Raw genomic sequence first — 126,187 nt, forward strand, 5'->3', positions numbered from 1 at the left:
TGCAGACTAGCTTTGTATGGTAAAAACAATGACTTCAGATGCTGAAAACCAAATACTGGATTAGTGGTGCTGGAAGAGCACAGCAGTTCAGGCAGCATCCAACGAGCAGCGAAATCCTGGATGCTGCCTGAACTGCTATGCTCTTCCAGCACCACTAATCTAGCTTTGTATGGTGTTAACTTCTCATGATTTTGGGCCCTTGATGAGCATGTGCAGCTGTTCAATAGCACTAGCAGAGTTAGTTGCATGTTATTTTAATAAACAGAGAGAAGCACAATCATAGTTGGAGAAATGTACAGCACAGAAACAGACCCTTCAGTCCAACTCGTCCATGCCGACTATTGCCAGCACCCGGCCCATATTCCTTTAAAGTGTTCCTATTCACGTACCCTTTTTAAATGTTGTCATTGAATGAGCCTCGACCACCTCCTCTGGCAGCTCATTCCATACACCCAACACCCTTAAGTAGAAAGGTTTCCCCTTAGATCCCTTTGGAATTTTACCTCTCCCACCTTAAACCTATTCCCTCTAGTTTTGGACTCCTCTACCCTGGGGAAAAGACATTGACTATTCACTCTATCCATGCCCTTCAGGATTTTATAAACCTCTATAAGGTCACCCCTCATCCCCCAACACTCCAGGGAAAATGGCCCTAGCCTCTCCCCCTAGACCTCAAACCCTGCAACCCTGGCAATCAGCTTGTAAATCTTTACTTCAGAAGCAGCAAACACATGCCAATTCTGCATCATAATTCTTATCTATTTTCAGGCCTGATCAAATCTTGTCACTTTAATTTGTAATACGTTCCAGCTCTGAAGAAAAGTCATGGATAGGACATTAAATTGATATCCACGGTTTAATGAAAAGATCCCATGGCACTACTTGAAGAAAAGCAGTTAAGTTTTCCAAATATCTTCACCAACGTTTGTTTCATAGTGAAAATTCTAAAATATAGGTACGTAATTTCCACCTCCCTTTATGATCTTATTGTGGAAATCAGCTGTTATTTTACAACACAGCAACAGCAGATAAACCTTAAACATAACTTGTGAGCTATTGAAGTGTTTCAAAAGACACCGTATAAATGCAAGTACTTTCTTTCTTTAGAAGACTGAGGTGGGAGAGAAAAATACTAGGATGAAAGTGACTAATTTTTTTTGCACTGATCAATGTGTTCTAATGGTATCTTGGCTACAGAAAACCATTGCAGTCACCAAAATAATTTGAAATGGAAAGCTGAAGATATATTTTAAAAATTCATAATAGGTGCCATTTTTCAAAATGAAGTTTGCAGCATGAAATTATATTGCTTCATATCAATCAATTTATGTTTGTGAATATATATACTTTGAGTTTGCCAATGACTATCTGTCACAAGAAGGCTATTTTACTCAAATGCTGTCTCACCGGACTGCTGCTTAAATAATGTATACTTGTGTAGACAGTCTGAAAGACACAGGATGCAATTTGGAACGTTGCCTAAAACAAATCTATACGCCACTAAAACATTCTTACTTCATTGACATGAATCAGAATTATGCTGCTATATTGCAAAGTGTAACTTACTGCAGCTGAAGTCAAAAAACAGAAATAACTCAAACTGTGTTACCACAGGGATTCAGTTCTGCTGTAAATACGATAACAAGGATGAAGATTGCATTGCACTGTTTTGAGAAATGATCTTTTGCAGTTATTGTTATAAATTATGTACATTTCTTTTTGAATGTTTTAGTAAAAATACTTCTGGGTTTGGCGATTGATTACTTCGATGCATATGATAGCAATTACAGTGAAGACTGGATCATGGAAGTATTGTAAATAAACATTTGTGTTGTCATTCAACTTGACAAACCAAGAGTAATTATTATTTGGGTAAAAAGGAGGGTCAGTCTGAGCAGTCTAAGACTAATTCTGCAAAAGCCCCCAAGTTATGAGCTTTTATGCACTTCTGGTCATGTACCAATTTCTTGATCTGATCAATTTACGTTGACCAAATGTCCTGTTGATAGTTTACTCACTTCCCAAATGGCATACATACATCTGGCCTTCCATATCCTTGCTTTTTGTGTGGCCTATCTGTCCCCAGTTCCCTATCATTTACCACCTGCATTCCTGGTCTTGCCCTTTTGCATTCCCATCCTTAAGCTTTTCAGTACAGCTGTGATCCTTCAGTTCTGCCCAGATTTATATTTCACTGACAGCACTTTATAACTTAAACTGCTCAACCCTTATTCAACCCTCATTTGCTAAAATATTCACTGACTGTGCAGAATTTATAGGATATTGAATGATGTAGACTATGGTAGGGAATCTGGGAGAATCACGTGAGAAGTTGGATGTCTTTTCTTGACATCTGAGTAACTCTGCATTTTTGGTCATTGAAACAAGATTCTTGCTCGGGAGCGGTGACAAGTTTATTAACAGAGATTGTTGCTTGCTTTCAGTCTCATTATTTGTTAATTTTGCCTTATTAATATGTAGCTTCCTATCTCACCACCCGCCAGGAGGAAACTTGACAATTCCCAAAATGAACGTCAGAGTGAGTACCCACAACTTCAGCTCCCTGCTTGCTCTTGCAGACAGCCGGCACTAACATCTCACAGCACACTCCATGGACAGCGACCACATGCAATCACTCATCCATTGATACTTGCTTCTGACACCTGCCATCTTCACTGTATTACCATGGCACATCTGCAATCAACTTACAGATGGTTCACTATTGCCATGCTGAATCTCAGGCTGCTGGAAGGACACTTTATGTGCAAAGACAGATACCTAGCTCAGTCCAGGCTGCATCTCAGGGCTGTGCACATGCACTCTGACTCATTTTGATCCTACTTGGATGTTTACAGTATCCCTGCATTTTTGCAGTGTGCCCCCTCAGACAGAGATACCAGACTGACAGCATAGAGTCCTAGTTGCTTTTAATCTACTGCGAATCCTCTTGTAAGGATGCCTTCCTTGAAAAAGCTCTCTTCCTCCCTCTACAAGGCAACATGACGCCTGGAGGAAGAGCGCCTCATCTTCCGCCTAGGAACCCTCCAACCAAAAGGGATGAATGCAGATTTCCCCAGCTTTCTCATTTCCCCTCCCCCCACCTTATCTCAGTCCCAACCCTTGGACTCAGCACCGCCTTCTTGGACTCAGCACCTGCCTGACCTGCTGCGCTTTTCCAGTAACTCACTTTTCAACTCTGATCTCTAGCATCTGCAGTCCTCACTTTCTCCTCCTGACAGCATAGAAACAGCCCCCTTCAGCACACAATATTCGTGACAAGTAATAAACACCAAATTACACTAATCCCATTTACCTGCACTTGGTCCATAATTCAGTGGTTCTGTATTGTTTTATTGCTTAGCAGACACAAAGCTAGGAAGCTTGTTATCACTGTCAGTGTCCTCAGTCAAAGGAGACATCCTTCAGTCAGGGAGTATCAGCACTGTAAGTCAAGGGCAGCTTCCAATACCAGTCCAGGGCTTGGATATTATCAGTTAGTTGCCAGTGTCAGGATTCGTTCTTGGTAAGGATTGAGGCATAGTGTTGAGCAGCTCACCAGCTGATGTGATTTTTCTGCCTTAATGTGGGATATTTCCTACTGGAATTACAGAAAGGCAGGTCCGGTGGGAGATGAAAGTAGGTAGCACAGCCTTTAGTGTTGCATGATTAGTAGTGTGGATGGGTGAAAGCAAGTGAGGGAAGATGTTGATGATTCAGTGAGAGTGGTCAAGCCTAAGCCTCGTGGGACCATGGTTCAGTGGCAGAGATAGAGCAAGCATGAGTAAGAAGAGAGATGGTGACACATACCTTGGCAGAGTGCAGAATGTCATGGCCCTTCTTCGTATTGCTGAGCACTCTGAGATATTTGAAATTGCACTGGCCCAGGTGGCAATCTCAGACCACACTGCCATGGTCTGTTGAGAGGCTCTTCTGGCTCTCCTGGGAGAAGAGAAGACGAAGTCCTGCCTTTGCACCAACCAGCTCAACAGAACTTCTAGGTATTGGATTAGTGGTGCTGGAAGAGCACAGCAGTTCAGGCAGCATCCAAGTAGCTTCAAAATCGACGTTTCAGGCAAAAGCCCTTCATCAGGAATAAAGGCAGTGAGCCTGAAGTGTGGAGAGATAAGCTAGAGGAGGGTGGGGGTGGGGAGAAAGTAGCATAGAATACAATAGGTGAGTGGGGGAGGGGATGAAGGTGATAGGTCAAGGAGGAGAGGGTGGAGTGGATAAGTGGAAAAGAAGATAGGCAGGTAGGACAAGTCCAGACAAGTCATGGGGACAGTTACTGAGCTGGAAGTTTAGAACTAGGGTGAGGTGGGGGAAGGGGAAATGAGGAAACTGTTGAAGTCCATATTGATGCCCTGGGGTTGAAGTGTTCCGAGGCGGAAGATGAAGCGTTCTTCCTCCAGGCGTCTGGTGGTGAGGGAGCAGCAGTGAAGGAGGCCCAGGACCTCCATGTCCTCGGCAGAGTGGGAGGGAGAGTTGAAATGTTGGGCCATGGGGCGGTGTGGTTGATTGGTGCGGGTGTCCCGGAGATGTTCCCTAAAACGCTCTGCTAGGAGGCGCCCAGTCTCCCCAATGTAGAGGAGATCGCATCGGGAGCAACGGATACAATAAATAATATTAGTGGATGTGCAAGTAAAACTTTGATGGATGTGGAAGGCTCCTTTAGGGCCTTGGATAGAGGTGAGGGAGGAGGTGTGGGCGCAGGCTTTACAGTTCCTGCGGTGGCAGGGGAAAGTGCCAGGATTGGAGGGTGGGTTGTTTGGGGACGTGGACCTGACCAGGTAGTCACGGAGGGAACGGTCTTTGCGGAAGGCGGAAAGGGGTGGGGAGGGAAATATATCCCTGGTAGTGGGGTCTGTTTGGAGGTGGCGGAAATGTCAGCGGATGATTTGGTTTATGCGAAGGTTGGTAGGGTGGAAGGTGAGCACCAGGGGTGTTCTGTCCTTGTTACGGTTGGAGGGGTGGGGTCTGAGGGCGGAGGTGCGGGATGTAGATGAGATGCGTTGGAGGGCATCTTTAACCACGTGGGAAGGGAAATTGCGGTCTCTAAAGAAGGAGGCCATCTGGTGTGTTCTGTGGTGGAACTGGTCCTCCTGGGAGTACATCCGGCGGAGGCGGAGGAATTGGGAATACGGGATGGCCTTTTTGCAAGAGGTAGGGTGGGAAGAGGTGTAATCCAGGTAGCTGTGGGAGTCGGTGGGTTTGTAAAAATGTCAGTGTCAAGTCGGTCGTCATTAATGGAGATGGAGAGGTCCAGGAAGGGGAGGGAGGTGTCAGAGATGGTCCAGGTAAATTTAAGGTCAGGGTGGAATATGTTGGTGAAGTTGATGAATTGCTCAACCTCCTCGCAGGAGCACGAGGTGGCGCCAATGCAGTCATCAATGTACCAGAGGAAGAGGTGGGGAGTGGTGCCGGTGTAATTACGGAAGATCAACTGCTCTACGTAGCCAACAAAGAGACAGGTATAGCTGGGGCCCATACGTGTGCCCATGGCTAGGTACCTGTTCTCATTGCTGGGTGCCAAATTCCCTTTAACGGCCATGTCTGAAGCTAACGTCATGAGTTGTGCAGGGTTGGTCTGACAGTGCTGTTCGGGTGCACAATGGCCTTTTAAAGATGGCACTGCCAATAGGAATGCAGTTCTATTCAATGTTATGCAGGCAGCAGTGAGTTTTTCCAGTTACAGTGAGTGTTGAATCAGGCTAGCATTGGGGGCCAGAGGGACATGGCAGGTAGGTTAGGGGGCAAGTCTGTTAAGCTAGCACAGAAAACTCATTAGGATTCAGGGAGAGTAACACTCAATGAAATTGACACGTAAGCCACAAAAACCAACTGTATCTGCACTGCTTCTGGGAACTGACAGGCATGTAGATGTAAGAAAAATAAAAACAGAAATTATTGGAAAAGCTCAGCAGATCCGGCAGCATCCGTGGAGAGAAATCAGTTAACATATTGGGTCAGTGACCCTTTTTCAGGATAGCATGTAAATGTATGTTTCTTTATAAGGCCATTAGAGATAGGAACACGAACAGGCCTGCTCTATCATTCAATAGGATTATGGCTAATCTGAAACTGCTCATATTCACTTTCTTGCCCTTTACCCATGACCCTTGATTCCCCTACTGATTAAGAAGCTATCTATCTTGATAGAATTGGACCTCAGTGGCCACCATTTATTGCTTATCCGAAATTGCTCTCAAACTGAGTGGTGTACTGAAAGTATAAAAGCAAAATATTGCAGATGCTGGAAATCTAAAGCAAACATACAGAATGCTGGACAAAGACAAGGGTCCCAGTTATATCTGTGAAGAAAGAATAGGAGTTAACATTTCAAGTCCAAAAGATTGATATTCTAGAGCGCTGGAGGTTTAGGGATGACCTTATAAGGGTTTATAAAATCATGAGGGGAATGGATAGGGTGAAAAGCCAAGGTCTTTTTTCCCAGGGCAGGGAAATCCAAAGCTAGAGGGCATAAACATAAGGTGAGAGGGGAAAGATATAAAAGGGACCTAAGGGGCAGGGTTTTCATGCAGAGGGTGGTGTGTGCATGGAATGAGCCAAAAGAGGAAACTGGTACAATTGCAACATTTAAAAGGGATCTGGATGGTACAAGAATAGGAAGTGTTTAGAGGAAAATGGGCCAAATGCTGCCAAATGAGACTACATTAATTGATGATATCTGATCATCAAGGCCAAATTGGACCAAAAGGGTCTGATTCCATGATGTACAACACTATGAATCTATATCCAGAATTGAATGGGGTTGAACTATAGACAGAGGGATAAGAGAAGGAACAATAGAATGCACTACATGGTGCAGTGCCCAGAATAAAAGACAAAATACGGAAGTGATAATGGTGGCAACAAATAGATTTAGATGTAAAATAGATGTAAAATTATAGGTGAGAAAAGGAGAAAATGCTGAAAGCAAAGCCAGACACAAACAAGACAGGGTCTGTAATCAAAATGCAGGACAACTCAATGTTGACCATAAGGCATAGGAGCAGAAATTAGGCCATTCAAGCCATTGAGTCTGCTCCACCATTCAATCATGGCTGATAGGTTTTTCAATCCCATTTCCTGTTTTCTCCCCATAACCTTTGATCCCCTTGACAATCAAGAACTTCTCTATCTCTGTTTTAAATATACTCAATGACCTGACCTTAACAGCCTTCTGTGACAATGAATTCCACAGATTCACCACTCTCTAGCTAAAGTCGTTTTTCCTTATCTCTGTTCTAAAGGGTCTTCCCTCTACCTTAAAGTTGTGTCTTTGGGTCTTTGTCTCTCTTGCCAATGGAAACGTCTCCACTCTGTTGAGGCTGTTCAGTATGCTGTAAGTTTCAATCAAACCCCCTCTCATCTTTCTAAATTCCATCGAGTATAGTCCCACAGTCCTCAAACATTTGCTCATATGTTCAGCCTTTCATTCCTGGGATCGTTCTCGTGTACCTCCTCTGGACCCACTCCAGGGCCTTCCTGAGGTATGGGGCTTAAAATTGCTCACAATACTCTAAATGTGGTCTGACCAGAGCTTTATAAAGCCTCAGAAGTACATCCCTGCTCAAGATGTTTGACAACATTGTATTTGCCTTCCTAACTATCGACTCAACTTGCAAGTTGACCTTAAGAGAAATCTGGACTAGGGATCCCAAGTCACTTTGCACTTAGATTTCTGAATTTTCTCCTCATTTAGAAAATAGTTCATTCCTGTAATCTTCCTACCAAAGTGCACGACCTCACAACTTCCCACATTGTATTTCATTTGCCACTTCTTTGCCCACTGTCCTAACCTATCTAAATCTTATTGCAGCCTTCCTGCCTCCTCAATACTACCTGCCCCTCTAACTATCGTTGAATCATCTGCAAACTTAGCCAGAATGCCATCAGTTCCTTCATCCAGATCATTAACGCATGAAGTGAAAAGTTGTGGTCCCAACACTGACCCATCTGGAACAGCACTAATCACCAATTTCCATCCTGAGAAGGACCCTTTTATCACCACTCTCTGCCTTCTGCCAATCTTCTATCCATGCTAGTACCTTGCCTCTAACATCATGGGCCCTTAGCTTACTCAGCAGCCTCCTGTGTAGCACCTTATCAAATGCCTTCTAGAAGTCCAAATAGATAACATCCATTGACTGTCCTTGGTCTAATCTGCTTGTTACCTCCTCAAAGAATTCCAACAGATTTGTTAGGCATGACCTCCCCTAATGAAACCATGGTGACTTTGCCCTATTTAACATGCAATTCCATGTATTCAGAAATCTCATCCTTCACAATGGACTCCAAAATCTTACCAACGACTGAGGTCAGATTAATCCGTCTATAATTTCCTGTACATAATTTCCCTTCTTAAGTGGGGGGGGGGGGGTTACATTAGCAATTTTCCAGTCCTATGGGATCCTCCCTGACTTCAGCGAATCCTGAAAGATCACTACTACAGCCTCCACTATCTCTTCAGCTATCTCCTTCAGAACTCTGGGATGTAGTCCATCTGGTCTGGGCAATTTATCCAATTTCAGACCTTTCAGATTTTCTACCACCTTCTCCTCAGTGATAACCACCACACTCATCTCTGCCCCCCCCCCCCCCCCCACGATTATCTTGTACTTTGGGGATATTACTCGTGTCTTCCACCATGAAGACTGACGCAAAGTATTTGTTCAGTTCCTCAGCCATTTCTTTGTTCCCCATTACTATTTTTCCAGTGTGATTTTTCCAGCAGCCCAATGTCCACTTTGCCTTTAACAAAAGAAACTCTTGCAATCTTTTCTAATATTACTGGCGAGCTTACCCTCATATTGAATCTTCTCCTTCCTCATTTCTTTCTTCATTGTCCTCTGTGGTCTTTCTAAGCTCCCCAATCCTCTGGCTTCCTACTGCACTTCGCCACATTATATACTCTCTCTCTTGCTTTTATGCTGTCCCTGACTTCCCTGGTCAGCCATGGTTGCCTCATCCTGAGGCAACTATGTTGAGTTCTGAAGTGTATAAAGCGTTAAAATGGAAAGTGGGTGTTGTTCCTCCAGTTTGCATTGGTCTTCACTGGAAAAGTGCAGTAGAATAATGTAGGAGTGGACCAGGGTGAATTCATGCCATCTCCAGCCAGATGCCTCCTCAACTTGGCATTTCATAAGGACTGTTCCAGATAGAAATTTAGTACCCATTGATACCTGATTGAAATACAGGACCCAGGCAATAAAATCAGTGTTATTTTGCTGGGAAGACATTGTGGGTTGCAAGCGTTAGAGGGCGACACAACATCTGTTCTCCCAAACTCTTCTCCAGAACACCCTCTTTGGCTGTGTCATACGAAAGGAGTCGACGAATTCCGGAAAGAGCCGAAGAGCGCGGACGCCGCTCCGGAAAGAGCCGGCAATTGCGAGGGACGGTCGGAAAAGAGCCGAAAAGTGCGGCCTCCGCGCCGAGAAGAGCCGAAGAGGGCGGACGCCGCTCCGGAGAGAGCCGAAGAAGACGGGCTCCGCTCCGGAGAGAGCCGAAGAGGGCGGAGGCGTCCGGCGGAGCCTGGGAGAGGAGAGGGCAGGCGGGGTGCTCGGTGTTCGGGCCGTGACGGGATTGTGGAGGTGCCGGCCGGTAGGCCGGGTGAGGAAGATGGCGATATCGCGGGGTCTGTGGTGCTGTCAGCGGATATTGGCCTGGATTCCGGTGCTCATCATAACCTTGGTCGTGCTGTGGTCTTACTACGCCTATGTGTTCGAGCTGTGTGTGTGTGAGTGCCTCTTTGTTGTCAATTGATGTTGACAGGAGTAGGAAGTTATTGGGCACGTCCACTCAGGGATAAAAGTCTGTTAACATCAAGGTTCAGATCACAATCAGACTGAGTATTTTGATCTCTTACAATCTGTCAGGACAGCAGGATCTCACAATGCAAGAACTTGCTGCTCAGCTCTTATGATGTATGTGTTTAAATAAGATTCTTTAGGAACTACTATTGCCAGTCCAGTTATAGTTTCACGTAACTTACTATAAAATCTGAAGTTATAGCTACGTCTTTTAGAAGCTCACCTGCTAAAGTTTATTCGTGCCAGTGTTAAGACTCTTGTCAGATTATTTACATTAAGAGATATAAATGCATGTTATAGATTTAATCCAAGTTTCAATTTTCCTTTGTTTTGGTTCTCCTTTTATGGCTTGAAAGCAAACAAGTTGATTTTTAACTAATGTAAATAGTTTTATTATAGTTAGTTCTCTAACAGTGCTGTGGTTGGATAAGCTGAAAATGTCAGATACGTGTCTTGTTTGTAGATTGAGTGGAACCAGGTCTGTCATTAGGTAGTGAACAGAGAGTCATAGAGATGTACAGCATGGAAACAGACCCTTCGGTCCAACTCGTCCATGCCAACCAGATATCCTAACCTAATCTAGTCCCACCTGCCAGCACCTGGCCCATATCCCTTTAAACCCTTCCTCTTCATGTATCCATCCAGATGTCTTTTAAATGCTGTAATTGTACCAGCCTCCACCACTTCCTCTGGCAGCTCATTCCATACACACACCACCCTCTGTGTGAAAAAGTTGCCCCATACCTCCCTTTTTATATCTTTCCCCTCTCACCCTAAATCTATGCCCTTTAGTTCTGGACTCTCCCACCCCATGGAAAAAATCTTGCCCCTCATGATTTTATAAATCTCTCTAAGGTCACCACCTAGTTTCTGGCGCTCCAGGAAAAACAGCACCAGACTATTCAGCCTCTCCCTATAGTTCAAATCCTCCAACCCTGGGAACATACTTGTAAATCTTTTCTGAGCCCTTTATAGTTTCAAAACATCCTTCTGATAGAATGGAGATCAGAATTGCATGCAATGTTCTAAAAGTGGCCTAACCAATGTCCTGTACATTTGCAACATGACTTCCCAATTCCTATACGCAATGTTCTGACCAATAAAGGAAAGCATGCCAAACACCTTTTTCACTATCCTATCTACCTGCGATTCTACTTTCAAGGAGCTATGAACCTGCACTCCAAGGTTTCTTTGTTCAGCAAGACTTCCCAGGACCTTACCATTAAGTGTATTAGTTCTGCTCCGATTTCCTTTTCCAATATGTGGCACCTCAGATTTATCTAAATTAAACTCCATCTGCCACTCCTCAGCCCATTGGTATCATCTGCAAACTTACTAACTATACCGCCTATCATTTATATGGACCCAGCACTGATCCTTGTGGCACACCACTGGTCACAGGCCTGTACCACCATTCTTTGTCTTCTACCTTCAAGCCAGTTCTGTATTCAACTGGTTAGTTTTCCTTGTATTCCATGAGATCTAACTTTGCTAACCAGTCTCCTTACTGAAAACCTATATCGATCATGTCTACTGCTCTGCTGTCATCAATCTGCTTTTTTTAACTTCTTCAAAAAACTCAGTAAAGTTGCCATGCACAAAGCCATGTTGACTATCCCTGATCAGTCCTTGCCTTTCCAAATGCATGTACATCCTGTCCCTCAGGATTCCCTCCAACAACATGCCCATCACCGATATCTGGCTCACTGGTCAATAGTTCCTTGGCTTGTCCTTATCACCTTTCTAAAATAGTGGCACCATGTTAGCCAATCTCCAGTCTTCCGGCATCTCGTCTGTGACTATTGATGTTACAAATATCTCAGAAGGGATCCAGCAATCACTTCCCTAGCTTCATGTTTCCAAGATTAGCATCCTTCTGAAATAGCTATGGCATTGCTGTTTCATTCAAGCAATTTCTTAGCCATACTTCAATAATCAATCTAATTATGATACGTTTTTAGAACCAGTATCTAGTGCCAAGTCACTCTTAAGTGAAGAACTGCATTTTGATGCTACCCTGAATTTTCTTTTTAATAGTTTGTATCAAGTTCCTTTATCTGACGGTCTTTTTTTTTAAACTTTAAGTAGTGCGCTAAATTTATATTTTCTATTCCTCATCTCTGCGTTGTTTTTTCGGATTCACTTGTAGTTCTGAGGATGAATCCTATAAATCTCCTCTGCGATTTGATGATTCTCTGTTGTATATTCCAATACTGCTAACTCTGATCAGAACGAATTGTGACCAGACAACAGTATAGTTTTAGCAGAACAGCATCAGACCATCTCTGATTTGGTGGATTATGTTTGCAGTGTTGTTTGCTACTCAGTACCTGGAGGTGGTCAATGTTAAGTCTATTGTACTTCCATATTTCTTTCAACATCTAGCTAATTAAACACCATTTTTTAATGACAAAAAAAAAATTGTTGGAAAAGCTCAGCAAATCTGGCAGTATCTTTGGAGAGAAATCAGAGTTAACATTTTGGGTCCAGTGATCCTTTCTCAGAACTGATGATAGCTAAGAAAATGTTGGTTTATATGCAGAAAACAGGATGAGGAGAGGAGGGAAGCAGTAAATGATAGGTGGGGATAGAGCCCAAAGAAAGAGAAGAGCAGTTGGACAGTCAACGGAGTAGATAACAACCCAGGGTGAATAGATGTTAATGGGGACTGTTAGTGGCTAACAATGGGTGATGTGTAATAACAGACTATGTGATAAGAAGGCCTGGTTTGTGGGGACTGGGGCAAAGACATGGGAGAGCTCAAGCCCTGGAGTTATTGAACGTGATGTTGAGTCCGGAAGGCTGCAGGGTACCCAAGCACCTCATTTTCTGCTTGGGGACCTTGTTATCACAGTCTGTTATTACACACCACCCATTGTTTGCCACAAACAATCCTCATTGACAGCTATTCACATTCCTAGCCAGGTTGTTATCCACTCCTTCGTCTGTTCAGCTGCTCTTCTCTCTCTCTGGGCTCTATCCCCACCTATCATTTACTATTTACCCCCTGCCCCGTCCTATCAACTGTATATAAACGAACTTTTTCTTAGCTACCATCAGTTCTGAGAAAAGGTCGCTCAACTTGAACCATTAACTCTGGTTTCTTTCCAAAGGTGCTGCCAGACCTGCTGAGCTTTTCCAACAATTTCTATTTTTCTCTCTGATTTACAGAATCTGTCGTCCTTTCAGTTACCAGTTTTGAAATACATTCCTATTACTTTTCATACATAGAAGATAGAGTCATAGTCAGATGTTATAAACTAGAAAATTGTAAATTAACTAATTGACTGTGGCCTTGGTAAATTATTCCTACTTGTCTTTCTCAAACTGAGTCCAGTGCCTCTGAGTCCAGTATCTCCAGTGCCTCTCCTCTGTCCATCATTTGAGTGGTGATGCCTTCAACTGTGTCCATTCTCATCTATCCACATCTAATCAGAGAAGGACCTCCTATAATGAGCTGCAATGATCTCTTCCTATTCCTACATTATTACCTCTGATGGCACCTTCAATAATATATTGTTAGCCTCTCCAGTTTCTGATTCTGTGATGTTTCTATAGGGAAAAACAAACTCAGATTCCATATGTACCCTGATGATACCCAGATCTACCTGACTGCCCCTCACTGATTCTGATCTTTAGAAGAGGATTCAATGCTTATCCGAAGAGAAAGAAGCAGAGGAGGGAAACTTAATAAGTTGCTATTACACTGAGCCATCATGGACGTTTTGAGATGAATGTCCCCCTACCCTGTAATATTTCTAACTTTCTATGATAAATCAAACAGTTTGTCCAACACCTAGCATTGGATCAGCAGGTTTGCTTGAACTAAATATTTGGATTACCGGTAGACATTGTCATTGACCTATAAATAAAGAGGCGGACATACCACCAGTGCTTCACCAGAGACTCTCACTGATATCTTACCTAGTATGGTGTCAAAACGTCTGAAAACAAACCTTCAAGCTCAGCGAGCTAACTTACTTATCATCAACCTGAGCTACAAATCTTGTCAAAAATCGGTAATTGCCATTGATCTCCACCACAAGCCTTATTCTATAGCTACTGACTCCAACCCTTCTCCATAATAAGTGTCTGAGGCCAGAGCAGACTTTACACAACCTTGGTATCACATTTTACCCTGAGACGAGCTTCCAACGACATATCCATTCTGATACCAAGACTGCCCATTTCGATTTCTGTAGTATCACTTGGTTCCGCTGGACTTTCAACTCTGTGGCAAATAGGACTATGTCATATTGGGATGTCTGGTCAGCATGGACAAGTTGGACCAAAGAGTCTGTTTCCATGCTGAATAACTCTATTACTATGAGTGTGTAACTGCTGCTGAAACATAGGAATTAGGAATTCAGATCTTCAAGCCTGCTCCGCCATTTAGCATGATCATGCCTGATTTTATACTGATCTCAATTCCACTCTCCTTCCTGCTCCCCACAGACCTTTATCCTACTTTTCAACTGAATCTGTTGATTGATTCTGCTTCTACTGCCCTCTGGGGCAGTGAGTTCCATAGATACACAACCCTCGGAGAGAAGTAGTTTCTCATTATCTCAGTTTTGAACCTATATTTATAACCTCTTGCTCGAGACTGGCCCACAACATTCATCTTATCTATCCCCTTTAGCATTTTATATATCTCAATCAAATCTCCTTCATTTGTCTGAACTCCAGTGAGTTATGAGCCCAAGCTGTTTGAGTGCTCCTCATGTAACAGCCCTTTAATCCCTGGAATCAATCTGGTGAACCTAACCCTGAACTGTGTCCAGTGCCACCACATTCTTCCTCAAGTAAGGAGACCAAAACTGATACAATATTCAAGATGTGGTCTCATCAAAGCTTTATATAATTGCAACAACTGTGCTTTATTTTTATAATTCAGTCCCTTTGCAATACATTACAGGATTCCATTTGCCTTGCTTATTATATGCTGCACATGCATACCCACTTTCTGTGATTCATGCACAATAGTGTCCCGAACCCTCTGCACTGATGCACTTATCTGTAGACAATTATTCTAATGCTGACCTGACCAGTCTCCCATCTTCCACCTGACATAAAGTTGAGCATGTCCAAAACTCTAGTTGTATCGTAACTATGACCAAGTCCTGTTGACTCATTGCCCTGTGCTCACTGACCTACATTATCTTCTAAACAGGCAGTGTCTTAATTTTAAAATTCTCATCCTAGTTTTGAAATTCTTTTATGGCTTCACCAGCTCCCCACTTGCCTCCCTATCTCCTGTTATAGACCAGACCAGACCCCCTCAAAACATTTCAAGAAAGCAGCCCGGACCCTAACTTTGCTAGTTGCTTTAAGGAGGTGTGGGTGGATATTCCAGGAGTGATGCAGCTAGTCCAGTCACTTAGTTTTAAACAAAACAGAATTTATTGGCAAGATTACCGAATGAAACACAAACAAAGGAGAACTCCACCTCACCCTAGTTCTAAACTTCCAGCTCAGTAACTGTCTCCATGACTTGTCCGGACTTGTCCTACCTGCCTATCTTCTTTTCCACCTATCCACTCCACCCTCTCCTCCTTGACCTATCACCTTCATCCCCTCCCCCACTCACCCATTGTACTCTATGCTACTTTCTCCCCACCCCCACCCTCCTCTAGCTTATCTCTCCATGCTTCAGGCTCACTGCCTTTATTCCTGATGAAGGGCTTTTGCCTGAAACGTCAATTTCGAAGCTCCTTGGATGCTGCCTGAACTGCTGTGCTCTTCCAGCACCACTAATCCAGAATCTGGTTTCCAGCATCTGTAGTCATTATTTTTACCTAGAGAATAACTTAACCTATCTCAAAACCCAGTAGATTATTCCAACTTAATGATGCTTTCCAAATTCCTGCAACAATCCCCATAAGCGTCCCTTGTCAAAAAAAAGTCAAACCAAACACTTTTTTGTGTTTGGAGAGAGAGAGATGGCAGCGAGATTCAGCCTTGTAGCTGAATCCTTCAGCCTTCTCCCTTGTAGCTGTTTCTTTGACCAGCAGCTTCAAAACTGACTGACTACTTTCTCTGAACAACCATACTGTTAAAACCCAAACCAAACCAGAGTAAAGCTGAGCTGGGAGAACTGGCCACACTCCTTTTGTTGTACAAGTGTTTTTTTTTAACTTGAAAGCCTTTTGCCTGAGACAGTATATGTTCGTTATACTTAAATTGGCCCTAAAATCCATAAAAAACAGACCGCCCGAAGGCTGTGCGATTCTGAGCTCTCTGAAAAATAAACAACGACAACATAACCTTATTAAAGGAGCAGTATCATCACACCTCCACACTCCCTAACCAATCTCTGAAAACTTCTCTGACCTACAACCCTCGGATCACTGCACTGCACTAGCTTTTGTACATGCCCAATTTTAATTGCTCCACTGTTGCGGACCTTTCCTTCAGGTGCCTAGTCCATAAGCCCTGGTATTCTCTTCTCAAAACCTAGTAATTTATGTATGTTTCAGCATAGCCCACTAGATGCTTCCTTTTCATTAGCAACTTTCAGTAACATGATACTGTTAGCTTATATATTAAAAAAATACATTTCTGAGAGAAAAAAAATGAACACTGACCCAATATACGGAAGATTGTATTTGATCAAAGCGGTCAGTTTTAAGAAGGGCCTTAAAGGAGGACAATGAAATGGAGACCTAACATTTCTTATGAATGTCCATATCCCTTGCAAAAACCATTTCTTATTCCATAACACTTAAATGGATAGTATCTCTACTGCATAAAGTATGCCCCTTCAAAAATCAAATAAACTGCTGGTTCAGGTTGTATTTTATTTCTGTTTATGGATTCATACAGCTTGTACTTTTGGATTACAACTTTGTACTGTATGTGAAAATGTAATGTAAACAAGAAGTGACCAATGAAAATGAACCTTCAAATAGCTTTATGGGTGGCACAGTGGTTAGCAGTGCCTCACAGTGCCAGAGACCTGGGTTCAATTCCCGCCTCAGGTGACTGTCTCTGTGGAGTTTGCACATTCTCCCCGTGTCTGCATGGGTTTCCTCCGGGTGCTCCGGTTTCCTCCCACAATTCAAATAAAATGTGCAGGTTAGGTGAATTGGCCATGCTAAATTGCCCATAGTGTTAGGTGTTGGGGAATTGGTTTGTGTGGGTTGAGCTTTGGCAGGTCGGTGTGGACTTGTTGGGCCGAAGGGCCTGTTTCCACACTGTAAGTAAACTAACCTAAAGTAATCTAATCTAAAGCTTGCAGAACTGGGTATTTTGAGTAGGGGGAATACTGAAATGGGATTTATTATATATTTAATTTAAGTGCGGTGTTATTGTACTTGCACTAGGATTTTAACGTTGGCACTGAAGATTTTTTAGTGAGGATTTTCAGTCTTGATAATCCCCATCCTCCCTGTGCTGTCAGAATACCAATAATTAAAAATCCGTAGTTTGATCCAGGGCAGAAAACAGGCCATACAAACTGCTACTAGAAGTTATTAATTCAGTTTGCATATGGCAGTTATTGTAGATGTTAATTTCATCCAGTTTTGTTTTGGAAATTCAGATCAATTTTGTCAGCTTGTTTTTAATGATTTATATAGGATATCCCAAAGGGTATGACAGGATTACAGTGTGATACTGCCATTTGAGATGGAGTTCGATCCTGCTCTTTCAGGATATATTCCAGCCAAATTCCATAGAGATTCTTAAGAGCCATTACATAACTCTGCCGTAATTCTACCCAAATCTTGCCACTGTCACTGAATCTCAGCATTTTCTAATGAGATGCACAATATAAGCATAAATCCAGCAACAGATAATATGCTCTCTTCCTCCTGTGGTCCAGTCCATTGTTGATGAAAATCTTCTAGCCATCAAAATTAAGGCTATTTCTCAAGGTTGCTACTGGTTGCTATCTGTTCACATTTCTCTACTCACATTATGTATTGGAAAAGTAATGCTTCATCTCAAATAAGGATGAGAAACACAACCAGAAAATGCAGAAAATATTCAGCAATCCATTGGGAGTGCAAAGATAAGTTAATGTTATTGAGATCTGTCTCTTGATTAAATTTTACAAATATAAACCATAAGTATTAAGTTAGCCTGAAGCAGTGGTTTTTTAAAGAGCAACAAGATGGTGCTATTTTCTGGGTCTGTAGATTGTGAAGGAGCAAATGTGGCCTTTAGCAGAGTGATGTGCTCTTCTTGTCAGGTGTGCGAGTTTAGGGGGAATTTCCATGTTACTGATGATTATGTTTGCAGGAAGTGACTTTGGTTGCGAATCCTATCAGATCTCATGGATCAGTTGGAGTGACAGTCAGGGGTAGTAAGGAATTTGCAGGAGCTAGGAGGTATCATGGATGGCAGTTATAGGAAGGGAGAAAAGCCGCAGGTAGAAAGGTAGGAGAGAGAGGCAGGTAGTGTAGGAGTCTCCTGTGGCTATCGCAATCTCAGACAAGTATGATGTTTTGGAAAATGTAGGGTGATGGACTTTCAAGAATGTAGCATGAACAGGCAAGTTTCTGGTACTAAGAATGGCTCTAATGTAATCAGGGGTACGTCCGGTTCCAAGCAATCAATTATGATGGGGGCTGTCTAGTAAGAGGCACAGACAAATGTTTCTGTGGCTGGCAGCAAGCAATCAAAATGGTGTGTTTGCTCCCTGGTGCCAGGATCAAGGATCTCTCAGAGAGGGTACACAACGTTCTCAAAGTGGAGAGGGACCAGTAGGAGGTCATTATACACATTGGAACTAATGACAGAGGAAGGGAAAAGGATGATATTCTGAAGGGAGAATATAGAAAGTTAGGCAGAAATTTAAAATGAAGGTCCTTGAGGATAGTAATATCTGGATAATTACTGGTGCTACGAGCTAGTGAGAGTAGTAATAGGAGGATAGAACAGATGAATGCGTGGCTGAGGAGCTGGTGCAGGGGAGAACGGTTCTCATTTTTGGATCATTGGAATCTCTTGTGGGCTAGAAGTGACCTGTATGAAAAGGATGCATTGTATCTGAATTGGAAGGGGACTAATATACTGGCAGGGAGATTTGTTAGTGCTGCTCAGGAGAATTTAAACCAGGAAGTGGGGGTGGGGTTAGTGGTAGTGGTGAGACCCAGGGAAATAGCGAGGAAAGAGATCAATCTGAGACTGGTACAGTTGGGAAAAGGGGCGAGTCAAACAGTCAGGGCAGAGAGAAACAAAGCAGAGAACAAGGTAGGATTGATAAATTAAACTGCATTTATTTCAATGCAAGACGGCAAACAGGGAAGGCAGATGAACGCAGGGCATGGTTAGGAATATGGGACTGGGATATCATAGCAATTATAGAAACATGGCCCAGGGATGGACAGGACTGGCAGCTTCATGTTCCAAGTTACAAATGTCATAGAAAGGATAGAAATGGGACAAGAGTGGAGGGGAGGGTGAGTGGCATTTTTGGTAAGGGATATTATTACAGCTATGGTTAGGGAGAATATTCCTAGGAATACATTCCAGGGAAGTTTTTAGGGTTAAACTGAGAAATAAGAAAGGGATGATCACCTTATTAGGATTGTATTATAGATACCCTCCCCCCTCCATAGTCAGCTGGAAATTTGTTTCTCAATTGTAAGGAGATCTCAGTTATCTGTAAGAATAATAGGGTGGTTACTGTAGGGGATTCTTAACTTTCCAAACATAGATTGGAACTGCCACAGTGATAAGTGTTTAGATGGAGAGGAATTTGTTAATTGTATACAAAAATATTTTCTGATTCAGTATGTGGATATACCGACTGGAGAAGATGCAAAAGTTGACCTACTCTTGGGAAATAAGGCAGGACAGATGACTGAGGTGTCAGTGGGGGAGCAGTTTGGGGCCAGTGACCATAATTCTATTATTTTGAAAATAGTGATGGAAAAGATAGACCAGATCTAAAAGTTGAAGTTCTAAATTGGAAGAAGTCCAATTTTGAAGGTATTCAGCAAGAATGTTCAATAGTTGATTGGGGGCAAATGTTTGCAGGTAAAGGGACGGCTAGAAAATGAGAAGCCTTAAAAAGTAAGGTAACTAGAGTCCAGAGAAAGTATATTCCTGTTAGGGTGAAAGGTCAGGCTGTAGGTGTAGGGAATGCTGGATGACTAGAGAAATTGAGGGTTTGGTTAAGAAAAAGAAGGTAGCATATGTCCAGTATAAACATTAGGAGTCAAATGAATCCTTAGAGTATAAAGGCAGTAGGAGTGTACTTAAGAGAGAAATCAGGAGGGCAAAAAGGGGACATGAGAAAACTTTGGCAAAAAGGTTAAGGAGAATACAAAGGGATTCTATAAATACATTAAGAACAAAAGGATAACTAGGGAGGAATATGGCCCTTCTAAGATCAGCAAGGCAGCCTATGTGTGTAACCGCAGGGGATGGGATAGATACTCAATGAGTATTTTGCATCAGTGTTTACTGTGGAGAAGGATTTGGAAGATACAGAGTGTAGGGAAATAGATGGTGATTTCTTGGAAAATGTCCGTATTACAGAGGATGTGGTGCTAGATATCTTAAAACACTTAAGTGGATAAATCTGCACAACCTGATCAGGTGTACCTTAGAACTATGCGGAAAGCGAGGAAAGTGATTGCTGGGCCCCCTGCTGAGATATTTGTATCGTTGATCGTCACAGGCGAGGTTCCAGAATACTGGAAGTTGGCTAACCTGATGCCACTGTTTAAGAAAGGTGATAAGAACAAGCCAGGGAATTATAGATGTAAGCCTGACATCGGTAGTGAGCAAATTGTTAGAGAGAATCCTGAGGGACTGGATTTACATACATTTGGAAAGGCAAAGACTGATTAGGGATAGTCAACATGACTTTGTGGATGGGAAACCATGTCTCACGAACTTGGTTGAGTTTTCTTGAGGACGTAACAAAGAAGATTGATGAGGGCAGAGCGGTGGACATATCTATATGGACTTTAGTAAAGTGTTCAACAAGGTTCCTCATGGTAAACTGTATATCAATGTTGAATCTCATGGAATAGAATGAGAACTAGCCATTTGGATACAGAACAGGTTCAAAGGGAAAAGATGGAGGGTGGTGGTGGTGGAGAGTTGTTTTTCAGATTGGCAGCCTGTGACCAGTGGAGTGCCACATGGATCAGTGCTGGGTCCACTACTTTTTGTCATTTATACAAATGATTTGGATGTGAACATAAGAGGTATAGTTAGTAAGTTTGTATATGACACCAAAATTGGAGGTGTAATGGACAGTGAAGAAGGTTACCTCAGATTCGAACGGGATCATGATCAGATGGGCAAATGGGCTGAGGGGTGGCAGATAGTGTTTAATTTAGATAAATCTGAGGTGCTGCAATTCGGAAAAGCAAATCAGAGCAGGACTTATGCATTTAATGGTAAGATCCTGGGGAGTGTTGCTAAACAAAGAGACCTTGGAGTGCAGGTTCATAGTTCTTTGAAAGTAGAGTCACAGATAGATAGTATAGTGAAGAAGACGTTTGGTATGCTTTCCTTTATTGGTCAGAGCATTGAGACTAGGGGTTGGGAGATCATGTTGCAGCTGTACAGGACATTAATTAGGCCACTGTTGGAATATTGCGCGTAATTTTGATCTCCCAGCTTTCAGAAGGATGTTGTGAAATTTGAAAGGGTTCAGAAAAGATTTACAAGGATGTTGCCAGGGTTGGAGGATTTGAGCTAAAAGGAAAGACTGAATAGGCTGGGGCTGTTTTCCCTGAAGCATTGGAGGCTGAGGGATGACCTTATAGAAGTTTATAAAATCATGAGGGGCATGAGTAGGATGAATAGACAATGCATTTTCCCTGGGTTGGGAGAGTGACGAAATAGAGGGATAGGATTCGGTGCGAGGGGAAAGATTTACAAGGGACTTAAGGGGCAACATTTTCACTCGGTGGGTGGTGCATGTATGGAATGAGCTACCAGAGGAAGTTGTGGAGGTCAGTACAATTACAACATTTAAAAGGCATCTGAGTGGGTATATGAATGGGAAGTGTTTCGAGGGATATTGGCCAAGCGCTAGCAAATAGGACCAGATTAGGTTGGGATACCTGGTCGGCATGGATGTATTGGACTGAAGGGTCTGTTTTCGTGCTGTACGTCTCCATGACTATGACGTTATGTAACTGTTGGTTTGAACTGTTCATTTTCATAGGGTGTGGAAAATAGAGAAGGTTAACCATCAGTGTTGCAGTAACAGTTTGGGAGTGCTTAAATTCTGTTTACTTAATCTATGCAAAGACAAAATACTGCAGATTTTGTAAATTTGAAATAAAAACAGAACTACTGGAATACTCAGCCAAGCGGGCACCATCTGCAGAGAGAGAAATAGAGCTATGATGAGGATGTTACGACACTGGATAAACCCCCACCTCCCCCCCACCCTGCTAATTTTAAACCAGCAATACAGAAAAGGTTTATCCCGTGCAGTAATTTGTGAAAATTCGAGAGGCCAAGAACTACTTAAAGTAAAGATTAACAACTTTATTTCTTAAAGAATAACAGAGAATAATTAACTAGCAACTATTTACAACTCCTTCCTCTAACCTATCTTTTACTTTCCCTTCTATAATACTGGTCCAATAAACCCCCTGATTAAGACTTGCTGAAAAATTCAAATTTCAAACCAAGCTGTCGAATCTTCTCCTTGCGGATTTGCTCACCAGGTCGGTGTTAATGTTTTTCTCTATGCAAACTCCTTCTCTAGACAGGTACCTCTCAAACAGTTCTGACAGCAGTCTACATCTGTTGGTCTTTTGGAAATTCTCCCCCAACTGTTCAATTTTTCTCGGTTTTATACCCCCCAAAGCATCGGATTGTGTCATTGGCTTTTAATATTGTCAATACTGTAAATTCAAACTGGAATGGAGTTTGGTTTTTTTTGGGGTGGGCTATAATTTAAACTGATTGGCCTAATTCAAATTTGTGTTAGTCTCCAGGCAACCAGCTGCACTAGCTGCTGGACCAAAAGGGTCCATTGTATCTTGTTCAGAATACTTGGTGCTGTCAGATAGTTCTGCTAGCTTTTAAAGGTACAGTACACCTACATCTTCAGAACAAAGACGCAGGAAGTAACAAAGTGACTATGAAAATGGAGTCTGATGGGGTGGTGTAAGATTATGCAGTTTGGCACAAGAATAAAAAAGAACCATGTTCTTTAAATGATTATAGATTGTAGCGTTTAGAGATGCAGAGTGATCTGCATGTCCTAGTGCATGAATTCTAAAAGGTTAGAATGTAGGTACAGTAAGTAATTAGGAAACCTAATAGGGGGGAATTAAATACAGAAGTAGGGATGTCATGCTTCAATTATTAAGGCATTGCACAGACCACATCTGGAGCACTGTGCATTTGAGGAAAGATATAAATGTGTTGGTCGCAGTTTAGAGAAACTGGTCGTTGGAATGAGTGGGTTTGCCTTATGAGGAAAGGTTGGATAGGCTAGGCATGTTTCCATTCAAATTCAGAAGGGTAATGTGTTATTTAATTGAAAGATCTAAGGTCCTGAGAGGTCTTGACAGGGTGAATGTGGAAATGATGTTCCTTCTGTGAGTCACAGAGTCATACAGAATGGAAACAGACCCTTCAGTCCAACCAATCCATGCCGAACATAATCCCGAACTAAACTAGTCCCACCTGTCTGTTCCTGGCCCATATTCCTCCAAACCTTTCCTATTCATGTACTTATCCAAATGTCTTTTAAACGTTGTAAATGTGCTCACATCCCCCACTTTCTCAGGAAGTTCATTCCACATGCAAACCACCCTCTGTGTAAAATATTTGACCCTTATGTCTTTTTTTAATCTCTCTCCGTTCACATTAAAAGTGTTCCCCTGAGGATCCAAGGTGGCGATCTGAGAGGTCTGCTATGCTGGGCTCTGCACCATAACCCAAGCTAAGTGGTGCTTTTACACCCCCCACCCCACCCTCCCCACCATTAACCATCCGTGAGAAAAATCAAGAGAATAGAGTGAAAAAGTCCCTAGCACCCTTTAAATTCCAATTATAACATTGTAAGGAGATGATGAAGTCGGCTAAAGGGAAGGGAGCGTGAGGATCACAACAGGCAAGGCACTTCTCTTTAGTTAAGATTAGGGGTGTGCTGGACAAGAAGGGCTTATGCCTGAAACATCAATTTTCTTGCTCCTACGATGCTGCCTGAACTGCTGTGCTTTTCCAGCACCACTCTAATCTTGACTCTAATTTCCAGCATCTGCAGTACCCACTTATGCACGGCACTCCGCTTGAGTGTCAGGCACACCCGCAGTCGCAACCCCAATTCCCGCTGGTTGCCCTGGAACCCTGGAGTTTGTAAAACTTCGAGAAAAACTTGTGTCAGTGCGAGAACCGATGCAGAAGCATGAGCAGGAGATCCATGCGTCGAGGCGGTCAAACACAGGACTGCAGCCAAGAATTCACAGGATGGATCCGAAGACTGGAAGTCCAAGTTCGGGCCCTGCTGGACCAGGTCAACAACTCGAGAACAAAGGTCGAAGGAAACATTTATGGTTAGTTGGGCTCCCGGAACGTGAAGTAGGTGAGGGCCTGGTCAGCTTCCTGGAGCAGTGGCTTCTGCAGTTCCTAGGGCTGGAAGTCAACTCACGCCGGGGGTGTGTGAAGCGAGCCCACTGGATTGCGATGTGTGGGTCAATCAGATCAGCCCCTGCCCAGTCCTAGTGCGACTCCAGTATTACAAAAGGAAGCAAATGATAATGGAAGCCTCCAGAAGGCTGGGAAAAGATTCACAGGCCCTGGTGTACAAGGAGCCGAAAATTATGTTTTCAAGACTTCTCTGGGGCTATAATTAAGAAGAGGAAATCTTTTGAAGTCAGGAAAAGGCTGAGAGACTTGAATTTCCAATACTCTGTGAGGTAACTGGCAGTACTGCGCTTCAGCCATGGAGGGTCTGTTTATAACTTTGTCCCAGCAGAGAAAGCAAGGGATTTTCTAGACTCCTTGAAATAGTTGGTTTGGATCAGAAAAAAGTTATGGACAATGGTACATCCTTTGCTCTCTTGGTAGTTGGTTTGACACGCTTGGTATTGCTCACATGTAAAATTCCCTTTTTCCTTTCTGTTTGCTAATTCCAGTTATTCCATTGCTTTCTTTTGGGTGTGGGGTGGTTACTTCTGTTAAAGATAAATGGGATTGACATATCGAGGGGATGGGTTGGGCGTCCACTTTTAATTGTGTGTAAATAATTGGTTTTCTTTATCTCTGTACTACTTGGGTTTGGGACGCTGCCTTAGCTGGAAGGAACCATGATGGTAGTCGGAATTGGGATGAGAGCCCCCTATGGGTGAGGGGGAAATTTCCAGTTATTTGTTGTCTTTATGTTTGTTTAATCTAGGAGTAGTAATTAGTTTTTTTTAGTATTAGTGGTGGTTTTCTCCACCAGGTGCACCATGAGTAAGCTTCTTCCCTTTGTGGGGCCACAGGCCACTTGGTACGGTCATGGCAAGTGATTCATTTAGATGGTGCACCTGGAATATTAAAAGGGAGTCATTTCCCAATCAAAAGGAAGAAGGTGCTGTCAAACCTCAAATTAGAGCGTTGACATTGCCCTGCTAAAAGAGATACAGCTGAGTGACTAAGAACATTTGAAGTTACAGTAGGAAGCATTTGGTCAGGTATCCTTTACCTCTTTTAACTCTAAAGAAGAGGACTGGCCATACTCGTACAAAACAACCTTCCATTTCAGATAATAGACCAAATTAAGGGCGAACATGGATGATTCATCATCCGTAAGGCCTTAATACACAGGAAGGAGTATGGCATCCTGAGCGTTTAATGTCCTTTAGCGCACCCACTTAAATTTTTAATTGACACATTCTCCAAATTGATAGCTCTTGGGATGCACCATATGATGACTGGAGGAAACTTTAACCGTCTCATGGACCCTGAGGTGGACAGATGCCAAGCAGTCTTTCGGGTATCTCCCCGCAATCCAGACAGTTGGTGGACGTATGTGGGGAGTTGGGATTGGTGGATGTGTTGAGTATTTCCTCCCTAATGGTAGGGATTTTACCTTTTACTCCAACCTGCAGATATGCCACACGAGAATTGATTTTTTTTTGTTCCATTAGTCTGTCTGGATACGGTGCTATCCTGCGGGATTGAGAACATAGCCATTTCAGACCATGCAGCAGTGTACTTGGATGTTAAGATCAGAGGTAGTGGAATAGATACTCATGCATCCATTTCTTTTAAAGGATATCAAAGTTATAGAGTACTTCATAAGGGAGTTTAGGACCTTCTGGGACATTAACTCGGGTACAGCCAGTAACCCATAGATGCTTTGGGAGACCATCAAGGCATACGTAAGGGATGTAATTATTTCATATTTAGCAACTAGGAAGAGACAGAGTGAAGAACAACAACATATGCTTGAGGCCTGGCTGAAGGCAGCCGAGTCGGCATGTTATGACAGACTGTCTGTGACTAAGTTACAGCGGGTCACAGCTTTCTGGGCTGCTCTGAATTCAGTACTTACCCAGGCGGCGAAGAGACAGGTTTCCTTTGCAGAGCAAAGGTTGTTTAAATATGGGGATAAGCCAGGTAGATACCTGATTTATTTGGCTAAGAAGAAAAGTGCTCACATCCATTGTGTCTACTAGGGAGAAAACTGGTACTATTACTCGGAAGTCTAAAAAGACTAATACGACATTTAGGAAATTTTACGCAGAGTTATACCAGTTGGAGGGTTGTGAGGATGGAGTAGCAAAGATTGAATCTGTTTTTGAGAGTGTGGACCTCCCAGGTATAAATGCAGAGCAAGCCTCCCTTTTGAATGCACCCTTAACAATACAAGAGGCAGTAAGGGAGCTCCAAAGTGGCAAAGCACTCAGCCAATATTGGAAATGTACAATAACTCTTACAGCCAGGACTGCCTTCCGCCCTCTCTTAGGGAGGCCAATATCTCCCTTATTCTAAAGAGAGAGAAAGACCCTGAAGACTGTGACTCGTATAGGTTTACCTCACTGCTGAATGTAGGTTTTAAAATAATCTAAAACATTAGCTTTGAGATTGGAGAAGGTATTGCCCACTATCATAAAGGAAGATCCAAGAGGATTTGTTAGGGATCCTAACTGTTCCAATAATATCAGGAGAGTGTTGAATGTAGTACAGTTATGTCAGCAGAGGTCAATTCTGGGCTTGGTGGTCTCCTTGGATGCGGAAAAGGCATTTGACCAGCTGGAATGGCCATATCCTTTTGGTGTCCTGGAAGGTTTTAGCCTTGATCGGGCTTTCACTAGGTGGGTGGCAGTTCTGTATAATGACCCTTTGGCAGCGTAAAATAAGACAACTTCAGCATTGAGAGAGGCAGCCAACAAAGGTGTCCTCACTCGCCACTGCTATTCACCTTAGTAATCGAACTGCTGGTGGTGGCTATTCAGAAGGACTCCGAATGTAGTTGCCCCAAAAGTTCCGGGGGGGGGGGGGGGGGGGGGGGTGGTTGGTTGGGGGGAAGGCTTGAATAAATACGGGTGTAATAACTAATGCTCCAATGGAAGCTTTGGTGGGGATACATCAGGTGGTGTAACTTGATTTAGTTTAATTTAATGTGATTTGAGTTAATTTAAGTTGATCTTATCTAGTTAGACTCAATCTAAGTTAGGTTAGTTTAGTATAAGGTAAGCTAATTTAAACTAATTTGCTAAGTTCAACTGTTTATCAAGTTGTAACTAGAAAGTTGTAACAGCTTTGACAAAGGGTCAGTTAGACTCAAAACATCAGCTCTTTTCTCTCCTTACAGATGCTGCCAGATCTGTTGAGATTTTCCAGCATTTTCTCTTTTGGTTTGTAACTAGAAAGATCGTTCCATACCTTTTTGATAACTTTGGTTGGTTTTGTAGAGTAGTGGGTAGCTTATTGTTAATATGTTTGTAATATAAGATTGTTATACTACCTTTTGTACTTTTTGTGAAAAATAAAAACCTTTTTTCAATTAAATAAAAGATTCCCCAGTCTTGAAATTCAGCCATCCTATGGATAAGACAATTGCCATTAACTCTATCCATACCCCTCATTATTTTATAAACTTTAATAAGGTTACCTCTCAACCTCCTATAATGTGGAAGAATCTAGAATTGGAGGTCACCATTTAAAAATAGAGAGTTGCCCATTTAAGAGAGAAGAGAAATGTTGTCCTCTGAGAGTTCAGAGTCTTGGGAACAGTCTTTTTCAAAAGTTGATTGAAGAGGAGCCTTTGAATACTTTTAAGGCAGTGGTAGATATGTTCTTGATTATTAAGGAGGTGAAAAATTGTCAGACGTAGGTGAGAATATGAAGACGACAGATCAATCATGATTTTACTAAATGATGGAGCTGACTCAAAAATCTGAGTGGCCCACATAATTCATACATTCATAATGTTTCAGATCAGTACCTCATTTTCTATTCACTTAACCTTTAAGTTTTAGTGCTTAGCTAGTAAAGTCCATTGTCTGAAAGGTTAACCTGTCAACACTGATGGATTTGCTGTGTAATTCCAGGATTTTCCGTCTAGGTGTTCAGACTTTTAGCCTTTTCAGTTTTTAATGATACGTATTTAAGGTTTGCTTTTACAGTTTACATTTTGCGCAGATTCTTGTTCCATCATGTGTGAACTGTTTTCTTACAGAAAGAAGTTGGGTTTCTGCACAGTAGTCTCATTTTCCAATCTATTATCTAATTGCATCATACTTGGAGAATACAGTTTAGACCATGAAATAATTGCACAGAAGCTGGTACCCCGTCACCAAGTCACCCTTCACTTACATGTGCACAATACATGGGCTCTGACCAACCAACTCAAAGCTAGTCCATAGACTGAGGAGACTCTGAATCTGAGAACCACCGCTTCTTTTTTGTTTTTTCCCGTTTTGTTTTGTTTTTATACTATCGCCTGTCTGCGGTAATGCTTATTTTTCCCCAGCACCCATGTTGTGTGTGTGCAGGTGTCAGACACAGTGAAAGACACAAGGTGCACAAATCTTTATTCAATTTCCACCACCAGGAAGGAAGCATCCAAGTGGCCGGTGACCACCTGTTTTTTTTTCTTTTCCTTTTTCTTTTTTTTACTGAACCTCTGCCCCTCCTGTTGTTTTTCTTTTCTTTCTTTGAGAATCCTTGCAGTACACGCACACACACTTGTCCAGCTCCCTCAAGAGCCAGCTCTCCGAGTGAGCCAAACTACTGACCCTCCTGTTTTTTTTTACCCCCACACTACCACCTAACTGCAGTATTGCTTATTTTTACCCCCAGCACCCATGCTGTGTGTGTGTGTGTGTGTGTGTGTGCAGGTGTGAGACACAGTGAAAGACACAAGGTGCATGAGCCTTCATTCAAATTTCCACCACCAGGAAAAGAAACACCCGAGTGGCCAGTGACAAGCAGTGCCCTTCACATCAAAGGGCAATGCTGTGTGATCAAACAGTGAAGGGGAGGGCAGGGATTAAATCAAAATAGAGTTGGAGGGGGAAATAATGCACTCCACTCCCTGCAGCACCCACTTCTCCCTGAACAACTCCAGGATGTTGGTGGAGACCACGTGCTCCTTCTCCAAGACAGCTAAGCTCTAACGTAACCGCAGAAAAGGGGTAGGCAGTCGGCCCTAACAACCCCCTCCATGGCCCGCTGCCTGGACCTGTTTATGGCCAGTTTGGCACCACCTTTTTTTTTGAGGGGACTCAATCTCCTGTTTTTTTTTATTAAACAAATTACAAAATAGTTTACAAAAAACAGTTAACATTTACAGCTGTATACAACAGCAATTTTACAAGGGAGAGAAGCAGCAAAGCCAAGCCCCAAACCCTACCATTCAACCAGTTTACAGGGAGATGAGGGCAAACCTCAAATCCCAGTTCCACATATAAACCACCTGTTTTTTTTTATCTTTTTATTTTCTTTCTTTTTTTCTTCCCCACACTACCACCGAACTGTGGTAGTGCTTGAATAAACCATCTGTTTATGTCTATCAGCCAGGGCTCCCTGATTGGCTCATTAACAACCCCAATCAAGGATCTAATAGTCAATAAGATCTACCTTGCTCTGGTTCCAATCACTAAAGACCATAGAAGCAGAATTAGGCCATTCAGCCCATCGAAACTGCTCTACAGTTTGAGCATGGCTGCTATGTTTCTCAACCCCATTCTCCTACCTTCTCACCTTAAGCCTTGATCCATTTACCAATCAAGAACACGTCTATCTCTGCCTTAAACATACTCAATTATTTGGCCTCCAAAGCCATATAAGGCAATGAGTTCCATAGAGTAACCACCCTCTGGCTGAAGAGATTCCTCCTCATCTCAGTTTGAAAGGGTTGCCCTTTCACTTTGAGGCTGTGCCCTCAGGTCCTAGTCTTTCCTACTAGTGAAAATATCTTCTCCACATCACTCTATCCAGGCCTGTCAGTATTCTGTAAGTTTCAGTCAGATTCCCCGTCATCCTTCTAAACTCCATTGAGTACAGACAGAGAGTCCTCAACTGCTCCTTATATGACAAGCCCTCCATCTCTAGGGTCATTCTTATAAACTTCGTGTGGGCCCCTTGCTACATTTGCTCATACTCCCTTAGATACAGGGCCCAAGCCTGCTCACAATATTCCTAATGTGGTCTGACCAGAGCCTTATACAGCCTCAGCAGAACACCAGCTAAAGAAGATTTTGTCACAGTTTGTGCACAGAGAATAGTTCTACATCAATAAAACCTATAAAGAAAGCTCCTGAGTTATGGTACAAAGGGCTATTGAGATTAAGATGGAAGAATCTTGTCGCATATCACTTTCAAAAAGAAACGCTTCAGCTTTCAATGCTGACCTGGTTCATTTAGGAAGGACCGTTTTAAAGCATTAGAGGTCCACCTGTTCCTTGTGGGTCACTTACGAACTCCTCTTAAATTCTCTCCTACTAAAATGCTGCTAATTAAATCTATACAACTATAAAATACTACAGATTTTGTCAATCAAAATAAAGATAGCAAGTGCTGAAATGTTCAGCAAGTTGGCACCATTTGTAGACAGAGAAATAGAGTTGTGAAGTGGAAATCAGAAAGCTAAATGGGGAATAGACTAAACACTATTTGCATGTACCTAACGCAGCAGCCAGGTGAACTATTGATCCTTGGCCCTTGAAGTTGGAAGGCTCTCAGTGGAATGAATATTTTTTTCTCTTGTTTCTATTCACTGCCCCATTGTGGAAGAACTGTTCTCTGATCAGAAACTTGCCTTGCCCATAGCACATATTTAATGCGGTGCCTTCCTAACATTATCTCTCTAAACAAGTTTCAGAATATTCACTGAGATGAAATGTTACAGCCCTGATCTTCTTTGGTGCCCATGCTCTCTGCCTCATTTCATTACCTGTTTCTTTCCCTATGCTACTTTGTTTTGAATGTCGCGGCAATAATTTCACAGATGCTCCTGTAGTTTCAAATGTGGCTCTGGAGAGTTGATCATTATTTGTTTTTGAGTGCAACCTACTGAATTGAATCTTGTCTTCACATAACTTAGTGTTCTGTTCTCACCAGTTAGTTCTCATCAGTTAGCAGCCTTGTTTGTATAGTGTCTTTTTTAAAGTGCTTGTAAAATGAGAGCTTCCAGTATGTGCGCCTCATTACCCAATACAGTATACACATTAGTTCCTGCAAGAGTGAAGCGATCCACTTGCAGTTTTATCCATAGTCTAACTAGATGTCATGTTTTATTGGTGGCTATCCAGCATGTTTGGCTTAGTGTTCATTACAAGCCCTGTCCTGACCCTGTACTTGGTTTCAATCCTCTTGTTTGGTAAGCAGAGCACATCACTTGTCTTTCAAAGATTTGAGTCAATTCCTTGGTGGCTTTCATCGATATGCTTTAGCAACTCTACTCTCAACCCCATAGGGATAATGACTGTAATTCCTTTATACACTATGCCATTTTGGCCTGTCAAATTCATCTTTACATGCTTAATATGCTCGTTATAGTAACACGTTTGCCTTTGATGCTTTCGGGTCATCCTTATGTCACCATTCCTTGCAATACTTGGAGAATTGCATCTTGTTGGGTGGTTCACTTAGTTTGAGCAAGGTACGTGCCTTATGTATTCAATATCTCTGCTGGCTTGATGATTTCCAGAGAATGATGAGTGCTGCTTCATATTGAATCTGAAAGATTTCACACACACTCTTAGTATCCTCCATTTTCTTCATTGGGAGTGCTGCACTTAACAGCAATCGGTAATGTACATCTGCTTCCTTTGCTTATATGCCACATCTAAATGGGATCTGTAACCAGAATAACATTCTTTGATGATGCTTTGAATCAGGAAATAGTGGCTTCAAAAAAATGGTTTGAGGGCCTGGTGGTCTGGCTCAATGATCACATTTTCATTAACACCTACTTGGAAGAAGCATTGGCTCGGCACCCTTTCTCAATCTGACTCTAGCGCTGTTTCATTTGTGTTAACCAGTTGTTTTTGCCTCCAAGACATTGTCTTTGTTATATTAGGTTTGTCTTAATGGTATCATACTGCAGGGTGGCCTCATTATTTACCACATGGTGGAAGTGACTAACTATGGCAGATAATTTGTATATGATTGTATTTCAATCCAAGCAGTTGGTAATATGTGTATGTATTGACAGGAACCATTGAATAATAATTGGAGGCTTAAAAAAAAGTTATGCCTGACCTTTATTTACCCTACCCATGGCCAGTTGTAGAGCTCCTGTATCACCATCTACAATCAGCGAATTATACATGGACTGTTCCAGATCTGAGATTTCACTAGAAACATGCTAGATGGGGAAGTCAGCATTTATGTGGCTTCTGTAGCTTTGTGAAAATGTATATTACTGAAGAGTTCTGCTCTTAACCCATGACCATTGGTAGCTCCAGCATTTTCAGTCTCCCGGGGCAGGCAGCAGTCAGTACATATATTGTACTAAAACAAGCTCTAGTGTGCAGATAATATTATTCAAATATTTTGAATGCATTTGTTCAAGAGCACCAAGATAAGTATTGTAAACATGCAAAGTTTAAATGAAGAAAAATATTTCTTGCATCTTCTCATTATTGTAACCGCTCATTCCCTTTCAGTTATCTGTAATGTACCAGCCCTGGAGGTTGGTGAATACTGCATTCTCTCGTTTTCCATCAGTCTCTGATCTTGTTCAAGCGCTACCAGTTATCTATTGATTTTTGTCCGTAATTGTCACCTTAATAGGCAACCTTTCCTGATGACTCTTCCCTACTGAAGCCAATTTATATAAACTTCTCATCAGTCTCATTAACTTTGTGTTTCTTATGCTTTTTCAGCAACATGCTGATTAATCATTCTTCCACTAACCAGTGACATCCCTCCCCAGGACTACATCCTCAAGTGGTACGATTCAGCTCCAGTTTCTACAATATTTTTCTTCCTTCAGAATTATCTTTTGGTTGCATGTATTTTTCTTTAAACTTTTTCATAGCAAAATTATGGGATCACAGGATTTGATCACCAAAGCACCAGTTTGAAAAATTCCAAGGTCCTTCATCGTGAAAGTGAAGTATACTATTAATCCAGTCTAAATCATTTGCCCTGTTTAGCTTTTAATCTGGCATCCACATTGAAGTTAGATTTTGTTTCGCTACAAACTGACTTCAGTTAAAAATTAAAACAATGACAATTGATATGGCCTGACAACAATTTGATAGGTAAACACCCCATTTTTTATAGAATCGTAAAATCCCTACAGTGTGGAAGCAGGCCATTTAGCTCACCAACCCACTGAAGGACATCCCACCCAGAGCCACACCCCACCCTATTCCTGTAACCTTGCATATCCTGTGGCTTATCCACCTGACCTACACATCCCTGGATACAACAGGGAATTTAGCATGTCCAATCCACCTCACCTGGACACCTTTGGACTGTGGGAGTAAACTGGAACATCCAGAAGAAAGCCACGCAGACATGGGAAGAACTCCACAAAGTCTTCCACAGGTGCAATCAAGCCTGGGTCCCTGGCACTATGAGGCAGCAATGCTAATCATTGAGACAGTTAATTCTTTGATGCAAAATAAAAGCTAAAATGTGGGGATAAAAATGTTTATAAAACTCCTTAGGAAGATAATGGACCAGAGTTGTGTTGTCATTGATCTAAATCTATTTGAGACTTCGTTCTAAAAACTGATTCTAATGCTAGATGTGAAGTGTATTAATTCTTTCTGAAAGTGTTTTAATTGATTTTATTAGCTGAAGCACTAACTTTCCTGGCAATGTTGTCGTCCCGTTTCCCCCCTCAGTCGAAGCAAAATGCTCAGAAACACAGTATAGTTTTATCTCCTTCATCTTTATTCCGGGCTCTAGAGGGAGGGAGAACGATCGCTCATGTGCACAGGGACATGAGTTCTCAGTTTTGTCTCTCTAACAGCAGTTTCTTAATGAATCATATAGTCATTTTACAGGGAGGTGCATCCAGATACGGCAACATACATATTGGTTGGGTGACCAATACAATCAGCGAGTGTCAATAATAAAGATTATGTCATCTGCTGTTACACAATGAATAACTAGCTTCACGTAATGAATACTTTTTACCTTGTTAACTGAAATCACATACTGAATGCTTCTAATATTGGTAGATGGCTCTACATAATGAATGCTTTACCACCTTGTTAATCTATTACCTTTGCCTCCAGCATCCTGTTGTTAACTGCAAGTTCTAATCTGATCTGAGTCATGTTCAGTTGAACCTCAAGAAACTCAAAACTTAACTCTTTCCCTACCCGCTCATATCTAATACACATTCTCATTCCCTCCTTTTACAATTTCATGATAACCAATGGCATTACCAGCTTTCATAAGACTCTGACAGCCAGTATTTAAGCAAGTTTTTGATAGATAACATGCAGTGATTATAACAACAAAAATTACTAGTCCATTACAGTAAATAGAGTTTGAAGAATCGTCCCACGTCGGAAACAAATTCACCAGCAAAGTTCTTAAATCCACAGTCCTTAGTGACCACTCCATCCCTTCTAAGCCGAGTGGAAACAAGCCAGTTCTCCAAAATATCCTTGAGGAAAGTCTAACCTGAAAACAAAATTCAGTCTGTCCTTGTGCATCACTCTATGCAGAAATCTAAATTCTTGGATAATGGCAGTTAAATACTTAACAACACTGGTGAGACTTCTGGAGATGCTTCAGATGTAGGATACCAGCGTATCTGAGACAGTGTGGCAGTTGCAGCAGCAGGCTAGTTGAACGTAGCATTCTTTGCTGCTTGTGCTCCTGCTTTGCTGTTAAATGTCACAAAGCCAACTGGCTATTGTGATGTTAGCTTGATCAGTGAACCTTCATATCCCTTAAACGATTGAAAGACAAGGCAAAGCTCAGGTGGTTTAACATCCATAGGAAGGCCACTGATTAAAAAGCATACCGACCTCTTCTTAGACTCTTGTTAATTTCTTCACTTTTCATGTTCATGACTGGGGTGCTGATTGAATCTGTTGGATCAGGTTGTGCAGGGATGTGCGGTGGTCTGAAGGCGTGCTTTACCTGTGAATGGAGAAACTCTAGAGATGATGTTAGCTGCTGAAAGTATCTTTGCATTTCCTCTCTCATTCCTTCCTTGCCAAGGTAGATATCAGAATGAAGACAGTCACACATATAACTGCAATAAATTGTATCTGCCTATTTCAACATTCTCAGCTGTCTTGAAGTCTGTTATTCAGTTCACTATTTATATCATTATCATGTTTTATACAATCCATAAGCTTCTAAATTATACTGCCTAAACAATTCAGTCAATTATAAACAACAATCAATGGTCTTAAAATTGGGGGACCCCATTCAGGTTATTCAAAAATTATTTTCCTTTAACAAATTGGTACTTGGCTAATGTGAAAGCTGTCAGGAAAAGTACTTCAAATGTATGGAACAGCAAGAAAACAACAAAATGTTTCTTGTGCTTTAGTAATTGAAGAGGCAGTTTCAGCTCCGATTTAAATCTCTAATATTTGTGGGAAACAGATGCTGAATATATTAAAATATGTTCTCTAAATTAAACTTCCTAAATAAAACAGTCAGAATTATGGTGGCAATTTTGGTAGAAATCAACATTCTTTGAATTTGCAATATGAAGGGGGCCATTGAAGTCCTAGCCATAATTAACAGAATTTAAACAGCTCAGCCTCAAATTCTAATATCCTCTAAAATCTTAAAACAATCAATTCAAAATGCACTCTTCTTTTTGTGAACACTGTATTAAAAGCACAGCAGCAAAGATATTTTAATAAAATACTCTCATCTGGCTAAAGCATGACCGCTGACCCAACTGTTTTTTTTTTAACAGGCATTGTAGAATTTCCAACAAATCAGGGGATCAAGGTCCTCGAACAATTTGTTTTAAGGTTACCAGCTTGATACTTTTAAAAAGGACATAATGTTGTACAATTTCAGTGTATAAACAAAATCTGCCCCATTACATGGCCCACAAAACACTTAAGGTCCTAATTCAAACAAGGCAAGACAGTTAATTAAAAAGATTTTCTGAACCAGTATTTTAACAAACCAAAATGTTTAAACATCAAACATTCTCAGCATGGCACAGTTTACATTGAAGCTTTCCTTTTTCAGCCCAAGTATTAGTACAACTTTAATTTCTGCGTTTCTCATATTTATTTTTTTCATCCTCTCACTGAAATTACACTTGGAGAAAGCCCTCACAGCGGACCACATGGTGCACAATCCAAGCCATTTTCTTCCCCCAGAACAAAGACTCACAGAGCCTCAAATTTCAGCACTAGGGGATTTTAACCCCTTTCTCACTTTACTCCTCACGAGGGCTCGAGCCCCAATTGACGCAAAAGACTTGAATCTCAATTAAACACAGGACGCAAATCCCACGTAAACACAGAGAACTCGAATCCCATTTAAACTCGGAGAGCTCGAACCTCAATTAAACACAGAAAGCTCAAGTCTCATTTAAAGACAGAGAGCTCAAACCCCAATACCACGCAGAGGACTCAAACCTCGAATTAACCCATCTAGGGGACTCGAACCCCAATACCGCGCAGAGGACTCAAGCCTCAATTAACCCACCCTGGGAACTCAAACTCCTATACAGCACAGAGGACTCAAACCCCAATCAGACCCATCTGGGGAATCAAACCTCAATACAGCGCAGAAGTCTCAAGCCCCACTTAAATCCATCCAGGGGACTTGAACCTCAATCAAACCCCGTTTGGGGACTCAAACCCTAATACAGCGCAGAGGATTCAAACCTCACTAAAACCCATCCAGGGGACTCCAACCCCAATACCATGCAGAGGATTCGAACCTCAATCAAACCCGTCCGGGGACTCGAATCTCAGTTACATTCCCCCCCGCCCTCCCCCGGGGGCTCTAACCCCAATACCAGACAGAGACTCAAACCTCAAATTACACCCCACCCCTCCCCCCAGTGCAGTGCAGAGGACTGGAACCTCTGATTGTCAGCATGCTTGTGAAATTGTGTCTCTTTACCGAACTAATTACCATTCGAAGAAGCGTGGAAAAGAGAGCGATCAAGCAAGGGGACTGTCTCCGGCACACAGGAATATCAAGAGGACCAAGGTTTAAAATCTTACCTTGTGTGCCTGTCTGTCTCAAGACACCAATGTTCTGGGCGGCCGCTGACACCATCCGATCGTAACTATCCGTTTGAATCCTGCCGACAACGCCAATATTGTTGTCCCATTTCGCCCCTCAGTCGAAGCACAATGCTCAGAGACACAGTATGGTTTTACTTTCACCTTTATTTCAGGCCATGGAGGGAGATAGAACGATCGTCCACGTGCGCAGGGACATGGGTTCCCAGTCTTCTCTCTGGGAACAGCAGTTTCTTAATGAATTATATAGTGATTATACAGGGAGTAGCATCCAGTGAAGGCAATACACATCTTGATTGGATGACCAATACAATCAGTGAGTGTCAATAGTAAAGATTAAGCCATCTGCTGTTACACAATAAATAACTGGCTTCACGTAATGAATATTTTTCACCTTGTTAACTGACTTCACATACTGAATACTTCTAATATTGTTAAATGGCTCTACATAATGACTGTTTTTCCATCTTGTTAACCCATTACCCTTGCCTCCAGCACCCCATTGGTAACTGCAAGTTCTTATCTGATCTGAGTCATGCTTAGCTGAACCTCTTGTTTCACAAAACTCAAAACGTGACTCTTTCCCTACCTACTCATACCTTATACACATTCTCAATGTGTTTGTAAATACAAAATTGTCAGTGATCTTTTTAGTTACGAACAAATTCTGCAGTGGTATGAGTTTTATGCACTGCTGTGTAATACTTACACAGTACAGTTCCCCACTTCTCTTTTGTTAAGATGAGCGTAGCTATTTCTTCCCTGTTCCTCCTTTGAATCTTTGCTGTACTTCCTCTTACCTGTCTTCCTTCCTCAAAACACTTTAGTTGTGAAAATGTGATATTTTACCTCCTAGCTTGAGTCACATTTATCCAAGGCTAATGAGACAGAATTTTGCATGCTCAGTCAGTTGTAAGAATCCAATGTGATACTAGTTCAGACAGTCACTTAAAGCTTCCTTGGTGTGTATCGAGCTTTTTTTTAAAAGGCTTAGAATTTGAGTAACGCAGTCAACCTATTTAAGTCGGAAGGTTATTGTTGGGTGACATACGGACATTTAAATGAGGGGGCTTTTCTTTGTTCTTTAAAATGTAGGCAACATTGGAAAAGGTGCATTTTCAATAGCCATCCAAGATACCCAGCAAGGCAGTAATGAACCATCCTCTTGAGTCACTAAACTCCTTGCACTGATGGTTGACTTCTGATTTTGGAGTAATAGGTCAAGTGAACAGATTAATAGGGGTCTTACATTGCACTTGTACATGTTGTAACTGGACTGGATATTTATTTTCATTTTGCAATCCTGAAGTAGAGATATAGAGTTATACAGCACAAAACAGTTCCTTCGATCCAACTTGTCCCTGCCAGCTACGTATCCTAAACTGATCTAGTCCCATTTGCCGGTATTTGGCCCACATCCCTCTAAATCTTTCCTATTCATCCAGATGCCCTTTAAATGTTGTAATTATACCCGCCTCCAATACTTCCTCTGGTAGCTCATTCCTTATATGCACAACCCATTGCATAAAAACGTTGCCCCTCAGGTCCTTGTAAATCTTTCCCCTCTTCACAGTAAACCTATGCTCTCTAGTTTTGGACTTTCCTACCCTGGGAAAAAGACCCCTTCAATTCACCCTGTACATGCTCATCATGGTTTTATAAACTTCCGTAAGGTGCTCCAGGGGGAAAAAATGCCCAGCCAATTCAGCCTCTCCCTACAGCTCAAACCCTCCAATCCTGACCACATTCTTGTAAATCTTTTCTGAACCCTTTCAAGTTTGACAACATCGTTCTGACAATAGGCAGACTAGAAGTGAATGCAGTATTCTAAAAGTGGTCTCACCAATGTCCAGTACAGCTGCAACATGGCATCCCAACTGCTATACTTAATGCACTGACCAATGAAGACAAGCGTGCCAAACACCTTCTTCACCATCCTGTCTACCTGTGACTCTACTAGATAGCTTTCTATTTAAATTCTACCCTGCTTTGCATTACTAAAATGCAACACCTCACATTTACCTGGATCTTCGTAATGTGCAGGAGGTTCCTATCTGAGGAATCCTCCAGCTGGGCTTCTTTTCTTTCTGATTCAAAAGTACATAATTATTTTCTCATTTCTCTGGGAGGCAGGGTGTCCAACAGTAACCATGCCTGTTATAAAATGACTTCTCCCCTCCCCACCTCGAGTATGCAAGGGTGGAGTTGAGTTGATCTCTGAGAGAAAATAGTTTGTCTTTGCTTGGTTCCTTTAAAGTCCCAAAGGATAAATGCTTGACTGACTTATCTCACTGTCCTAAACACTGTAGGTCTACCTTCACTAAATGGACTGCAGCAGTTCTACAAAACAGCGCACCACCACCTTCTCAAAGGCAACTAGGTCTGGGCAATAAATAAAAACCAAAAGAACTGCTGATATGCTGGAAATCAGAAACAAAAACAAATTGCTGGAAAAGCCGATCAGGTCGAGCATTCCCTTCCTCAGAAATGTTAATTCTGATTTCTCTCTGCAGATGTTGGAATAAATGCTGGTCCAGCAGCAAGGTTCACTTCTCCCAAATGAATAACAAAAAAAAATTACATGCTACCATTTAGAAAAGTCTAGAGTTCAATTGTGCTCTTGATCCCTCCACTTTGTGTAAATTGTCAAACTGTTTGTCGGACATCCAATGATAAATGATTTCCAGTTTCATTCCGCAAAATGTTTGTAAGACCAGAACCATTGTGGCTATTTCCAGTGATCTCATTTAGTCCCGTCCCAATGTCCCTATTGAACCAGATTGGTGACTCATTTGAGTCGAGTTGGTAAAATAATGTTATATTGACTCAATCACAAAAGCTTCCTACTTCCATCCCTAGTTCCTCCTGCCTCAACAGGTTGCTCGGAAATTCATTGCCTACTAAGTCCACACCTCAAACCGCTTTTCTCCTTACACCTGCTCAACAAGGTGGAATTTATGGTTATCTTTCCTAATATAATCTCCTCCTTTAGCTTGATGGCAGTTTTATTGTTCTGCCTCTGTGAAAGGCTTTGAAGATATTTTTATTATTTTGCATCGAGTTACTATACAAATGCAGAATATTGTCATTCAGTGCAGATATGTTGTCAGCCTTATTAATAAGATATTGTGTTTCAAAAATGCATCCACGATGTACAAACACATCATTGTACCTACTCTGAGAGTAGCAAGAAATTGTTTGTACCCATGGATGTTTTGCACTAACAGGTTTACATTATTGAAGATCTACAGTTTGGGTTTGAATGTTTTGGTGTTATTTCTTAGAATACCAACTGCTGAAAGTGAAGTTGCTCTTGCGTGTAATGGGAGGACAACAACAGCAGCAACTGTCACGAAACATACTATATTTATTGCTTGGAATAAATCTGTGGTTTTCTCAGAATTTGATGATGGCAAATTTAGATTTGACAGTTTATGTTTATATTTGACCTTTTTTTTCCGAAAGCTGATTGACAAACAAGTACATAACAGCAGTCCAACTGAATAAAGAAGGGAGGGTTTGGTAGAGGGGAAAGGTAGGCTTCTAAAGCAAGCGGATATGTCAGCATTACAGAGCAGCTATTTGGATGACAATACCCAGACTGGGAGAGGAAGGGACAGATTGTATAAACATAGAAAGCTGTCAGTAAATAGGTTCAAAAGGAAAAGAATGGTAAAAAGCCAAAATTACAAGCTTTCTTCCTGCAGAATATTTGGGAAAAAAAAAGAGTAATGGCACGAAACAGGTTAACAGGTATGACCTTATTGCTATTGTGGAGATGTGGTTACAAGATCAAAGCTGGAAACTCAATATTCAGGGTGTGCGACTTTTTGAAATGATGGGCAGGATGGAATGGGTGGTGGGGTAGCATTGTTAATATGGGATGGAATAAGTACAATAGCAAGAAATGATTTTGGAAAATGTAGAATTCAGTTGTTGCTAAGCTTAAATGAGGTAATTACAAAGGAATGAAGGTAAAACTGGCTGGAGTTGATTGAAAGTTATTGAGCAACAAAGACAGTTGAGGAGCCACAGACATTCAAGAAAATAGTTTGTGGCTCACAGCAAAGATATATTTCAGTGCGGAAGAAGGATTCTAGGAAGGGGCTATGCCACCTATTGTTAATCAAGAAGTTAAGCATAACATAAAAATTGAAAGAAAAAATACATGAGTATGTTTTTGATAAGCCAGAGGATTGGGGAAGTTTTCAAAACCAACAAAATATGACCAAAAGACAAAATAAGGGTGAAAATAAGCTTTGACGATAACCTTGCAGGTAATATGAACTGAACAGCAGGAGCTTCTTTAAATGTATAAAAAGGAAAAAGAGAACCAAAGCGAACATAGGTTCCTTCAAGAATGAGGCTAGAAAATAGAAATGGGAATCAGGAAGTGGCACAGAGGTTGAGTAATGTTATCACAGTTGAATACACTAATAGAATTCTAAAATTACTAAATAAAAGTGTAAAAGGTGAAGAGGAAATAAATACAATAACTATCACTAGAGAAAAAACTTCTAGAGAAGGTAATAAGGCTAAAGAGTGATACATTCCATTGGTTCTGGGGAGTGTTGCCAAACAAGAAGACCTGGGGTGTAGGTTCATTGTTCCTTTGAAAATGGAGTCACAGGTACACAGGGTAGTGATGAAGGCATTTAGAACGCTTGCCTTTATTGGTCAGTGCATTGAGTTTAGGAGTTGGGAGGGCATGTTGCAGCTGTACAGGACATTGGTTAGGCCATTTTTAGAATACTGCATTCAGTCCTGTTCTCTCTGCTATCGGAAAGACATTGTGAAACTTGAAAGAGTTCAGAAAAGATTTCCAAGGATATTGCCAGGATTTGACGGTTTGAACTGTGGGGAGAGGCTGAGTAGGCTGGGGCTATTTTCCCTGGAACATCGGAGGCTGAGGGGTAATTTTATTGAGGTTTATAAAATTGTGAAGGGCATGGATAGCTTGAATAACCAAGGTCTTTTCCCCAGCGTACACAATTCCTAAACTAGAGGGCATTTGTTTAAGATGACAGGAGAAAGATGTAAAAGGTACCTAAGGAACAACTTTCTCACCTGGTGTGCATGTATGGAATGAGCTGTCAGGGAAGGTGATGGAGACTAGTACAATATTTAAAAGGCATCTGGATGGGTATATGAATAGGAAGGGTTCAGAGGAATATGGCCAAATGCTGGCAAATTAGACTAGATTAATTTGGCATATCTGGCTCACGTGGGTGAGTTGGACCGAAGAGTCTGTTTCTGTGCTGTCCATCTCTATGACACTAGCCTCAGAGATACTGGCTATAACCTTCCAAGAATCCTTAGATCCTGGAAAAGTCCCAGACAAGATGGAGGACAGGAAAAAGTATGGGTCTAACAGCTCCTTTTTTTTGAGGTATTTTAGGTGTTGAAGGTGATTTCCTCGAATTCCAGGAGCAGCAATTGCTGTTGAACTGTTTTGGAACTTCGGCAGAAAATAGGTGAAAAAAGAGGAAGACAGACAAAGGTAGAGACCACATGATCAGAATAAGAAAATTACACTGCTGTCTGACACAGCAGTGAATCTGCCTTTACTGTTTGAGTTCAGATATCATTGGGCATCAGAGTGCATCTGGCAAAAATTAACAAACAGTGAAGTTTACAGCTGACCTTGGAGGAACCTGTGTGGGAGAGTTCACAGTACAGGAACAGATAAGTGCATAGTTTTAAATGTGTAGCCTTGCTGTAAGTCTGCAATAGTGAGTAGAGTGGCTTTTTAATTGATTATATGTTTTATTGAAATCTGTCTCGATTAAATTGGACAAAAATATAAAACATAGGTATTAAGTTCGTCTGGAGCAGTGTTTGTTAGAGCAATAAGATTTTCTGTGTCTGTAGATGGTTCAGGAGCAAAGATGGCCTTTAGCAGAGTGATGTGCTCTTCCTGTTGGATGTGGGAGATTAGGGAGGATTTCCATGTTACTGATGATTAGGTCTGCACATCCTATCCGATTGCATGCATCGGTTGCAGTGGCAGTTAGTGGCAATAAGGAATTTACAGGAGCTAGGGGATGTGTTGGATGGCAATTGTAGGAAGGGAGAAAAACCGCAGATACAGTCAGGTAGATGGGTTACCTCCAGGAAGGATAAGAGAGAGAGACAGGTAGTGCAGGAGTCTCCTTTGGCTATACGCATCTCAAACAAGTATGCTGTTTTGGAAAATGTAGGAGTGATGGATTTTCAGGGGAATGTAGCACGAACAGCCCAGTTTATGGTACCAAAAATAGCTCTAATGTAACGAAGGGTATGTCAGGTTCCAAGCAATTGTGATAGGGGCACAGATAGATGTTTCTGTAGCCAGCAGTGAGAAATCAGAATAGTGTGTTACGTATTTGGTGCCAGGATCGAGGATATCTCTGAGAGTATGCAGACTGTTGTCAAACGGGCAAGGGACCAGCAGGTGGTCGTTGTACACGTTGGAACTAATGACATAGGAAGGGAAAAGGATGAGAATCTGAAGGGAGAATATAGAAAGTTAGGCAGGAATTTAAAAAAGAGGTGCTCAAGAGTAGTAATATCTGCATTACCTCCAGTCCTACAAGCTAGTGAGGTTCGGAATTGGAGGATAGAGCAGATGAATATGTGGCTGAGGAGCTGGTTCAGGGGAGACCGGTTCGCAGTTTTGGACATTGGAATCTACCCGTTTAAATTTTACATTGGAGGAAGGCCAATTTTGACAGTATTAGGCAAGAACTTTCAAAAGTTGATTGGGGGTGGATGTTTGCATGTGAAGGGATGGCTAGAAAATGGGGAGCCTTCAAAATAAGATGGAGAGACCAGAGACAGTATATTCCGGTTAGGGTGACAGGAATGGCTGGTAGGTGTAGGGAATGCTGGATGACGAGAGAAATGGAGGTTTTGGTTCAGAAAAAGAAGGTTGCATATGTCAGATTTAGACCGCAGAGATCGAGTAAATCCTTAGAATATAGAAGCAGTAGGAGTATACTTAAGAGGGAAATCAGGAGGCCATAAAGGGGACAAGAGATAGCTTTGGCAAATAGGGTTAAGAAGAATCCAAAGGGATTTTATAAATACATTAAAGACAAAAGGGTAACTAGGGAGAGAATAGGGCTCCTCAAAGATCAGCAAGGCAGTCTTTGTGTGTAACCACAGGAGATGGATGAGATACTAAATGAGTATTTTGCATCAGTGTTTACTGTGGAAAGGAAATGGAAGATATAGAATGCAGGGAAATCGATGATGACATCTTGAAAAATGTCCCTATACAGAGGAGGAGGTGCTGGATATGTTCACACATAAAGATGGATAAATCCCCAGGGCCTGATCAGGTGTACCCTAGAACTCTGTGGGATGTGATTGCTGGGCCCCTTGTTGAGGTATTTATCATCGATAGTCACAAGCGAGGTGCTGGAATAGTGGAGGTTGGCTAACGTGGTGCCATTTTTTAAGAAAGGTGGTAAGGAAAAGCCAGAGTACTATAGACTGGTGAGCCTGACATCGGTGGTGGGCACGTTTTTGGAGAGATCCTGAGGGACAGGATTTACATATATTTGGAAAGGCAAAGACTGATTAGGGATTGTCAGCATTGTTTTGTGCATGAGAAATCATGTCTTATGAACTTGATTGAGTTTTTTGCGGAAGTAATGAAGAGGATTGATGAGGGCAGAGCTGCGGATGTGATCTATTTGGACTTCAGTAAGGTGTTTGAGGTTCCTCATGGTGGACTGGTTAACAAGGTTAGATCACATGGAATACAGAGAGAACTACCATTTGGGTAGAGAACTGCCTCGAAGGTAGAAGGCAGAGAGTCATGGTGGAGGGTTGCCTTTCAAACTGGAGGCCTGTGATCAGTAGTGTACCACCAGGATTGGTGCTGGGTCCACAGCTTTTTGTCATTTAAATAAATGATTTGGATGTGAACATAGGAGGTATGGTTAGTAAGTTTGCAAATGACATCAAAATTGGCGATGTCGTGGACAGTGAAGCAGCTTACCTCCGAGTTCAATGGGATCTTGATCAGATGGACCGATGGGCCAGGAAGTGGCAGATGGAGTTTAATTTAGATAAATGTGAGGCGCTGCACTTAATGGTACACTTAATGGTAAGGTCCTAGGGAGTGTTGCTGAACAAAGAGACCTTGGAGTGCAGGTTCATAGTTCCTTGAAAGTGGAGTTGCAGGTAGATAGGATAGTGAGTCGAGAGTGTGGTGCTGGAAAAGCACAACAAGTCAGGCAGCATCCGAGGAGCAGGTGAATCGACGTTTTGGGCATAAGTCCTTTCCTGCTTGAAGGGCTTATGCCCAAAACATCAATTCTTCTGCTCCTTGGATGTTGTGAAACTTGAAAGGGTTCAGAAAAGATCAGCAAGGATGTTGCTAGGGTTGGACGGTTTGAGCTATAGAGAAAGGCTGAATAGACTGGGGCTGTTTTTCCTGGAGCATCAGAGACTGAGGAGTAAGATTGAATTACATTACATTACAGCGTGGAAACAGGCCCTTCGGCCCAACAAGTTCACACCGACCCGCCGAAGCGCAACCCACCCATGCCCCTACATTTACCCTTTACCTAACACTACGGGCAATTTAGCATGGCCAATTCACCTGACCTGCACATCTTTGGACTGTGCGAGGAAACCGGAACACCCGGAGGAAACCCACGCAGACACGGGGAGAATGTGCAAACTCCACACAGTCAGTCGCCTGAGGCGGGAATTGAACCCGCGTCTCAGGCGCTGTGAGGCAGCAGTGCTAACCACTGTGCCACTGTGCCGCCCACTAATTTATAGAGCAAATTTATAGAAGTTTATAAACTCATGAGGGGCATGGGTAGGATAAATAGGCAAGGTATTAGTTCTGGAGGAGTCCAGAACTAATGGGCATAGGTGTAGGGTGAGGGGGATAAATTTAAAACAGTCCTAAGGGGCATCTTTTTCTCACAGAAGGTGGTGTGTGTATGGAATGAGCTGCCAGAGGAAATGGTGGAGGCTGGTACAATTAGTACATTTAAAAGACATCTGAATGGGTATATGAATAGGAAGGGTTTAGAGTGATATGGGCCATGTGATGGCAAATGGGGCTAGATTAGATTAGGATATCTGGTCAGTATGCACAAATTGGACTGGAGGGTCTGCTTCCATGCTGTACATCTCTGTGACTCTGATTGCAAAATTGTCAAAGAGGTAAAGAACAGCTAACTAAAGACCATCTAGCTTAAAGTCTGTTATTGGGGAAAATATCAGCATCTATTATAAATAATTTAGTAGAAGAGGTTTAGAAATATATAATATAGTCAAGCAGAGTTAGCCTAGCTCCCTGAAGGGGAAATCGTGCCTGTCAGATTGATTAGAATTTTTTGAGGAGGTAGCAAGCAGGATAGATAAAGGGAAAGCAGTAAATGTAAATATATGGATTTTCAACATGAATTTGATATGGTATAAATATTTGACTACTTATTAAATAAGTACGCATGGTGTTGGAGGTAGAATATTGGTATGGAAAGAGGATTAGGTATCTAATAGAAGACAGATAATTGAGAGAAGGGGAGCATTTTCAGGATGACAACCTGTAACTAGTGATAGATTCATAATTTATTATTATATATAAATGAATAAATAAAATGATTTGGAGGAGGAAAATTAACTTACTACAGCCAAGTTTGCGGAAGAAATGAAAATAGGTGATAAGGCAAGTGAAGAAACATAAAATAGAAGAGAACCATAGAATTCCCTACAGTGTGGAAACAGGTCATTCGGCCCATTGAGTCCACACTGACCTTCCAAAGAACATCCCACTCAGACTCACCTCCTACCCTATCCCTGTAATCCTGCATTTCCCATGTGTAAACTGCATAGCCCACACATCCCTGGACACTATGGGCAATTCAGCATGGCCAATCCACCTAAACTGCACATCTTTGGACTGTGAGAGGAAACCAGAGCACTTGGAGGAAATCCACAGAGACACAGGGAGCATGTACGAATTCCAAACTCTAAAAAGCTAACATAGTCTATAGAGAAAAATAGACAGATTAAGAAAGTGGCAATAACGACAGATGGAACATAATGTGGAAAATATGATATTGTGCACTTTGGTATGAAGAACGGAAGAGCTAATATTATTTAAATTGAAAATGACTGTAGAAAACTACAGAATAAAGGGATTTAGGAGTCTTCATCCATGATTCACAAAAAGCTAATATCCAAGTTGAGTGGGTAATCAAGAAGGCAAATATAAGGTTAGCCTTTATTTCAAAATGAATAGAATATGTTTTGACCAAACCATACACGACCTTAGTTTGACTATAACTGGAACACAGTGAACAGTTTTGGGTGTTTTTTTTTCTCAAGAAAGATACACTGGCATTGGAGGCAGTTAGAGAATGATCACTGGGCTGATTCCAGGTCAGATTGGACTGTCTTAGGGCCTATACTCATTGGAGTTTAGAAGAATGAGAGGCAATCTTATTGAAATTTCCAAGATTCTTAGGAGGCTTGACAAGGTGGATGTGGGCAAGTTGTTTCCCCTTATGGGAGAGCCTAAGACCAGAGGGCAGAATCTCAGAGTAAGGAGTTGCTCATTTAAGACAGAGATGAGGAGAAATTTCCTCTGAAGATAGTGAATCTGTGGAATTCTTTACCACAGTAAACTGCTGAGCCTAGATCATTAGTATATTCAAGGCTGAGATAGGCGTATTTTTAATCAATAAAAGGAATCAAGAGTTACAAATAAAAGGAAGGAAAGTGGAGTTTAATATTCAGATCAGCCATGAACTAATTGAATGATAGGGCAGATAGAGACCATTTGACCATTTGGCCCATTGAGTTTCACCGACCCAGCCCCCCTACTCTATCCCTGTAATTCTGCATTCACCTTGGCTAATTCAACTAGCCTGCACATCCCTGGATGCTACGGGGCAAATTCACATGGCTAATCCACCTAACCTTCACATCTTGGGAAAGTGAGAGGAAACTGTATTACAAAAGAAACGTGTTTTTTGTAAAGTTCTTTATGATATGAGTTATTGTATAAATGTAAGCTATTGCTTCAAGTCTTTGTCCAATGTACATTTGCTGTATTTGGCAAATATGCAAGATAAATAAGTTTCTAAGGTGTGGCAGGCTGATAAATCAGTTGGCCTATTTCTTAGTTCTGTGCCAAATTAGAAACCTATTTTGAAATTCAGTCCGTGGTGATGTTATTTCAAAATCCATACGAACATAAGTTATAAGAGCATAAGTAGGCCATTTAGCACCACTTGAAGTGGTGATTAAGAAAAATTCAAATACCGGAAGACCTCCCTGCTTTTCTTTCAGTATGGCATGAAATAGTTTGCATCCACCTTCATATGTTAATGGGATTCAGACAGCAGCAGTTCTAACTGTGCAGCAATTCTTTCTATACTGCACAGGAGTATCCGCCTACAGTATTGATCCTCAATTTTTTATATTTGAAGAGCACTTTTGGGTTGGTAATTATAAACTCCCCATCTAAGCTAAAATACTATATAATGCTTATAACATGATAGTGCTGCATGTTATCAGTGCTTCAATAATGCTTTCAAAACAAGTGCAAACAACTCCACAGTCCTGTTCCCTCATAAGACAACCAACTTATCCTGCACTGCTACTGTGATGAATCACACTGTCACATTATTTTGCAGTCCCTGTAAGAAGTCTTTATGCATTCCCCAAAGAATCCACAGACTGCGTTTTGAGAACCACCAGTCCAGACCATGAGCTCAAGTCTATAATTGGTTGTGAACTTTGACCACACGAACCAAGCTAACACTGGAGACGTCAAAAATGCCTGTAGTTGAATGTGAACAATGATTTTCATGGATTACAGAACAACCACAGTTATCCGAACAAGATCACAAGGTTCTGTAAAAATGTTATCCGTTATCCGAACAATCAGTTATCTGAACAAAATACAGGGGAACCTTGATTATCTGAACGTGGTGGGTGGGCACTATTTTATTCAGATAATCGATTATTCAGTTATCAATTAAGTGCATTTCCTCTGGAGCTCAGAGTTTTTAAAAGTCTGCTCCCAATTCAGGAGACTAGCAGCAGCACACAGCGCATGAGACCCCGCCCCCAACACCGCCCCAGTGTCAACACCGCCTCCCCAACCCGAACACCGCTCCCCCCACCCCCAACCCCCTCCAACACTGTCTCCCCAACCCGAACACCACTCCCCCCACCCCCAACCCCCTCCAACACTGCCTCCCCAACCCCAACACCGCTCCCCCCAACCCCCAACCCTGTCCAACACCACCTCCCCGCCCCCAACCCCGTCCAACACCGCCCCCTGACCTCAACCCCGTCCAGTATCGCCTCCCCCGCCCCTGACTCCAACCCCGTCCTACCCTGCCCCCCGACCCCAACCCTTCCCCCGACCCCAACCCCATCTAACATCACCCCCCGACCCCAACCCTGTCATACACAGCTTCCCCCTCTGGCAATCCCATCCAACAACGCCTCTCCGTCACCAAACTCGACCCCAACACTGGCCCTGTGCAACACCGCCCCTCATTACCCCAAACCTGCCCCCCTCCTCCAACATCACCCCTGCCCCCAACCCGGCCAACACTGACCCCCGCCTGCCCCCAACCCCGTCCAACACCCCCCCCCCCCCCCCCCGTCCCTGTGCAATACCGTCCCCGTGCAATACCGTCCCCATGCAACACTGCCCCCAACACTATCCAACTCCACCCCCACCTGTCCCCTCTCTGGGGCAACTGGACTGGACACCAACAACAAGTCTACTGTTGCTGCCTTTGTGGGATAAGTCTCCAAATAGCACGCACACATACAGCCACAGCCACACAAACAACTTTTTACTGCAACTTTTTGACAGGTTCCACCTTCACCCTGTACAGGACAATGTTGGCGAGATTATCTGGGGAAGGGGTGGGGTTTAGGGTACATCCCTGTGTCAAACTCCAGGGAAAGTGTGGGGAGAGAGAGAGAGGACGGGCAGTCGGTCATTTGGAGACGGTGCCTGTTTAATCACTGTAAACAAAAGACGTGATCACTGTTGGAAACACTTCTGTGATGTAATGTTTTCATCGGGACCTCGAGATCTCCTTCGGATAATCCGATTTTCGAATAATTGGTATTTGGATAATCGAGGTTTCTTTGTGCTCCCCGTCCGTCTTGTTTGGATAATCAAGGTTGTTCTATATACAAAAACTAAGTGAAGAGTTCAGTGTCCGATTCTACTCATGTATCCCAATGGAAAGTATAGATTTGTAAATGCTGACAGAATCAAGTCTAGAAATAATACTGTCGATGATTGAGTCATCTGTCACTTCCTGTCCAGTCACTCATGGTTATTTTGAAAAGAAGCATAGAACCATTTACACTATGAAATTGTATCTCAGCACAAGGAAGCAACTTAAGAAAAAAGAAGTAAAGTGAGACGGGGAAATAATTAGTATTCATCATCACTTTAATGTGAATTAAATGCAATATTTTTAATATTTAACCGACAGTGTGGAGATAATGAATTTTTCAGTGTGAAGTGGTATTGTTATAGAAATAAAAGCATAGGTAATTTTTTAAATTTAAGTTAGTTTTTTTAATTCACTAATGGGAAAGTACATAAAGCCAGTTTCAATGAAGTAGTAGTCTGATGATATGGTTGTGGGCATGTTTTAGAGATTTAAAATCAGCAGATATTTTTCTTTCTCAAATGGTGAAATTTAAATGACAGTCTCTGAGTAGTATTGTATCCTTGGGATGATCATTGTATATTCTCCTCATGCTATAGTATTCATTTCTTAAAAGCCAGTACATCATTCAGTCAGTCTCTTGTGTGAGTTGAATGAGTTGGACAATTATATAAAGAGTATCAAGCATCGCAATTTGTTTGCTATGCCAAGTTAAGAGCTACAAAATATTGTAAGCTGATAAAGAATTTGATAGATTGCAGGAGAACACAGATTATAGAAAGCACAGTTCAATGTGGGTAAATACAAAGTAAATGTTTTTGAGACAAGAGCAGAGAATACAAATATAGCCAAGAGGATAAAATTGTCAAATGTGATGAAGGATTAGCCAGATCTAGACTACACAATGCCATACACAGGTCTTGTGAAAGCACGAATTCTGCTTAAAACAAAAAGCTTGTCGAGGGAAAATTGTATTCTAGGTTTATTGTAAGAGGGTAAGTAGAAGAAACAAGAGTTGGTACTGAATACACAATTGGTGAAGGCGCAGTTGGAATTGTGTACAATTTTGGACACTTGATAATAAAAAAAATGTAATCATGGAAAATACCAGATGTTAGAGCATATCACCACAGTGAGAAACTTGAAAAAGCTAGGATTGTTTCAGCTGGAATAGAGGAGGTTAAGGGGAAATGTAAGAGAACTGTTAAAACTTTTTCGAATTTTTCACAGGAAATGAAAGATTATTTCCATTGGTGAATCATTGAACAAGGGAAAGACTTGAGGATTGGAAATAAAACAATGAAATGGTGGAGAGCAGGGTTCGGATGTCAGAGTAGCTTTGACAAAAAAAAATTATAAAGATAGTGGGAAATTAAAGTAATAAAACTGAAAACTGAGAATACAGAGGTCTAGCAGCATTGGTGGAGAAAGAAACAGGTAAATTGAGATAAATGAACTTTCAATACTCTTTCCTGAAAACAACAAATGCTGGAAGTCACAGCGGGTGAGACAGCATCCATGGAGAAAGGGGCTAGATGATTCTTCAGCTCTGTTGAAGAATCATCTCGACTCAAAATGTTAGTTTGCTTACTCTTCATGGATGCTGTCTGACCCACTGTGATCTCCAGTATTTGTTGTTTTCAGTACAGATTCCAGCATTTGCAGTAACTTGTTCCTACCTTTCATTATTCTTTGCTTTGACTGCATGTGTTTAGCATTTATAGCTTTTAGATTTCCAGCAACAGTTGTTTTTGTTTTTGCTTTAGACTTTAGATAGTTCATATGGAATTTGCGCTTCAAAAGACAGACAGGTCTCCTTTTGCTGGTATTTTTAATCCAGCACAAGTAGTTTAAAATTTTCTTTAATGGATTATAAAAATGTATTTTTTTTTAGTTTGAGTCTGAATAATAGGCATTGCTTATTTTGATCTCTTCATGGTTTTGTGTCCTGTGTTAATTTTTTTATTTCTTTCCATTTACAGTTACTGTCCAGAATGGGTTTGAGAAAGGTAAGTTTTTATTTTGAATCCATCTTTTATAGAACCTGATTCTATCATGAAAAGCATGACTCCTCTGCCCTTTCAAAAGCTCTATGTTAACCTTTGTACTCAGATGCAGACTGTTGTTTATCAACAGAAGAGAAACAGCTGGTTTTCATTGAACTGTGAACCATCAAAATGTGCAATGTATGTGTTCCCTACAACAGTCGGATTTGAATTCTATATCAAAGATCATACATTGTTTTAACATGATACTTAATCGAAAGGCTTGTAATTTATGAATGAAAGCTTGTTGGCTTTATGTAATATCACCTGAAGACCAATGTGTTAATAATTTTGGAAATTTGTCATTGCGTCTTTCAGTTGCTGCGATTTACTAATACTCTAATTCCTCCTTTAACTACCTGGTTGTATTCTTGAAAAATGCAACTTTAAGTGAAACAAAATAGAGTCATAGAGATGTATAGCATAGAAACAGACTCTTCGGTCCAACTTGTCCATGCCAACCAGAAATACTATATTAATCCAGTCCCATTTGCCAGCACTTGGCCCATATCCCTCCAAACTCTTTCTATTCATATACCATCAGATGCATTTTAAATGTTGTATTGTCCTAGCCTCTGCCACTTCCTCTGGCAGCACATTCCATACACACACCACCCTCTGTGTAAAAAAAAGTTGTCTGTTAGGTCCCTTTTAAATTTTGTCCTCCTCACCCTATACGTATGCCCCTAGTTCTGGACTCCCTCTGTAAAGTCACCCCTCAACCTCTGATGCTCCAGGGAAAACAGCCAGTCTATTCAGCCTCTCCCTTTAGCTCAAATCCTCCAACCCTGGCAACATGCTTTCAATCCTTTCTGAACCCTTTCAAGTTTCACAACATTCTTTAAGGTGTTAAGCTAATCAGATTTTTCCAGAGGAATTGAATTTTCCTTCAGACAAAGAAACATGAAATACTGTGTGTTGTTAAAGAAAATAATTGTAAAGTAAAATTAAGTTCTAAGTCCAAAAGAAATTTAAACTATTCTCCAAGGTTTCACCACTGAACAAATTGACGATGCAAATCATTAAACATTTGGGTTAGTGTACAGAATGAGAGTGTAGGATGTTAGGATAAAATTGAATGACAAAAGAATAATTGAGAAGGAGTTTTCAAGAGTGAGTATTCAGCTTGGACTAAAAAAGGATTCATCAGGCGCCTTTGTTTTATCTATTCATTCATGGATGTGGGCATCACTGACTAGACCAGTATTTATTGCCCATTCCTAATTGCCCAGAGGGCAGTTAAGATTCAGTCACATTGATGTGGGTCTGGGATCACATCTAGGCATATCCTAAAGGACATTAGATAACCTGATGGGTTTTTCTGACAATCAACAACATTTTCATGATTGCCATTAGATTCTTAATTCCAGACTTTTATTTAATTGCTTTCAAATTCCACTGTCTGCCTTGGCAGGATTCAAACCTGCAATCCCAGGACATTATTTGGGTCTCTGAATTTATGGTCTAGCAATAGTATAACTGGGCCATCACTTCCCCATCCTTCTAGATAATGTGAGGATACATACAGTGGATATCCAAAGAGATTTGTGGTACAGATGCATGGATCATTAAGACGCCATGAACAGGTGTGGAAACAAAATCAGGAAAGCTAATGGAATGCTGGGCTTTTACATCTACTGAACTAGAGAGTAAGGACATGGGCACTGAGTTACAACTATACCAAATCCTGATTAGACCCCACTTGGAGCATTGTGAGCAGATCTGGATACCACATCTTAGGAAGGATATATTGGTTTTGAGGGGGTTCACTGTAAATTTACAAGAATGATACGTGGACTTCAGGAGTTAAATTCTGGAGAGATTATGCAAGTTAGGCCTTTTATTTTGTAGATTTTAGAAAGCCACAGGATGATCTAATCAAAGCCTTCAAGATAGTGACAGGAAAATACAGAGTAAACAAAGATTAGCTGCTTCGACTGGTTGAAGATTCTAAAATTTAAGGGGCATCGACTCAAAATTAGGGCAGACCATTCAGAATAGATGTTTGGAAGCACTTCAATGCACAAAGGGTGGTAATGGTTTGGAACTCTCTTTCACAAATGGCAGTTGATGCTGGATCAATTGTTAATTTTCAATCAGAGATAAATTTTTGTTAAGTAGAAGTATTAAAGGATACGTGCCAAAAACAGGTATGTGGAGTTAGGCCAGAGATCAGCCATGATGTCATTGAATAACTGAATTTCATTGGAACAGGTTTGAGGGGCTCAGTGTCCTACTCCTGTTCCTGTGTTCCTAGATTCTAGACACAGAGGAGTGGTAGGAGCAGGAGCAAAAATACAGAGAGAAAGAGAGTGAAGTGGTAGCATGAATAATTTAGGAAGATTTTATTTGATTTTGATTTGATTTATATTATCGCTGCTGTCTGGTGCCATCTTAAATCACAGAAAGAAAACCCAAAACATTGACAGATGAAGAGTCCAGAACAATGACTGAGAGAAACTGAGAGTTGAATTTAAAGTTGTCAGTCTCAGATGTATTGACAAAATTAGCAAAAAAAAGTGTGGATGCTGGAATTCTGAAACAAAGCTGAAATTGCTGGAGAAACTCAGCAAAGCAGAGTTAATATTTTGGGTCCAATGACCTTCCTTTAGAACTCAAGAAAGGTCACTGGATCCGAAATGTTAATGCTGCTTTCTCTCCATAGATGCTTCAAGACCTGCTGATTTTCTCCAGCAATTTCTGTTTTTGTTTCAATGAAATTTATTGTTAGACCCGCTGCCCATGTCTTTATCCCAATAAGGTCCTCAGTCTGCTTTTGGAGAAAGTTCCTTTTCTTCAACTTACAGACTAAATAAATAAACATAGTTTAATCAGTTCTTCATTTATTCTGAAGACATCGTGATTTAAAATCTCGGAGACCGTTTCATTCAAAAATAGAATGAGGTTGATTTCATCAATACATTTAAATTATCCTTGTTATTGGTCTGCTGGCAAACAGTGCAACAGTGAATAATGCAATTTTAAAGAGACAAATATTGCACATTTGTATCAGCCGCATTACAACAGAAAAATGTTATAACATATTGACTGAATTCCTGTACTTGCTCTCCACTCTCGACAAACTCTCCCAACAAGTTCAAAAAATTCCTTTGCAATCTTTTATGGTAATTTGTGGACGTCTGAAAATTTGAGTCTATGTGGTTGCATTAGTCTTTCATGAACAGGTGTAAAATGTATAACCCATTAAGCCAATCCCATTCTGTAAAAAAAAATCAAATCAGACAGTTCAGAAGGAGGTCTTTCAGCCTACTGTGCTTGAATCTTCCTTTTGAAAGAGCTATTTAATTAGTCTTGAACATTATTGTTTCATCCCGTAAAATCTATCTTACTTATTCAATGCTTCTGATGGATTTTGTTTTGCTTAAATGCACAAAAACCTTCAGGTTTTGAATGGTTGATCATCATATATCAAATAGTCAACAATGACTTTCATAGAAATATCCAAAAAAGCTAAATTTTAAGATATTTTGGTCAATGATTTTTTAAAAATCATCTGCTATCCTACACGCATCCCCTACAGTTACAAAAGATACAAATAATATTCTTGTCTAGCTGCTGTTTTAAGAAAATGGCTGAAACCAGAACTAGCTTCTGTTCTGGTATGCTTGAGTGTGTGACATCATGAAACCCTGGTTTCTTTTTGCAAGTAATTCATTGTGGGGAATGATTTTTCCATCTGTAGCATTGCATCTGTGTTTCCCAGAACTAGTTCTGTAGTCAGTGCATATTGAAGCTCCCTGTAGGCCTGCTTTGACACTGTGGGGATTCTGTGATTTCGATTCAGAATCATAGAGATGTACAGCACGGAAACAGACCCTTCGGTCCATCTCGTTCATGCTGACCAGATATTCTATATAAATTTGCCAGCACTTGACTCATATCCCTCTAAAGGTAAAAACAATGACTGCAGATGCTGAAAACCAAATACTGGATTAGTGGTGCTGGAAGAGCACAGCAGTTCAGGCAGCATCCAACGAGCAGCGAAATCTTGGATGCTGCCTGAACTGCTGTGCTCTTCCAGCACCACTAATCCAGTATCATATCCCTCTAAACTCTACCTTATTCATATACCTAGTCAGATGCCTTTTAAATGTTGTAATCATACCAGCCTCCACTACTTCCTCTGGCAGCTCATTCCACAGACACACTACCTTCTGCGTAAAAAAGTTGCCAATTAGGTCCCTTTTTAATCTTTCCCCTCTCACCTTAAACCTATTCCTTCTAGTTTTGGACACCCCACCCGGGGGAAAAGACCTTACCGATTTACCCTATTCATGCCCCTCATGATTTTATAAACCTCAATAAGGTTATTCTTCAGCCTCTGACGCTCTGGGGAAATAGCTCCAGCCATAAGACCATAAGACATAGGAGTGGAAGTAAGGCCATTTGGCCCATCGAGTCCACTCCGCCATTCAATCATGGCTGATGGGCATTTCAACTCCACTTGCCCGCATTCTCCCCATAGCCCTTAATTCCTTGTGACGTCAAGAATTTATCAATCTCTGCCTTGAAGACATTTAGCGTCCCGGCCTCCACTGCACTCTGCAGCAATGAATTCCACAGGCCCACCATTCTCTGGCTGAAGAAATGTCTCCGCATTTCTGTTATGAATTTACCCCCTCTAATTCTAAGGCTGTGTCCATGGGTCCTACTCTCCTCGCCTAACGGAAACAATTTCCTAGTGTCCACCCTTTCCAGGCCATGTATCCGACTCAGCCTCTCTCCAAGTTCAAACCCTCCAATCCTGGCAACACTCTTGTAAAGCTTTTCTGAACCCTTTCAAGTTTCACAACATCTTTCCGATAGGAGGGAGACCAGAATTAGAACATAGAACATTACAGTGCAGTATAAGCCCTTCAGTCCTCGATGTTGCACTGCTCCGTGAAATCAATCTGAAGCCCGTCTAACCAACACTATTCCATTTTCAAACATATGTCTATCCGATGACAATTTAAATGTCCTTAAAGTTGGCAAATCTCCTACTGTTGCAGGCAGGGGGTTCTACGCTCCTACTACTCTGAGTAAAGAAACTACCTCTGACATCTGTCCTATAGTGACGAAGGGTGTAGTAGGTTGCAGAGAGACATAGATAGGATGCAGAGCTGGGCTGAGAGGTGGCAAATGGAGTTTAATGTAGACAAGTGTGAGGTGATGCACTTTGGACGGAGTAATCAGAATGCAAAGTACTGGGCTAATGGGGAAGATTCTTGGGAGTGCAGATGAGCAGAGAGATCTCGGTGTCCATGTACACAGATCCCTGAAAGTTGCCACCCAGATTGACAGGGTTGTTAAGAAGACATACAGTGTTTTGGCCTTTATTAATAGAGGGATTGAATTCCGGAACCAGGAGGTTATGCTGCACTGTACAAAGCTCTGGTATGGCCACACTTGGAGTATTGTGTACAGTTCTGGTCACCACATTATAAGAAGGATGTGGAAGCTTTGGAAAGGGTGCAGAAGAGATTTACTATGATGTCACCTGGTATGGAAGGAATGTCTTACGAGGAAAGGCTGAGGGCCTTGAGGCTGTTCTCATTAGAGAGAAGAAGGTTGAGAGGTGACTTAATAGAGACATATAAGATAATCAGAGGGTTAGATAGGGTGGACAGGGAGAGCCTTTTTCCAAGTATGGGGACGGCAAACACGAGGGGACACAACTTTAAAGTGAGGGGAGATAGGTATAAGACAGATGTCAGAGGTAGTTTCTTTACTCAGAGTAGCTGATAATGTGTTGCTGGAAAAGCGCAGCAGGTCAGGCAGCATCCAAGGAGCAGGAGAATCGACGTTTCAGGCATGAGCCCTTCTTCAGGAATTTGGAAAGACACTTTCCTCATTCCTGAAGAAGTCTAATGCCTGAAATGTCGATTCTCCAGCTCCTTGGATGCTGCCTGACCTGCTGTGCTTTTCCAGCAACACATTATCAGCTCTGATCTACAGCATCTGCAGTCCTCACTTTCTCCTTACTCAGAGAGTAGTAAGGGTATGGAATGCTTTGTCTGCAATGGTAGTAGATTTGCCAAGTTTAAGTGCATTTAAGTCGTCATTGGACAGGCATATGGACGTACGTGGAATAGTGTAGGTGGGATGGGCTTCAGATTAGTATGACAGGGTGACGCAACATCGAGGGCCGAAGGCTCTGTACTGCGCTGTAACGTTCTATGTTCTATGTATATCTATCACCCCTCAATTTGAAGCTATGCCCCCTGTGCTAGCCATCACCATCCGAGGAAAAAGGCTGTCACTGTCTACCCTATCTAACCTTTTGATTATCTTCTGTGTATTAATTAAGTTACCTCTCAACCTTCTCTCCACTGCAAACAGCCTCAAGTCCCTCAGCCTTTCTTCATAAGATCTTCCCTCCATACAAGGCAACATCCTAGTAAATCTCCCCTGAATCCTTTCCAAAGCTTCCACTTTCTTCCTATAATGAGATGACCAACACTGTACACAATGCCACTAGTTCAGCTGCACCAGAGTTTTGTACAGCTGCAGCATGACCTCGTAGCTCTGAAATCCAGTCCCTTTGCCAATAAAAGCTAACATACTGTATGCCTTCTTAACAACCCTGTCAACCTGGGTGGCAACTTTCTGGGATTTATGTATTTGGACACAGGCATCTCTCTGCTCATCAGCATTACCAAGAATCTTACCATTAGCACAGGACTCTGTACTCCTATTACTTCTTCCAAATTAAACCCATTTTCCACCTCTCAGCCTACCTCTGCAGCTTATCCATGTCCTTCCGTAACCTGCAACATCCTTCGGCACTACCCACAACTCTACTGACCTTAGTATCATCCCCAAATGTATTAACCCATCCTTCTGTGCCCTCATCCAGGTCATTTATAAAAATGACAAACAGCAGTACACGACTAGTAACTGAACTCCAGGATAGAATTTCCCATTTCCACCACCCTTTCATCTAGTCAATTTCTGATCCAGATCACTAAATTACCCTCAATCCCATGCCTCCGTATTTTGTGAAATAGCCTATCATGGGGAACCTTATCAAACACCTTACTGAAATCTATATACATTATATCAATGGCTTTACCCTCATCTATCTGTTTGGTCACCTTCTCAAAGAATTCAGTAAAATTCGTGAGGCGTGACCTACCCTTCACAAAACCATGTTGACTATCCCTAATCAACGTATTCATCTCTAGATGATTATAAATCCTATCTCTTATAACCCTTGCCCCAAAATCAAAGTTAGGCTCACTGGTCTATAATTACCAGGGTTGTCTCTACTCCACTTCTTTAACAAGGGAACTACATATGCTGTCCTGCAGTCTTCGGGCACTATTCCTGTAGACAATGACATAAAGATCAAAACCAAAGGCTCAGCAATCTCCTCCCTGGCTTCCCAGAGTATCCGAAGATAAATCCCATCAAATACTTAAAGTGGCCGAATCAATGTCCTGTACAGCCGCAACATGACCTCCCAATTCCTATACTCAATGCATTGACAGATAAAGGCAAGCATACCAGATGCCTTCTGTGCTATCCTATCTACCTGTGACTCCACTTTCAAAGAACTATGAACCTGCATTCCACAGTCTCTGATCAGCAACATTCCCCAGGACCTTACCATTAAGTGTATAAGTCCTGAACTGATTTGGCTTTCCGAAATGCAGTACCTCACATTTAATTTAAACTCTGTTTGCCATTCCTTGGCCCTTTAGCCTATTTGTTCAAGATCCCGTTGTACTCTGAGGTAACATCCTTTGCTGTCCACTACACCATCAATTTTATTGTCATTTTCCCTAAGTGACATTATCAATTGGTACTGAATTGGGGTAATATTGGCTGCTGAGATTCAGGGTGAAACTCCAAAACTCATTTTGTGTACGGCTGTTGCAGCTATTTATTATATTGCCCAGTGCCCTGGATGCCTAGTTTCCCTTGATGCAAATGGGTACTGCAGTCATAGAAGAGCCCTAAGTTACATCATGTTATGTTATGGATGTTAAGAAATTACTTCTTTCTTTTCCTTTGATAATTTTCCTCTGTTTATTTTGTTGGTTGTTTAAATACTTTAGTGCTCAGAAAATTGAACTACTTGAATGTATATGAAATGCATCATCTTAGAAAACAAACAAGATTCTGAAGGGCTTAATAGATTGTTCCTCTGGTCAATGAACCAAAAACATAAGGACAACGTCTCCAGGTAAGGGATGGATCATTTAGAAGTGAGATCTGGAGAAATGGCTCTACCCAAGAAATGAGAATCTTTGGAATTCTCTACTCAAGGCGTTTGTGGACACTCCACCATTGAATAAATTTAATGCTTGTTGACAGATATTAAGTCTGTCAAGAAACTGAGGAATATAGTGGGCAGTGAAGTCCAAGATCAGCCTGATGGCATTGAATGGCAAAGCATGCTGGGTGGTCTACTCTGATTCAGTGTCTCATGTTGTAAGGTACTTTATGGGGTAGGGAAACACTGAGCAAAAGTAGGAATGAAGTAAGCAGGCAACCCAAAAACAGCCCAGGATTACAGGCTTGATTTTTCTTTTCTGAGCTGAAAATGTGTTGCTGGAAAAGCGCAGCAGGTCAGGCAGCATCCAAGAAGCAGGAGTATCGATGTTTCGGGCATGAGCCCTTCTTCAGGAATGAGGAGAGTGTGCCAAGCAGGCTAAGATAAAAGGTAGGGAGGAGGAACTTGGGGGAGGGGCGTTGGAAATGCGATAGGTGGAAGGAGGTTAAGGTGAGGGTGATAGGCCGAAGTGGGGTGGGGGCGGAGAAGTCGGGAAGAAGATTGCAGGTTAGGAAGGTGGTGCTGAGTTCAAGGGTTGGGACTGAGACAAGGTGGGGGGAGGGGAAATGAGGAAACTGGAGAAATCTGAGTTCATCCCTTGTGGTTGGAGGGTTCCTAGGTTTAAGTTGAGTCAAAAGATTTCTTGATGTTACAATCTCGCCCACAAACCTGACAGTGCCAGCTCATGCTGTTCTCATGGTGATATTGCAGGACTGAGCTGAAGTCCAGGTCATCAACTCTTGAACCAAACACAAGGAAGGAATGGAAGGGAGCAGATGTCAAAGCAGGCAATTTAGAAGACCTGCCTCCATTCATGAGACATCAGCCTAGTTCTGTACATGAGGATTATGCACCCTATCTGTCATCTCTCACCACCACCCCCATCACATCTATTACCAGTATCTGCTATAATCCTGACTCCCCACCCATGCCCTTTTCTCCCTTCAATCTCCATACCTCCTCTAAACACCTGATATCTAGTGATCCAGTATCTGTTACAAGAGGATTTTAGGAGACTCTGAGGGCTGAATCACTGATGGAAGTGGTCACATTTTACGTGACTCTAGAGTTGACCTGTGCTCCTGTCTGTATATGTTCTATATCCAGCTATAATTAAAAAGCCAGATATTTATTGTATATTGTTTATATTCCTGTGACTCTGTTATCAGTCACTGACTAAAGAACAAATAATATAACAATACCTATTACATACAGAACTCGTAAAACTTATAATATTGGTAAGTCTTTGAATGCTCAAAAAATTTCACATTAAACAAAGAGCCATTCAAACACCACTTCTTCAAAGCTGAACAGATGAATGTGCTATCTAAGAGGTTAGCCATTTGCTCCGCTATTCCGAGACTCAACAGATGGCTGGAATCTGAATTGTTCAATTGACATATTAAAATGTGAAACTCAATACTATTCAATGCAAACAAGCATTTCATCCACAGTAAAATACTTTAGTGCACCTGCACTCTTGCACAGCACTAACTCTAATGGTCACTTATCTTTTAACAACCAAGCCCTATCATTAGCCACTACAGTAAATACAAACTTAACTTTATACATCATATTTATGATAATTTAATAACATCCTTTAAAATTATTGTCAAAATTGTCAAAAAGATTTCTGACTCCTGAACAGGCATTGGTCATGATTCACAACCCTTCAACCAGATGTGAACCACATCACCTTTAGAAACTTTCTGAAAGTGAACCAACTTGTCTAAAAATTGTTGGGGCTATCTCAAGTCATTACTACACGATTGAGCTACCAGTGTTAGGATCGCTGAGTGTGGAATCATGCAAGGTCTATTGAGTATGTTTAACATAGTCCCTGGCTAAATTTATGTTTTTATAAAAGTATGAATGTTGAGTTAGGCAGCCTAACAGATTGATTAATGGAAGTCGGGTTGTGCAGGTACATCTCATGCTGTTGCTGTCTGGACTGAGATTCGTAGGCTGATGACTGGCAAGTAGATTGTAGCTGAAACTTTAGACATGGGGGCTGACAGCTATTGCAAGATACAGAATGTAACTCCGTCTGTGTGTATGAATCATGAATGAGGCAGGCATCTGGGCTGAGATTCAAGATTAGTTTGGAGAGCAAGGAGAGTAAATGTCTGACTATTGATGGGAGAAAGAACAGGATCTATGCTTTGTGATGAAATGAGTGATGCAGGATAGAGCTCAGCTGTGTGTTTTTGAATTATAACTGCCCTTCAGAAGTGAAAAATAAACACCCAAATTGACCATTGCAAGCTCCTACAAACTGCAATGTGATAATGACCATATAATATTTTACTGGGATTTATTGAAGTGTAATTATTGGCTAGGACACTGGGGAATCTTCCCTGCTCCTCTGCAGAAGTGTATAATGAGATCTTTTAAATCCATCTGAGTAATCAGATAACCTTAATTTAACATCTGATCTGAAAATGGCATCTCTGATACTGCAGCACTCCCTTAGTTTTTCACTGGTTTGTTACCTTAGGTTGTTGTGCCTGAATTCACAGCTTTGAGGTGAGAATGTTACCCACTGAATCATATTTTATGCTGGTGATACTCTACTATGTTCTGTGTCCTGTTGAATAAATTCTATCAAGTTTTTGAATTTTAGTTCTGTTAAATAGGAAGTGATTATTCTAGCTACAAAATGTTCTTGATGAATGAGAACATCTAGAAAAAAATAAAAACCAATAGGAAGGAAAGCAGACATTTATTTGGAAAGATCAGAGTTATGAATACAAAATAATTATCAGGAAGAAAGTTAACAGATACCCAGTGCTCTTCATTAATGATTTTCATTTGAACACATCTGCACAGCAAAACATATAAAATCTGAATGGTGAAACAGACTAATCTCTATAATTATTTTCTGGTGTTTAAAATTGTATTACACATACAGGCAGAAATTTGACTGTAAGCTGTTTAAAAATGCTGGAGAATCTTCCAGATGGATGTATAGGTTGATCTAGTAGAATTTTAAAAATTGGCCCAGAAAAGCCAAACAAAAGAGACTGTGTCTGTGTAAATACAATGTGGGCTGTGTTGAACTTACTGGCGCATTGCCACATACTTCCTGTTGACCTCTACCCAACACTGCAATTGGTACCCTGGGTGTAGCTGGTCGCAGTGAGAGATCCAAGGAGAAGCAGCCAGATTCTGAGCACATTTGTAGTCTGTAAGCTCTGGCACCTTAGTTTTATTTCACACTAAAATGATTAACAGCTTTTCATGAATCTCTGCCTTAAACCTAGATTTAGCAAATTAAAATATTAGCTTTTAAAATGCTGATATAAAAATTGATGGAGTATGATTTAATATGGAAAATAACAGGTAGATTTAGATTTTCACATTTTAAGCACTTACAGAAATAAAGTATTCGGAAAAGCAGTAAGTTGGAATGAAGGGTATCTCAGTTGCCAAGGTTTTACTGAAACAAAGCCATGTATGATAATAACAGCCAATTGCTCTAGATACAACAGGCTTTCATTGAGAGCAATACCCAAAAACTAGAGCTCTGCATTCAGCATGTTGTCCTTTTGATCTTAACAGATGAGCTTTCAGTACTGAATATTCATGCTCGTCTGCCTTGCTTCTTAGATGGAAGCCAAGAAACTGAATGTCATCTTCTGATAATGAATAAGACATTTGACTGGAGGAATGGCCATAAATGTGTTTATCCTAAATGCTGAATTAATTCAAAACTTATTTTAAAAATTGTTTTCACTGTGCTGAAATATTTTTTACTGTCAATTCTGAGTTAGTTTGTCAAGTGATTCTGAATCTAAATTCTGATTCTGAACCTTACTTTCCCTTCAATGTTCTCCATCCCCATGAGCCTCCAAGGTATTTTTCCTATTTTAATTGCTGCACCAAAATTGGAGGTGTAGGGGACAGCGAAGAGGGTTACCTCAAATTACAATAGGATCTGAACCAGATGAGCCATTCGGCTAAGAAGTGGCAGCTGGAGTTTAATTCAGATAAATGCGAGGTGCTGCATTTTGGGAAAGCAAATCTTAGCAGAACTTGTACACTTAATGGTAAGGTCCTCGGGAGTGTTGCTGAACAAAGAGACCTTGGAGTGCAGGTTCATAGCTCCTTGAAAGTGGAGTCGCAGGTAGATAGGATAGTGAAGAAGGCGTTTGGCATGCTTTCTTTTATTGGTCAGAGTATTAAGTACAGGAGTTGGGAGGTCATGTTGCGGCTGTACAGGACATTGGTTAGGCCACTGTTGGAATATTGTGTGCATTTCTGGTCTCCTTCCTATCGGAAAGATGTTGTGAAACTTGAAAGTGTTCAGAAAAGATTTACAAGGATGTTGCCAGGGTTGGAGGATCTGAGCTACAGGGAAAGGCTGAACAGGCTGGGGCTGTTTTCCCTGGAGCGTCGGAGGCTGAGGGGTGACCTTATAGAAGTTTACAAAATTATGAGGGGCATGGATAGGATAAATAGACAAAGTACTTTCCCTGGGGTCAGGGAATCCAGAACTAGAGGGCATAGGTTTAGGGTGGGAGGGGAAAGATATAAAAGAGACCTAAGGGGCAACTTTTTCACGCAGAGGGTGGTACGTGTATAGAATGAGCTGCCAGAGGAAGTGATGGAGGCTGGTACAATCGCAACATTTAAGAGGCATTTGGTTGGGTATATGAATAGGAAGGGTTTGGAGGGATATGGGCTGGGTGCTGGCAGGTGGGACTAGTTTGGGTTGGGATGTCTGGTCGGCATGGGCGGGTTGGACCGAAGGGTCTGTTTCCATGCTGTACATCTCTATGACTCTGTGACTCTATTACTATACCAGTGCCCTGAAACTGCCTCCCTAAATGTCTCCACCTTCCCACCTCTTTTTCTTCCTTTAAGGCATTCCTTGAAGCCTAGTTCTTTGACCAAGGTTTTAGTCATCTGACCTAATATCTCCTTTTGTAATTTGGAGTTTTGGTTAATTTTATAATATCCCCGCGAAGCATTTTGCAATACTTCAGTATGATAATGGTCCTGTATGTAAATAGTCATTTCTTCAAGTTGTAACTACAACAATATACATGTGTTTCTTCTCCCTGTATGGTCTGTATATTGAAATCAAATCTCTGTGTAACATTCTTCCTGAAAACCTTAAAGGTAGACCACCTTAGTTTACTTGGCTATTTTCACTTACTTTTTTCATCAGACTTTTAAAACTCAATCCTGGCCTCACCCATTAGTTTTGAAAAGATTTGCTTTGCCATGTTACTTGTTTCCTTCAGGTTTGTTAGTGTACTGAAATGTTGGTTTTGGCTCTTTATTTTTCTGCAGTTAGAAAAATCAGTCGATGAATATTGTTTCAAACTTTGGAAAAGCAGTTCTATCTTTAAAGCTTTCTGGGTGAATATTATTTCTCATTCATTTGCAAATGAGAAATATAGGTGCAGACCTGATGGAATGAAGATCTTTTTCTGTGCTGCAGACCGTTATAAATCTATGACAGTTGACAAATGCACCAGTTTTGCACTTTAAGCATCTTATCCAGAATTGAGTTGCAAAGAAATATAGAAAAGAGGAGCTAGTATAGGCCATTCAGCCCTTTGCTCCCTTTAACCCTAAGAACTATTTTTGAGAAGATTTGTAGCTCAGGTTAAGGTTCGGATTGTAAGTTTGCTCACTGAGCTGGAAGATTTGTCTTCAAACGTTTCGTTACCATACTAGGTAACATCATCAGTGAGCCTCTGGGAAAACACTGGTGTTCTGTCCTGCCTTCTATTTATGTGTCTTGGTGTGTTAAGGTGGGTGATATCACTTCCAGTTCTTTTTCTCAGAGGTTGGTAAATGGGGTCCAAATCGATGTGTTTATTGGTGGAGTTCCAGTTTGAATGCTAGGTCTCCAGGAATTCTCGTGCATGTCTTTGTTTAGCCTGTCCTAGGATGGATGTGTTGTCCCAGTCAAGTAGTGTCCATCTTCATCTGTATGTAAGGACACTAGTTGGTGTTCATGTATCCTGGTGGCTAGTTTTCTACCTGTCTGTCCAATGTAGTGTTTGTTACAGTCCTTGCATGGTATTTTGTAAATGCTATTTGTTTTGCAGGTTGTTGGTATAGGGTCCTTGAGGTTTCAGTGTGTTGGTAGGTTTGTGGGATACCATGATGCCAAGGGGTCAGGATAATCTGGTAATCATCTCTGAGATGTCTTTGATGTATGGTAGTGTGGCTCGAGCTTTTGGGCATGTTGTGTCTACTTGTTTGGGTTTGTTGTTTAAGCATTGGCAGACTGTGTCTATCGGGTACCCATTCCTCTTGAGTACGCTGTATAGGTATTTTTCTGTTGCTGCTCGTAGTTCCTGGGTGCTGCAGTATATTGTGGGCCATTTAAGTAATGTCCTGATGTAGTTCCATTTGTGGGTGTTGGGATGATTGCTTCTGTAGTTAAGTATCTGGTCTGTATGTGTTGCTTTCCTGTAGACACTGGTCTAGAGTTCTCCATTAGCTGTTTGTTCCACTGTGACATCTAGGAATGGGAATCTGTTGTTGTTCTCCTCCTCTTTTGTGAAATTTATGCCATTGAGGATATAATTGATGATGTAGGTTTCATCTAATTTGTTCAGTTTTGTGATGACAAAGGTGTTGTCGACGTAGTGGACCCAAAGTTTGGGTTGGATCCTGGGGAGGGCTGTTTGTTCAAGTCTGCATTACTGCTTCTGCTAAGAAGCCTGATATTGGTGATCCCATGGGTGTTCCGTTGAGTTGTTTTTCGGTCTTGTCATTGAAGGTACAATGGGTAGTGAGACACAGGTCTACTAGCTTGAGGATGTGGTGCTTGCTAATGAAGTTGATGCTGTCTGGTGTTTGTGTCCTCGGTTCGTCTCGTAGTAGTGCGGTCAATGTCTCTTTGGCCAGGCTGATGTTAATTGATGTAAATAGGGCTGTTAGGTCAAATGAGGCCATTATTTCGTCTTCTTCTATCTTGGTGCCTTTGATGATGTTCAGGAATTCTTAGGTGGAGTGGATGGAGTAGCATGAATCTTCTTCTAGATATTTCAGTATCTCACTAGTAACCTTACATACAGATAAGAAGGACACCATTTCAACTGGGACAACACATCCATCTGAGGATAAGCTAAACGAGACATACACGGGAATTCTAGAGGCCTGGCATTCAAATCAGAACTCCATCAATAAACATATCAATTTGGACCCCATTTGCCAACCTCTGAGAGAAAGAACCGGAAATGATATCACCCACTTTAAGACCATAAGACATAGGAATGGAAGTAAAGCCATTCAGCCCATCAAGTCCACTCTGCTCTTCAATCATGGTTGATGGGCATTTCAACGCCACTTACCTGCACTCTCCCTATATCCCTTGATTCCTTGTGAGATTAAGAATTTATCAGTCTCTGCCTTGAAATCATTTAAGATATGGCAATGAATTCCACAGGCCCACCACTCTCAGGCTGAAGAAATGTCTCCTCATTTCCACTATAAATTGACCCCTTCTAATTCTAAGTCTGTGCCCACAGGTCCTAGTTTCCCGCTTGACGGAAACAAATTCCCAGCATCCACCCTTTCTAAGCCATGCATTATCTTGTAAGTTTCTATTAAAAACCCCTCAACCTTCTAAACTGTAATGAATACAATCCCAGGATCCTCAGTCATTCATCGTATGTTCGGCCTACCATTTCCAGGGATCATCTGCTGGACACACTCCAGTGCCAGTACGTCCTTCCTGGGGTGTGGGGCCCAAAATTAGATGCAGTATTCTAAATGGGGCCTAACCAGACCTTTATAAAGTCTCAGTAGCACATTGTTGCTTTTATATTTCAGCCCTTTTGCAATAAATAACAACATTACATTTGCTTTCTTAACCACGGACTCAACCTGCAAGTCAGCCTTTAGAGAATCCTGGACTAGCACTCCCAGAATACTTTGTACTTTGGCTTTGTGAATTTTATCACCGTTTATAAAATAATTCATGCCTCTGTTCTTATTTCCCAAGTGCAAAACCTCGCATTTTCTCTCATTGAATTTCATCAGCTATTCCTTGGACCACTGTCCTAAACTGTCTAAATCTTTCTGCGACCTCCCCACCTTGTCAGAACTACCTGCCTGTCCGCCTAACTTTGTATCATTGGCAAATTTCACCAGAATGCCCCAAGTCCCTTCATCCAGATCATTAATTGATAAAATGAACAACATCAGCCCCAACACTGAACCCTGTGGGACACCACTTGTCACTAGCTGCCATTCCAGAAAAGAACCTTTTATCCCAACTCTCTGCCGTCTGTCAGACAGCCAATCCTCAGTTCATGCCAGTAGCTCATCTCGAGCACCATGTGCCCTCAACTTACTCAGCAGCCTCCCGTGAGGCACCTTATCAAAGGCTAGATAGATAACATCCACTGGGTTTCCCTGGTCTAACCTACCTGTTACCTCTTCAAAGAATTCTAACAGGTTTCTCCGCACGACCTCTCCTTAATAAATCCACTCTGACTTGTTCTAATCCGACCCTGCACTTCCAAGAATTTAGAAACCTCATCCTTAACGATAGATTCTAGAATTTTACCAACAACCAAGGTTAGGCTAATCGGCCTATAATTTTCCATCTTTTGTCTTGATCCTTTCTTGAACAAGGGGTTACAATAGTGATTTTCCAATCACCTGGGACTTTCCCTGACCCCAGTGATTTTTGAAAGATTACAATCAACGCCTCTGCTATTTCCTCGGCCACATCCCTCAGAACTCTTGGGCCAAGAGATTTATCAATTTTTAGACCTTTTAGCTTTTCTAGCACTTTCTCTTTTGAAATGGCTACCATAATCAACTCTGCCCCTTGACTCTCCTTAATTGTTGGGAGATTACTCATGTCTTCCACTGTGAAGACTGACACAAAATATTTATTAAGTTCTTCAGCTATTTCCTTATCTCCCATCACTAGCCTTCCTGCAACAATTTGGAGCGGCCCAATTTCTACTTTTGCCTCTTGTTTGTTTCTTATGTATTGAAAGAAACTTTTATTATCATTTCTAATATTTCTGGCTAGCTTACCTTCATATTTAATCCTCTCCTTCCTTACTTCTGTCTTTGTTATCCTCTGTTTGTTTTTGTAGTCTTCCCAATGTTCTGATTTCCCAGTGCTTTGGGCCACTTTATAGGTACTCTCTTTTTCTATGATACATTTCCTGACTTTCTTTGTCAGCCATGGCTGTCTAATCCCTTCCCGGATAATCTTTCTTTCGTTTGTGATGAACCTCTGTTCTGTGTCCTCAATTACACCCAGAAACTCCTACCATTGTTGCTGTACTGTCTTCCCTGCGAGGTGCTGCTTCTAGTCGATTTTTGTCAGCTCCTCTCTCATGCCCCTGTAATAACCTTTATTTAACTGTAGCACCATTACATCCAATTTTGCCTTCTTTCTTTCAAACTGCAGACTGAACTCTACCATATTATGATTGCTGCCTCCTAAGTGTTCCCTTACTTTGAGATCTTTTATAAAGTCTGCCTCATTACACAGCACTAAGTCCAGAATAGCCTACTCTCTTGTGGGCTCCATCACAAGCTGTTCCAAAAAGCTATCCTGCAGGCATTCTATGAATTCCCTTTCTTTGGAACCACCGGCAACATTATTCACCCATCCACCTACATATTGAAGTCCCCCATTTTCACTGTGATCTTGCCTTGCTGTCATGTCCTGTCTATTTCCTGGTACATCTTGCGCCCCTGATCCTGACCACTGCTGGGAGGTCTGTACACAACTCCCATTATGGTTTGTTTGCCTTTGTGGTTCCTCAACTCCACCCACACAGACTCCATATCATCTGACCCCATGTCATTCAATGCCATAGATTTAATTGCATTCTTAACTAACAAGGCAACCCCACTCACTCTGCCCACCTCCCTGTCTTTTCAATAAGTTATAAATCCTTGGATGTTTAACTGACAGTCCTGAACCCCCTGCAACTATGTCTCTGAAATGCCTACCACATCATAATCATTCACGATGACTCGTCGTGTTAATTCATCTACTTTGTTATGAATACTACAAGCATTCAGGTAAAGCACCTTTAATGCTAATCTTATCGTCAGTATTTCTATCACCTTTTGTAATATGTCCTAAGTTATCCTTCCTTTTGCTTCATTCCTAGTCTGCCCCGAACCTAAACCCTGCACATATGCTAACCTGCTGCTTATCTTTCTACTTTACTCCATACTCCCTGTTGCTTTGCTAGTATTTATGAAGTCATTGCAAATAAAATTAGCAATACTCCATTTAAATTGCCAAGTATAACTTAATATCTTTCATAATGTGGAGGGTCCAGTGTTGGACTGGGATGGACAAAGTCAAAAATCACACAACACCAGGGGTTGTAATCCATTTGGTTTATTTGAAACTGCAAGCTTTCGGAGCCCCGCTCCTTCTTCAATGTCTAACTGCCTGAGGAAGGAGCGGGGCTCTGAAAGCTTAAGGTTTCAATTAAATCTGTTGGATTATAATCCGGTTTCATGTGATTTTCAATTTAATTTCTTTCAAGCTGGCCTTTAGACTGTTAAATACAAGGAAGTATTTTCTGTTGTTACAATCCACTGCACAATGTTATCCTGGAATTTTGTGTCACAGTAATCCTAATTGCATCATAAATACAAGATTACTTTTGCAATTGTTCCAGAGTAGAGGCAGATGTGAGGAAATGAAATTGGTTTGTCACCCTTTTATAGTTTTGTTGTAAAACTTGTGAATGTGAAGACTCATCGACAAAACGTCAAGCAACTTGTTTCTTTGAAAATACATGTTTATTGCTGATAAAGCAATGATAACTGTACTTCAAAATCAAAATTGCCATTGGAATTTGCTCACAAACATATGCAATACAATGACTTTAATTTTTGGAAATATTGCCACTTTCATAATCCTAACTTTGGAGAGGTTGCCCAGATGACTGAGGTTGGCAGGAATGGATTTTAATGCGTGTTAGGCCTGCTGCCTTTGAAGGACTTTGGAGTCTGTAATGAATGGAGATACACAGTGGAAAGGGCCTGACTTGATGATCAGAGGCTTTGTTGTGCCTGTTTTAAAAAAATACAAAACAAAAATAGCCTTCACCCTTCACATTCTCCCTGCAACAGCCATATCATGCCATATAATGCCCCAGCCATATCATTCTATGTCCCTCCCCATACACACAGTCATAGCCTTTGTAGTCCCAGTGCTGACTTACTGCTAACTCATGCCAATCCATTACTCTAACACCCTTTGTCCTTACACCCTCCATACCAATTTGTCAACTGTCCATTATAGGTGGACTTTGGGAACTGTACTCAGATGAAATCAAATTATTCTGTCTTTTGTTGAATTCAGTATTTTAAAAGGGCACTTAAAATCCATTCACTGTCTTAAACTTCCTTCGACTACTTAATACATTGTGAAACAAGCACTTGTATTCACTGTCTCACTTCAAAAGGTTTTTAACAACACGGGGCTACCAGTCATTCTGTGAACTGATAACAGAGCACCTCACTCTGATAAGTTGCGAGAACACAAATCCGAAATGAAAGCCCTCAGGCTTGTGTCAACAAACAGTGTAACAGCAGGTACTGATTTTTTTTAAACACTGCAGACGGTACTTCTTCCTACCCGCAACAATTTAAATATGTGGAGATTTAAATACTTTGACAGCTCAACAGCTTCCATGACGGCTTGACTGTTCCAAAAGGTTTATCTATTTTTTTAATGCATCCTCAATCCATATGGCACCTTGTCTTTGCTGAAGGTGTGCCTGAATCTCTTCAAAAACTCTTCACATAATTCCAGCAGCTTTAGATCTTCTGATTAATCTCTTTAAAAATTCAATCGGTCTGAAGGCAGCTGTAATTTTGTATGTGCAGTATCCTCCATGAATCACACGTATCCAAAAGCCATCATTTCCTCCAGTCCCATGGTGGTATAGAAGAGTTTGAGATGCAACTTCTGAATTCTGCCTTCCAGCACCATTTTAGCTCTGCTGGAGTCACTCTCAGTCATGGTGAAAATTTAGATCTATGTGTAATTTTTTTTTCTTTTCAGGTCAGAAATATAAAATCAGACTTACACTGAAGATGTTAAAAGTTTTAGCTGAATATGTAAATCTTGTAAAATTTACACTACTTGACTTTTAATATTAGATGAATCTCAACACATATTAGATTATTTTGTGTATGTACAGTACTGATTACCATCTGCACTATTTAATGAATGTTTAAAACTACTCTTCACTAAGCTTTGCATTACACATACCCAAGCCTATTAAGAAATGCAAGTCAGGTAATGTCATAGGTTTGATGTGTGGCATTAGGTCAGGGGCTGCCTAAATGAAAATCTTCTCCATTTAATGAAAAAAGATTTTGGTAGTCTCTACTCATGGCTGGCTACACAAAAGCTGCCTGCCTCGTTCAAATTTAGCAATTTCTCCAGAAAGGTGATGACTAAGGAGATGGAAGATTTGTTTATGTTCAGAAGCATGACCACATATTGGGGCACTGTGGAGGAAATTTTTGGTCTAGCCATGAATATTCATTGTTTGAGGCAGATGTACTGGTGAAGTTTCCAAAGTTACTTCAAGACTTAGTTTGCTCAGCATCTGCTCACATACCCCTGAAATTTCTCTAACGAATTCTTGCTTTCACTTGAGGAACAGGATATGCTGAGACAAATAATATAATTCCAATGCAAGTGAATAAGAAACTAAGCAAAATGGCTACTTTAATTGGAGTCGTTACTACCTGGTGAAATTTAGTGAAAGGAAAACACATTTGAGTTGGAGATTGATTGACCAAATACTTGAGAATATAAATATCAGTATGCTACGCCACAGGTCCTTTGTATTCTTCTCCACTAGCTCAGTATGGTGAACTTTTGGCTTACCTTTACCAATTGCAATGCTGACAATTGTCCATTAAATTTCATTTTATTGAGTTCCTAGCAAAAGCTAAAGTACTGTCCTTGTAGAACAGAACTGAATGACTAATCAACCTTTACGTATACAGAACATTTTGATGGTAAATATAGCTACATGTACTTTTTAAAACTCTGTTAATAATAGATCTCTTCTTCATCTGATCTTTCTTTTATATTGCAGCTGCGTATCTTGTGGTATTTCACTTATTTTTTGTGATGTTTGTATGGACCTATTGCAAAGCTATTTTCACAGTACCAGCTTCACCCTCCCGAAAGGTAATTAAATTTGAGTGAAATATGTAGTAATCTTCCTTTTTGCACAAAGTTCAAACCTCTTGTGGTGTTTACCTTCAATGTAAATTATATAAAGATTGCCTGCACCCATTGCCAATGTTTGATATTACAAGACACTCTACTACAGAGTGGACGATTGCAAGGTGGGTTCCTCAATCCTTTCAGTGCGATTGGATGCTGATTCAGGTCGTACTATTGAAGGTAGCTGTTGAGAAGGCCATGGAAATGAAAGTTGTTTTGGACTACTTTTTTCATGTGTTGCATCAAACAGCACTGGCAGATGCCTGGCTTGTGATTTTCTTTATCAGTTCGAGGATTTAAGCTGAAGGGGGAAAAAATGTGTGCTAAATTTATGGATGAGTAAATAAACAGCAAGGCTAGATTCTATAGATTCTTCTAAACACAAGGCTAGATTCAATACTGTAAGACATTCAACTGTTGCAAGCAGCTGTATGAAACTTAATGCTGCGGTAGTTCATAATATAGTCTGTAAAGTTCTATAATACTGTAAGATCCTTGTAGGATGGTATGCAACACTGGGTCTTATTTTTTTTTGTATTCTGTGTTCTCCTTTATAATTATTATTTACATTAGTTATGTTCAGACTTGTGCCTTTGGAGCTGAGCAGATAGCCTGCTTTAGTCTATTGGCAGAGCCTGCTTAGACTGATATTTAAAGATTCTGAGGCAGCTACTGATGTAGTGGTCAGGCAGGACAGCTCTTGACTTTCACTTCCTTATTGAATGAATAGCAGAAACCCTGCTAACAGATACTAGTGGATTGCCCATTTAAATATGTGCTTTGTATAACTGCTAACTAGTGCTCAATAACAGCACTAGAGTATAGCAGGTCTTTGGTTTTAAAATTATTGCTGCAGATAGATTCTCCAAAGTCAAACCACAGAGTCAGAGTGTTTTTTTTGGAGTAGATTTAGATTCAATCTTGTATTATCCATTTTGTTTTGCAGTGCTAGACCTGATGGTAAACAGCATCAAGCTATGGGAATGAAACAGCTTGAGAATTTATAGGGGTAAAGGGAATTTTAAGACCCTCTGACAGCCTTTCTAATTTTTTGCTGTTAGAATAGAACTCTAGCTAATGCTTCATGCTCCAGTGTTGTTCACCCATTTTGTTTTGACACTTCTAGTATTCTGTTGACATTAGTTTGACCATCACCAAATCCCCCAACATTAATAACCTGAATATCTCAGCATTAATGACACGATTGACCAGAAACTTAATTGGACCAGTCACTTTAACACGATTGCTATAAGAACAGATCAAAGGTTATGTATTTCATAACCTCACCTCCTCTTTCCAAAAGGGTAAAAACAATGACTGCAGATGCTGGAAACCAGATTTTGGATTAGTGGTGCTGGAAGAGCACAGCAGTTTAGGCAGTATCCGAGCAGCAGACAGCATCTAATAAGACACAAATCAGGAGTGTGATGGAATACTTTCCACTTGTCTGGATGACATCAATAGTGGGTAAACTAATGGAGGCCATAATATGGGATATGGTAAATATACACTGAGAGAAAAATAAGTTAATACTAGACAGCCAGTATGACTTTGTCAAGGGCAGGTCATGTCTGACAAATTTATTAAGTTATTTGATGAGCTGACACAGCCAGTGGATGAGGATAGTGCTGTGAATGTTGTATATTTTAACTTTCAGAAAGCATTTAATCCAGTGCCATATGGCAAGCTGGTTAGCAAATTAGAAACGTTTGGAATTGGTGGGCCCTTGGCATCATGGATTAGAAGATGGCTAAAAATTAGAAACTGAGGGTAGGTATAGATGGGCATTTCTCAGATTGGAGACAAGTTGAAAGTTCCCAAGGGATTGGTGTTGGGACCCCTGCTTTTTCAGAATTATACAAATGATGTGGAAATGGGTGTTGAGTGCAAAATCTCAAAATTTGCAGATAATACAAAACTATGGAGAATAATGAATTATGAGGATGATGCTTAGTGATTTCAAAGGGATGTTAACAAGTTGGCCAAATGAGCAGACACTTTGCAAATGAATTTCAATGCAGAGAAATGTGAGGTAATACATTTTGGTTGAAGAAACACTGAGCGACAATACAGGTTTAATTGTCCATGAGATGAGATTAGATTAGATTAGATTCCCTACAGTGTGGAAACAGGCCCTTCGGCCCAAAATGACCACACTACCCTTCTAAGAGTAACCCACCCAGACCCATTTCCCTCTGACTAATGCATCTAACACTCTGGGCAATTTAGCATGGCCAATTCACCCTAACAGACAGACACACGAGGCTGGAATCAAACCTAAAACTGAGTGCTATGAGGACGCAGTGCTAACCACTGTGCCGTCCCAAGATGAATACAGGAGCAGAGGGATCTAGAGTTCACATATATATTTCTCTGAAGTAGGCCAGGCAAGTTGCCATGGCTGTGAAGATAATTTATAGGATCCTTGGGTTTATAAATAGAGGAAGAATATAGAAACAAGGAAGTGATGCTACAAATCATTGGTTAGACCACACTTGGACTGTTGTGTTCAGTTCTGCATACCTTATTTAAGGAAGGATAGAGTCATAGAGATTTACAGCACGGAAACAGACCCTTCGGTCCACACAGTCCATGCCAACCATGTATCCCAACCCAATCTAGTCCACCTGCCAGCACCAGGCTCTTATCCCTCCAAACCCTTCCTATTCATGTACCCATCCAAATGCCCTTTAAATGTTGCAATTGTACTAGCCTCCATCACTTCCTCTGGCAGCTCATTCCATACAAGTACCACCCTCTGCGTAGAAAAGTTGCCCCTTAGGTCTCTTTTATATCTTTCCCCTCTCACCCTAAACCTATGCCCACTAGTTCTGGACTCCCCACCCCTGGGAAAAGACTTTTTCTATTTATCTTATCCATGCCCCTCATAATTTTATAAACCTCTATAAGGTCACCCCTCAGCCTCTGATGCTCCAGGGAAAACAGCCCCAGCCTGTTCAGCCTCTCCCTATAGTTGAAATCCTCCAACCCTGGCAACATCCTTGTAGATCTTTTGAGAACCCTTTTAAGTTTCACAACATCTTTCTGATAGGAAGGAGACCAGAATTGCACGCAATATTCCAACAGTGGCCTAACCAATGTCCTGTATATCTGCAACATGACCTCCCAACTCCTGTACTCAATACTCTGACCAATAAAAGAAAGCATACCAAACGCCTTCTTCACTAACCTGTCTACCTGCGACTCCACTTTCAAGGAGCTATGAGCCTGCACTCCAAGGTCTCTTTGTTCAGCAACACTCCCGAGGACCTTATCATTAAGTGTATAAGTCCTGCGAAGATTTGCTTTCCCAAAATATAGCACCTCACATTTATCTGAATTAAACTCCATCTGCCACTTCTCAGCCCATTGGCTCATCTGATCAAGATCCTGTTATAATCTGAGGTAACCTTCTTTGCTGTCCACTACACCTCCAAATTTGGTGTCATCTGAAAACTTATTAACTATACCTCTTATGCTCACATCCAAATCATCTATATAAATGATGAAAAGTAGTGGACCTAGCACTGTTCCTTGTGGCACGCCACTGGTCACAAGCCTCCAGGCTGAAAAACAACTCTCCACCACCACCTTCTGTCTTCTACCTTTGAGCCAGTTCTGTATCCAAATGGCTAGTTCTCCCTGTATTCCGTGAGATTTAACCTTGCTAATGAGACTCTCGTGGGGAACCTTGTTGAACGCTTTACTGAAGTCCATATCGATCACATCTACAGCTCTGCCCATATCTATCCTCTTTGTTACTTCTTCTAAAGCTCAATCAAGTTTGTGAGACCATGATTTCCCACACACAAAGCCATGTTGACTATCCCTAATTAGTCCTTGCCTTTCCAAATACATGTAAATCCTGTCCCTCAGGATTCCCTCCAACAACTTGCCCACCACCGACATCAGGCTCACTGGTCTATAATTCCCTGGCTTGTCCTTACAACCTTTCTTAAATAGTGGCACCACATTAGCCAACCTCCAGTCTTCCTGCGCCTTACCTGTGACTATCGATGATACAAATATCTCAGCAAGAGGCCCAGCAATCACTTCCCTAGCTCCCCAAAGAATTCTAGGGTACACCTGATGAGGTCCTCGGGATTTATCCACCTTTATGGATTCTCGTTATCTCATTTCCCATTTTCCAGCTGTCCCTTTACCTGCGAACATCTGCCTCCAATCAGCTTTTGAAAGCCCTTACCTAATACCGTCAAAATTGACCTTTCTCCAATTTAGAACTTCACCTTTTAGATCTGGTCTATCCTTTTCCATCACTGTTTTAAATCTAATAGAATTATGGTCACTGGCCCCAAAGTGCTCCCTCACTGACACCCCAGTCACCTGCCCTGCCTTATTTCCCAAGAGTAGGTCAAGTTTTCACCTGCTTTAGTAGGTACATCCATATACTGAATCAGAACATTTTCTTGTACACACTTAACAAATTCCTCTCTATCTAAACCCTTAACACAATGGCAATCCCAGTCTATGTTTAGAAAGTTAAAATCCACTACCATAATTACCCTATTATTCTTACAGATAACAGATCTCCTTACAAATTTATTTCTCAATTTCCCTCTGACTACTAGGGGATCTATAATACAATCCCAGTAAGGTGATCATCCTTTTCTTATTTCTCAGTTCCACCCAAATAACTTCCCTGTATGTATTTCCAGGAATATCTATCCTCTGCTATTTAATTTAAGGTAAGAGAGGTAGGCAGTTAGTGAACGAGTCTTCTGTGGCTATCCCCATTTCAAACAAGTATGCTGTTTTGGAAAATGTAGGGGGTGATCGATTCACAAAGGAATATAGCACAAACAGCCAAGTTTCTGGTAGTGAGAGGGTATTGCATACCCCTCTAATGCAATGAGGGGTATGTCAGGTTCCAAGAGATCAATTGTATTAGGGGACTCTCTAGTCAGAGGTCCAGACAGGCATTTCTGTGGCCAGCAGTGATATATCAGAATGGTGTGTTACTTCCCTGGTGCCAGGATCAAGGATGTCTCAGAGAGAGTGCAGAATGCTCTCAAGGGGGAGAGGGGCCACAAGAGGTCATTGTCCACATTGGAACCAACAACATAGGAAGGGAAAAGGTTGAGATTCTGAAGGGAGACTACAGAGAGTTAGGCAGGAATTTAAATAGGAGGTCCTCAAGGGTAGTAATATCTGGTTTACTTCTGGTGCTACGAGCTAGTGAGGGCAGGAATAGGAGAATAGAGCAGATAAATGCATGGCTAAGGAGCTTGTGTCTAGGAGAAGGATTCACATTTTTGAATCATTGGAATCTCTTTTGGGGTAGAAGTGACCTGTACTAGAAGGACGGATTGCACCTAAATTAGAAGGGGACTAATATACTGACAGGGAGATTTGCTAGAGCTGCTCAGGCGGATTTAAACTAGTAAGGAGGGGGTGGGACCCAGGGAGATAGTGAGGAAAGAGATCAATCCGAGACTGGTCCAGTTGAGAACAGAAGCGAGTCAAACAGTCAGGGCAGGCAGGGACAAGGTACGACTGATAAATTAAACTGCATTTATTTCAATGCAAGAGGCCTAACAGGGAAGGCAGATGAACTCAGGGCATGGTTAAGAACATGGGACTGGGATATCATAGCAATTACAGAAACATGGCTCAGGGATGGACAGGATTAGCAGCCTAATGTTCCAGGATACAAATGCTACAGGAAGGATAGAAAGGGAGGCAAGAGAGGAGGGGGAGCTGCGTTTTTGATAAGAGATAGCATTACAGCTGTACTGAGGGAGGATATTGCTGGAAATCCATCCAGGGAAGTTATTTGGGTGGAACTGAGAAATAATAAGGATATTAAATTCCTGGAGAGAGTTCAAAGGAGATCTACTAGAATGATACAAGAATGAAGGAATTTAGATACAGGGAGAAATTGGGGAGATTGGGTTTGTTCTTCTTGGAGCAGGGAAGATTAAGAGGTGATCTTATTGAGGTGTTCAAAATTATGAATAATTTTGACAGGGTAAACAAGGATATTCTACTTCCATTCGTTGGTATGTCAGTAACTGATGGCCACAATTTCAAGATTGTCAGCAAGAGAGTGAGGAGATGAGGAGAAACTGCTTTACTCTGAAGGTTGTTAAGATTTGGAATGTACTGCTTGGGAGAGTGGTGAAAGCAGATTCAAAGGAGATTTCATAAGATAGCTGGATATATATTTGAAACGGATGATGTTTGAGGGCAACCGAGATAGGACTGGAGAGTGGGATTAGCTCTTTCAGGAACTAGTACAGATATGATAGGTCAAATGGTCTCCTTTTGTACTGTAAAACTCTCTGATTCTATGAGCGCAGCTTCACCAATAGCTTCAACCTCAGGAAGATCCAAGCAAAGCAACTCACTTGATTGACACCCTAACTGCCACTTTAAAATCCACTCAGTGTGCCATTGTGATTGCAGTGTATCCCATCTCAGAAATGTGTGGCAGGGACACACTTAACCTTTCCATTTGGTATTACAGATCCTGAGTATTGCTGAAAAAAAGCAGTTTCAGCAAGATGTATATTTTTTCAGCAAGGTATCAAGTCTGCTTCAACAGCAGCCTCCAAATGCACAATTCTAACTATTTAGAAGGACAAAGACAACAGGTGTACAGAAATACAAGCCTACTCAAGTTCCTATCGCACATCATCCTGACTTGAAAATATATTACTGTTCCTCCTGATGCCATTGTCAAAGTCCTTGAACGCTCTACCAATAAGTACTTCAACACATAGCAATTACACCTTAAACACAGACTGTAGTGCTTCAAGAAGACAGCAAACTACCACCTTCTTAAGGAAGGTTAGAGAAGGTTAAATGCTGGCCTTTCATAGAGTCATAGTCATAGATGTGTACAGCATGGAAACAGACCCTCCCAATAATATCCATGTTCCAGGGATGAATCAATCAATAGAAAATGTATGATTTTGTTGCATTTTTTTATGTGCTTATAGTTCCAATTGAGCAGAGCTGATAAAGAAAAGTATGAGCGAGAAGAAAGGCCTGAAGTACAAAAGCAAATTCTCTTGGATGCTGCTAAAAGGTTACCAGTGTACACCAGGACTGCAGCTGGAGGTATCAGGATCCAATCTCAAATGGAATTTTTCTTTAAGACAAAATGTTATCCGTAGACAAGGTGATATTGGGCTATAAGTATGACAGTAGGTATGTTGTTGTCTTCAATGACATTCATAAACTATGATAAGAACATAAGAAATAGGAGTTGGCCATCTGTTGAGCCTGCTGCGCCATTCAATAAGATCATGGGTGATCTGTTTGTGGACTCTGCTCCACTTACCCGCCTGCTCACCATAATCCTTCATTTATTTATTGTTCAAAAATCTATCTATCTTTATCTTACAAATGTTCAATGAAATCGCTTTAGCTGCTTCACTTTGTAGGGAATTCCACAGATTCACATCCCCAAAGGTGAAGAAGTTCTTCCTCAACTCAATCCTAAATCTACTCCCCATATTTTGCGACTATGCCCCCAGTTCGAGATTCACTGGCCATGGAAACAACCTCCCTGCTTCTGTCTTATCTATTGCCTTCATAATTTTATATGTTTCCATACAATCCCCCCTCATTCTTCTAAGTTTCAATAAATATAGTTCCAGTCTACTCAATCTCTCCTCAAACGCCCACTCTCTCAATTCTGGAATCAATAAGGTAAAAACAATGACTGCAGATGCTGAAAATCAAATACTGGATTAGTGGTGCTGGAAGAGCACAGCAGTTCAGGCGCTGCTCGTTGGATGCTGCCTGAACTGCTGTGCTCTTCCAGCACCACTAATCCAATTCTGGAATCAACCTAGTGAACCTCCTCTGCACTCCTCCAGTACCAGTACATCCTTTCTCAAGTAAGGAGACCAAAACTATATGCAGTACTCCAGATGTGGCCTCACAAACACCATATACAGCTGCAGCATAATCTCCCTATTTTTAAATCCCTCCAGCAATCAAGGACAACATTCAATTTGCCATCTTAATTACCTGCTGTGCATACAAACCAACTTTTTGTGATTCATGCAGAAGGACACCCAGGTCCCTCTGCACAGCAGCATGCTGCAATTTTTCACTATTTAAATAATGGTCTATTTTGCTGTTATTCCTACCAAAATGGATAAATTTCGCATTTGCCAACATTGTATTCCATCTACCAAACCCTACCCCATTCACTTAATCTATCTGTATTGCTCTGCAGACTTTGTGTCCTCTGCACACTTTGCTTTATCACTCACTTTAGTATCAGCTGTGAACTTTGATATACTACATTTGGTCCCCAATTCTAAATCATCTATGTATTTGTGCAGCACCTTGTTGAGTGCCTTCTGGAAATCCAGATACACCATATCCACCAGGTTGCTCGTTATCCACACATGCTCATAACGTCCTCAAAGAATTCCAGTAAATTAGTTAAACAGCTGTGGTTAAAATAAATTTGTCCATCAGATTAGTCACAATTGATCAGGAGTAAAAGTAAACTTTTGGTATTGACATGCAATATTCCATGGCCCAACCTACTCTAGGAAAATTACTATTATCTAAATTGATACCTTAAAACTATTAGGGAAAAAATAAGGATTTGAGTCTTGTGGAGCATCCATCACTACTGGTTTGGAGGTCACACAGGTTGCCTCAACACCTGACCTGTGACAGTGGGAATTCTTCTGACAATGATGTTTTGAAGACATGATGTATGCAGACAAAATCAGTTAACTTTGTTCCTTAGTTGGGACTGTTCTTCAGAACTGAAAGGAACTAAAAAATTATGTTTTTATGCTAGTGACAAAAGGGGAGGAGGAGTAAACAGAACAGATGGTGAGCATACCCAAAGCCAAAGATGGTAAAGAGGTGATAGATATGCAAAAATAAGTGTAAAAGTGAGTTGTGAAAAGAAGAAAATGAATCCATTCTACTGAGAGAAAATGGTAGGGGTGGGGGCATGTAAGAAAAATGGAGTGCAGAGGTCATCTGAAGTTGTGAAACTCAGTCCAAGAGGCTCTAAAGTGCATACATGGAAAATTAGGTGCAGTTCCTCCATCTTGCATTGAGTTTCATTGGAATATTATAGAAGGCTGGGAATGGAAATGTTAGCATGGGAGGAAAGTGGTTTATTGAAATGGTAATCAACTGGAAGGTCTGGGCAATTCCTACAGTCAGAGTAGAGGGGTTCCAAAAAGGGGTCACTGAACTTCCGTTTGGTCTCACCAGTGTAAGGGAGACTATACAATGAGCAGTAAACATAGTAGACTAAATTGAAAGAAGTATATGTGAAATGCGGCTTCATCTGGATGGTGAGGAGAGAGGTGGTGAATAGGAAAGTGTGAACATCTTTTGCAATCACAAGAGAAGTTGCCATGAAGAGAGAGGAAATGTTAAGGGTGATGGAATAGTGGATCAGTGTGTCACAGAAGAAACTGTCTCTGCAGGATTCTGACAGTGGAGGGGCGGAGAAGATGTGTTTGGTGGTGGTATCCTGTTGTAGATGGCATAATGATAAAAAATTATCCTTTGAATTCTGAGGCAGGTGGGTTTGAAAGTGAGGACAAGGGTTATTTTGTAGACACGGTTCAGGGCCCAAACCACAGGGAGGGAATATCCTCTATTGAGGAAAAAGGAGAACAAGTCAAAGGTATCCCAGTGGAAGGAGGCATCATCAGAACAGATGCAAATAGATGGAGAAATTGGAAAATAGAATGGAGTTCTTCCAGAAACTAGGTATGAGGAAGTACAATCAAGGTAACTGTTGGAGTCAGTGGGTTTGTAATAAATAGTAGTGAACATGCCTATCCCTAGAAATTGGAACAGTGAAATTCAGGAAGGGATTGGTCTGAGATAGACGAGGTGAAGGAAAGATGGAAATTGGAAGCAAGATTGATTACTTTTCCAGTTCTGGACAAGAGCAGTGCTGATGACACCATCACTGTATTAGACCAAGTGTTGTGGGTTGCTCCCCTCCCGCCCCCATACAACTGGAACAAAGAATATTCCATTCCTCCCAGAGTGACAGGCGGAGCTGGTAGCCATGCGGGTACCTACAGCCACAAACTCTGACTTGGATAAAGTGAGACAAGTTAAGGTCAGGAGAAAGTGAGGACTGCAGATGTCAGAGATCAGAGTCGAGAGTGTGGTGCTGGAAAAGCACAGCAGGTCAGGCAGCATCTGAGGAAGCTATCATGAGTGGTCATAATTTTAAGGTGATTGGAGAAAGATTTAGGGGAAATGTCGGAGGTATATTCTTTACACAGAGAGTGGTGGCTGCGTGAAATGCACTGTCAGCAGTGGTGGTAGAGTCAGATGCATTAGGACATTTAAGCGACTCTTGGATAGCCAGATGGATGATAATAAAATGAAAGGTATGTTGGTTAGTTTGATCTTAGAGTAGGATGAAAGGTTGGCACAACATCGAGGGCTAAAGGGCTTGTACTGTTCTATGTTCTCTAAGTTCAGAGGGGCAGGAACATGCTGAGACTTGAGCTCAGACATTCTGGCTCACATGACCACTGCACCACAAGATCTGCTTCAAGTTGTTAAACCTGCTGTTTTGGAATTGGAACCCTTGTTCTCCCAAGCATTCGCCTGGGCCTTTGGATTATAAGCCCAGTAACACTATTAGTGCGCCACCATTGTGATCTCAATTATTCTTTGAACAGTGTCTGTCTCCTGTGTACTTTTAATAGCGTAAATAATAAATCATTAACAGATTCCAGATCCTGACCACTTCTGCATAAAAAAGTTTCTTCTTGCCAATCTTGCTTCTTCTACAAACTACCTTAGATCATTATCCTCTGCTTCTTGGTCATTCTATAGTTTCTCCCTACTAAAATGCTACTGATGCTGAGCATCTCTACCACAGCCCTTCTTAATCTTCTACAGAGAAATTTCTACCACAATTTCTCTGAGTTACTTCTAATTAAATTCTATGAAATGATAATAATTAAACAGGAAATTTTTAAGATAGTTTTAATTTTAAAAAATTTTTGAATTGAATTGCTGGATGTGCAAGTACTTTCAAATATATTTGGTGGTTCTCATCGTTGTTTTCTTTTCATTAGCCATCCGATACTGTGACCGATGTCAACTGATTAAACCTGACCGCTGCCATCACTGCTCCATTTGTGATACGTATGTATTTCAGGTTTTTTTCACTAAGAAAATCTGGAGTAAAAATAGGTTGCTTAGATCAGTCACATCATGAAGTATATTCAATGCACTCTGAAATCGACACATCACAATTGCAATTGTAACAACTACTCACCTGTAAAGGAAAAAAAATTGCATCGATTTGAATGCAGTGCAGCTCATTTGAAAACCAGCTGCTTGCATGCAATAGACATTTTGTCTGTAGTTATATATTAAGTGTTACCATGCAATTAGGGGCACAGTTAATTCCCTCTCTTTTGAAGAGTGCTTGTTATGCTGACCACACTTCCTGCCTCTGGTTCATAATTCTCATGAATCTCTGCTTCCCAGGTCACCAATGATACTTGTAAAAGTGCATTCTGTATGTTCCCATCTGTCTGTTTTGCAGGTAGTGCCAGAATGCTTCAGTTTGAACCTAATTTCATCTTTGTGAAACTGACAAAATGCATTGAAATGCCTTGCACCACAGGAGTATGCTGTTCCCTCAAGATGAGGGAATAGCATTTTTTGTTTGGTATGTTAGGACTGCATCTGCTGACATTTTGGCAGCAAAGTCTTTCAAATGAATTGAAATAAAGAATGATAAAAACCTAACAATCATAAAAAAGGTAGTGAAAAAGCTGTTAAATAAAGTGGATTTTGAAAAAGGTTTTAGAATCAGCTTTCTATTGCATGCACACTTGAAACAAAATGAGGTGAGCATGCATAATAGGAATTTATCATTGGATGGTTGGTGTGAACAGATATTGTACTTACTTAAATTGAGATGGAGATGAACAAATTCAAAATAATATTGAGAATGTTACAAGATCATGAGAAATATACAATACATTTAAACCAGCACCGAACAAATCACTAAATGTAATTATTAGACATGACAAACTGGTATTTATTTATATGTAGAATTACTATAATTATTTCATATGATAAATGTTTGCTTCACTTTCTCAATCCCAAACTATAATATATTTCTGTCCAAATTCTAATAAATACTGAACTCTTTAGCTGCGCTAAGCATGGGAAGGCATATCTCCAAAAATGAAGTGACATGCAGTAGTAAGCAAATGAATCTACTGCCTTCAAAGAAGCTTGCAGATAGTTGAGAAAACTCTTAGTAGAAGTTTCAGAATAGATTACCAATCTGATGTTTCCATCAGATTAGTAATGCCAAAGCGATGGGGACAGTTGCAGTATAATGTGAAATAAATAAAAATACAAGAAAGCTTGGAATAATTTTGTACACAGTAGGGGAAGGGGGAAAGCATAAGTCTGCCAAATTGTTGAAATGTCAGATGATTAATATTGTTCTCTGTAGATCACATAATCTAAATTGAATCATGGATTGAAAATTACTTTGTCCTGCTGAAGCTCAAGATAAGTTCCTGGATTATTTTTCTGGCATTAAACTTTCCTTAAAACATAGTTTGGGTCTTTAATTTGACGCAACTTATCATTTTTCTTTCTTTCTCAGATATTTGTAATCCTTGATTTCTGGCCTTTTACACATCAGTGACTTCAGTTGTTCCTTGTTGGCAGCTTAAGGCATAACTAGGTTCAAGAATTCTTTCCCTAGGCAGAAACCTAGAGGCAGAAACTTTGAAGCCTTCAGAAGCAACCTGGCCAGATCTACACAGACTTTGAGAGGGTAAAACAACTGATCATTTGATGCAGGTATTTAGAATAGACAACATGTAGGAGAACCTGAGGAAAGTAATTCTCCTTGAAAAACTTAAAAATTAACAGCCTCCATCATCAGAACCCATGCAGAGAACAACACCACTTACAAGTTCCCCTCCAGGCCATCCTTTCAGAAATATATTGTTGTTCCTTCAGTGATGCTGGCTGAAAATCCTCCAACTCTCTACCAATGGATTTTGAGGCTACATACACCAAATGGACTGCAGCAGTTCAAGAAAGCAGGTCATCACTACCTTCCCAAGGACAACTAGGGAACAACAATAAGTACTGGCCCAGTCCACAACAGCCACATCCGTGAGTGCATTTAAAAAAACATTCCAGCAGGCAAGTAGCCAAGTGGCCAATAATAACAGGGTTGTCCACAAGCCCTTGGCCTAGTAGGAACATTTTACCATCGCACTCACAAGCTGTGGTGGCTAGAAGATGGGACAATAAAAACAAGGCGAATGGTCAGGGTCAAAAAGGGATAGTTAAGAATGAAAAGGGATTTCTTCCACAAAGCAAATTCTGAGGATGGAAGTGATTCCTAGATGGAAAGATTCCTGGTAAGCAAATAGAATTTACTAGATACATCCAGGTCAGTTTAGGAAAAGGTGCATTCGCCACCCGATATGGCCTAGTGGAGAGGTGAGCAAATCCATAATTGTTTTAGGGAAACTTTGTCAAAAGGAAAAATAGCTCCCTATGCCTCAAGTCAATCAGATAAACCCATCGTCAAATTTGGGTATATAAGCATCTAAATCAGTTTATTGGGAAAAGGCATGACTTTTCCATCAGAGAGTGCATTAAATGCCAAGGTTTGGACAAATAATATTGGCAGCAAGGACATACCCATTCCTACTGGGTGCAACTTGTGTGCCATAATGTCTGGGTTCCTAATATGGGGCTTACATATAATTTGCCTGTGGACAGGGTTGACCAACTCCAAGGGACTGAACTGACAGAGGCAAAGGTAATGGCTTTCCCAGTAGTCTAAGGAAGACCAGATTAAGGAGAAGGAGCAGTTACAGAAAAAGACGCAATGTTTCCCCCTTCCAGTATAGAGCCCTGGTTGATAGGTAACTAAGCTCCATTGCCTGAAGCCAAATTGGCACTACAGACAGATGACTGCCAATTGATTATCCAAAACCTTGATCAGGGATTTGGCTGCCTGAATTCAATGATAATTAGGTCTTCTCTGTTTGAAATTCAGTAAGCCAGCCAACAGTTAAATAAATTGACCCAAACTGCTCAAGTTGAAGCTGAAGCTGAGTGTTCTGAAATGGGACCATGTTAATAATGTGAATGCCATTTTAATAATGAGGTTCTGACTTCCTCACAGATCTAAGAATGATGGTAAACCAGACAGGAGTTTCACCTTAGTACTATATTGTGAATTGCCCACAAAAGTCCAATAGCTGGGCATGCAGGGGTCTGGAAGCCAATGCACAAAAGTCAGCATTTTACTGGCCTTGCCTGCAAAAGGATGCAATACAATTTTGTTAAACATGCTATGCATGCCAAATTGTGGGGAAACTCCAACCTTCCAGAAAACCAACAAGAAGAAGTAATTTTGAGTGGTCTGAATAAAACACAGCTAAACCACCCGAGTCACAAGTGGCTTTTATAGAACAATTTTTTCTAGATCCTCAAGATGATAATCAGGGCATACTACCACGATACCCCATAACTGGGACAGAGGGCTTGAATTTCTCTTGTTTACCACCCAAGATTCACCCAATAAGTCAATTAGTTTTAATCGTTTTGAATTCATTTATGGGCACAAGGTAAAAGATCCTTGGATCTAATCCAGAAAAGTAATCAAAGAAAATTCTTCTATGCTAGATTGCACTTTTGACTGTAAACTGAGGGGAGTCTCAAAACTTCACAAATAATAGGGCAGACCAGTTAGCTGAAACCCATATATTTCAGGCATAGGAGATACGTTTCAGGTATTTGTTACTATATTTTCAGGGTGAACCAATGAAAGCCTGGTTCAGTGATCCATGTAGAGCAGCCAAGAGCATTGGGGAAGTCAATTATTTGATAGTCCAGACTGCTGGAAAAGAGTTAACTATTTTAAATCAATATGCTGAAAAATACTATAGTCAGGAAAAATATAAATAAGCACAGGTCTGTCAGATACTAAGAACAGTGAATGCAGAAAGGATAGTATGGATTAAACAGAGGGAGACCTTGATTAATTCCAAATTTCGTGCTACTATCCAGTTAGCCAACACCAAACTATAAAGGAGATTAAATCACAGAATTATAGAATTCCCACAGTGTGGAAACAGGCCATTTGGCCCAACACATCCGCAACAACACTTCAAAGAGCATCCCACCCAGACCCTTACCCTGTCTCCGTAGGCCTGCATTTCCTGTGGCTAATCCACCTGACCTATGCATCCCTGAATGCTACAGGCAATTTAGTATGGCCAATCCACGTAACCTGCACACTGTTGAACTGTGGGAGATAACCGAACACCCGGAGGAAACCCATGTAGACACTGGGTGAATGTGCAAAATCCACACAGACAGTCGCCCAACGCAGGAATGTGACCTGGGTTTCTGGTGCTGTGAGGCTGCAGTGCTAACCACTGAGCCACCATGGTGTCCTATCATAACTGCCACAGTATCATATTTCAATACAGAATATTGAGTTCACGGAACAAAGCTGTTGATGGCATCTAAAGGGACCTACAGGACCAAACCAGTATGTACATTATAATCTCACATAGTGTGGATATGGGAGAGTCTCCTGTCCTGAAACAATATCCTTATCACCTAGCTACCAAGAAAAAGGCCCAAGTGACAGTAGAGATATGATACATATTGGAAAACTGCAAGATTGAAGTCCAGTCAAATGAGATCAAGTTCCCAATTGTGCTAATGCCCAAGCCTGTTTCTCAACCAGCAAAATAAGGGTGGACTCCTACCCACTTCTTCACTGGGAGGGTTGAATTAACATGGATGCTCATGGATGTCAAAGGCCTTCTGTCTGCCAATAATTATGTGATTGGTTCCTAAGTAGCTAAACAGCTTGGGGCTGTGAAGACAATAGGAAAAACATAGACCTGACTTTGTTCTGTGCAGAAAAAAAAACACTTTAAGCCTGAAAAAAAAGATATTTTTACTTCAGCAGTTGCTGTAATAAGGCAAATCTTTATATAAGTGTGAATGAGTCATGCTGTGCCTCCTGCAAACAAGTGAAAGCATCCAGAGAAGGAAGATTGAGAAGTAGCATTCTGATCAGTACAAGAATCATTTCAGCAAACATTGCAGGCAGGGCCCTCCAAACTGCTGCCCCAATCTTTCCTGTATCGACAACACCTATGTTTTTTTCTTTCTCTCTGCCTGTGTCTATATCTATATGTGTGCATAAAGGGGGAGCTTATAAGGGGGTTAGCGTTTTAACTATTAAAGTTACATGCTTACAGATAATAATTGTTTATGTATAGTGAGAATCTATTGAAATGAATAGTCATTCTTGTAAATACAGAAACCTGGTGCGTGCTTTCTTTCAGTAGCCATTAAGTCAGGTACACTTAGGTATTTTGTAGTTTTTTAAAAATCTTGAACTTTTTCGATGACTCTGGAAATAATTTTAATTAATTTCCAGCACACTATCCCAGTGAGGCATAACATACCACCCATACATTGAGACTTTGGCACATTCTGATCTTAAAACACTAACCTTTGTGGAAAAATTTTTAAAAACACAGAATATCAGACTATTTCAATGTAGTCTACTATTGCAGCCCTATCACTCAAAGAGTTTTTACATTGCAGGGAAAAGCAACCTAATAGCTGATGTTTGTCCAGAATTTAACTTTGTTTCAAATGACCTGAATACCAAAGTGGAAAAAAGTATATTAGTTAGATTTAAAGGGGCAAATTAATATCCTGGTATAAATAGATCACACTTTTACCACAAGAAAATGCAATGTTTTTCTGTTAAAATTGTCAACTAAAATATTTTTTAAAGTATTTTGGAATTCATTGTACTGAAAGACCAACAATTATTTCTCCTGGACTACTTGAATATTACTTTTTTAAAATGTTCTTTATCGCTATCTATCACTTATTGGATCTTATTGTTGTCTTTGTTTCTTAGATGTGTGTTGAAAATGGATCATCATTGTCCATGGTAGGTTCAAATTTATATTTAGTGACCTCCTAACCCTCGTTGGTGACAATAGTCAAGAGCAATTCCTAAACCATTTATAATTCTGTTGCATTTTTGTTGCACACAATAATTTCTCCCTTGGTGTTAAATGCGTGGATTGTAGAGTTATCCTGTCACAATTTAAGACCATTGAATAATTACTTAAATTATACATTCTGTTCAAGTGATTCTCCAATAACTTTTACCATGTTATCTTGGCAATGAACTTTGAAAGCCCTTCAAGAATATTTTTTAGTTATTGTTCAGTTGCCATTCTAGCTGTAAAGCTATTGTTTAGAAAATTAAAACATACATTTAAATATAAATTAATGTTACTATTCTAACACTACTTAATTTGCAAGACCTGAGAAGTATCACTTCTTATCTGATTGCATGCATTATCACTTAACCTGTCTCCCAAATTTAAAAATCACACAACAATCCGAAAGCTAGTGCTTCCAAATGAACCTATTGGACTGGTCTTGCGTGACTTTTAAATTTGTCCGCCCTAGTCCAGCACCGGCACCACCTAGTCATCTCTCCCAAATAACTGAGTGGGACATTGAATTCAGAAGAGCAGATCCTCAAAAGTAGATTTTCTCACTATTTGCTGTCTTTAACAAAGTCCTTCTTAGAATCAAGTTACCATTTTATTCAAAACAAAATACAAGCAGTCCCCAATTTACAAACATCCTACTTGCGAATGCTCATACTTTGAAAGCGAGCCGGTACAAGGGTGTATTGATATTAATTTTAAGTATCCAACACACAAATGTTTCCTTGCAATCAATTATTTTATATTGTCCTGTATTATGTTCAGACTTGCATACAAAATAATTAGCAAATGGACTCGAGTGGGAACCCATTCGCAACCTGGGACTGCCTGTAACGTCATTTGTTTAGGGGGTCTGTTTACATTTAAACCCTGGTATGCATAGTAGTGACCATTCATTTCATTAACAGTTCATCAAGCTTTGGCATTCATCGCTGAGTCAACGTTTTTTGGGGAGTACTGGAGAATTCACCCTCATGTCCTAGTCAGTTATCTGTCAACTAAATCAACACGAAAATAGAATATTCAGTCAGAATCTCACTTTGTTTGGAATTGCGCCATATTCATTTGGTAACCACATTTCCCATATTGCAACAGGACTATATTTTAAAAGTAATTAATTGACTTAAGGTGCTTTGGGACATCTTAGATCTTGAAAACTGTTTCTGTCTTTATCATTATGAATGAAAAGACCATGTCATGATTTCTTTTCTCTCTTTTTAGGGTGAATAACTGTATTGGATTCTCAAACTACAAATTTTTTCTTCTTTTTTTGGGGTATTCCATGCTGTATTGCTTGTTTGTTGCTGCCACTGTTCTACGATACTTCATCATGTTTTGGACGGTAAGTTCTATTTTGCAACTCTCTCCTCACTCAACATTGATCTGTTTCAACAGGGCTATTGGATAGTAGGCAAAAGTGGGAACTCCAGATGCCTTTTCTCTATCTCCCCACCTTCCTCCCCAGGGATAAAGAGAACAATTGTAGTACAGTAACTACCAACTAGACTAAAATCAGTTTTTTACATATTGCAGATTGAACTTAGATCTTTTCAACTGCATAGTGCTGCATCAAGTTTGTCTTTAACCTGATTTATTAAATGTAGACTAAGCACTTATTAAAATGCATTGAACACCAGTGATTTTTTTTCACTGCATAATACTTGTTTTCAAATAAGTCAATAAATTAAGCCTTGGAAATTCAGTTTCTTATGTCTCACAATTATGGAAGACCAATCTCATTCAATAACTTTATTTGCTGACAGGGTGGTCTGTCTGACGGTCGTGCAAAATTTCATGTACTGTTTCTTCTGTTCGTGGCTGTAATGTTCTTCCTCAGCCTGATGTTCCTCCTTGGTTACCATTGTTGGCTGGTCAGTTTGAACAGATCTACATTAGGTAAGAGTTCAGCAGCAAGTCCACTGTATTGTACACTATTAAAGAGATAATGTAGTTTGAAATGTTATCTCTTGCCATTAAATGAAGAATTAATCAAATTAAATGTTATCTTTGAAGGAGGATAGTATTACAAGAGTTAGTTCCCTGACTATGTTTGCAATTGACTTGTTAATATTTGCATACGCGATTGTCTAAAACATAGAAACTTAGAGCAGGAGTAGGCTATTCAGCCCTTCAAGCCTATTCCTCCATTCAATATAATTATATCTGATTGTCTGTCTCAATGCCATAGTCCCACTTTCACTCTATGTCTCTTAAGTTTTTAGATATTTACGACCATTAGCCTCTCTTTTTTAATATCTTCAGTGGCCTGGTCTCCACAGTTTCTACGGTAGCAAATTTCACATACTGGCCACTCTCTGGAGAGGTGGTTCTTCATCTCAGTCCTAAATGACTTTTTCTGTATCCTGAGACTGTGAACCCTGGTTCCACACTCCCCAACCAGTGGAAACATCTTCCTTATACCTAGTCTGTCTGGTCCTGTTAGAATTACACATATTTAAATCCAATCCCCTCTCATTTTTCTAAAATCTAGTGAACACAGTTCCAATCAAACCCATACAAAAGTCCTGCCATCCTAGTATCAGTCTAGTGAATCATTGCTACATTCCCTTTATGGCAAATATATTTTCACTTAGTTAGGGAGACTAAAAGAGAATAAAACTGTACGCACTATTCCAAGTGTAGTCTTACTAGGGCGCCATATAACTGCATTATGATATCCCTACGTCTGAATTCAAATCCTCTTGCAATGGAGGCCAACATACTATTTGTCTTCCAAATTACTCGCTTCATCTGCCTGTTTACTTTGATTTCAGGGTGTACAAGGATGTCTACAAGTCGTGATACATCATATTTGTCAAAATATCACTATTTAAATAATACTCTACCATTCTGCTTTTTTGCACCAAACTCTATAACTTCACATTTATTCTCATTATATTGCATCTGCCATGAGTTTATTCATGCACTCAACTTGTCTAGATCCCCGTGAAGCCTCCTTACATTTTCCTCACAACTCGCAATCTCACTTAGTTTTGTTGGAGTATCTGTAGAGCATAGAGATCCTACTTAGAATTGATTTTGTTGTCATGGAGTAGATTGGTGTAATTATCTTCAAACACCCTGCTTGAAACTCAAAGGGAAAGTATTGTAATAACCCAGAGACATTCATAAGACCGTAAGATGTAGGAGCAGAAGTACGGCATTTGGCTCATCAGGTCTACTACACCATTCGATCATGGTTAATATTTTCTCAACCCTATTGTCCTGCCTTCTTCCCATAACCTTTCATCCCCTTGATAATCAAAAACCTATCTATCTCGGTCTTCAATACATTCAGTAACTTGGTCTCCACAGCTTTCTATGGCAATGAGTTCCACAGATTCACCATCCTCTGGCTAAGAAATTCCTCATCCTCTTAATTCGAACTAACCGTTCACTCTGTGAGGCTGTGCCCTTCAGTCCTTGTCTCTTCTATAGTGGAAACATCTCAACATCCACTGTAGTAAAAAATGGAGATGTTTCCACTATAGAAGAGACAAGGACTGAAGGGCACAGCCTCACAGAGTGAACGGTTAGTTCGAATTAAGAGGATGAGGAATTTCTTAGCCAGAGGATGGTGAATCTCGAACTCATTGCCATAGAAGGCTGTGGAGACCAAGTTACTGAATGTATTGAAGACCGAGATAGATAGGTTTTTGATTATCAAGGGGATGAAAGGTTATGGGAAGAAGGCAGGACAATAGGGTTGAGAAAATATTAACCATGATCGAATGGAGGGCTTTTGCCCGAAACGTCGATTTCGAAGCTACTTGTTTGCTGCCTGAACTGCTGTGCTTTTCCAGCACCACTAATCCAGAATCCACATCCACTGTATCCAGGCTTCTCTGTATTCTTTAAGTCTCAATGAGATGCCCCTCAACCTTCTAAATTCTAACAAGTACAGACCCAGAGTCTTCAACCGCTCCTCTTGACAAGCCCTTCATCCCCAGAATTGTTCTTGTAAATCTCCTCTGAACCCCCTCCAATAGCAGCACATCATCTTTTGAAACAGGGCCCAAAATTGTTCACAATATTCCAAATATGATCTGACCAGAGCAGCCTCAGCAGTACATCTATTGTATTCTTGCCCTCTCAAATGAATGTTAACCTAGCATTTGTTTTCCTAACTGCCAAATGAATCAGCATGTTAACCTTAAGAGAAAGCTGGACTAGGACTTCTAAGTCCATTTGTGCTTCTGGTTTCTGAAGCTTTTCTCCATTTTAAAAATAGTCTCCACCTCTATTCTTCCCAGCAGAGTGCATAAGCTCACAGTTTCCCACATTGTATTCCACCTGCCACTTCTTTGCCCACTCTCCTAACCTATCCAAATCCCTCTGCAGCCTCCCCACTTCCTCAACATTCTCTATTCCTCCACCTATCTTTGTGTCATCTGCAGACTTAGCAACAACGTCCTCAGTTCCTCCAGTTTTGATTCATTGTGATCTTACTTTTGCGAGAGGTGGTAGAATTCAGTGAACAGCATTTACTTATTTACCAGCTGAGACAAATTTTCCAAAGGTTTGACAAAGCAACTGGAGGGATAATCAACTCTCCTTCTGTAGGGTATTACATCTACAAATAAGCTGGACCAGTAGGTTTAACACCTCATCACCTAACAATATGGCATTTTCTACCTGCCAAGCATCCTACATATTTGTCAGTAAATGACTTACTATGATAAGAGTTTGTTGTTTAGTGTGGGTTGCAATAGGTCATACATGATGGAACAAAGGTTGCAAGTATTCTTTCTGGGGAAACTTGGCATGTTTATGCAAACTGTTATTCACCTTTTATACATGTAACAGTAAAGCCCAAACTGTAATACAGCTCGATGTACAATAGACAATAGATGCAGGAGTAGGCCATTCGACCCTTCGAGCCAGCACCACCATTCATTATGATCATGGCTGATCATCCACAATCAGTATCGTGTTCCTGTCTTATCCCCATAACCCTTGATTCCACTAGCTTTAAGAACTCTATCCATCTCTTTCTTGAAAGTATCCAGAGACTTGGCCTCCATTGTCTTCTGGGGCAGAGCATTCCATATATCCACCACTCTCTGGGTGAAGAAGTTTCTCCTCAATTGTTCGAAATGCCCTACCACTTATCTTTAAACTGGGTCCTCTGGTTCTAGACTCACCCATCAGTGGAAACATGCTTCCTGCCTCCAGACTGTCCAATCCTTTAATAATCTTATACGTCTCAATCAAATCCCCTCTCATCCTTCTAAACTCAAGCGTATACAAGCCCAGTCGCTCCAATCTTTCACCATATGATAGTCCTGCCATTCCAGGAATTGACCTCGTGAACCTGTGCTGCACTCCCTCAATAGCCATGTCCTTCCTCAAACTTGGAGACCAAAACTATACACAATACACCAGGTGCGGTCTCACCAGGGCCCTGTACAGCTGTAGAAGGACGTCTTTGCTCCTATACTCAATTCCTCTTGTTATGAAGGCCAGCATGCCAATAGCTTTCTTCACTCTGCCTGCTGTACCTGCACGCTTGCTTTCATTGACTGATGTACAAGAACACCTAGATCTTGTTGTACTTCCCCTTTACCTAACGACTCAATTTAGATAGTAATCTGCCTTCCTGTTCTTGCCACCAAAGTGGATAACCACACATTTATCCACACTAAACTGCATCTGCCATGCATCCGTCCACTCACCTAGCCTGTCCAAGTCATGCTGTATTCTCATAACATCCTCCTCACATTTCACCCTGCCACCCAGCTTTTTGTCATCAGCAAATTTGCTAATATTACTTTTAATGCCTTTATCTATATCATTGATGTGTATTGTAAACAGCTGCAGTCCCAGCACAGAACCTTGTGGTACCCCACTGGTCACCGCCTGCCATTCCAAATGGGACCTGTTTATCACTACTCTTTGCTTCCTGTCAGCCAATTTTCAATCCAAGTCAGTACCTTGCCCCCAAATACCACGTGCCCTAATTTTGCCCATTAATCTCCAATGTGGGACTTTATCAAAGGCTTTCTGAAAGTCCAGGTATACTACATCCACTGGCTCTTCCTTGTCCATCTTCATAGTTACAGCCTCAAAAAATTCCAGAAGATTAGCCAAGGACAATTTCCCCTTCGTAAATCCATGCTGACTCTGACCTATCCTGTTTCTGCTATCCAAATGAGTCGAAATTTCATCTTTTATAATTGACTCCAGGATCTTTCCCACCACCGACGTCAGGCTAACCAGTCTATAATACCTTGTTTTGTCTCTCCCTCTCTTCTTGAAAAATGGGACAACATTAGCCACCCTCCAATCTGCAGGAGCTAATCCTGAATCTTGGAAAATGATCACCAATGCATCCATGATTTCTAGAGCCACCTCCTTAAGTACCCTGGGATGCAGACCATCAGGTCCTGGGGACTTATCAGCCTTCAGACCTAACAGTCTATCCAACACCATTTCCTGCCTAATATAAATTTCCTTCAGTTCATCCATTACCCTAGGTCCTTCAGTCACTATTACATCTGGGAGATTGTTTGTGTCTTCTCCAGTGAAGACAGGTCCAAAGTACCTATTCAACTCTTCTGCCATTTCCTTGTTCCCCATATAAATTCACTCATTTCGGTCCTCAAGGGCCCAATTCTAGTCTTCACCATTTTTTTTCTTTTCACATCCTAAAAAAAGCTTTTACTATCGTCCTTTATATTTTTGGCCAGTATGCCTTTGTACCTTCTTAGTAATCTTGCCTTTTTTGTATAAATTTGTGAGTCACCCTGCAATAACACATCTCAAGACTGTCAAGACTGAACTAGTCCACATAAAGGTTGAAGAAATAAAGTAATACGTGAGAGCTAGTGAATTGGTTGGGTGCATCTTTGGATATGGTGACTTGTGCTGTAAATTCTTGATCTGTTGCAGAGCAGAAAAGAAGGTAGGAACATTGAGAAGAGAGGTTGGGTGTGCCCCTCTCTCACAACCCTTATTTAGACCTAGTAGCCAGTTTCATAATTGTGTTTATCCCCAATCCAGCAACCTGAGTTCTCCTTTAGCTGAGGAATGATGCATATGGAAGAAGCAAACATTAATGGTCTTAAAAATGAGGTGACAGTAAAGGCAAAGTCAGTATAGTCCTAACGGACTATAGGGCTGCTATTTCTCATTAGAGAGTCAGCTGGTCTCCATGCATCAGGTGAGGGGCGAGATTGAGAAGGAGAGCCTTTCATGGTAACCTCAGCGAGTGCAGGAATTGAACTGACACTATTGGCATTACCCTGTGTTGCAAACCAACTATCCAGCCAACTAAGCTAACTGACCCCACGGCGACAGTAAAAGACAATCAATAAAGAAAAATACACCATTATTAAAATTGGAAAGCTACAATTCATAAAAACAGTCAGTAAATTACCAGTTTGATCTTCTAGTTCTACCAAAATATATAATCTTCTCAGAAGTACTCTGAGAACTGAGCAATTTTCCACCTGTTCGGAAAGCTACCGGCCAACTGAAATAACTAGTTACTGCTTCAGTACTTGTGCCATCAGGTTGCTTTTGAAAGTTTAAAAACAAATACAGAGGCATTTTTCTTTATTTGTTTTCGTTGTTTCCTTTCCTCTAGAGGCCTTTTCTGCACCAGTATTTCAGCACGGTGCTGATAAAAATGGTTTTAACCTTGGTGTGTGGAAAAATTTGACACAAGTATTTGGACCAAAAAAGAAGTACTGGCTGCTTCCTATCTTTACCAGGTATTATACCATGTTGGCTTGTATTTGTTACTGATGTCCATTTACAATATTGTGTGCAGTTTTAGACTAAGTACAAGCAGAATGGAATGGGGTGGAGAAGGTCACTAAGGGTTTCAATCAAATGTGGCTTCCCCATGACTGAATTGTACAATATTTTTTGTGACAAATGTCATTGATTCATTGACACATCATTAGACTTTTGCAGACTTGAACCATCAGGAACCCAAGAAACATTTGTGTTTAAATTTAGTTGTCAGTGTTGGGCTAAGTGCTGAGACTCAAACTCTGTATTCTGCTACATTTAATCTTTGTCATGATTTAATTCCTAAAACTTTGCTTGCAGTGTTGGAGATGGGCATTCCTTCCCCATGAAATCACAGTCAGAGAGTCACAATCCATTACTGTCCAACGCAGAGCACTGGGACGAGGGTGAATCAGATGTGGAATACTCAGGTAGGATGATAAGAATTGTGCTTGAAAGATATAATGATTTAATTTCAGAAATCATCCATTCAGATGAACTAATTTGGAACTTGTGCAGTTGCTTTGGAAGCAAGTTGGACATCTTCAGCCAGCCAACATTTCAAATGTTCAAAGTTTGTGAGAAGATTTGTAGCTCGGGTGCTCGTTGTTGTGGTTCTGTTCGCCGAGCTGGGACTTTGTGTTGCAGACGTTTCGTCCCCTGTCTAGGTGACATCCTCAGTGCTTGGGAGCCTCATGTGAAATGCTTCTGTGTCCTCCGGCATTTATAGTGGTTTGAATCTGCCGCTTCCGGTTGTCAGTACCAGCTGTCCGTTGCAGTGGTCGGTATATTGGGTCCAGGTCGATTGAATCTGTGGATGAGTGCCATGCCTCTGGGAATTCCTGGCTGTTCTTTGTTTTGGCCAAACCGCATTTTGGCTATAGCAAGGCTTCAGTTATTCTGCAGAGCAGGAGTCTCTGATTTACAGAGAAAACATAAATGCTCATGAATGGTGGATTAGCATATCGAACTGACAAGTTATCAAGTTATTGAAATTCCCATACCTTTCAAAATTTAAACTGATAAATTAGCCTGTTTCACAGTTGAAAGATATCGGTGGTAGGAGTTACAGTAGCTATTTGTTGTCATTATCATGAGGGCAATCATTATATTATTATTAATGATTGGCTGCTTTCCACAACCTACTATTCTCCCAGGGGGAGGGTTGTAAGTTTACAGTTCACTTGACAATTGGAATATTTTGTTAATGGGTGATGTGATGGTTACATGTATCTGTCTGTTTGTTTTGAATGAAGGAATTGAACACTTGAGGGTGTTTTAAAGATTTGAGTGGGCTTTCATGTGTGGTGATGTTTGTTTATTACAATGAAAGCTGTAACACATATTTGATTTACTATTTTATTTGAACCTTAACACAGCTTCTGAAGTCTGTCTATGGTGAATGCTGGGTTTCTTTGGAAGTAAGGGCAAACGATAATGGATTTGGGCATGGTTTAGCATGAGTTGACATTGTTAACATGAGCTACATAGGGAGGGAGCATGAAAATTTTCTTTTCTTATACCACACACTCCTTTCATATCTGGCCTTTTTCCGCTATTTTGCGCTCTTTTTCCAACTGCAAATGGTAAAGGAGTTAGACAAGTACTTTGCATCAGATTTCACAGTAGAAGATACCAGTTGCATTACAAAAATATTAAATAATCAAAGGGTTAAATGGGGGGAAGGAAATAAACATAAAAGCATTTGATAAGATACTTGAGAAGTTAATGCAGCTAAAGGTGTTAAAACACCTGCACCTGATGGGTACATCCTAGAATTTTAAGGGAAGTAACTATAGAGATACTTAATCCACTCATAGTGATCTTCCAAGAATCCTTAGATTCTAGAAAAGTCCCAGTGGAATGGAAAATTGCCAGTGTTACACGCTTATTCAAAAATGGAGGGATACAAAAAGTGGATAACTATAGGCCAGTTGATATCTGTTGTTGGGAAAGTGTTACAGTCTGTTATAAAAAAATGTAATAGCAGAGCACACGAGCAACACTAACACACCTATAAGAGTGGCATTGTGTCTGTTTACATTTCTTGGTTTTTTGAGAAAGTAAAATATATTTTCCATTTTTTGGGAGCCAAGAAAAGTTGAAATCACAGAAATGTGTCAATTATTGACACAAGATATTTTGTTTCTAACTTATGGTTGTTGTCTTGTGCCACTTCACATAATGGTGTGTCTGAAAAGTGGAACAATTCCTTGTGTGGTGTGGGTGTAAGTTTAATAGAGGGTTGACAATTTATTTAAGATATTAATGAACTTTTCTAATTCTGTTTTTGAGAGTCCAAAAATCTCGCGTGGGAGACGATGGCCTAGTGGTATTATCGCTAGACTGTTAATCCAGAATGATACACTAATGTTCTGGGGGCCTGTTTCAAATCCTATCATGGCAGATGATGGAATTTGAATTCAGTAAAGAATCTGGAATTAAGGATCTAATGATGACCATGAAACCACTGTTGATTGTCAGGAAAACCACCTGCTCTCCTTTAGGGAAAGAAATCTGTTATCCTTACCTGATCTGGTCTACATGTGACTCCAGACCCACAGCAATGCGGTTGACTCTTAACTGTCCTCTGGGCAATTAGGAATGGGCAATAAATGCTGGCCTAGCCAGAGATGCCCACATCCTGTGAGTGAATTAAGAAAATTGAATATAAATGCAGAAGATAATGGGACTAGATTTCTCACCTAATGAAGGAGTTAGTAAGAATCAAAAAAGGAACCCTTGAGAAATCTGAAGACATGACTTCAGTTTAAAAAGACATGAATTTGATCCTTGTCTCAAAGAACACTGAGGTTTATCAACAGTAACGTCCTTCTAAAATCTCTGTTGGCTACTTAGAACATAGAGCATAGAAAATTAGAGCGCAGTACAGGCCCTTCGGCCCTCGATGTTGCACTGACCTGTGGAACCAATCTGAAATCTATTTATCCTACACTATTCCGTTTTCATCCATGTGTTTATCCAGTGATGATTTAAGTGCCCTTAAACTTGGCAAATCTACTACTACTGTTGCAGGCAGTGCGCTCCACACCCCTAGTACTCTCTGAGTAAAGAAACTACCTCTGACATCTGTCTATATCTATCACCCCTCAATTTATAGCTATGGCCTCTTTTGCTAGCCATTATCAGCTAAGGAAAAAGGCTCTCACTGTCCGCCCTATCTAATCCTCTGATTATCTTATATGTCTCAATTAAGTCACTCCTCAACCTTCTTCTCTCTAATGAAAACAATTCTGTCATGTCCCTCAGCCTTCCCTCATAAGACCAAACGACCATAAGACATTTGGCCCATCGGGTCCACTCCGCCATTCAATCATGGCTGATGGGCATTTCAACTCCACTTACCCGCATTCTCCCCGTAGCCCTTAATTCCTTGTGACATCAAGAATTTATCAATTTCTGCCTTGAAGACATTTAGCATCCCAGCCTCCACTGCACTCTGTGGTAATGAATTCCACAGGCCCACCACTCTCTGGCTGAAGAAATGTCTCCGCATTTCTGTTCTGAATTTACCCCCTCTAATTCTAAGGCTGTGTCCACGGGTCCTAGTCTCCTCGCCTAACGGAAACAATTTCCTAGCGTCCACCCTTTCCAAGCCATGTATTATCTTGTAAGTTTCTATTAGATCTCCCTTTAATCTTCTAACCTCCAATGAATACAATCCCAGGATCCTCAGCCATTCCTCGTATGTTAGACCTACCATTCCAGGGATCATCCGTGTGAATCTCCGCTGGACACGCTCCAGTGCCAGTATGTCCTTCCTGAGGTGTGGGGACCAAAACTGGACACAGTACTCCAAATGGGGCCTAACCAGAGCTTTATAAAGTCTCAGTGGCACAACTGTGCTTTTATATTCCAACCCTCTTGAGATAATTGACAACATTGCATTCGCTTTCTTAATCACAGACTCAACCTGCATGTTTACCTTTAGAGAATCCTCAACTAGCACTCCCAGATCCCTCTGTACTTTGGCTTTACAAATTTTCTCACCGTTTAGAAAGTAGTCCATGCTTGTATTCTTTTTTCCAAAGTGCAAGACCTCGCATTTGCTCACATTGAATTCCATCAGCCATTTCCTGGACCACTCTTCTCAACTATCTAGATACTTCTGCAGCCTCCCCACTTCCTCAGTACTACCTGCCTGTCCACCTAACTTTATATCATCGGCAAACTTCACTAGAATGCCCCCAGTCCCTTCATCCAGATCATTAATATATAATGCGAACAGCTGCGGCCCCAACACTGAACCCTGCGGGACACCGCATGTCACCGGCTGCCATTCCGAAAAAGAACCTCTTATCCCAACTCTCTGCCTTCTGTCAGACAGCCAATCCTCAATCCATACCAGTAGCTCACCTCGAACACCATGGGCCCTCACCTTACTCAGCAGCCTCCCGTGTGGCACCTTAACAAAGGCCTTTTGGAAGTCTAGGTAGATAACATCCACTGGGTTTCCCTGGTCTGACCTACTTGTCACCTCTTCAAAGAATTCTAACAGGTTTGTAAGGCACGACCTCCCTTTACTAAATCCATGTTGACTTGTTCTAATCCGACCCTGCTCTTCCAAGAATTTAGAAACCTCATCCTTAATGATGGATTCTAGAACTTTACCAACAACCGAGGTTAGGCTAATTGGCCTATAATTTTCCATCTTTTGCCTTGATCCTTTCTTGACCAAGGGGGTTACAACAGCGATCTTCCAATCATCCGGGACTTTCCCTGACTCCAGTGACTTTTGAAAGATCTCAACCAACGCCTCCGCTATTTCCTCAGCCACCTCCCTCTGAATTAAGACCTTCCCTCCATGCCAGGCAACATCCTAGTAAATCTCCTCTGAACCTTTTCCAAAGCTTCCACATCCTTCCTATAATGCAGTGACCAGCACTGTGTGCAATACTCCAAGTACAGCTGCAGCATGACCTCGTGTCTCTGAAACTCAATCTCTCTACCAGTAAAAGCTAACACACTCTATACCATCTTAACAACCCTATCAATCTGGGTGGCAACTTTCAGGGATCTATGTATATGGGCACCAAGATCTGTCTACACTACCAGAATCTTACTGTTAGCTCAGTACTCTTTATTCCTTCCAAAATGAAGCACCTCAGACTTTTCTGCATTCAACTCTATTTGCCACCTCTTAGCTCAGGTCTGCAACATATCAATGTCCCTCTGTAACATGTAACATCCTTCAGCACTATCCACAACTCCACCAACCTTACTGTCATCTGCAAATTTACTAACCCATCCTTCTACACTCTCATCCAGGCCATTTATAAAAATGACAAACAGCAGTGGCCCCAAAACAAATCCCTGTGGTACACCAATAGTAACTGAACTCCAGGATGAACATTTCCCATCACCCACCACCCTCTGTTTTCTTTCAGCAAGCCAATTTCTGATCCAAACTGCTAAATCACCTTCAATCCCATGCCTTCATATTTTGTGCAATAGCCTACCATCGGGACCCTTATCAAACACCTTATGAAATCCATACATCACATCAAACATTTTACCCTCATCCACCTGTTTGGTCACCATCTCAAAGAACTCAATAAGGTTTGTGAGGCCCAGCTTACCCTTCACAAAACTGTCCCTAATCAACTTATTCCTCTCTAGATGATTATAAATCCTATCTCTTATAACCTTTTCCAACACTTTACCCACAACAGAAGTAAGGCTCACTGGTCTATAATTACCAGGCTTGTCTTTTCTCCCCTTCTTGAACAAGGGGGCAACCTTTGCTATCCTCCAGGGTGGGTTAGTAAATTTGCGGATGACACTACGGTCAGTGGAGTTGTAGATAGTGACGAAGGATGTAGTAGGTTGCAGAGAGATATAGATAGGATGCAGAGCTGGGCTGAGAAGTGGCAAATGGAGTTTAATGTGGACAAGTGTGAGGTGATACACTTTGGACGGAGTAATCGGAATGCAAATTACTGGGCTAATGGGAAGATTCTTAGGAGTGCAGATGAGCAGAGAGATCTCAGTGTCCATGTACATAGATCCCTGAAAGTTGCCACCCAGATTAACAGGGTTGTTAAGAAGGCATATACGGTGTTTTGGCCCTTATTAATAGAGGGATTGAGTTCCGGAGCCAGGAGGTTATGCTGCAGCTGTACAAAGCTCTGGTATGGCCACACTTGGAGTATTGTGTACAGTTCTGGTCACTGCATTATAAGAAGGATGTGGAAGCTTCGGAAAGGGTGCAGAGAGATTTACTAGGATGTTGCCTGGTATGGAGAGAAGGTCTTACGAGGCTGTTCTCGTTAGAGAGAAGAAGGTTGAGAGGTGACTTAATAGAGATATACAAGATAATCAGAGGGTTAGATAGGGTGGACAGGGAGAGCCTTTTCCCAAGTATGGGGACGGCAAACACGAGGGGACACAACTTTAAAGTGAGGGGAGATAGGTTTAAGACAGATGTCAGAGGTAGTTTCTTTACTCGGAGAGTAATAAGGGTATGGAATGCTTTGCCTGCAACGGTAGTAGATTCGCCAAATTTAAGTGCATTTAAGTCGTCATTGGACAGGCATATGGACGTACATGGAATAGTGTAGGTGGGAGGGGTTTTAGATTAGTATGACAGGGCGACGCAACATCAAGGGCCGCAGGGCCTGTACTGTGCTGTAATGTTCTATGTTCTATCTGCCAATGACTTCTCATGTCCCCTCCTGTCTCTTCTTAGCACTCTCTTTAGGTCTTTCCTGGCTAACTTATCAACTCAAGCACCCTAATTGAGCCTTCATGTCTCATTCTAACATAAGCCTTCTTCCTCTTGACAAGAGATTCAACTTCTTTAGTAAACCACAGCTCCCTCGCTCAACTACTTCCTCCCTTCCTGACAGGTACATATTTATCAAGAACATGCAGTAGCTGTTCCTTGAATAAGCTCCACATTTCATCTGTGCAAAATTGTTGTTCTCTTTATGTAAATGAATGGTAATTCCTAGAAATGAAACAGCCAGTGCACACTCCACTTTCTGCTAAAAGTTATCTGATTCAGGTCGTTCAATCATTCGCCTCTTGCCATTTAGGAAAATTCTACGTTATCTATACTCAGTATTAAGAAAGAGCAATCAGCCTGTAGTTAGTAAAAAAAAACCACTTTACATGGTGTGGAGCCATGTGAAAAAATGGAATGAAGTTTGTTCACTGTTCTTTGATAATTTCAAGCAATGGTGAGTAATTAGAATTGGCCTTCGTGTTCTCAGTCTAAAGCGGCAAACATAAGCCAGTTTTCCTGATGGTTTGCTGATCTGCAAGAATGTGTGGCTGTAAACATTGAATGAGGACAGGGTAGATTTTCATGTTCTGCTGTTAGTCAAGCAACGTGCTTGGCCATGAAGATTGCTCAATAGGACTGGAAGGGGAAATTTGCTTAAAGTGCTAAAAGCCAGGTAGGGGATATAATAATATGAAACAGTATATTTATAGATTCAACGTAATGTGCTTAAAATACTAAATGTGAACTTATAGAAAACAGAGGATAATTTTCTTTAATAATTAATTAAATTGTTTTCTCTAAAACGTAACTACTTTTTCACTTCAGCAACTACAAGTGGCGCTACCTCTGTGACTATTGAAATGGAGTCTTAGCTGACCCCTGATGCCTTTTTAGCATTCACAGGTGAGTATCCATAAGCCCCATTTATTTTCACTCTTTATAGATTTATGTTTAAATTCACTAGGAAGATAGAGCAAAAATGTAGTTCATTTTGGAAATGCTAGTTTTTGGTGTTGAGTAAGAAATAGTCTCAAACTTGCCACCCAAAATTCAACTGGGAGAAAGTGAGGACTGCAGGTGCTGGCGATCAGAGTTGAAGAGTGTGGTGCTGGAAAAGCACAGCTGGTAGCATCCAAGGAGCGGGAGAGTCGACATTTCGGGCATAAGCCCTTCATAAGGAATGAGCCTTATTTCTGACGAAGAGCTCATGCCCGAAACGTTGACTCTTCTGCTCCTTGGATGCTGCCTGACCGACTGTTCTTTTCCAGCACCACACTCTTCGACCCAAATTTCAAGTAGTAAATGAATTTATCCATATCTCTAAAATCCTTTCATTTATAAATGAGTGAAAATATTATTCTGCGGATGAATTAGGATTGTTGTATGGTCAGGATGCAGCATCATGTGGTTTTATATAGTGAGACCTTTCCAATCCACTGTAAAGAGGGAGAGAAACCAGTGAAGTCTCAAGTCAGCAGGAAAAATTGAGCACCCACATTACTGTTAGGCACTTTGTCCTCGGCTGGTGGTGAACATCAATAGCAATCATTTTTGGAATAGTCTGTGGCATAGAATATATTCCTTAGGAAAGGTAGAGTTTTAGCATGTGCCACACAAACATTTTGCTTTTTAAAGTTATGGTCACAGATGAGCCGAGGTCTGGTATTTTCACATAAGAAGAGAGTCACATAAGTTCGCTCTGCAAACCTGCTAAGGACCACTCTGACCACTCCGGAAAAGATTTCTTCTCCCTTTCAGTAGAAATGTGGTATGCAGCACTAGTAACCCCAATTTGTGAGGATAAAAATGATGCGTAAAATGCAAAGATTGTTACTTACTTCAAAATTAAGAAGTCCAAATTTCTGAGACATTAATTTTAAAATCATTAATCAAGCAAAATCTCCCCTGCTGGTTCATAATCCTGTGATATCAAACCCTGCAGACAAACAAAGCCTCAAGTTATATTCATGGTTAGTACTGACGTCACCGGGGAGTAAGGTTTCATTACTGGGCTCTCAGAACCCAGAGTTTTTTTTTAGATTCCCTACAGTGTGGAAACAGGCCCTTCGACCCAACAAATCCACACCAACCCTCTGAAAAGTAACCCACTCAGACCCATTTCCTTCTGACAAATGCACCGAACACTATGGGCAATTTGGCATGGCCAATTCACCTGACCTGCACATCTTTGGACTGTGGGACGAAACTGGAGCACCCAGGCAGACACGGGAAGATTGTGCAAACTCCACGCAGTCGCCCAAGGCTGGAATCGAACCTGGGACCCTGGTGCTGTGAGGCAGCAGTGCTAACCACTGAGCCAACATGCCGCCCAATCTGCTATAATTTTTATTTTGATCACTATCCAAGGGTGAACTCCTCCAACTGTGTGGACATCTGAAACATTAGGATTGGACCCTTGCCTCATGGCAAGAGATGCAGAAGTTTAATGTTGGGCCTCCCTACATGTGGAATTTTAACTCTATCATCGAGTGTGCCTTTGGTCATCAAAAGGTTGTCGGCACAGGTCAGCCAATTGGGCAAGGAATGCAGTAGAGGAAGCCACAGAACCCATGGAAGTCCAAACCTCTTACCCTGGCAGGGACATCCAATTATGGGGGAGGGTGGAATCAAAATCTGACCATGGGTGATCCTTGAGGTTTTTCTGCAAAAACCTCATGGCTTGGGAAACTCTACAAAGGGTGTTAACACAGGCTATCAGCCTTATTAATATTGATGTGCCTCCTGGGAATAGATTAGTTGCCCATTCACTGTCCTGTTTGAGTGAAACCTGGAAGTACATTGGAGTTCTCTATCATGCATGCTTTCATGCAATGCCCATGCAGCTAGCTGTATAACAATCCTATTCTTCCCCCATTCCCAGCTTGGGTGTTAATCTTGTCAAAGTTAGCACTGTACAGATTTACACATGTAGTCAATTAAATTAACTGCTGAAAAACAGTTTTTGGAGTAGAGGTAAGTCAGAAACACTGGCAATGAGCAACAGCATTGATAAAGCAAGCTTCCCCTTTTGAAAGCTAAATCTGGCCTAGAAGTTGCTGACAAATTATGCTGTTTCGTACTGTCATTGATTATACTTCACTATCAGTTATTTTAATGTCCACTAGCCATAGAGCTCTGAACCTTTTCCTCTGTTTATCAGCAGCATTATGAGATGCAAATTTTATTTTTATTCATTTACTGTTGATAGGTCACCTCCATAAATATTTTTTAAAAAAGCACTGTTGGTAAATAATTCATCAAAAATAATTTTAATGTATGGTTGATATCAGTTATTGCTATATTTTCAGATCACTCCCAGAGATTGCTATATTATCTGAAGTGTGAACAAGAGAACCAAAGATCTTTGAGGGTCTTCAACATAGAAAACGGAAATGAAGATTACATACCTACACCAGGCAACCTCCTGAAAATTTTTTTCAATAGATAATGTACATTCAGGCTTTGGTTCACAAATAACTTCACTTCCTTGCTGTGGGAGGGAAATGCTGTAAATTTACTTACAACTGGGTACCCGCAAATATGAACTTTTGTGTAAATAATGTGTGTTTGAATGAGGCTCTATCACAGATAGCTAAAACCAACATTGGGTTTAATTTAACATTGATACGCCGCGTTTAACTCATTAGGGCGAAATGCTAAAGTGTTCCTTGCATTAATATTGCACAAGTAAGGTACAAATATAAAACTGTCAAATTGCAAAAGAACTGCACCGTCTGTTCAACCATGCGTTCGAACGAAAAAGCAGGAGATTGACTGTTTACTATGTTTATATGAATTAAGTCATTACAAACCAGGTCATTTTTTAAACGAATGTTTTTTTTTCATTTTTTTAAATATGTTAAGAAGATTCTTAAATTTAGCTAGTTTTTTTGATATGTTTGTAATGTGATGTACATATTTTTAAACTGCCCTCAAAACTAAATACAATAAACTTACTCCAATAAGGGACCAAAGATTTGTAAAGCAGTATCTGCTCAAAAGTTTGAGTCACTCTCTAACCTAAGGAAAGTTACCTGTTATTTAGTGTGCTCATGCCAATGTTAAGCTTTATAGCACAGCAAATAATCTGGTTCTTGTTGTCATTCCATGAAGGTATGATTTCCTTTTACCTGGAACTTTAGTCTTGAGCAAAGGAACAATGACCAAAAATCTATAGTAAAAGAAACAGTTCATTAACTTTGTGGCAAAATTCCACCCTAAAATGCCATCTTGCACTTTCTCCCTGTGCCAACTCCCGTAGGAAAAGTCGGTGTTTGCAGTTTGATACTTATTTGTGTTATATTTCAAAAAGTATCTTTAAATTCAGGGAAGAAATGAACTGTTAAAAAATCGGCATGTAAATCTCCCTAAAAACTATAAGCCATAAGAGCAGGTTGGCTGCCTCCAAGTGCACAAATTCACTAAACTGCAGTGACTAGTGGATAAAACCGTGGGAACTTTGTAACATCTTTTCCGGGTGTGTTCTCATCATGTGGCTTTTGAATTTCCTAATTTTGATGTGTGGAGATTTCTTATCTTGGGTAACGGTTCTGTTCCCAAAGTGCTGAGGTGAATGCAGAACAAGCTGCTTGAACTAGAGGACAGTGAGTCATGGCTTTCATCATTTCCAGCAACATTAAGGAATAACTGCTGCTAGGTTCAAGGATATTAATGTATAAAGAAGAAAATACTGTTGGCCTCAATGTTTTTAAAAAAATGGAATTTTGAAGTATTAAAGCATTACGTAGCTTCCATCTTTGGCATGCAACCAAATTGAAAATGTTTTTTTAATATTAGTGGGTTTAGTGAAACCACTTTCTAGTATTAAAATGTTGTTCTTACAAGAATGACAGGCATTAAAAACATTTGCCCAGCCATCACTTATTATGAGACCATTCAAACAACTTTCAATGATTTTCCTTTTATATTTGTCCATGTTTTCTCTCAACCAACACCTACATCAGACAGTTTTGTCATTTTGTTTTATTGTATATTGTGAGGTCCTATTGTGTGCAAATTATCTGTGCATTTCTTACAACAACATTGACGGCACTTCAAGAGCACTTCATTGTCTGTAAGGAATTTTGGGATGTCCTGTGGTTATGAAAGGCTCTGTATGAACATAATTGTGATCGTTATTTTCCTTTTTTTTAATGCCTAATTTGATTAAAGGATTCATTTTGGACTACCAGGAGTGTAATAGACAGGATTCTGAACACCTTGTATATATTTAAAGGAATGCTGTCAAACTGTTACCTGTCATGAACACACTTACTCCCTGACTGTATAATGCAAAGGTATTTAGGAATGTGATGCAGTTGTGATGCAAGGAAATTGGATTTCAAATAAGAATCTGTCTACATTAAAATAGGAATTGGATAGTTTGCTGTCCAGTATAACACAACTTTAGGATTGTTAAGATAAGGCTGCTGCTGCAGCTGTGCACAGTGTATTTTTGTCAGAATCTATTGGATGAATTGTTCTATTTTTATTTTTGGTCACATTGTGAATATATTAAAGAGCTTTCTTGTCATCGGCTAAACCCTTTATGATAAACCAATCAGTGACTTAATTGCAAGTGTTGAAATAGTTAAGTTGTAAATATTCAGTTGGTTTTTAAGTAGATAAATGACAAATGTAGAAATTGAAACTGATTTTCACAACAGTATTTTTTCAAAGTGCAGGTTTAGCAAAGTGGAAGCAATTATGAGGCTTATCTGTTTGATAAGCCTGAAATTTTCTTTTTATAATGTGACACCTATGCAATGTATACACGATTTCTAGAACCGAGAATTGAAAAACCTGATCCCTGCTGTGTAAGCAGCTTTGATATATGCGCCAAGCCTTTGCAAGTTTGACTTTTAACTTCAACACTATTTAAACACAAGGCTAACAGATTGACTTACACTAGAGTCCATTTTTTAAAAGGTGGTGTTGCAATGTAAAGATAGCCCAGGTCCTGTAATACACTTTTCTGAAAACTGCACTGTTATACATGTACTACAGAATATTCCAGCATGCATTAATATCTATTGCATTGTAATCACATTTTAATTTTTTTTAGTTATATGATGAGTAGCTCTATTTTTATTAGAGTAACCTTAGTGACATTCCCAATTTAATGTTAGTTTCAACAAGTTCACACAGAAACATAGTCTTAGGGGAACTAGGTTGTTGAAAATAATTTTAATATAATACAAAACATTCATGCAGTGTTGATCCCCCTGCTGCAGCAGAAATAACTGGTGTTCTTGCTAAATCCTTGTACAGAACTTTCCAATTAATAGACTCGTCTGGTAACAAGCAGAAAGTATTGCATAGGTTTTTTTTAAAATTTGCACTAGAGATTTTTGAAGGTGGAGGAAGATAATCGTAAATTATCCTGATTTGCATTTTGGGATAGATAATTTGGTCTGAATAGAGCTGTGCATCTCAATTTTGAACAATTGTATTTACATAGGTTGCTGTGTTTATGTGCCAACGTATGTGGAACATTTGACCTTTATTGCGGTTCATCTTGACTTTCTGTCTCAATATGATTCAAAAGGAACAGCAAGTTAAAAAGCATGCTGTAATGAGAGAACTATCCAGACTTAGAAAATGGCTTTTGAAAGGTTATGTGGAGAAATGTAAGGGAAGATAAAATTCCTATTTCCACTTACAGACTTATAGTGATGATGAAGAGCTTTCATCAATTTTTCCAATGCTAATAAAGCATTCAATTAAATATTTTTTGAATATGAATAGTTAATGTAATTGTCTTAATAAAAGCATAATTATTCATAGGTTAATGTAATCACTCTTTCATTTGGTGACCTGATATAATCCAATGTGACTTTGTTACTGGTTAATTGTCTGGTAACTTTCAGATATTTTTTCCATATCACAGAGCTATCAGAGACCATCCCTTGCAAATTAAACTGGAACAGAATGATGTCATGCTGAGCAAGGAGGAGGCGTTAATTGTTACTATACATACTTTCCGAGTGTCTTTATGAAGTGAAACAGAAGTGGATTTAGAATACGACCAATTAGAAAGCCCTTAAATTCATGTGCCTATTTCTTATTCATTGGTTTCCATGCTATTTTATAGATAACAATAACTTGGACAAGGCTGGAATGTATATTTGGTCTGTGGTGAGAGTAATAAAATTCTGCCTTTTTAATAACTTGAAATCTTGCTGTTATTTTCTATTTGTTTATCTGCAGCAATGTTGTCCTTCAGATATCTCTGTTCTACAAGACGTTCTGATCAATTTGCAACTAAACTATTGAACACAAGCCTTAAAGTGATAATTACAAATTACAAATTATCATTTAGATTCTCTTGGTCTTTCCTCCCTAATTAGAAAACATTTTCTTAGTTTACATTACAATAATTACATAATTGAGAACTATGAAGTAAAGTACCTGTTGCTCTTATTTAAAAGAAGTAGTCATTAATACAACTTGGAAAGCTGTTTTGCCTTGAATCACTAAATGTATTGAGTCAAGAAATTTTGCAAGCACCAGTTTGCAGAACCATATGCTTGCAGCCTTTTCTGGAAATATCAAAGAATTCAATTATTTAATTCCTCTTTCTGAAAAGTGTTTTCCATTGGTGAAATACATTGGCTGAAATGTATGAAGAATTCTCTCTCTCTCTCTTTTCTATTAATCATCACCACCAACAACAAGAAGGGGGAGCACTTAACTAAGATAAAATTACATGTAAAATGAGATAGATTATTGTGCCTTGTCACCAAATCAATAAAGTCAATTTTCTGACAGCGATAGAAAGGTGAGAAATTTGTTTTTAGCTTTGAACTGCACAAGCCATTATTAATATCTGTACAGCAATTGAAAGTGGATGAGATAAAATCAAAACTGACATTTTTAAGAACTTGATGTGTACCAGCTTTCCATTACCATGTTTAAATCCACAATCAAGGTGTTAATTAATAATTTTCAGCTTGCAAGATAAAGGCTTGATCTACAAGTGTATGAATACCAGGAGCATCATTACAGGATGATGAGCTCAAAAAATGTACAGTAATTAACTGTAGCTTCCAAACTTGTATGTCTGCAACATACCACCTCCTCTGCCGTTGTCATCCATATTAATGCTCAACTAATGTAGGAATTAAGACCGAGGCTTTTGAAACTGCTGACTCCCATATTGTCTGATGTATTGGGTATTCATCCCCTTTACGTTATCCTACTGTACAAACATTTAGGAGAAAGTGAGGACTGCAGATTCTGGAGATCAAAGTCGAAAAGTGTGGCACTGGAAAAGCACAGCAGGTCAGGCAGCATCCAAGGAGCAGGAGAATCGACATTTCAGGCATAAGCCCTTCATCAGGAATGAATACTTTACATATATTTATTAAATTACCAAGTTACCTCTAGATCAACAAGCACTGTTTTGGCCAATTCTCAAAAGGCATAGTTACGGAACTTTGACAGTTATTTAACATACAAAAGAATTTGTCTTTTATCAGAATTAGTTGAGTTGTATGATATTGAAGAACAGCATGCTCAATTTTTTTACTATATTAAGTATCATTCACTGTTTATTTCACATAACTGAGTTCTGAACAACACTTTCTAAAATTAATTTCAGTAGAAAATTCCATTTCCTCTAATTTTCTTTCCTAGTTTCACAGAAAATTTTAAATCCTTGATTTTTAAGTTTCTTGTTTGAGCATCGCCAAGACAATTATAGTGACATTTTACTTGACATCTAATTGCCACATTTCTGTTGTGTGATCATCCTATAATTTTTATATTGTATTAAAATAAAATAGATAACAAATGAAGAAATGATTGTTTTAAAACCACAGATCAGTCTGAACATAAAAGTGCATGCAATGTTTTCATTCACTACAATAAAATCTGAAAATTACTTTTAAAATTTAACTGGCATGTTGCAGTAATTTGCAGGTTCATTTGCAGTTTCACCTGTTGAGATGATCATTTTGATTCAGAACAATGGCAAGGAGCAGAAGAGAACTCAATTTAATTGGCTGTAACATCAAAAAAAAATTGTTGATCTGATGATTTGGCACTGTTAGCACTTGAGATAAATGAAAGCCAAATCAATGCCCAACTCATGCCAATTCAGTTGGGTTGCTACTCCTAATGTGGCACCCTTCATAGTCTATCTCTGGAATGATATTAGTGAAGGAGAAGTTAACAAGGAGAAGTTCATCCCATTTATCATTCTGACCTGTCATAGTGCACAACAAGTTTTATTTTATGCATAAGGTCTTCCATTTTTTTTCCTGGTGTCTGAAACCCTAGCATCTTTTTTTTTCTATCTAAGTTGCCCTTTTACACCATTTTGAGAGTTTTCAACTTAAGCATGTCATCAAAATGCACTTTAAGTTGGGACACTTTCCCTGCTTATATCTTTAAATTTTGCTATCTTCTGAATCCCATACAAATGAAAAATGTTCTAATTCAGTAATTGCTTCATAATTAGTAACTGTTAAAATCTTCATTGTAAGAAAATACATTTACAAAGGTAAATGGTTTATTTTAATAAATGAGATTTAATACCACTTATTTAACAGCAATCACTTCTATTGGACATAATCTAAAGTTGAAGCATGTTGTGAAACAGGAGCATGTTTTATTTTAATAACAGAAGTTTATTTACAGAAGATAAAATAGAGTAAACCAAGTCACCCACTTATAATACAAATTCAAAGATTATTTAATGCACAGCAAAAATATAAAATAAAGTGCCAGAGAAACTGAAAATGTCTAGCAGCATCTGTGGAGAGAGGAACAGAGTTAATGTTTCAAGTCCAATACAACTCTTATTCAAAACTCTCTGCATGAAAGAAACTCTGAATGTTTAAGCAAGATCTATGAATTAAGGTGTGTGACCCATCTATATTTCAGTATCATTTCTTTGGCTTACTGGATTTTGAACTAGTGGCATGTGGGTATTTTGCTGTTTTTGAAGAGGTTTAATACTTGGAAGTATTTATGTCATCATAGTGATTTCTTTTAAGGCACAATATTGTGCCTGCTAAACCAGGCACACTGGTTTATTCTATTTTATCTTCATTTCTTTAGTGTAATAAACTTGTTTTATTGTTAAAAGCAAATCTGCAGAGCCTTGAATGCATATGTTTCAATGAAAGACCATCTACAGGATCAAAGAACAAAATAGGACCCGTAGCTGGGATCAATATTCCCTCCAAGTTATGCTTTTTTTTAGATTACTTACAGCGTGGAAACAGGCCCTTCGGCCCAACAAGTCCACACCGACCCACCGAAGCGCACCCACCCAGACCCATTCCCCTACATTTACTTTGCACCTAACACTATGGGCAATTTAGCATAGCCAATTCACCTAACCTGCACATTTTTGGACTGTGGGAGGAAACCGGAGCACCTGGAGGAAACCCATGCAGACACGGGGAGAATGTGCAAACTCCACACAGTCAGTCGCCTGAGGCGGGAATTGAACCTGGGTCTCTGGCGCTGTGAGGCAGCAGTGCTAACCACCGTGCCACCCACTATTCAAAGCACTCTTCAAAGTTCCATCCACAGTATCGGTGTAAGCATGCTAATTCTGGGAAAGCAAATTAGAGGGAATGCTGGCCAAGTTGACAACACAGTGTTTAGATATTCACTTGCATCATCATAGCCTTTACAGCTATGAGCCAAGAGTTGGGAAATGGGATTAGTTTACTCGGATATTTGTTAATGGGTGTCGACTTGATAGACTTCTCTGCTGTAAATGTCTATGAGAATCTAATTTCTCTAATCTTTTTTATATTTGCTTGCAGGATGTGGGTGTCACTGACTGACCAGGATTTATTGCTCGTCCCAGTTGCCCTTGAGATGATAGTGAGCTGCCTTCTTGAACTGCTAAAGTCCATCTGCTGTGCCTTGACTCACAATACCTTCAGGAGGGAATTCTAGGATTTTGACCTGGCAACAGTAAAGGAACAGCACTATATTTCCAAGTTAAGATGGTGAGTTGCTTGGACGGGAACTTGCAGGTGCTGATGTTCCTATGTATCTGCTCCCCTTGCCCTTCTAGACAGGAGTGGTCACAGGTTTGGAAGGTGCTATCTGAGGATTTTTGGTGGGTTTCTATAGTGCATCTTGTAAATAGTACACACTGTTGCCAGTGAGCATTGGTAATGGAGTGAGTGGATGTGGTGCTAAATGAACGGGCTGCTTTAGACCTGGATGGTATCAAGCTTCTAGTGTGTTGTTGAAGCTGCATCGATCCAGGTAATTGGGGTGTACTCCATCTTGATCTTTCTCAGAAGACTTGTGCTTGGTAGATGATGGACAGGCTTTGGGGAGTCAAGTGGTGAGTTACTTGCTGCAGTATTCCTAGCCTCTTACCTGCTCTTGTAGCCTCTGTGTTTATGTGGCAAGTCCATTTGAGTTTCCAGTCAATGGTAACCCCTAAGATGTTGACAGTGGGGGATTCAATGATGGTAACACTGATATTCAATGATATGGGACAAGTGCAGGAAATTGGAATTAGCACACCTTCAGGGGTAGTTATGTCAGTGCAGATTCGATGGGCTGAATGGTCTTTTCTGCACTGTATGACTCTGGCTCTATGAAGGTCAAAGGGCAGCAGTTAGCTTGTTTCTTACTAGTAATGGTCATAGCCAGTATTTGTGTGACCTGAATGTAACTTGCTACTTGTCAACCCAAGCCTGGATATTGTCCAGATCTTATTGCATTTGAACATGACTGCTTTAGAGCTTGAGGAGTCTTGAATGGTGCTGAACATTACGCAATTATCGGCGAATATGCCCACTTTTGACCTTCTGATGGAGGGAAGGTCATTTATGAAGCAGCTGAAGATGGTTGAGTATAGGCTACTAACCTATTCTTAGTGCGGCACAGTGGCTCAGTGGTTAGCACTTTTGCCTCATAGTGCCAGGGACCCGGGTTCAATTTCAGCCTCGGACAACTGTCTGTGTGGAGTTTGCACATTCTCCATGGATTGTGTGGATTTCCCCCAGGTGTTCCGGTTTCCTCCCACAAAGATGTGCAGGTCAGATGAATTGACCATGCTAAATTGCCCATAATGTTTAGGGATGTGTAGGTTAGGTGCATTAGTCAGGGGTACATATAGGGTAGGGGAATGGGTCTGGATGGGTTACTCTTTGGAGAGTCAGTGTGGATTTGTTGGGCCACAATTAGAGTCATAGAGATGTACAGCATGGAAACAGACCCTTCGGTCCAACCTGTCCATGCCAACCAGATATCCCAAACCAGTCTAGTCCCACCTGCCAGCACCCGGCCCATATCCCTCCAAACCCTTTCTATTCATACTCAAAAAAATTCTCATACCCCGAGAAACTCTTAGAACTAAATATCATACAGTCCAGAAACTGGCCCTTTGGCCCAATGGTCCATGCCCAAAGATGTCCTGGAGTTGAGATGACTAACTGCCAGCAACCACCACCATCTTCCTTTGTGCCAGGTATGAATCCAACAACTGATGTACCACTACCCACAAGGACTGAAAAAATTCAACATTTGGACACACATATAAAATTGTCAGAAAACTGATTTTGCATTGTCTGAACTTCTTTGAATTAATGGGCCATGAGAAATTGTCATGTATTTACAGCAAAATAATTTTGGTAGTGATGCAGAGATATTGTGCATTACTCTCCAGTTGTGTGTCCAGGATAGTGCTGACCAACAGTTGTCAGTTCTTCCCCATTTCCTTAAGTGTTGTTGATGCTGGATTTGCTCATACTTGACCTCAGACTCTTTTGTGATCATGCCCTGCTCTGCTGGCCAGTACAGAGAATTTATTTAAGCAGGGATTGCAAACAAGGTCAAAAAAGAGAGACCTTGGTACATTAGTGATTTGCCTTTGTAAACAAGAGATGGAGCATCATCGCTGTGGTCAGTCAAGAAAAACCAGGAGTGTTAAGCAACAGTGAAAGCTGATACTATTGCCTAATACTTGATCAAGAAAAGAAAGTGAACTATCAGGGCTGTTCTCATGCTTTTTAGTTTTTAAAAATTTAACAATTACTAGTAAAAGTGGAATTTTATTTTTGTACATATTTGAGAATCATATTTACCTTTTATCAGGGAGGGTCATTTCAACACATATAAAGGGGTAATGAAAACATTTGTACCTCTTCTGAGAAAGATCAAGATTCAGAGCGGTGAAAAAAAAAATCATTGCTTTATTTAAAAACCAGAACAACTGCAGACACTGTAAATCGGTAATGAAAACAAAAGTTGCTGGAAAAGCTCAGCAGGTCTGATAGCATCTGTGAAGAGAAATCAGAGGTAAATGTTTTGGGTCTGGTTACCTTTCCCCAGAAACTGCTGTCAGGAAGGGTCACCAGACCCAGAACATTAACTCTGACTTCTCTTCACAGATGCCACCAGACCTGCTGAGCTTTTCCAGAAACTTCTGTTTTTGTTCATAGCTTTATTTTCATACTTAATCGCTTAGCACAAATGTTTGCGGCACCTGATATTAATACTACTTTTGTTGCTTGTAGTATGTCAGCTCGAAATGAGAGAATTTTCTGAATTAAGTTTTGGTTGGAAAGGAGAGCTTCGGTAGAAATGAAAATGAATATAAATTCCCTCGTAATTCAGCTATATAGAGTTAGTATTTGAGCCGTTCAGAGCACGGAGAATTCCAACCTTGATTCCTGGTCAGTTGTAAGACTTGGTGAAGAAGTAGATAATTTAGCCCATTGAGCCAGTTCTGTGATTCAATGAGATCAGCCTTGAATATGTTTAATGATCCAGCTTTGAGAGCACTCCGTGGTAACAAACTCCATGGATTCACTGACCTTTGAGAGAAGAAAGTCTTCCTCATCCCTGTCTCAGAGAAATGTGACTATTTTGACTTGAGAAAAAATAGCAAGTGTTCCTGTTCCTGATTGCTATCCAGCGATCCTTTCTGGAAGGGTGTATGGATCAGATAAAGACCTGTTCAATAACAGCAAAGGATGTGGAGATGCTGATGTTGGAGTAGGGTGGACAAAGTTAAAAATCAAACAACACCAGGTTATAGTCCAGCAGGTTTATTTGGAAGTACGCGCTTTTGGAGCGCTACTCCTTCGTCAGGTAGCTAGTGACTAGGTACCCGACAAAGGGACAGTGGTCCGAAAGCTTGTACTTCCAAGTAAACCTGTTGGACGATAACCTGGTGTTGTGTGATTTTTAACAGTATCAGTTAATCCTATTTTCCCAAACCCATTCAAACAAGCAGCCAGCATGCTGAACAATGGAAAGGATACAGGAGGATCCCTATCAAGTTATAAACAAAAACATAAATCGCTGGAAAAGCTCAGAAGGTCTGGCAGATCTGTGAAATCAGAGATAACATTCTGGGTCTGGTGATCTTTCCTCAGAACTGATGGTAGTTAGGAAAATAAGTTGATGGGGAGAGGGTAAAGAGTAAATGACAGATAGGGATGAAGCCCAAAGAGAGAACAGTTGAAACAAGGACGAGTGGATAACCACCAGGCTAGGAGGGTGAATAGCTGTTAATCGTGACTGTTAGTAGCTAACAATGGGTTGTGTGTAATAGCAGACTATGTGATCACAAGGCCCTGGTGTTTGGGATAGGGGGCAAGGAAATAAGAGAGTTCAAGCCCTAAAGTTATTGAACATGATTTTGAGTCCATAGGGCTGTGGCGTCCCCAAGAGGACAATGAGGTGCTGTTCTTCCAGCTTGCACTGAGCTTCGGTGGAGCACTGTAACAAGCCAGAGAAGAGATGTTGGCCAGGGAACAGGGTGGTGTGTTAAAGTGGCAGGCAACTGGAAGTTCGTGGTTCTTTTTGCAGACAGAAACATTTATGTTCTGCAAAGCAGTCACCCAGTCTTCACTTTGTTTCCCTAATGAAGAGGAGACCACATTGTGTGCAGCAAATAGTGTAGGTTAGATTGTGAGAAGTGCAGGTCAAGTGTTGCTTCACCTGGAAGGTATGTTTGGGTCCTTGGACATGGAAGAGGGAGGAGGTAAATGGGCAGGTGTTACACCTTTGGCGATTGTAGGGGAAGGTACTGTGAGGCGGTGGGGGGGTGGTTTGGGAGTGAAGGAAGGGTGGACCAGGGTGTCCCAGAGGGAACGGTCCCTGCGGAAGGCGGACAGGTGAGGGGATGAGAATATGTGTCTGGTGTTGGCATCACACTGGAGCTGGCGGAAATGGCGGCTGATGATCCTCTGGATGTGGATGCTGGTGGGATGGTAAGGACAAGGGGAACCCTATCGCTGTTGCAGGACGGAAGATGGGCTAAGGACCAAAGTGCAGGAGATGGGTCAGACACGGTTGAGGGCCCTGTCAACAACAGTGCTAGGGAATCCATGGTTGAGGAAGAAAATGGACATTTTGGTGGCTCCTTTGTCGAAGTTGGATCATCAGAACATATGCGAGACGGAGATGAAGGAATTGGGAGAATGGAATGGAGTGTTTACAGGAAGCAGGGTGTGAGGAAGTATAATTCAGGTAACTGGGAGTCCTTGGGTTTATTGTGGATATTAATGGCAGTCCATCCCCAGAAACAGAAAGAGATTTGTTGAGGAAGGGAAGGGAGGAGTCAAAGATGGACCAGGTGAAAGTGAGGGCATAGTGGAAATTGGAAGCAAAATCGATTAACTTTTTCAATTCCGGACAAGAGAGGGAAGTTGCACCGGTTATCATCGACATAACGGGGAAAGAGCTGTGGGTGGGGGCCAGAACAGGACTGGAACAAGGAATGTTCCACGTACCCAACAAACAGACATGCATAACTGGGGTCTATGCGAATACCTTTGGCCAACCCTCTGACCCGAAGAAAATGAGAGAAGTTAAAAGAGAAGCTGTTCAGGGTGAGGACGAGCTCGACCAAGAGGAGGAGGATGGTGGTGGGTGGGGCCAGTTCAGGCCTTTGCTCCAGGAAGAAGCAGAGAGCCCTGAGACCAACCTAGTGGGGTAAAGGGACTACACATCCATGGCAAAGAGGCAGCAGCTGGACCCCGCAAACTGGAAATTCCAAAACTGGTGGAAAGCATCAGAGGAATCACGGATGTACATAGGCAGGGATGGGACCAGGGAGAAAACACTAGAGTCGAGGCAGGAGCAGGCTGAAACAAGGCCTGAGCAGTCCTGTTTGTGGATTTTCAGGAGGTAGAAGCAGGCTGTGCAAGTCTGGGTGACTATCAGCTTAGAGGCAGTGGGGGGGATCACCAGATGAAATGCGGTTAGTGACTATAGTTGATACAATGGCCTGATGTTCCATGGTGGGATCATGGTTCAGGGGAGATAGGAGGAGATATCTTAGAGCTGGTGCTCAGCCTCTGCAATGTGTAGAGTTCAGTCCGCCAGACTACAACAGCACCACCCTGATCAACAGGCTTAATAACAAAGTCAGGGTTGGATCCGAGCACACAGAGTGCAGTCAGTTCGGAGAGAGATAGGCATTCCTGATGAAGGAATGCCCAAATGCAGATTGAAGCCCAGAGGAAGGGATCCGGGTGGAGACTGTTGGAGGTGGGCGAAGGGGTGTATGGGAAGGGGAGAGGGCTCTTGTCCAAAGAAATGGGCACGGAAGCGAAGACAATGGAAGAAGAGTTTGTTGTCATGTTGTGCCCAAACTTTAAGGTGGAGACACAGAGGGATAAAACTGAGACCTCTGCCGAGTACAGCATGTTCGGCATTGGAGAGTGGAAGTTTAGGAAGGATGGTGAATATGCAACAAGAGGTGGTATGGGGGGATGGGCTGGAGTTAGAGGGAAGGGGAGGAAGGATCCAGAGGGGTATGGGTATCTCTGACTTGTTGCATCTTGTGGGCCTTAATACCTGAAAGCTGGAGGATGAAGTGGAACTACAGAGTGGTGTAGCCCTGAGCCAGTGTGATGTGATGCTGTTGGAGAGAGGTCGAGTGTGTGCATATGACGCCGCACAGCACTGAGTGTGGATCTCAGGATGCAGCAAGAGCAGCTGTCAAGTTATCCTCTGCCAAAGACACATTGCTTTTTAGAGAGCAGGAATGGAAAAAGTTGGGAAAAAGCGTGAGGGGCGGAATGAGATAAATAGCGGAATTTATAGGAAACTGTAAACCAGCAAATTAATAATCAATACTTTGGCCTGGAATTTCCTCAGTCAGTCCCAAAGCTGTCATTTCCTAAAATAAAACTGCACCTACAGTGTATGAATTTATTCCCAATGGAGCACATTGAAAAGACTGCAGGGAAGTTTCCGAGTTCAGCCAACACACTGCACAGCAAACTGAGGGACAAACAAGAAAGAGACCTTTGTTCTTTAAAAACAGAGATCTTTGCTTCATTGGCTTTAATATCACTCTGTATCCTAGTGATAACGCAATGCTATTTGTTTGGAATAATGACACACAGTCACCATGTGGACCCACAAGGCAGTAGCACTTGGCACCAAGACATAAGATTGCACAACTTCAGATACACAAACCCTCCTTGAGGAAACTGAAGGCAAATGGCACAGATTACTGGGTGTGAGTGCTATTTAGTCATCCAGTAATATTGCTTGTGCTGCCTAGAGGGGGTGTAGCACTGACTGAGTGCCAAAAAAACAAGTAATGGTTGACTTTCTCTTTGGTAAAATGCAGTTGCTCAGAGATGTTGTAATGTGCTGTCTGTATATTTATGGATGATGAGTGTGGCTAATAGCTGGGGAGTTGAATCAAATTCTAAAAGTGTCCAATCTCCTTTATCATGGAGCCTGTGTGTTTGCTCAGCTGTCTTATTATAGCAAAACGTGATGCTAGTGAAAAAATACCTACATCTCAGAAACACAGGCAGATTTTTCCTTCTTCATGTAGCAACAGACAATGGTGAGAGTTACGAAAGTATGGTGACGATGAAAAAAAAATCAGAATCTCATATGTTGAGAAAATTATTTCTGATTTTCCCCTCATAAGATTTAAAGAGTGAGTTCAGAATGACACCATTGAGAATGGCTACCTTACTTCCATGTATTTGCATCTTATTAAAGCCCCAACTCATCCCTAATTTATATGTTGCTTTAATTCTCTCCTGCTTCCCCAGGAAACCAGACAGTGCATGTTTCCCACATACAAGTTAGAGCTACAGCTCACCCTTGCTTCTCCTGGCCATCACGGATGACACAGTGGCTCAGTGGTTAGCACTGCTGCCTCACAGTGCCAGGGACCCATGTTTGATTCCACCCTTGGGTGACTGCCTGTGTGGAGTTTGCACATTCTCCCCGTGTCCGCATGTAGGATTCTTCGGTGCTTCGATATGCAGGTTAGCTGGATTGGCCACGGTAAATTTTCCTGTAGTGTCCAGAGATGTGTAGATTTAGATAGACTAATCACAGTAAATGTGAGGGGATGCTCTTCAGAGGATCAGTACAGATTTGATGGACCGAATGACCTCTTCCCACACTGTAGAGATCTAGCATTCTATTATCTGTTTCTTCACCACAACAACCCTGTAAGGTCCTTGGCCATCATCCTCCTGAACTCTTCTGCAAGTCATACAGCACAGAAACAGGCCCTTTGGCCCAACTTGTCCACATCGACTAGGTTTCCTAAACTGAACTAGTTCCATTTGTCTGCATTTGGCCCATATCCCACTAAACCTTTTCTATCTATGTAGCTGTCCAAATGTCTTTTAAATATTTTAATTGTACCAGCCTCTACCACTTCCTCTGGCAGCTCATTCCATATACGCACCACCCTCTGCGTGAAAAAGTTGCAGTTCAAGCCCCTTTTAAGTCTTTCCCCTCTCACCTTAAACCTATGCCCTCTTGTTTTGGATTCCCCTACCCTGGGAAAAGGACTTTGGTTATTCACCCTATCCATGCTCCACATAGTTTTATAAACGTCTGCTCCTCTCCTCTGCATCCTACGCTTCAGGGAAAAAAGTTCCAGCCTATCCAGCCTCTCCTTATAACTCAAATCTTACAGTCTTGGTGACATCCTTGTAAATCTTTTTTTGCACTCTTTCCAGTTTAATAACATGCTTCCAATAACAGGGTGATCAGAATTGTGTGCATTTACTCCAAATGCAGTCTTACCAATGTCTTGTACAGCTGTAACATGATATTCCCAACTCCTGTACTCAATGCTTTGACCAATGAAGGATAAATACCTTCTTCACCACCCTGTCTGTCTGTGACACCACTCTCAAAGAACTATGTACCTATTACCACTAGGTTTCTCTGTTCAACAACACCCTCCAGGGCGTACCATTAATTGTATAAGTCCTGCCCTGGTATGTCTTACTAAATTTTAAGATCTCACATTTATCTGCACTAAACTCCCTCTGCCATTCCTCAGCCCAGTGGCCCAGTTGATCGAGATCCTGTTGCACTCTTAGATAAACTTCTTCACTGTCCACTATACCACCAATTTTGGAGTCATTCACAAAGTTACTAACAATTTTTCTTATATTCTCATCCAAATTGTTTACATAAATGACAAACAATAGTGAACCCAGCACCGATGCTTGTGGCCTGGTCACAGGCCTCCAGTTCAAACCACAACACTCTACCACCACCACAGCGACCATTATCCTTGCCATATCATCAGGCCTGCTCTCAGACCAATTTGTACACCACTTCAGCCCTTCAACACTTTACTTAAGAGGTCAGGAACACCTACTCAAGTTCTTAGCCTGCCTTATTAGCACACATTTGCTTTGCACTTACTTGGAACCTCATGGCTTTATTTGCTATTTTAGCGTACAGGGAATAAGGAGATGGAAATGTTACAGAGCTATGTCAACGTTAAACCTGTAGTGAGTGCCAGCAGTTCATGCAGCAAAGACAATGCATATGCTCCAAGCAACAAAATGCCCTCAGTTGGTCAAAGGGCACATCTGATTCAAGTACAAGGAGTTGGCCCCTGTCAAACACTTGGTCCTACCAGAATCCAGGGAAATGCCAACCTACAGGATGGAGATTACAGCATGCTCAGTCCAACAGGTCAAGTGAAACCAATCCAGAGATTACAGGTAGGTCAGCCAGGAAACTGTGAAAGACATCATTCTGAAGGAGTGTGTGCATGTGTGTATATAGGGAGAGCGAGAGGTTATTTTTGCTGCAATGAGACAAAGGGATGCATTGTGTATGATGGAAGAATAGCTAGTGGTCACACATAAGTAGGAGTGGAGGTGAGGTGTTTCCAGAGAATGAGTTGGAGTTATAGAGGTAGCAAGGAAGGATGAGAGGCATTTAATAGATGTGGTAAATGGAAAGGTGAGAGTTATAGTGTGTGAGTCTTGATAAGAGGGGTGTGTAGTGGCAGAGTTAGAGTGAGTAGTGGGCCAGTGAGGAAGCAAAGAGAGGGTAGTGGCAATTACTTGCAGACCTCAGATCACTACCATTCTTCCTGCATTGCTAGGTATTCCTTTGAATATGAAATACGGCACTGATCTCGACCACTATCTGGGTGCAGGCTGGCTGGATCTAGTGGCATGGTCTACCTTGGCAACCAGCAGGAAAAGCTGCCCTCCTCTCCACCATCCCATCCACCAATACCTCCAAGTCTCCGTCTGCTAGCTGGAGACAGTGATATAGTGATAATGTCATTAGACTAATAATCCA

At 41.0% G+C, this 126,187-nt stretch overlaps 1 protein-coding gene and 1 long non-coding RNA gene across 2 annotated transcripts; one reads left to right on the forward strand and one right to left on the reverse strand.

The window, feature by feature from the left end:
- Nucleotides 1–9,407: 9,407 nt before the first annotated feature.
- Nucleotides 9,408–112,819, forward strand: zdhhc15b (zDHHC palmitoyltransferase 15b). The gene is made up of 12 exons (XM_072595420.1): nt 9,408–9,739; nt 52,542–52,568; nt 73,971–74,065; nt 81,067–81,187; nt 85,171–85,240; nt 91,053–91,085; nt 92,380–92,500; nt 92,922–93,054; nt 98,747–98,873; nt 99,217–99,326; nt 106,469–106,546; nt 108,952–112,819. Exons 1-11 carry the CDS (start codon nt 9,622–9,624, stop codon nt 106,513–106,515), a joined length of 1,002 nt encoding a protein of 333 aa, XP_072451521.1. The 5' UTR covers nt 9,408–9,621; the 3' UTR covers nt 106,516–106,546; nt 108,952–112,819.
- LOC140496004 (uncharacterized) lies at nt 34,074–37,596 on the reverse strand. Its single transcript, XR_011964137.1, has 2 exons — nt 37,373–37,596; nt 34,074–35,300 (listed from the first exon to the last, which is right to left on the reverse strand). It is a non-coding gene; the product is annotated as an uncharacterized lncRNA (long non-coding RNA).
- Nucleotides 112,820–126,187: the final 13,368 nt, after the last annotated feature.

Source organism: Chiloscyllium punctatum, chromosome 25 (assembly GCF_047496795.1).
Source record: "Chiloscyllium punctatum isolate Juve2018m chromosome 25, sChiPun1.3, whole genome shotgun sequence".
Lineage (NCBI taxonomy): Eukaryota > Metazoa > Chordata > Chondrichthyes > Orectolobiformes > Hemiscylliidae > Chiloscyllium > Chiloscyllium punctatum.

Excerpts from the sequence above, each read along its gene's own strand:
- zdhhc15b (XM_072595420.1), top strand. The coding sequence starts at position 9,622 with ATGGCGATATCGCGGGGTCTGTGGTGCTGTCAGCGGATATTGGCCTGG. Across the intron at positions 91,086-92,379 it reads ATGGATCATCATTGTCCATG|GGTGAATAACTGTATTGGAT; the intron begins GTAGGTTCAAAT and ends CTCTCTTTTTAG. Across the intron at positions 92,501-92,921 it reads ACTTCATCATGTTTTGGACG|GGTGGTCTGTCTGACGGTCG; the intron begins GTAAGTTCTATT and ends ATTTGCTGACAG.